The sequence below is a fragment of the Hyla sarda genome, chromosome 4 (genome assembly GCF_029499605.1).
Source record: "Hyla sarda isolate aHylSar1 chromosome 4, aHylSar1.hap1, whole genome shotgun sequence".
Taxonomy (NCBI): Eukaryota; Metazoa; Chordata; class Amphibia; order Anura; family Hylidae; genus Hyla; species Hyla sarda.
Genome location: NC_079192.1, coordinates 309,846,111 through 309,990,289, shown reverse-complemented (window position 1 = coordinate 309,990,289; position 144,179 = coordinate 309,846,111). Strand labels below are relative to the sequence as shown.

The 144,179-nt window shown below is 43.4% G+C and overlaps 1 protein-coding gene across 2 annotated transcripts; it reads right to left on the bottom strand.

Annotated features, from left to right (window-relative positions):
* Nucleotides 1-37,204: 37,204 nt before the first annotated feature.
* ERGIC1 (endoplasmic reticulum-golgi intermediate compartment 1) lies at nt 37,205-141,958 on the bottom strand. 2 transcript variants are annotated; one of them, XR_008892787.1, is made up of 11 exons: nt 141,447-141,958; nt 107,215-107,276; nt 102,818-102,890; nt 85,466-85,560; nt 82,007-82,131; nt 77,686-77,790; nt 72,027-72,087; nt 70,905-71,005; nt 69,387-69,509; nt 40,274-40,510; nt 37,205-38,458 (listed from the first exon to the last, which is right to left on the bottom strand). XR_008892787.1 is itself a non-coding variant. In XM_056574835.1 (10 exons), the coding sequence occupies exons 1-10, from the start codon at nt 141,644-141,646 to the stop codon at nt 40,403-40,405; spliced, it is 1,053 nt and encodes a 350-aa protein (XP_056430810.1). In that variant the 5' UTR covers nt 141,647-141,958; the 3' UTR covers nt 38,702-40,402. The 2 variants fall into 2 exon arrangements, 1 of the variants encoding a protein (XP_056430810.1); XM_056574835.1 differs by lacking the exon at nt 37,205-38,458 and having other exon boundaries at nt 38,702-40,510.
* Between the last annotated feature and the right edge of the window lie 2,221 nt (nt 141,959-144,179).

Genomic DNA, 144,179 nt, shown 5'->3' with positions numbered 1-144,179 from the left:
GTGGATCCGCTGTACCTGTGTGGATGATGATGTGGGCCATACCAGGGAGCAGAGTCTAAGGTACAACTGGTTTTCACCAGAGCCCGCAGCAAATCGGGATTTACTTGCTGCAGCAGGCAGCACCCAGGTCGCTACCCCTGATACAACTCGTCCACACAGGCGGCCGAGGTGTAACGTGGCACGGGAAGGAAGAGGCAACACGAAATCTGGTACGACAGGAGGTCAAGGCTGGCGGCACAGTAGCAATGTCAGGTCACGTAGCAAGAGGTTAGTGGGCAGGCGGCACAGGAGCAAGGTTAGAATACGCAGCAATAAGTTCAGATACACAGCAAGGCAAAGCCTAAAACTGAACGCCTTCTCTAAGGCTGATAATGCACAAAGATCCAGCAAGGGTCAAAAGGAAGTGCTTGTACTTATAAGGTCATGGGGAAGCAAGAACCAAATTACTGTCCCTTTAAATTTCACAGAGCTTGCCACGCGCACCCTAAAAGGCAGGGATGCGCGCGCTGGCAGGCAGGAAGCACACGGGGACGATGAGGGAGGTGAGGAACGGAGGGCTAAATGTGATCGCATCGCTGGATGCGAATCGCAGTACGGGCAGTGCCGGGCAGCGGAGGAGGAGTGCGTCCACGGCCAGCATGTCAGGAGCTTCCTGGGATTTCCCGGCTACTACCGTCGCTTCATTCCCCACTTCGCCCAGATTGCAGAACCCCTCACAGCTCTTTTAAGGGGTACGGCAAAGGAGAACTACAATGGAAGACTACCTGTTGAATGGGCCGAAGAGCAAGAGACAGCGTTCCGAGCTCTTAAATGTCTTCTGACAGAACCACCCATCCAGGCGTATCCAGACTACAGTCAGCCGTTCCGGCTATATACCAATGCCAGTTTTGAAGGTCTGGGAGCCGTCCTGACCCAAGTCCAGGTGCAAACCGTGGGGTATCCAGAGTCTGTCCTGACGGACCGTGGAACGGCCTTCAAGGCCCAACTTTTCCAAGAGCTGTGTCAATTCCATGCCTGTAAGACACTCCGGACTACTGCTTACCACCCCCAGGGGAACAGGCTCTGTGAACGCATCAAGTCTTTATCCACATCTTGCGAGCCACCTCTGTCTCCAGACATGAAGAGTGGCCCCGACTACTGCCTGAATTATTGGAGAACTATAATAATACAGTCCATTGTTCTACAGGATACACCCCTTTCTACTTGATGATGGGGACATGGACAGCTCCCTAAAGACCAGACCTCCCTGGAATGGGTCTCGGACCACCAGAGAAGAATCCACGAAGCAAAAGAAATTGTCAGCAAAAAGATGGGCAAGGCTCAACAAAGACAGCAACAGGATTATAACCGTCATGCCTCGGCCAAACCGCTTCAATTGGGCGCTAAAGTGTGGCTGCAGAAATTTCCAAAAACCCATAAATAAGTCTCTGTCTGGGAGACGGAACCATACACGGTGACGGCCATACCCTATCCAGACTCTGACGTGTACAAAGTACAAAGGCCTGTGTATGAGCCACAAGTTGTTCACCGAAACCGAATCAAACTGTGTCTGAAAGAAGTGTCCAGAGCAAGAGGTTTGCTATGGGGATTTGCTCCTACTCTGGGCAATTCCTAAAATGGCAGAAAGGAAATTGAAAAAGAAAATAGCTTCTTCTGTAGTATATAGCAGCTGATAAGTACTGGAAGGATTGAGATTTTTTTAATAGAAGTAATTTACAAATCTGTCTAACTTTCTGGCACCAGTTGATTTAAAAGAAAATGTTTTCCAGTAGAGTACCCCTTTAAAAACAGGAAAAATTGAATTTTAGTGAGTGAGCAAATTCTAGGATCTTGCAGCTTAGTTGCATGCCTAGTGGTCAGAATAGGATTCAGGATTATTGTAAAATAAAGATAGTAAAATAGAAATAAAATAAAAAAACACCAGAAATTCTTAAATAAATAATGATGACATAAAAACCTGATCTGAACTCCAGAATAGAAAAATTGTCCTCCATACTGCCGGAAGTAAAAAAAAGAAAGAGATACATACCTTCCTTCACTCCCCCGGTGCCTCCGGTAACCCACTCCGGCTGAGTGCAGTATGACTCGCCGACCACCGGCAACCAGGAAGAGGATCATGGCGGAGACAGGAGTGGGTTACCGGAGGCAGCGGGGGGAGTGAAGGAAGGTATGTACCCCTTTATTTTTTTACTTCCGGCAGTATGGAGGACAATTTTTCTATTCTGGAGTTCTCCTTCAACCCCTTAGGGAAACAGCCATATTTATTTTTACGGTTTTGTTTTTACCTCCTCGCCTTCTAAAAATTATAACACTTTTATATTTTCATTCACAGACCTATGTGAGGTCTTGTTTTTTCCGGGACCAATTGTACTTTTTAATGACATCACTCATTTTGCCATAAAATGTACGGCAAACCCCAAAAATTATAATTTGAGAGGGGAAATTGAAAAGAAAGCAGAAATTTTACAAATTTTGGAGGGCTTCGTTTTCACGCTGTACACTTTACAGTAGAAATGACATGGTTTATTTTTTTTGTTGGTCCATGTGATTGAAGTGATACCCATGGTTACATGCTTTTCTATTATTGTATTGCTTTTAAAAAAAAAACTCAAACTTTTTCCCCCAAAATAAGTCAAAGATAAATAAGTTTAAAATTGCCCTATTCTGACCCCTTATAGCTTTCTTATTTTCCCGTATATAAGGCTGTATGAGGGCTCATTTTTTGTGCCACTTTTGTACATATTTGACTATTTAATAGCATTTTATTTATTTCTTTTCGGAATGTAGTGTGACCAAAACACAGCAATTTTGGACTTTTTTTGTGTTTACTCCATTTTTTAAAAGGTTTTATGAGTAAAATGGGGAAAAGGGGTGATTTCAACTTTTATTGGGGGAGGAGCGTTTTCATATTTTTTACTTTTATTTTTCACATTTATATTTTACACTTTTCATGTGATCACAGGGGACTATCTATAGCAATCATCAGGTTGCTAATATTGTTCGGTGCAATGCATAGGCATAGCACTGATCCACATTATCAGCGATCTACTTCTCTGGTCTGCTCGATGTCAGACCAGAGGAGAAGACCCCGGGAGAGCAGGTGGCCTGGGAAGCAGGTGATTGGACCTCCGTCCACTATCTTGGCTGATACGATCCTTATGGCCGTGCCGCGGGCAATTAGTTCAGCCATTACAAGTTAATGGCGGTAATTACTGATGTCCGTCATTACCAAGGCCGGTTCTCCCTATAGGTTAAATAGGCGGCTGCCTATAGTGCACTTTGAATGGGGGCACATGTCCCGCTGTCACACTGTCACACGACTAAAGTTCTATACAGAGCGCTCCCGCTAGCAACCAAACACCCCACACAAGTCAACACACTCCCCGACAACCATCCCCCGTCAAATCTGTAATGAGCGCTCATGCATGGTCAGAGAGCGGAGCGCTCTGGGTCGCACATCTGCTGAACCACTTACTTAACTCTCAACTAGGAGCTAATCAGACAGGAGGACATTGACTACAAGCAGGCCAGGAAACTGAAGAGGGGGCAAGGCCTGGGGCAAAGGGTGAAGTACCAAGGGGTAAAGAGACTGGGGAGGGTGAGGGGGCAGCAGGGGAGGCATCTGTAAAGGCATGTCTATACAGTATGTGTGTATGATAGATGTATGACTGTTGTACATTGTATGTATGATGGATGCATGACTGCTGTACAGTGTATGTATAATGTATGTATGACTAATGTGCTGTATATGTGTGTATAATGGATGCTGTAAAGTATATGTATGTTTGATGGATGGATGGCTAATGTACAGTATTCTGTACATTAGTCATCCATCCATCCATCATACATGCATATATTCTACAGCAATCATACATCCATAAAACATACACATACTGTACATAAGTTATACATCCATCATACCTACACTTTACAGCAGTCATACATTTTTATTGGAAGAAAATCTTGTAGTAGAAAATGCGTAATTATTAACTGCTTTATTTAACCCCTTAACGACCATGGGGGACATTTGTGAAAGCATTTACCCGTTTTTTCTTTCATATAATTGTCGCAAAAAAGTCGCAACTGCGTCTACGTGATTTTTTGTGCGACAATCATCCCTAAGAGCGAGAAAAGCAAGAAAATAGATTTTTGCTTATGTAAGCAAGTTTTAGAAATTAACTTGTAGTAGTAAGAGATTCATCAAATGCGACTGTCGCTAAAAAGTCTCTAAAGTAGAAAACTATGACTTGTCCTGTTTAATTAATGGTATTCTTTTTTTTTTTTTTTTTTTTTGTAAAGTGTGTTATAACTACATGCTTATTTTTTTATTGCTTACTTTTGGGCACTGTCTGTGATTTCTTAATTTTTTTTTTGTCTTTTGTCTTTTCACACTGATTGCCATAATCAACCTCTTCTACTCCAGCTAATTCCAATGTTGGCTTGTCAAAACGTCATTTAAACTTCAAATTAAAGACTAAAAAGTATAATGACAAAAAAAACGCGAGAACATTTTTTATTAACTTAAAACGCAAAAGAGCTTTGCCAAATTTCACAATATGAGGAAAGCAAACAACACATATGTTTTTGGATTTGGACCTCCTCTTAGCAGCTACTTGTGCCATCACAACAAAATAAAGGCACCACACTGGGTTAGGCAACGCTGGATGGACAGCAAAGAACCACCTCTGTAGCTAATGCGGGAACAGCAGAGCTATGTCCGACGCTTACCTCACAGCTTTTGCTTACGTGGGGGGATTTTCCTGCTTTTGCTTACGTGCGGCAAATTTATTAAAGCCGTGCGACAGAATAAAAAATTTGTCGCACGTAAGCAAAACAGTAGTTGAAAATAAATTACTAAAAAATAGACTACAACAGCAAAGTTTCATAAATGTCCCCCCATGAGCGCATATTTACACTCGTGGCCGGCTCCCGTTAGGTGAAGCACGCTCACCAGCTGAGCGCGCTTCATACCCGGCAGGTCCCGGTTGCTATGAGCAGCCAGGACCCACGGCTAATACTGGAAATTGCCGATCCGGCAGTGTGCGCAATGTTATAGTCCCCTATGGAGGCTATAACTTTGTAAAAAGAGTGTAAAAAAAAAGTGTAAAAAAGTTAATAAATATGATTTAACCCCCTTCCCTAATAAAAGTTTGAATCATCCCCCTTTTCCCATAAAAAAACTGTGTAAATAAAAATAAATATAAACATATTGGTATCGCCGCGTGCGTAAATCTCCGAACTATAAAAATATATCTTTAAATAAACTGCATGGTCAATGGCGTACACATACAAAAAATCCAAAATCCAAAATAGTGTATTTTTGGTCACTTTTTATACCATAAAAAAATGAATAAAAAGCGATCAAAAAGTCTAGAAACTTCAGATCAGGGCAGAAAAAATTAGTCCTCATACCGCCCTCTATGCGGAAAAATAAAGTTATAGGGGTCAGAAGATGACATTTTTAAATGTATAAATTTTCCTGCATGTAGTTATGATTTTATTATGAAGTAAAACAAAATCAAACCTATATAAGTAGGGTATCATTTTAACTGTATGGACCTACAGAATAAAGATAAGGTGTAATTTTTACTGAACAATGAACTGTGTAGAAACAGAAGCCCCCAAAAGTTACAATATGTTTTTTTTTTCAATTTTGTCGCACAATGTTTTTTTTTTTTGGTTTCACCAAAGATTTTTGGATAAAATGTTGGTGGCAAACAAAAAAAAAAAAAGCCATGATATGCAAAATTGAAAGGGTTATGATTTTTTAAATGTAAGGAGGAAAAAACGAAAGGGCAGAAACGGAAAAACCCTGCGTCCTTAGGGAGTTAAATAATCTTTAAAAATACACATTGTTCATAGGGGACTACAAAATAGGATAAAGATTGTCAGAGGCCAAGAGTGTATGTCTTGAAAAAGGTTTTTATCCTATTTTGTAGTCCACTATGGACAATATGTATTTTTAAAGATGATTTCAATAAAGCATTCAACTATTTTTACCTACCTACGAGACTTCCAGATTTTCTACTACATGATTTCCTCCTAGGATAACCACCACATACGGCGGTGTGTTCCTGCCCACCCAAAGGAGGAGTGTCATACAGGCCTGTCATGGCGCATGAATAAGGGGGTTCGTCCCTGAAACATTGTGCCATGACTGGGGTAGCTAAAGATAATGTTATAACTTCTTGCTGCTAAGATTGCTGCTATACCCTGTCTGGAGAGACGATTCCTTGTGAAAAATGAAAAAAAGTGAATAAAAATGTGAAGAGCACTTCTACTAAACCGTGAGGTATGTCTTGAAATGTGAACTCACCTGTTGCGGTTAAGCTAAGTTGGTGAGCAATCTGTTTATAATTGCCCTACGTTTGTGTATTACCCATTATGCTAAGTGGAGTTGTGTGGAGCTCCGAGAGTACAGGCAGAATTTTCAATGTGACAATAAGATAGGAACTTAATTGTATTGTATCTATGTGTGCAGGCCTGTCAAGCATTTAGGTGAGCTGAATATTATACATTTTTCTTTCCTTATACATTTATTATGCAAATGTGATGGACCACCAATGTATGGCGGGACCACGGGTATAGCGGTGTAGGTGGTGTGATCAGACGGTATTAACCCCGGGGGCAAGATGGTATTAACCCCGAGTATTCGTGACACCAGTCTGGTTTTAGGGTTCCGGAACACCACACATCCGGATTCTCCGCTATCCCATTTGCTAGTAGTGAAATGAGAGTCCACAACCAGTAATGGTCAAACGGAGGCTTTACTGAGTATAAGACAGATGGAATTATCTTCACAGCTAAGGCCAGATTTCCCAGAGAGGTGGCCAGGACTTGACTGGACTATATGCAGGACTTGACTACTTGTAGTGACAGCAGACATAGACTTGAGACTTACTGGAATGACTGTAGCTTTTGGGGTCTTCCAGATGCTGATCACTTGCACTGAGATCTCTGGTGGTTGCTAAGCTCACTAGCAGATGGAATCTCAGAGAAATTGTAATGGCCGCCCCTTTATGTAGTGGGGGGCTGGACTAAAGCCCATTGGTCAAGCTGCGGGTCATAGGTTAAGCTGGTGCTCTCTGGGAGAACATGTGACAACAAATCATGTGACTGCATAACATAACATGTGACAATCTCACAGGTCCTTGAGACCTCCCACAGCAACTCTGCTCTATACATTATGAGACTGTCTAGGCATTAAAGTGATATACACAAAATTATGGAACAACAGGGGGAGACCTTGCAGGGGAGCCCCCAGATCACTGAGGGTCTCAACCTGACAGGGCCTAAGGGTAGTACAGGACCATGTCCTGTACTGGGACATCACACACACATAGGGGGAGATTTATCAAAACCTGTCCAGAGGAAAAGTTGCTCAGTTGCCCATAGCAACCAATCAGCTCGCTTCTTTCATTTTTAACAAGGCCTCTGCAAAATGAAAGAAGAAATCTGATTGGTTGCTATGGGCAACTGGGAAACTTTTTCTCTGGACAGGTTTTGATAAATCTCCCCCATAGTGTACATTAGTCATGCATCCATCATACATACACTGTCCAGCAGCCATACATCCACCATACATACACTGTACAGCAGTCATCCATCCATCATATATACATATACTGTACATCTGTCATATATCTATCCTACAAACAGTGTACAGCAATCATACATCCATCATATACACATATACTTACAGCAGTCAAGCATCCAGTCATACATTTGCCTTGTAGACACATACATGTACTGTACATTTATATTATTTATATTCATTAAGCATACAGCTGTCATACATACGGTACACATACATAACATCATAGCATGTTTTTATATATATATATATATATATATATATATATATATATATATATATATATACTCTAATTGTGGGGGGGGGGGGCAAGTCTAGAATTTAACATGAAGTTTACAGGACTAATTCTACCCCTGATCTCATATCTGCCAACAGGTTTAAGAGGCGGAGCCATAGGGGAGTCAAAATTAGGTTTTGCCTAGGGTGGCAAAAATCTGTGCACCAGCCCTGGTCATTATCGGAAGATTCTTTGCTGCTATTAGCAGCGGGACCTGTTGTGCAAGATGTGAGCACAGCTCCGGTTCTCGGGCCATGTACGGGACATAAATGTACATCCTGGTGCGCTAAATTCCAGCAGATCAGTACGTATATTTACATCCAATCTCCTGTATGTGTTTGTACTATATTGCAGGTGGGTGACTGGGGACCCACAGACAGTTCTATATATCTTCTAAAATGGATGAAATAATTGTCAAAAACTTCTTACTATCAGAAGAAAAGCACTAGACCAATGCTCAAACTGTGAAGTACCTCCTAGATGTTAGTGACGTATGCTAGGGAGGCAGCTTTCACAAAAGTGACCAAGAACTGCAAAATCCCTGGCTGTGAAACTGGTTTAGCATTATTATTGGCTGATTTTGTACTTATTTTAATGTTATACTTAAATCCACCACAGGTATTTCCAGATTAAGGGGGTCCAACTCGAGACCCACCGGACCCACCGGAGAGCCTGATCTTGTCTCCAATTTAACAAAGCTCCAAGCTTGAGGTCAAAAAGATCCTTAGAAATTGTAAGAAAATAAAAAAGTAGATGAAAGTTTCTCATCCCTTTATCCTCAATGTCTTCAAGCTGGTAGGATGACGTAAATAAATTAAACAGCAGATGGCAGCAATGCTTGGGATGTGCTTGACCTGCCACTGTCAGATGATATACCTCCTATAGAGGTGTATCTTGTAGTGTCTGGGCCCTGATGCTAAATCTGCAACAGGTGTTTAATTTATTTATCAATGATATAGAGGATGGTATTAACAGCTCTGTTTCTATCTTGAGTCACTATCTGGTAGAGAAGGATCTGGGTGTACTTGTAGATCACAGACTACAGAATAGCATGCAATGTCAGGCTGCTGCTTCCAAAGCCAGCAGGATATTGTCATGTATCAAAAGAGGCATGGACTCAAGGGACAGGGACATAATACTCCCCCTTTATAAAGCATTGGTACGGCCTCACCTGGAATATGCTGTTCAGTTTTGGGCACCTGTCCATAAAAGGGACACTGCAGAGTTGGAAAGGGTGCAGAGACGTGCTACTAAACTAATATGGGGCATGGAACATCTTAGCTATGAGGAGCGATTAAAGGAGTTACAATTGTTTAGTCTTGAGAAGAGACGTTTAAGGGGGGATATGATAAACGTATATAAGTATATAAATGGCCCATACAAAAAATATGGAGAAAAACTGTTCCAGGTTAAACCCCCCCCAAAGGACGAGGAGGCACTCCCTCCGTCTGGAGAAGAAAAGGTTTAGTCTAAAGGGGCGACACGCCTTCTTTACCGTGAGGACTGTGAATTTATGGAACGGTCTACCTCAGGAACTGGTCACAGCAGGAACAATTAACAGCTTTAAAACAGGGTTAGATATATTCCTGGAACAAAATAACATTAATGCTTATGCAGAATTTTAAAACTACATCCCTTTCCCTTATCCCCTTACACCCTTCCCTTCAATACCCTGGTTGGACTTGATGGACGTATGTCTTTTTTCAACCATATTAACTATGTAACTATGTAACAGGGCCCCATATGCCAATTAAATTACTGGTCTCTTATGGGGCAGATGTGTTTTGGGGCCCCCTTAGGCACTAGGGCCCCGGTGCGACTGCTACCTCAATAGCTACGCCACTGGGGAGGGGTTAACTCTGCTGCCTAAAACTATGGGGAACCGTGGGGGGGATAAGATGTCTAGTGGTGGAGTACACCTTTAAGGCTAGGTTTCCACACAGGTTTTTTGCTGACACCTTTTGGAAAACTACCTCTGCAGTTTTTTAACCCAAAGCCAGAAATGTATTCTAAAGGAATAGGAATAATAATAGAAAGACTCCTACTGGATCCACATCTGACTTTGGCTCAAAAACCGCAGTGGCAATTTCCCATAAAAAGTGCCAGAAAAACACCTGTGTGGAAACCTATCCTAATAGGGAGGTTAGAAATCCTCCATGCACTGCTATTCATGTGTACACTCAATATATAAACTTTGGCTATGTTCACACAATGGAATTTCGTGAGGTCTAGAAACATGTGTCTACTTTGCATGCTGCATTTTTAAACCAGTAGGGGGTGCTCTTGTTTAAGAAAAAGTATCCATATAAATAGTCCACAATGTGGGGAATATCATTCTATGTAGACTATATTTTTGCTCTAAATTTGTTGCAGGTACTTTTTTTTGCAACTTTTCTTTACGACTTTCTAAGAAGGTGATTTTCTCATGGTTGTGTAGGTTTGTCAAAATCAAGTTGTTTTTCTTCAGTGGTCAATAATTTATCATGTGCAATTTTTGGTTAAAGTCACACATTTTGTCGCAAGAGCCCTCAATTTGTCACAAATCTACACTAGCCCGGACCTGGCTTACAAAACCGGCTGAGTACAGCATTTGTAAAAAGTCGCACATTTTGGCAAACTGGGTAAAAAAGTTTTTAAATATGTCGATGCAGTGGGACCATACAAATCAGTGTACTGAATGTTATTTAAAAATAAATGGGAACTGGCACCATATTTATCACATGCCATGCAACCAATAATTGTGCCAGCATACAAAAAAGGCAGAAAAAAAGAGTTCACCTACACTTACATTAATACATTCTCACCATTGTGTCTGGGGATGTGTGTGTAGAGGAGCAAATTGAAGACATGCACAGTGCAAAAACTATTACGCTTTACGATTCTTCACAGTTAGCAATGCAATATGAAACCCAGACAATAATCCACATATATCTCATTCTGGGTGAATATTTTGTATATGCAATTTTGGCAAATTCAGTATTATTATCTGTATAATTATGTCTTGGTGAGGTATATTAGATTGCCAACAGTGATGAAAAGTAAAGCAGAACTGAACACAATTGTTTATGTACTACCCAAAAAGTATCATCATCGTATATTTGCACAGCATCTGTCTCCTGACATGGCCCTGTATTAGAAGACTGCGTTGGGATTGGGATCCTGCAGGCCCCGTGAGACCCGTTGAAAAACTTGTGTGTGGTATTGAATATGTTGCGGGTGGGATCGGGTGGTCACACACTATACCTGTGGGTCCTGCAAATCCTGCACACTGTTGTGTGGTGTCCCGATACAGGACCTGGTCCTGTCCCTGTGTAAAGACTCCTCAGCTAGAGTCCCTCCATTCCACAGGGCTCTCCTGCAGGGCTTGTCCCTTGGTCGCCTCATAGAAATGTATTTCTCTATAGTGTACAAATGTATAGGACCTACCTAGGTCACGTGATATATTGTAATGGTTGTATAGATATTTAGGACCTTCCGGGGTCATGTGATAATGACATGTGATGTACCCAGAGTTCTCTGGGTTCAGGACTTACAGGCTTTGTAGCCAATGGGATTAGTCCAGCCCCCCTAGTTTATAAGGGGCTGTAGTCTGTAAATTCTCTCTCTTATCTCAATTGAGCATATCTCAATTCATCTCTACTAGGCCAATGCCTAAAGAACCAGCAGCCACTAAAACCGTTAGTTATAAAGCTTGTGACTACTATTCAATTTAACTAAAACCGTTAGTTATAAAGCTTGTGACTACTATTCAATTTAACTCATACAATTAGTAGCACAGTGGCCTGCTTAAATATCAAGACTATTTGTCCCAGCAAAGCCTGTGAGGAACCTGCATCCCGGTTACCTCAAGGGAAACTGTTCAATTGTAGAGACTGTTTGCATACAAAGTTCAATAAAAGTTCCAGTTATCTCATAAAATCTGCTGTGGACATTCCGTTTATTATCCCTGCCGTTTGTGGGCCCGTTGGCGGCAGGATCTCCTATACTAAGCAAACCTCACCCTGGCGTCACGACAAATCAAGGGTTAATACCAGAACCTGCATCACCATTGCAACACCCCAGGTCACCACATAGCTTTTGGCATCCTACGAACAGGATACGGGTGTGTTCCTTTAAAAACTTTGCTATCCTGACCACCCGCAACGGAAAACAGGTGTATACAGTTATTGCAAGAGCCATAGTCCTCCCCCTATGCAGGAATGTGTTTTATGAACTGTCCAGAGGTATCGCAAGTAGCAATTGAAATTGCGCCCAAAAGTGTATGGAACTTTATTGCTGAAATTGTGCTTAGCCGGGGCGCAAGAAAAAGTAAGGGGGGAGGTGATGGAAACTGTATTGTGGCAATGTGTAAAATCAGGATTGAAGCCATGCTACGCGCCCAGCTGCAAACCGTACCTGAAAGGGTTAAGGCAGAACCAGAGAAGCGTGCCAAAATGTCCCGTGCTGGTCTGCGTCTCGCCCCTGGGCTTGGACATCGTGCCGAAGTGGAACTGTTATCTTTTGCTTGTGCTTGCCGGGGGACAGGAAGTCAGAGCTGCACCGATGACGTCCTTCCGGCTGGCGGCCATCTTGTGGGAGCCTCATATAAAAGAAGCCACGCGGCCAGACCTTTACGTTGTGGAGATGGCAGCGAGGTGCACGGAGATGGCGGAACCCACCGAGACATGTGAGAAGAGTTCTAAGATGGCGTGAGTCAGCGGAAAGTTGCCGCGGCCGCAGCGCAACTAATCCAGGAACTCGCTGACCGTTTGCAGCAGTTGTCCCTTGGGGCCGAGGAGGCCTGCAACCTGCCTCCACTACCAGAGGATGACGAGTGGCCAGCAACCCCGAAAGGGGCATCACCAGGGACATCAGTGACAGCATCACCGGTGAGACTGTCCCCTCACCACAGGACATGGTGATCCTGGGCCGAGATTCCTACAGAAGAATCTGATGTGAGTATTCTGGCTGAAGCCACCTTTTCTTCTTCATCAAGCCCAGAGAGAGAGGTCCCCTTGTCCCAAGTAGCTCCAGCCAGTGCAAACCCGTGGTCACCCCCTCTCCCGAAAAGGGTGTTTGGCAATGAGCCTGTGCTTATACAGTATATGCGGGACCACGTCCTTCCCCAGCCAGGGAAGTCCCATCCACCAGTCCCTACAGCTGAGGCCGAAAGGGCCCGCAGGGAGGCCGAGGTCGCCGGCATCATTGAGAAGTTGAAGGCCCAGCATAGGGAGAGATACAGGCCGAAACGCCTCCCTTATGAAGTCCAGGCGGAGCAGCAGAGGGACACTAAAAAGCTGGAAGCTATGTACATAAGGACAATATTGGTCAACAGAAGGGCCGTTCAGCGGGACTACCTGCCCAAAAGATACCACTCCCTGGAGCAAGGGGAGATTGTGCAATACACCCCAGTCAAGAGTCTGCGGGGTGAATGGGCTGCAGCCGTAACTAGGCCCGAAAACCAGACACAGATTCCATTCACTTATTTTCCGTTTGATGATTGGGACGCAGATCCCCATGGGATTCGGTCGATGAGGTTGCCAGAGACAGCCTGTGAAGAGGAAGTGTGCAAGATGCCCATCATGGATTCCAAGTACATGTCAAGGTCCAGTTCAGCATTATCTGTAACAGAGAATGTGCCCAGGCCTACTCCCCCTGAGGAGGTGAGACCTAATCAACGGGCACCAACATATGTGCCTAGGCCTACTCCAGAGCTGGAGGTGTGGCCTTATCAGCAGGCACCAACTGATGTGCTGCGGCCTACTCCAGTCAAGGAGGTGAGGCCGAACCAACCGGCACCAACTGTAGTCCCAGTGGCCTCAGACGCTGCCATTAATGTTGTTGTGAGCATAAACCCATCAGTGGCACAGTCCCAGCTCACAAATGTTTCCTGGGACACTACCGTAAATCCCATGAGGGAATCCCAACCTCGTGCTCCTCGCTATATGTCACAGAGTAGGAAGCACGCTGATAGGTGAGGTTGGGAGGCAAGAGGATCTAACTTCTAAAGTTATCATTTTTGCTTGCCATTAACTGTGTGGTACACCAGTACCGTTATTTTGTTCCAGATTTTCCAGTTTTGTAACCAGTTTCAAGATGAAGTGCCTGGCAGGACTATGCCAAAAAGTTCACCTGTTAAGCAAAGTAACCACCTTCATAAGTTTGTGCCCGGCCCCTGGCCGAGAGACTCCTTGCCCGAGGAGATCCTAGTGAGTTTTTATCCGGCATAGCCGTGTTTCATTCAGGACTCCTAATGTAGGTGGACTTGCATGACCGGTTTTGTAAATAATATAATAATAATATATTTTTGCGCACAAAATGTTGCACCTAAACAGCAGGTAAATATAACCTGGATATTTCGAGTGTTGTGTTGCTAATATGTAACCTTTATGTTTCAAACAAATAAAATGTTGGGTTACATAAAATGTCCACAATGTAAATGGTATTATTGTACAGAAGTATAATATTCCTGTGCACACGCACAAAATTCCTGTACAGAAAAAAATATATGGTATATACCTCTTCCAGGTGTTATAGTGTTTACTTAAAGGTGCCCTACCAGCTCCTCTGGGAGTAACAATAAATGCCACCCTTCACTAGTGCCTAACAGGGAAACATACCAATCAGATACCAAGACTAGAGATGTCGCAAATTGTTCGCCGGCGAACTTAGCATGTTCGCATCGCCAGGCGAACATATGTGAAGTTCGATTCGCCCCCTATACTTTAACATTGCGGTAAACTTTGACCCTGTGAGTCAGAGTCAGCAGACACATTACAGCCAATCAGCAGCAGTCCCTCGCTTCCAGACCCTCCTACCTCCTGCACGGATGCCATTTTACCTTCATTCGGAATGCTGCAGGCTTAGGAAGTGGAGGGACAGAGAAGCTGCTCCTGCTGTATAGGGAAAGCGATAGCTAGGTTGCTGCTAGGTGGTGTATTCAGGGTCCACTTTATTCCTAAAGCACTAGTCTAACATCTGCTTTTAAGGACAGCACCCAAAAAAGCCCTTTTTAGGGCTCAAATATCAGTCCGTGTGTCTTGCAACAGCTGGAGGCACCCTGGTTGGCAGGGAACCGCTGGTTAAAAGGGGTACTCCAGTGTAAAACTTAAGTTCCTTCAAGCAACTAACTACAGTATTAAAAGGGCTATAAGTTCAGTCCGTGTGTCTTGCAACAGCTGGAGGCACCCTGGTTGGGAGGGGACCGCTGGTTAACCCCTTCCCGACCTATGACATACCTGTACGTCATGGGTGGCAAGGTGTTCCCGACCCATGACATACAGGTACGTCATGAACATTACTGCCGCTACTCGCGGCACCCCGCAGCGCCCGGAAAGATGGTGGCTATCACTGATAGCCGGCCATCTTACCGTGCGACCACAGGGGGTTTCATCCCCCACCCCCCCCCCCCCAGCGATCGCTGCTATCAGCTGGTCAAATCTGACTAGCTGATAGCAGCGTTTCGCTATGAAAATACTTAGCAGCGCGGTGTGTGAGTCCGGATCACAGGGATCTGCTAAGTGTCCCTGACCCGTCCCCCGGCGTCACTTACCCGTCCGAGCGGTGTCCCGAGCGGTCCCGGCGGTCCCGGCGTCCTCCATGCGGTCCCGGCTGCGCTGTGTCCCGGAGGTGAGTTTCCGGCAGCAGTGCGGCATCTTCATTGGCAGCAGTGAGATCGCCGTAAAGCGATCTCACTGCTGCCTCTGAGAGTTTCAAAACTGCAACTCCCAGCATGCCCAGACAGCCTTTGGCTTTCTGGGCATGCTGGGAGTTGTAGTTTTGCAACATCTGGAGGTCCACAGTTTGGAGACCACTGTATAATGATCTCCAATCTGTGCTCTTCCAGATGTTGCAAAACTACAAATCTCAGCATGCTCAGTCTGTCCAGGAATGCTGGGAGTTGTAGTTCTCTAACATCTGGAAGAGCACAGATTGGAGACCATTATACAGTGGTCTCCAAACTGTGGACCTCCAGATGTTGCAAAACTACAACTCCCAGCATGCCCAGACTGCCCAAGCATGCTGGAAGTTGTAGTTCGGCAACATCTGATCCTTCAGATATTGCCGAACTACAACTTCCAGCATGCCTGGGCAGTCTGGGCATGCTGGGAGTTGTAGTTTTGCAACAACTGGAGGCACACTAGTTGGGAAACATTGTCCTACCTCAGTACCTCCAGCTGTTGCAATTGTTGCAAAACTATAACTCACAGCATGCACTGACAGACCATGCATGCTGGGAGTTGTAGTTTTGCAACAGCTGGAGGCACACTGGTTTGGAAACACTAAGTTTGGTTGCAAAACACTTGAAAGTTTATTACTTAACTTAGTGTTTCCAAACCAGCGTTCCTCCAGCTGTTGCAAAACTACAACTCCCAGCATGCACGGACAGCCAAAGGGCATGCTCGGAGTTTGCAACAGCTGGATGTTTGCCCCCCCCCCCCCCCAATGTGAATGTAAATTTTGCGCTGCAGCTCAAACTTCCAGCGGCAAACTTGCTGTGAACCTCTGCCCATGTGACTGTACCCTAAAACACTACACTAACACTAACACTAACCTAAAATAAAAAGTAAAAAACACTACATATACACATACCCCTACACAGCCCCCCTCCCCCCAAAAAATGAAAAACGTCTGGTACGCTACTGTTTCCAAAACGGAGCCTCCAGCTGTTGCAAAATAATAACTCCCAGTATTGCCGGACAGCCATTGACTGTCCAGGCATGCTGGGAGTTTTGCAACAGCTGGAGGCACCCTGTTTGGGAATCATTGGCATAGAATACCCCTATGCAAATCCCTAATTCAGGCCTCAAATGGGCATGGCGCTCTCTCACTTTGGAGCCCTGTCGTATTTCAGGGCAACAGTTTTGGGACACATATGGGGTATCGCCGTACTCGAGAGAAATTGCCTTACAAATTTTGGGGGGCTTTTTCTTCTTTAACCCCTTATGAAAAGGTGAATTTGGGGTCTACACCAGCATGTTAGTGTAAAAAAATAAATTTTTTACACTGACATGCTGGTGTTGCCCTATACTTTTCATTTTCACAAGAGGTAAAAGGGAAAAAAGACCCCCAAAATTTGTAATGCAATTTCTCCCGACTACGGAGATACCCCATATGTGGGCGCAAAGTGCTCTGGGGGCGCACAACAAGGCCCAGAAGGGAGAGTGCGCCATGTACATTGAGGCGATTTGCACAGGGGTGGCTGATTGTTACAGCAGTTCTGACAAACGCAAAACAATAAATATCCATATGTGACCCCATTTTGGAAACTACACCCCTCACGGAATTTAATAAGGGGTGCAGTGAGCATTTACACCCCACTGGTGTATGACAGATTTTTGGAACAGTGGTCTGTGAAAATGAAAAATAAAATTTTTGATTTGCACAGTCCACTGTTTCAAATATCTGTCAAACGCCAGTGGGGTGTAAATGCTCACTGCACCCCTTATTAAATTCCATGAGGGGTGTAGTTTCCAAAATGGGGTCACATGTGGGGGGGTCCACTGTTCTGGCACCATAGGGGCTTCCTAAATGGGACATGCCCCCCAAAAACCCTTTCAGAAAAACTCACTCTCCAAAATCCCATTGTCGCTCCTTCCCTTCTGAGTCCTCTACTGCGCCCGCCGAACACTTTACATACGCATATGAGGTATTTCCTTACTCGAGAGAAATTGGGTTACCAATTTTAGGGTGATCTCTCCTTTTACCCCTTGTAAAAATTCAAAAATTGGGTCTACAAGAAAATGCGAGTGTAAAAAATGAAGATTTAGAATTTTCTCCATCACTTTGCTGCTATTCCTGTGAAACACCTAAAGGGTTAAAACACTTACTGAATGTCATTTTGAATACTTTGGGGGGTGCAGTTTTATAATGGGGTAATTTATGGGGTATTTCTAATATGAAGACCCTTAAAATCCACTTCCAACCTGAACTGGGCCCTGAAAAATTACGATTTTGAAAATCTTGAGAAAAATTGGAAAATTGCTGCGGAACTTTGAAGCCCTCTGGTGTCCTCCAAAAGTAAAAACTTGTCAATTTTTTTATGCAAACACAAAGTAGACATATTGTATATGTGAATCAATATGTAATTTATTTGGAATATCCATTTTCCTTTCAAGCAGAGACTTTCAAAGTTAGAAAAATGCTAAATTTTCAAAATTTTCATGAAATTTTTAGATTTTTTACCAAGAAAGGATACAAATATCAGTGAAATTTTACCAATAACATAAAGTAGAATATGTCACGAAAAAACAATCTCGGAATCAGAATGATAAGTAAAAGCATTCCAGAGTTATTAATGTTTAAAGTGACAGTGGTCAGATTTTCAAAAAATGCCCAGGTCATGAAGGTGAAAATGGGCTGGGTCATGAAGGGGTTAAAAGGGGTACTCCAGTGTAAAACTTAAGTTCCTTCAAGCAACTAACTACAGTATTAAAAGGGCTATAAGTTCAGTCCGTGTGTCTTGCAACTGCTGGAGGCACCCTGGTTGGGGACCTCTGCTTAAAAGGGGAACTCTGCTGGCAACCTTTTTTGCTCATTGTCACACTAGTGCAAAACACATTTGGCGTGACAGTTGTTCAAATAAAAATAAAAAAATACCTTTTTTTTGGCTGTGAAATAAAACCAGTGCTGCCTAAAGGGGGGCTCTAACTATGTGCTGCCTAATATGGGGGAATCTATGTGCTGCCTAAAGGGGGATCTAAATATGTGCTGCCTAAAGAGGGCTCTATGTGCTGCCTAATATGGGGGAATCTATGTGCTGTCTAAAGAGGGGCTCTATGTGCTGCCTAAAGGGGGGCTCTAACTATGTGCTGCCTAACATGGGGGAATCTATGTGCTGCCTAAAGGGGATCTAACTATTTGATGCCTAAAGGGGGGATCTAACTATGTGCTGCCTAAAGGGAGGCTCTAACTATGTGCTGCCTAAAGGGGGGATCTAACTATGTGATGCCTAAAGGGTGCTCTATGTGCTGCCTAAAGGGAGGCTCTACCTATGTGCTGCCTAATATGGGGGAATCTATGTGCTGCCCAAAGGGGGGATCTTACTATGTGATGCCTAAAGGGGGGCTCTATGTGCTGCCTAAAGGGGGCTAAAGCACGTTATTCCAAAGAATTTAGGAATAATAGGTGATTTATGCCCTTTATGGATTAAAACCAGACTCTGCATCAACTATGTAATTTTACATGGGAGTTTTGCCATGGATCCCCCTCCAGCACGCCACAGTCCAGGTATTAGTCCCCTTGAAACAACTTTGAAGTCACTATTGTGGCCAGAAAGAGTCCCTGTGGGTTTTAAAATTCGTCTGCCCATTGAAGTCAATGGCGGTTCGCCCGGTTCGCGAACATTTGCGGAAGTTTGCGTTCACCGTTCGCAAACCGAAATTTTTATGTTTGTGACATCACTAACCAAGACTGACTGCACATTAATAAAATTCATTAGTGTACATTCAGAATTTAGTACACATAACTCAGTCACATTACTTGTAACCTATACTCACAAGAAATAATTTTTCATTATCTACCCGTGCATGTGTGATATTGACATGCCGTAATCCATCTAATGCATGTAATTTTAACATATATATCCATGTATGCAGATCTCTGAGTTATCTAGTCAATGAGGTAGATTATCCCATTCAACTATTGACCTATACATGCACGATATCAACATACTGCAACCTATTGTGTGCATACCTGTCGTTTTTTGCACTTAATGTTTGGAATATATTCACACTCATAGGATAAACACACAGCGAATAACGCACTAATGGTAGGATCCAACCCATTCTGTAATACTAACAGATGATATCCATGCCGGGTTTTTACAATTACTACCTATGTCAGGTATTTTATCATGTGACCACGAGTCTCTATTTTAAATTTGCATGTTGTAAATTCCCACAATTCCTGTTCGAGTATCGGTTTTAGAGCATGTATGGACATTGCCTGAATGCACAGAGACTCTCTCTATATATTTTCTTCATTTCTATTATCACCAGCCTGGACTTGGACATTTGTATTAATGCTTCAGGACTGCGGATTTTCCGTTTACAAATTCCGCAGAGTGAATTTGTGAACGGAAAACCATTCACTACACTATACATTTTAGCAAGCGGAATTTCCGCCTTCAATTTCAAAGCGAAATTGCAGGTGGAATAATTGGATCTCGCCTGCAGTTAACTCTTAAGTATCCTGAACGCTTATGACACTCCCTTATTGGTGTTGTTCTTCCAGTTTTTTTTTATATATTTTGAAGGTGGCTTACCGTAGTTATTTCCAAAAGTGTGTTGTTACTATCATTGGGGAATTACAAAAATCTAAAGAGTTCAAATTCAGCATTAAATCCATGAGGATTTAATGTATTCAAATTAAATATCCATTTGGATTCCATTCTAGATAGTTGTGTGATGTAATCGCTCCCCTCCGGTGAGGAATGCCTTTCTCTAAGCCGAAGAATGTGGACTCTTAAGTGGATAAATTGTGCATGTGTTTGTAGTGCACTGACAGGGGGTGCCCATCATATCGTCTTCGGATGTTTGAAATATGTTCTTTAATTCTGATCCTCAGTTGTCTTTTTGCACAACCTACATATGTTTTTTTTGCATGGGCAACAGATAGCATATTACTCCCTTAGTTTTACAATGGATGTGATCTCTGATTTTGTATTGGGTTTGCTCCAATATGTTATCTACTTTCATTATAGGGACCGGATTGTCCATGGCTCTACATGCAGTGCACTGCGTGCACAGATAGAATCCATTTTTCTGTAACAAAAAATTCACTGATGGTTTAGCCTCCATGTTTCTTTTTGTTTGTTTGGTAGGAGGAGTTATCCGATTGCCTATGTTCTGTGCCTTCTTATATACAAACAAGGGGGTGCGTGAAATGAGGCCTCCTACTATTTTATCATTCATTCATACGATTTTTTGAAACAACAAAATTATATTAATATTAATATATCATATATATGATATATTGTCCACAGTGGCATTATTGCCTCTCTTTAGATTAGAAAGCTGAGTATATAAGAAAATGTGGTGTTGCTGTTTTTTTTTTTACCACCAGTTGTAGACACATACCAGGGTTTTTGTTAAACATATAAAATCCTTTCAACTCTTTCTAGACCCCGCTTTGTCAGTGTTGTCTGTTCATATACAAAATAACAGCATATGTACATTATAGAAGGGTTCCACTGCTTAGGGCCCCCATCCACGAATCAGAAAAGAAAGATGATGTGGCAAGTGGCTTCCATTCTGGCTGGCTGTGTTTCTTCCCTGACAAAATTATTGTTCTGTGTATGGGATCCATGTAGATTATCTGATTTGATTTAAAATCCATTTTTTATTCCTCTGTACTTGTACTGTACAGTATAAGTAGCACCATATAACAGTGCTATACTTCTCTTCATGAATATAGAGCCATTTTCTGCAATGAAGATAAATTACTGCTGTTTTATCAAAGTCATCTTGGATTTGCACCCTATTGAAGGGATACTCCACTGGAAAATATTTTCCTTTAAATCAACTGGTGCCAGAAAGTTAAACAGATTTGTAAATTACTTCTATTAATAAATCCTAATCCTTCCAGTACTTATCAGCTGCTGTATGATCCACAGGAAGTTCTTTTCTTTTTGATTTTCTTTTCTGCCTGACCACAAGTGCTCTCTGCTGACAGCTCTGTCCAAGTCAGGAACAGTCCAGAGCAGGAGAGGTTTGCTATGGGGATTTGTGCCTATTCTGGACAGTTCCTAAAATGGACAGAGGTGTCAGCAGAGAGCACTTGTGGTCAGACAGAAAGGAAATTCAATACTACTCTGTAATACACTGCTCAAAAAAAATAGATGACACATCCTAGATCTGAATGAATGAACTAATCGTATGAAATACTTTCGTCTTTACAGAGTTGAATGTGCGGACAACAAAATCACACAGAAATTATCAATGGAAATCAAATTTATTAACCCATGGAGGTCTGGATATGGGGTCACACTCAAAATCAAAGTGGAAAACCACACTAGAGGCTACTCCAACTTTGATGTAATGTCCTTAAAACAAATCAAAATGAGGCTCAGTAGTGTGTGTGGCCTCCACGTGCCCGTATGACCTCCCTACAACACCTGGGCATGCTCCTGATGAGGTGGTGGATGGTCTCCTAAGAGATGTCCTCCCAGACCTGGACTAAAGCATCTGCCCACCCCTGGCAGTCTGTGGTGCAAAGTGGCCTTGGTGGATGGAGTGAGACATGATGTCCCAGATGTGCTCAATCGGCTTCAGGTCTGGGGGACGGGGGCGGGCCAGTCCATAGCATCAATGCCTTCCTCTTGCAGGAACTGCTGACACACTCCAGCCACATGAGGTATAGCATTGTCGTGCATTAGGAGGAACGCAGTGCCAACCGCACCAGCAAATGGGCTCACAAGGGGTCTGAGGATCTCATCTCGGTACCTAATGGCAGTCAGGCCATGTGCTCAGTGTGAACCTGCTTTCATCTGTGAATTGCACAGGGCGCCAGTGGCGAATTTGCCAATCTTGGTGTTCTCTGGCAAATGCCAAACGTTCTGCACAGTGTTGGGCTGTAAGCACAACTTCCACCTGTGGACGTCAGGCCCTTATGCCACCCTCATGGAGTCTGTTTCTTACCGTTTGAATGGACACATGCACATTTGTGACCTGCTGGAGGTCATTTTGCAGGGCTCCTCCGGCTCCTTCTTGCACAAAGGCGGAGGTAGTGGTCCTGCTGCTGGGTTGTTGCCCTCCTACGGCCTCCTCCACGTCTCCTGATGTACTGGCCTGACTCCTGGTAGCGCTTCCATGCTATGGACACTACGCTGACAGACACAGCAAATCTTCTTGCCACAGCTCGCATTGATGTGCCATCCTGGATGAGCTGCACTACCTGAGCCACTTGTGTGGGTTGTAGACTCTGTCTCATGCTACCACTAGAGTGAAAGCACCACCAGCATTCAAAAGTGACCAAAACATCAGCCATTGAAGAAAGGAGAGAAACACAAAGCACTCCTATGTGCAGGTCCGGTTATAAGACAAAGGCAGATAAGGTGCTCAGTACGCTTGTGTAGTTGTGGAAGATAAGGCACAACACTCATGAACGTAGAGCAACGTGGCTGGATAGGACTGCAGCAGACATTCCCACGCTGGCTTGGCATATAGATCACGGAGGAACTTCGCACAGGAAAGGAGGAACTTGGCGTCTGTGGTGCCAGAGAAAATGGTTCCGAAATGAGGATGCAATCATCAGCCAGGAAGCATAGGAACTGAGAAGTGGTCTGTGGTCACTACCTGCAGAACCACTCCTTTATTGGCTATAATTTCCACCTGTTGTGTGTTACATCTGCACAACAGCATATGAAATTGATTGTCAATCAGTGGACAGTGTGATTTCATAGAAGTGTGATTGACTTGGAGTTACAATATGTTGTTTAAGGCTAAGTTTCCACTTAAAAAAACGCCAGGAAAAATGCCAGAAAAAACGCCAGTCTGACGGTTTTTCTGGCGTTTTTGCATTTGAGTGGAAATTGCATTTTTGGCCCCTTTGGCGTTTTTTTTCCAAATTTGTTGGGTACCAAAAAAAATAAAAAATAAAAATAAAGGGTGCAGTAGGGATGGAAAAAATGCATTTAACGAAACTTTTATTTTTTATAACAAACTTTTTATTAATTTTTAAGAAAGTGTGTGTGTTTCCCTTCCCCCCTCTATTTTATGCTACTACTCCCATCATGGAACAGACTGTTCCATGATGGGAGTAGTAGTACCTGTACTGATAAACATATCGCCCCGGGTGTCACTCCTGACCTCCCCTGCACCTATTCATATTTCCCACAGAGAGTTGTGATTGGCTGGAACCATCTGGCCAATCACAGCTCTCTGTGGGAAATATGAATATGTGTATATATACGTGAGTGCAGGGGACCATAGAAGAGCATCTATACATTATACAGGAGGATCGCAACAGACCCGGGGCAATCTTTTAATTAGTACAGGTACTACTACTCCCATCATGGAACAGTGTGTTCCATGCTGGGAGCAGTAGTACTACCTAAAAAAAATAAAAAAAAGTGAAGAACACACACACACACACACACACACTACATTTTTATTATTGCTGGCTAAATTTTTAGTGCCCTATCCGCCCACATAAATTGATCCCTGTTTAAAAATTTATAAAAATGTAATTATAAAAAATATAAATTTCGTTAAATACAATTTTTTCCATTACTACTGTATCTTTTTTTTTATGGTACCCTACGAAATTTTTATAAAAAAAGTATCTCCATTTGGATCGTTAAAGTCCAAAAAATAAATAAAAACGGCCTGCAAAAATGCCAAAGTTAAAACCCATATGGTGTATTTCTTGGCGTTTTTTTACTCCCATAGACTTCAATGGGTGAAAAACGCTACGATTTCAGGGAAAAAAAACGCCATAGGCTCAACATGCTGCGACTTTGCAAAACCGCCAAGAAGCTGAAAAAATGCCAAAAGGGTTAAAAAAAATGCCAAACTGAAAAATGTAAAGTGGAAAAAGAATTTAGCGGTTTTTAATTGATCTAAAGCTAACATTTGGCTGCAGCGTTTTGGCAAAACGCCCAAAAAACTAAAACAAAAAAAAAACTAGTGGAAACTTAGCCTAAGTGTTCCCTTAATTTTTTTGAGCAGTATACATAGCAGCTGATAAGTACTGGAAGGATTGGGATTTTTTAATAGAAGTAATTTACAAATCTGTTTAACCCCTTAAAGGGGTAGTCCAGTGGTGAAAAATGTATCCCCTATCCTAAGGATAGGGGATAAGTTTGAGATCGCGGGGGGTCCGACTGCTGGGGCCCCCTGTGATCCCTCTGTACGGGGGCCAGGCTCTCCGGACAGATAGCGGGTGTCGACCACCACTTGAAGCCGCGGCCGACACGCCCCCTCAATACATCGCTATGGCAGAGCCGGAGATTGCCGAAGGCAGTGCTCCGGTTCTGCCATAGAGTTGTATTGAGGGGGCGTGTCGACCGCCGCTTCGTGCGGAGGTCGACACCCCCCCTTCCCGCAGGCTGTCGGGGTTCCGTACAGGAGATCTCGGGGGGCCCCAGTGGTCGGGCCCCCGCGATCTGCAACTTATCCCCTATCCTTAGGATAGGGGATAAGTTGTTCACCACTGGACTACCCCTTTAAGGACCAAGCATTTTTCAGTTTTTACACTTTTGTTTTTTCCTCCTTACATTTTAAAAATATTAACCCTTTAAATTTTTCACCTAATTATCCATATTATGGATGTCCGAATTATAAAAATATATTGTTAATTAAACCTGCACGGTTAATGGCGTACGTGTAAACAAATTCAAAAGTCCAAAATAGCGTATTTTTGGTCATTTTTTATATCATGAAAAATTGAATAAAAAGCGATCAAAAAGTCTGATAAATACAAAAATGGTACCGCTAAAAACTTCAGATCACGGCGCAAAAAATTAGCCCTCATACCGCACCGTACGGGAAATTTTTTTAAAGTATTAGGGGTCAGAAGATGACAATTTTAAACGTATACATTTTCCTGCATGTAGTTTAGATTTTTTCCAGAAGTACGACAAAATCAAACCTATATAAGTAGGGTATCATTTTAATCGTATGGACCTACAAAATAAAGATAAGGTGTCATTTTTACCGAAAAACGGAAGCCCCCAAAAGTTACAAAATGGAGATTTTTCTTAAATTTTGACGCACAATGATTTTTTTTCCGTTTCGCCGTCGATTTTTGGGTAAAATTACTGATGTCATTACAAAGTAGAATTGGTGGAGCAAAAAATAAGCTACATATGGATTTTTAGGTGCAACATTTAAAGGGTTATGATTTTTAAAAGGTAAGGAGGAAAAAACTAAAGTGCAAAAACGGAAAAACGCTCAGTCCTTAAGGGGTTAAAAGAAAATGTTTTTCCAGTGGAGTACCCCTTTAAGGTTTTATCCTTTTGTTCAATCTACTAAATTTGCCCCAAATATTTATGCAGAATTTCATTTTATTTTATGATCTATATGAGCTTCTGAGAGTGAGGAAAAAAAAAGTGTCCAGGGCAGCTCCGGTAAAAGCACAACAACTTTACTGGGTCTAACAGCACAGATGACGACACTCCAATACTCCAAAGCGTTTTGGGCCCATCCTTAGTCCATGACCAAGGCCCGGGTCACATGCTGAAGTTTTTCCAGAATAATATCTGTCCGGACATTCCGTCTGTCGCATGTGCTGACTCCTTAGTCTCTCTCTATAGACAGCAAAGCATTTCTGAGCGAATTTCCATACCAGATGTTTACAGCGCCAAAATTTTGTCATGTGCATGGAGCAGCAGAATATCCAAGCTGAATTTTTTTGTTGGAATCTGCTCAAAAATTCGATCGTGTTAACGCGGCCTAAGTGCTACATAGGTCTGAAACACGTTAGTGTGTTGTAACCTGTACTTTTAGATCCTATGAAGGTTTATGGCATTTCCTGTGGGTCCCCAACAATACAACTGATTTCAATAGACTGAACATACTGGAATAGTGTCTACATTGTATGGGTATCCTGTAGATGTCCCACTAAAGTGTAAATCTGAAGGCAAAAAAAAAAAAAAGGAAGGACCATTTCAACCAGATCGCATTTATTCGGGTCCAACTAATATGATGCTAAATCTTTTACTCAGGTACTAAGATCATATAGTAGAGGATTAGATTAAATGCATAAAGGTATCAATAGCACCAATTCACTGCATGAAATATAACAAAGCTCCATGGCACAAGCATCCTTTCCCATCGGGCTCCCATAGGCATGGGCCTCTTTGCCTAAATGTCGGTATACTGACACTAAATCTGGTTTTATGTTGCTGTTTGTACAGGTTATTGGGAAAATCATATTATTTTAGTTTAATCATGCAAATCACTGGGAAGTTATCCCGACTGGTGTTATTGCAGGACAGAAGTAGGGTGAGGGGTGGATTGGGCACCTCGCCTCTAGCAGAAGTCTTCCCAGATTGGAGGGGATGGGTGTAATCATGCCAGGAGAGATACCATTTGTATGTCCAGGGTATACACTAATGTAGCTGAGAGCAATGCATCTTCGGAACTTCTCTGCCCAACATAGGCAAGGGATGTGGACCGGTAAAACAGACATAAGCCTCACTCTTTTGTGGGTGTTATGCTGTCAGAATGTACCACGTTCATTGTAGCTAGAAATGTATCACACATAAAGCCCCCTCCAGCTGTTTCGCCAGTCCATGCCAGAATAGGACAAAGGAATCCATGTTGTTTAGTCTTGCACATTTTTTCATGCTGATCCAGGAGTGAGGGGGATTGGTTTGACAGCCATGTATAATCCAGTAGTTAAGCAACACAAAAAAGTAAGGTTGACAGTCCAGGATTAAATGACGTCACTGCATTTACCCAGTCTTCCTTAGAAGGGTGAATCGCATGCCAGAAATATTTTCCACATCATTCCAGGAGACTGGTGGAAGTGGAATCTTGCAAATGAAATGTCAAAAGAAGATGAAACCATATGCTGGAACATTGCACAGTGTCATGTGTTAGATTTCGCTGTACACATTGTATATACTGACATAAACACCCAATATAAACCCGCAGTGATCAGTGCACTGTATTAACAGCTCATTCACCTCTAAGAAAATATGTATTCTCCTTGCATACATCCAAATGGTAAGGAGGCTAATGTAAAGCTCCATATAAAAATTTAAAAAGAGTGTAGCCACCTATAGGTGGCACTAGAGACCTTTTTTTTTCACTTCTAAGGGAAAGCGATTTGAAAGCTTCAACAGCGTAAGGTGCCATATAGGAGATGAACAAAAGCAGAGCTATACAGTTGGCTTCACTTTCTTAATTCTCTGTATTAATGGAAGTACCGGATTTACACCCCATGAGTTTGTATGCACAATGCGCCATTTGACTTAGGCCTTTGCCATCCATAAACCCCCATCATAAATAATGTTTTTTTTATTATTGAACTAGAACCTGTGCCTGTAAAGTGCCTACAAAAATCTACAAATATATATATGTACGGTATATATCTATATATCTACAGTACTAACATCCAATATATCAGTTACAAATGGGTGTGAAAAAAAAAAATACTTGTCCAAGGGATTAAAATGGAACACAATCTACTTGTCCCTCATGATGATCCATTTGTCCTGGTACGTAAAATAATTTCAACCAAAATAGTCTGTAAATAAGGTCTTTATTAATAGACCAGTATGTCACCCCATTAGGTGGATGGGGCCCCTGATAAGTCCACCCCATTAAATAGGTAGTCCCCCCTTCAGGTAGGTATGTCCCCTCATCATGTAGGCAGGCATGAAGGGCTCCCCTAATATGTAAATAGGGCCCCAGATATATATGACCCCCCCCCCCAGGTGGTAAAAGGGTAGGGCTCCCAGACAGAGCCCCCAATAGAAATGACCCCTATTAGGTAGAGCTCCCCCAGTAGGTAGACAGGACCCCCATCAGGTAGGGCTCCCATTTAAACAATTATACTCCCTAAGGCTAAGTTTCTACTTCTGCCGCATGACGTTTTTTGGGCCAAAAAACGCTGTGGCCAGATGTTAGCTGTAAATCAATGAGAAATCGCTAAATTCTTTTTCCACTTGGTGTTTTTCAGTTTGGCGTTTTTTTTTTATCCTTTTGGCGTTTTTTTCCCTCTTTTTGGCGTTTTTCAGCTCCTTGGCGGTTTTGCAAAATTGCAGCATGTTGAGCCACTGGCGGTTTTTTGACTGAAATTCTGGCATTTTTCTCCCATAGAAGTCTATGGGAGTGAAAAAATACCAAGAAAAACGCCATGTGGGTTTTAACTTTGTCATTTTTTCAAGTGGTTTTTATTCTCTTGACTTCTTGGTGATCCCAAAAAGTGATGGAGATACCTTTTTTAATAAAGATTCGTAGGGTACCATTAAAAAAAAAATTATAAAAAAAAAGATACAGAAGTGATGGAAAAAACTGTATTTAATTAAATTGTTATTAATTTTTTAACAGGGACCAATTTATATGGAGGGGTGGGGACCTAAAAATGTAGCCAACAATAATAAAAATGTAGTGTGTGTGTTTTTCACTTTTTATTCTTTATTTTTTAGGTGTTACTACTACTCCCAGCATGGAATACACACTGTTCCATGATGGGAGTAGTACTATCTGTACTAATTGACAGGTTCCGTTGCAATCCTCCTGTAGAATGTATAGATGCAGCTGGATGCTCTTCTATGGTCCCCTGCACTGCCGTATATATACACATATTCATATTTCCCGCAGAGAGCTGTGATTGGCCAGATGGTTCCAGCCACTCACAACTCTGTGGGAACGCTCGCTACACAACACTCGCATCTCTGCACTATATTCCGGCCAGTGATCTGAATAGAACATCACTCATTCATATTTCCCATTTAGAGCTGAGATTGGCTACAACCAACCGGCCAATCCCCACTCTGGGTGGAAAATATGAATGAGTGATGTTCTATTCATATCACTGGCCAGAGTATAGTGCAGAGATGCGAGCGCTGTATAGAGCCGCTCCACATCTCTGCTATATTATGGACGATCGCATCGGGCGATATGTCTATTAGTACAGGTACTACTACTCCCATCATGGAACAGTGTGTTCCATGCTGGGAGTAGTAGTACTACCTAAACATGTCCAAAAAGAGAAAAAAAAGTGAAACGCACACACTTCATTAAAAATTAATAAAAATTTCGTTATAAAAAAATAAAAATGTTGCTAAATTTTTTTTCCCATCACTACTGCATCCTTTTTTTTTTGGATACCCAATTTTGGGTACAAAAAAAAAAAAAAAAAAAGCCAAAAGGGGCCAAAAACGCAATTTCCACACAAATGAAAAAATGCCAGAAAAAACGCCAGATGCAGGAAATTGCACTGGCGTTTTTCAGGCGTTTTTTTCAAACCAAAAAACACAGGACAAAAAAACAAGTAGAAGCTTAGCCTTAGACAGAGCTTTCCAAACTTTTCATGGTGACGCCCTGACATAGTTTGACACACTCCTTGCCATACTGCCAATTGCATGCATCACGGTGTGCATCGACAATGCACAACGTAATACCAGTATCAGCATTACAAAAGCTTCTACCATCCTGTGCCAGTTCATCCCCCCTTTATCACACTCTGTGCCATATCATTCCCATGCCATTATATTCCCCCTTCTCTGATGCTTTCTGTGCCATTATATTTCAGACCCCCCTCCCCCCTGTGCCATCATATTTCAGCCCTCCCCCGGTGCCATTATATTACACCCTGTCCTCCCCTCCTTTGCCCCATCATTCACTGATTCACCAAACCCCCTCCCCCTGCTCTTACCTGTCCTCCGTCCCCATGTGCACTCCGGCAGGCTCAGGGGGTTGGCGGTTATGTTGCTGGACCGCATCCTCGGTCCTGACGGAGGTACGCACAATGAATGACGCCATCACACATGCCTACACCGACGTCCTGCACGGCTCACTATAGGCTGCAGCATACAGCAGCAGTCTATAGGAGTTTAGTGACAAGAATGATTGTCCTGTTATAAGTGAATTCCTCAGGCATTTAGCCCTGCTTGTCCGAAGCAGGGCTAAATGCCTGAAGAATTCCCCTTCCTCGACACCTGGAACTGCATGTCCCGGGTGTTGGGCGATACAATTTCCACATCCCTGTACAAACCATCACCAAAGTGCTGCGGTTAGTCAAGGGATTCTGGTACTACACAAGTTTTCTGTGGTAGACAAGAAACCAGAATTGCACCTAAACATTTTCTATGTATTCCATAAAAGAATTTAGAGACTAAGGGGGAGATTTATCAAGATCTGTGCAAAGGAAAAGTTGCCTGGTTGCCAATAGCAACCAATCAGATCTCATATTTTTTACAAGGCCTCTGCATAATGAAAGAAGCGATCTGACTGGTTGCTATAGGGAACTAAACAACTTTTCCTCTGGACAGGTTTTGATAAATCTCCTCCTAAATATCTACTAAGGTGAACAACATTTCAGCTTAAATTCTACTGTAACAGGCAACATATATGTGGACCCTCTGTGCCAGCCAACCTACTCCCTATGGCATTGATCAAGTAACCCTCCTGGTTTTACCCTTTAACCTCCACAGAGATCTGGCCTTTTCTGCAGGAGACCAACAGGTCACTATCGGCTTGTAGTGACCTGTTGCAAGATCTGAAGCAAGATCCAGCGCCTCAGTGTCAAGATAAACGTTTTCATGCTGTACATCATGAAACACCATACAGTAACACAGACAGTAATGCAATGGTCTGACATGTTTTGGGAGTTAATGCGTTACCCCTAAAATGCGTCAGTCAATTTTTTTTTCTATGTTTAACTGTTTAATGGTATACTAAATAAATAAAGGAGATTTTAGGTAGACTCAGAAGGGCTGGATCTTGCTTTACCTATCTTTACTTCCTAGATGAGCCATGGCACCGATAGCCAACATTGCTTGTGTGGTGAGCCGATCAACTTCTGAGACTGGTAACGGTTTAGGCGGCAGCTAGCCCAGGAGACACTGGTGTGTAGCACAGGGGTCAAGCAGAGGCTAGTAGGGTACAGGCCAAGGGTGGCAATGGAAAAGTGTAGTCAGGAACAGGCAGTCTGGGTCTTACACTGGAGAGACAATATACTACAGAGGATTAAGTAGGAATGTAAAACAGGCTAAAGTACTAAAGAGATTTGATAGACTAGCTCACAATCCCCACAGACTAGTATGTGCCGAGGTTATCTAAAGAGGGCACAAATACCCAATATGCCTAGAGAAATGCAAAAAAATAAAAATAATCGGTAGTACTAAAAGGTGTTATTCCTCCAGGTATCCTACCGTATACATTATGTCAACATATTATATATATATATACATACACAGTAGGTGGATAAAGTACTGAACGTCACCTTTTTTCCACTAAATACTGTTTTCTTTGAGACAACAGTACCTGCTAATTCCAGGCGCTTCTGAAGATCTCCACAAGTGTCTTTGGCTCTTGGACAATTCTTCTGATTATTCTTTTCACTCCTTTGTTTTGTTAGGGATCATCTGGTTGAGGGAAATCTATGGTGAAATGAGTCTTTCCACGTCCGTATTATGGTCCCAACAGTGCTCACTGGAGCATTCAGAAGCTTAGAAATGTGCCTGTAATCAGCACCATTGTTCTGTTTTGCAACAATTAGGATGTAAAGGTCTTGAGACCGCTCTTTGCTTTAAACTATCATGAGATATGTGTTGTGTGACACCTTGGCAATGAGACCTTTTTGTAGGCCATCAGTTGGGACTGAACCGGCTGATACTAAAAGGGGTACTCCGGTGGAAACTTTTATTTTGATCAACTGGTGCCAGAAAGTTAAACAGATTTGTAAATGCCTTCTATTTAAAAATATCAATCCTTCCAGTACTTATAAGATGCTGTATGCTCCAAAGGAAGTTCTTTTCTTTAATTTTTTTTTCTGTCTGACCACAGTGCTCTCTGCTGACATTTCTGTCCATGCCAGGAACATGGAGAAGAGCATGTCCAGAGCATGAGAAAATCCTCATGGCAAACCTATCCTGCTCTGGACAGTTCCTGACACGAACAGAGGTGTCAGCAGAGAGCACTGTGGTCAGACAAAAAAAGAAAAAGAAAATAACTTACTCTGAAGCATACAGCAGCTGATAAGTACTGGAAGGATTAAGATTTTTAAATTGAAGTAATTTACACATCTGTATAATTTCTGGCACCAGTTGATTAAGAAAAACAAAAACAACAACAAAACAAAAAAAACCCACACATTTCCACCGGAGTACCTCTTTAATTTACACTGACAAGTGGCTGGATTGCATTTTAATTACAGATAGATTTCAGCTGTTGTCTTGGCTTTTCATGCTTTTTTGCCTTTATGTGTTCAGTACTTTTTTTATGCAGAATACACTTTTAGGGTAGGATCACATGTACCATATTTTGCGGCTTAGGTTCTGCAGCTGATTTTGCTAAGGATATCAATATTAGATGCTTGTGTCCAACTCCTGGCAACCCCTCTGATCGTCTGTTTATAGGGGGCCGTGGCCATATTGCGAGCACTTCAGCCTCTCAATTAATTTTTTTGTTCACCCTTGACAAATCACATTTTGTAAGGCTGGAAGACCAGTTTCATTTCTTTGATTATAACCTTGAAGAACTTTACTGTTTTTATAATAAACAACCGCTTTATGTTGCCTAAATCTTCCAGATTTCCATGTAAATATATGGTACAAGCTAGAGACCACTGGTATTGGCATTTCTCATACAATACATATGACAGTGTCCTGGTTGTAATTGTGGTGGTGGTGGTGGTGGGACCATTAACATCAATAACATAGGTTAAAATACCCCAACCCAACGTGCCCTGATTCAGAGCAGGTTACATCACATCTTAACAAGCGTTTATCATGACTAAACCGCTTGACCCGCAGTCTCACCATGACTTGTAAACCATACACAGATGTTTTCAGGAGGGGTTATGAGTAACGGCAATAATGAAAGTGACACGATTCTTGTGCCGGCCCGGAATGTTCCATCAGATGAGCTACTATATAATACAATAAAATTAAACAGAGATCAAAGAATTGTTTAAAATATTTTTTATTTCAAGGTTTACAAAAACAGAAACTCAGTAACTCTGAACAAAATCAGGTTAAATTGCACAAAGTTCCACCGTCTTCCCCATAGTCTTCTACTTCATCATTCCCTTCATTTACAATTAAAGAAAAAAAACAACATAACATTCTTCAAAAAAAAAAAGAAAAAAGGACCAGGAAATATAACTTACATTAATCAGCTCTTGCTAATAGTACCATGTGACATGACACCATGAGTAAAGATATTCGCCTTTTATACAAGTGTTGGTGTCTTAGTGGTCCTTTAAATGATGTATAACCTAGGATTACATTAGCAAAAAGTCTTCTACTCCACTTCTATACCAAATAAATCTGAAAATCACCAACAAAATCAACATTTTATACTGGAAAAATATGCTGCTTTGTAGGGTGGGAAGGCAACGCATAAGAGAAAAGCTAAACATTTCACCATCTAAAGAGGTAGATAAAAAACAACAATGACAGCACTTAAAGGGGTACTCCGCTGCTCAGCGTTTGGAACAAACTGTTCCGAACGCTGAAGTCTGTGCTGGGAGCTCGTGATGTCATAGCCCCGCCTCTCATATGTCACACCCCACCCCCTCAATGTGATTCTATGGGAGGGGGCGTGCACAAGCTCCCAGCATCGACTCCAGCTGTTTGTTCCAAACGCTGAGCAGCGAACTAAACCCTTTAAGGAACACACAAGCTCAGACAGACAATCTCCTTCATTTAGGCTAAATAAACACCCAAACCTTCACACATACCCTTATTGTACCTAGAAAAGCATATATCTCACCCAAATTCAGCTAGAGAAACAAACGTGGTACTCCGCTGGTACAAATACCATTTGATGTATGACCACTTCAATCCTTTAGTCATGCTATGTCAAGTTTCATTCAGTGGAAGACTTGTGTCTAATGTATGTCAATAGTGAACGAGATGATTACAGAAGCACTTGAAATAACTAATGTCAACTAATCTACACCACATACCATGTCAAGGAACTGGTCAATACAACGTTCTAAGGAAGTGTTGTCTACAAAGTTCTAGTTTAATGCAAAATACATGTAACAGAATCCACTAGTCTGCAAATGTAGAAAATAGTTCACAGAAGCTTGTTGTTCTGTGTACCAATTGCTAGAACTAGTGTCTTTTAAAGACTCTCTAGGAGCACTTGTTGAACCAAAAAGTTACAAGAACTGACAGCTAATACTTTAGTGTTTTTGTTTCTTCAAACATCTTATGCAGGATGCATCTTTTATGTCATTCTTCCACCTAGAAGTCAACGCTACCATTGATTTCCATACAGTACTACTGTTGTACTCTTAACGGAGTTATGTGATGCAAGACAACTTATCCCCTATCCAAAGGAGAAGTGTCCGATTGCAGGGGGGTCTGACAGCTGGGAACCCCCGCAATCTCCTGCACGGAGCGCTGGCTCTCTGCAGGGAAGGAACCCCTCCATGAATATATGGGAGAGGCGGAGATACAGCGTTCCTGTATACAGCGTACTTGTATAAAGATACATTGAGGGAGTGTGTTGTCCCCTGCTTCGCGCAGGGAAGTCTACTTGCATGGATCGGTAGGAGAGAGGAGCACCGTACATGGGATTGTGGGGGGTCCCAGCGGTCAGACTCCCTGTGATCAGACACATCCCCTATCCTTTGGATAGGGGATAAAGTGTCCTGCACCACATAACTCCTTTAAGAGTCAACCTTTGAGAACAGAGACAACATGCTGAATTTTGCAGGACAGAAGTTGTCATAGTCTAGCTCTAGGCGAAGGATAACTCCAAAAGGGGACCTGAATTAATGCAGATTATACTGACTGGTAAACTGGTTCTATTCCATGGATTTATAAGGATTGCTGAATGAAGATGGCCAAAGCTTAGATGTTAACCTGCACAAGAACGTAGGTAATACAAGCTTGTAGTGATTGGATATATGGTGAAAAAGCCTGGAAATCTCAATGGTGTTTGTTACTACGGCTTATGAGATATGGTCTGTACACCATCAGAAGCATTTCCTATATTTATGTATAGCACTCTTGGCTGTAAGGCTAGAGCTGCTGAATGACAGACTCTCACGTTTGCTTTTAATAAGTCATCCGTGGTTTTGAGAATGTGGAATGTTAGGTGACAAACCAGGGTCCATTCAAGTGCAATGGTCAGTCGCCCCGAGCTGTTGGCAGTTGTCTGTAGCATGGCTGTGTTTAGTAAATAGGACCCCTGTTGTCGCCTGACACTTTTAGATATGAAACCAAATACACAGAACTATAGATAGAACATCTGACATGCACTAAGTTGGTCCCTAATATAGGATACAGCTACTATGAAAATGATACTGCTCTAATCCTCCTATCTATTCCAACAGGATGTAGTTGGGATGCCTTCTATGGAGAGCCCGGAATTTATCTGCACACACGTATTGAGGATGGCCTTTCATAAACCAAGATCAATCCTGCAAGGGTTCTTACACTGAGCAATGATGTGAAGACAAATGGTCTGATTAACAAATCAGCTCTTAAAAAGAGCATTCCCATACAAAACTTGGCTCCAACCTCTGGGACCAGATGAAAAACTAATATTGAGGGTTATCTTACATACCTACAGAATCAACCTTTTGAGCAACTCAAAATTACCCTTAAAGGGGTACTCCAGCAAAAAACATCTTATCCCCAGATCCAGCGTCGGGACCCCCACAAACTCGGGTGCAGCACCCCGGTCATCTGTGTATGGAGCAAACTCCGCTCCGTGACAGATGACTGGCGATTACAGACGCCAAGCCCCCTCCATTCATGTCTATGGGAGGAGGCGTGATGACTACGTAGTAGCCGTCATGCCCCCTCCCATAGACATGAATGGAGGGGGCGTGGTGCGACGTCACGAAGCTTGGAGCTTCCATGTTCCGGACGCCGCCGCTGAAGGTCCGGAGATCGCTGGGGTCCCCAGCGGCGGGACCCCTGCGATCAGACATCTTATGCCCTATTCTTTGGATAGGTGATAAGATGTCAGAGTACTCCTTTAATTTCCCATATACAAAACACATACACTTTGTCAACTACAACTATAGCACATAGTTTTTAAATAGGTTTGTGTAGTTAAAGCTTATGGGTGTTTTGTATATGAGAAATTAAGGGTATTTTTTTGGTTGGCCAAAAGGGTGATCTATAGTTCTATACAACCTCTGGGACCTGCACTTAGCTGACATTTAGGCTAGGTTCAGACTACGGAATCTCCGGGCAGAAAATTTCCGCCTGAATTAGTCGGCGCTAGGACCGCGCAGAGACTGCAGTCGCCTATAGACTGCTATGTGTTCCGCTAGGATTTCCGCCTGAAGAAAGAGCAACCCCTTTCTTCAGGTGGAAATTTTCTAGCAATTTTTTCATCCGAATTTTGCGCTTCACAAATTCCGAAGTGTTAATTTGTGAACGGAAAACCATTCACTACACTATGCATTTATAGTAAGTGGAATTTCTGCCGGAAATTTCAAAGCAAAAATTCCGGCAGAAATTCCGTAGTCTGAACCTAGCCTTATGGTACATTCTATGGATATGCCATAAATGTGGAGAAGGAAACACCTCTTTAAAGGGGTACTCAGATGGAAATTTTTTTTTTTTTAAATCAACTGGTGCAAGAAAGTTAAACAGATTTGTAGATTACTTCTATTTAACAATCTTAACCCTTCTAGTACTTATCAGCTGCTGTATACTACAGAGAAATTTGCGAATTTCTTCCCAGCCTGACAACAGTTCTCTCTGCTGACACCTCTGTCTGTGTAAGGAACTGTCCAGAGAAGGAGATGTTTTCTATGGAGAAATGCTTCTAATCTGGACAGTTCCTGACACAGACAGAGGTGTCAGCAAAGAGCACTGTGGTCAGACAGAAAAGAAATTCACAAATGTCTCTTTTATACAGCAGCTGATAAGTACTGGAAAGATTAAGATTGTTTAATAGAAATCATTTACAGATCTGTTTAACTTTCTGGCACCAATTGATTTGAAAACATTTGTTTCCTACTTGTTTCCACCAGAGTTCCCCTTTAAAAGTGTCTACATTTGCTATGGGAAACCATCAGATCACAGCTTCATTATTCAGTATATTAAAAGGGGAATGCCAGTGGAAAAAAAAAAAAAAAAAAAGGTTTTCAAATCAACTGGTGCCATAAAGTTAAACAGATTTGTAAACTACTTCTATAAAAAAAATTCCTAACCCTTCTAGTACTTAGCTGCTGTACACTACAGATATACTACAGAGAAATTTGTGAAGTTATTTCCAGTCTGACAACAGTGCTCTCTGCTGACACCTCTGTCTGAATCAGGAACGGTCTAGAGCAGGAAAGGTTTTCTATGGAGATATGCTTCTAATCTGGACAGTTCCTGACATAGGCAGAGGTGTCAGCAGAGAGCACTGTTGTCAGACTGGAAAAAACTTCACTATTTTCTCTGTAGTATACAGCAGCTGATAAGTACTGGAAGGATTAAGATTTTAAAATAGAAGTCATTTACACAAATCTGTTAAACTTTCAGGCACCAGTTGATTTGAAAACATTTGTTTTCCACTTGTTTCCACTGGAGTTCCCCCTTAAAATTCTGGGAAGCTTGGTTGCTATGTGCTACGTTGTCAGACTTTATTAGAGCACTTTTAGGCATCATGCCCCACATCTCTTATTCTCTAAATTGTAAAAAGAAGAAAACATTACTTTAAATGGATATGTAAGTTTGTTTTCTAAGAAATGGTTATGTTACCAAATTTGGCACTGCAAGGTAGTGATGAGAGTTGCTCTTTTTTTGTCACTTTTTTTTTACTTAAAAATATTTTTATGAAAAATGAATTACAACTAGGTTGTGGACAAAAGTAAAACTATTTTTTTTTTCTCTATTAGTTATGTTATATGGAAAGTTATTTTTAAACCTAAATCCTGGACTTACTAGATACCGCTATTGATGGGCAGAGTTTTTAACTTAGTATTAGATTTGATCAAGCATGTTTCTCCAATCATTTCCAAAGAACCTACACAAGAAAAAAACATTTTACAATAAAAAATCATGACCAACGTACCATAATAAAGTGTTGGATAGCAGAAGTCCCTTTTTCCTATACTATATCTTTAAAAGGGGTACTCCGCTGCTCAGCGTTTGGAACAAACTGTTACGAATGCTGGAGCCGGGAGCTCGTGACATCATAGCAACACCCCCTCAATGCAAGTCTATGGGAGGGGGCGTGACGGCCGTCACGCCCCCTCCCATAGACTTGCATTGAGGGGGCGGGATGCGACGTCGTGAGGGGGCGGGAATATGAAGTCACGAGCTCCCGGCGCCAGCGTTCGGAACTGTTTGCTCCAAACGCTGAGCTGCGGAGTACCCCTTTATATCTCATCACAAAGACACAGAAAGCTTTAATATTTACTCATTTTCAACAGACTTCATGAATATCCTTTCCTATTTAACCCTTACAAATGGTCATTCACATAAGACAGGCCAAGCTAAGCTAGCATGTTTATGGGGCAGTCGGAGAAGATAGTGGTCTGCCAAATGACAGTTCGGCCAATAGCTATCCATCTTGACCTCCGCATACACATACTAAGCTGAGTAGGCCGGTTTATTTTATGGGAAAATGGGAACAAGCTGCTGCCAGAAACCTTTGGCAGCAACAGTTGGCCAACCCATTGGCATTTGTTTTCCCTAGCAGCAGCTATTGGGTTTACAGTCATTGCAATACATGCATGAGTAAAGGTGAATAACAAATGACACAGACATAACCTGTAAGCTTGACCTTGAAAATAAATACAAAAATCTGCATTCAAGGATACATTTTGAAGAATAAAATTTTCAATTTAAAAATGTAACATGGTCAAAATCTCTGCCTGGCAAGGATATGGGAGCTATCTTGGCACAAAATACTTTCTGTACAGAACTGCATGGTGACTTCATTGTAAAGTGCTTCGGGGTCCAGACAGCAAATGATCAACTATGTAATCTGGAATGTGTCACAATAAAAACAGGATACGTAATATTTCGCCAAATAGTCTATTGTCTTTATGGGAGGCAACCATTTTATAGAATCAAATCCTACTAAGAAGTAACTACTAAAGGATTAGAAGAGACAAGTTTTATACCTCCTGCTGTTACTACCAATACAGTGGTCACTCAAGATACAATATTATTGGTTCCAGGATGATCATTGTATGTTGAAACCATTTTATGTGGAGACCAGAACCGATTACCAGATTTCCGTAGAGTTATGAAGTCTCCAAAAATGTAAACAATAGGAAAAAAGTTAAGTAGGTAACGAATACAGATGAAGCAAGTCCTTACATATAAAAGTAAGAAAAAGCTGCTGGAAGCTGTAAATCACTGTCTATGTAGAGGACAGGGGATTCTTCAGGGTCCTGTACAGTACACACAGTGTCCCAAAAAAGTATAATGGTGCTGCCCTTACCTGGTGTCCAAAGGAGCAGCTAACTCTGGTACAGGTAAAGAATAGTACAGAACATGTAATACCTCCCTGTACTGTAGAGAAGTGCCACCAGACAGCCAGTCAGTGCATGCACTTCAGTAATACAGGGGTTTAAGCAGCAAAATGCTCACTCATGTTTGGACTGTTTGTAGCATTGAATACAATTTACAATGGTCCAGAAAAGACCATTCTAAGTTTAAGATATTGTAATCTGAGGCCATTGTAAATTAAGGGACCACTGTATGTTATTACTTGTCAGCCCACAATATGGCTGCCTCCATAGATAGTTACATTTTAAATATAGGGGCTCCATAAGCCATGTTTGGGTATTGCTAGAAATTTCTAAAATGTCCCTGTAGAAAGATTTACCCAGAAATAAGATAAAGAGTCATGGCTTGTACTTCAATCATACTACAAAATGGGAATTTCCTTAAGAAATAATGTTCCTTCAAAGTCTTCCATGTGCCCTGGCTGGTGGCAGGAGATGGCAAAGTGTTTCTAGTGCAGTTTTCCCAGTTGAATTTTCTTCCATGCCTCGGATGCAGTAAAAATACAGGAATCCAGAATCCCAGCTACTGTAAATGTTCCCCCAATGATGGCACATACCTGCATTGGAAATACAATAAATAGAGCCCATTAAAAAAAACATATACAATATACAAACATGAGTTATGTAAAAACAAAAGAATTACAGCAGCACACTGCTAGCACTAAGATTCTATGTGTAATACAAACAGGATACGTGAAGAAAAAAGGAACCCTTTTTCGCCAGCGCTGCTCGGACTGACGATTGAAGAGTAGGACCAAATGTATGATATAACAATCTTTTATTGAGACACATACAGCTGAGCGTTTCTAGGACAAAACGCGTTTCGGGAGCGAGCCCTCCGTTTCTCAATTGTGGACGTATGCAGTCTCAATATATATATATATTAGACCAGGAAAAAATGCAGCACTACTTATCCACTGAAGGTGCAAATGGTGCCAGCGATTCAAAAGGACGCGACCAAAAATCCATCAATGTACAAGAACCAGAACAAGGCGCAGCACTTCAACAACAACTGTGATTTTATTTTCTCATGTGGGCATTACAATGTTTCAACTCCTCCTGGAGCCATTTTCAAGCATAGTGACACACACAGCAAAGAGGGCTTTTATGCCCATACATCTCATTAAGTGCAAATATCAATTCACATTGTGCCAATTAATAACATTTCAAGTTAATCAGTGTAAGTACTTTAGTGTATTCAAATACATAATATTGTTTAACTATCTGAAAAGTGCATAAATATACAGAATTGATATGAAAGTTAAAATCCCGCTTGAAAACTTACTGTTTACATTAATTTCTCATATTGCAAACACATGTAATTAAACAAAAAACATAAGCAATGAATAGGAGACCTCACATACCTTCCCTGAATAGGAGAAATCAAATACCTGTGATGTCTCCTATTCATTGCTTATGTTTTTTGTTTAATCAGTTCAATTACATGTGTTTGCAATATGAGAGATTAATGTAACTCACTGTAAACCCGACCGTGTGAATATACCCTAAAAACACTACACTACACAAAATAAAAAGTAAAGCACTACATATACCCCTACACCGTCCCCCCCCCCCCCATAAAAAAATAAATAAACGTCTTGTACGGCACTGTTTCCAAAACGGTCTCCAACTGTTGAAAAACAACAACTCCCAGTATTGATGGACAGCCATTGACTGTCAAGGTATACTGAGAGTTTTGAGCAGCTGGAGACACCCCGTTTGGGAAACACTGCCGTAGGGTATTTGGGTGGCGGATGCAAATCCCCAAAATAGCCCTCAAATGTGCATGGCGCTCTCTCGCTTTGGAGCCCTGTTGTATTTCAAGGAAATTATTTAGGGCCACATATGGGGTATTTCCATACTCGGGAGAAATTGTGTTACAAACTTTCTCCTTTTACCCCTTATGAAAAGGTAAAGTTGGGGTCTACACAAGCATTTTAGTATAACATTTTTTTTTTTTTTTTTTTTACACTAACATGCTGATGTTGCCCCATACTTTTAATTTTGACAAGCAGTAAAAGGAAAAAAATGCCCTCAAAATTTGTAACGCAATTTCTCCTGAGTACGGAAATATCCCATATGTGGGTGTAAAGTGATCTGTGGGCGCACAACAAGGCTCAGGAGTGAGAGCGCACTATGTACATTTGAGGTCTAAATTGGTGATATGCACAGGGGTGGCTTATTTGACAGCGGTTCTGAAAAACACAAAACAATAAATACCCACATGTGACCCCATTTTGGAAACGACACCCCTCACGGAATGTAACAAGGGGTATAGTGAGCCTTAACACCCCACAGGTTTTTGACGAATTTTCATTAAAGTTGGATGTGAAAAAAAAAGAAATTCTCTCACTAAAATGCTGGTGTTACCCAAAATTTTTCATTTTCACAAGGGAGAATAGGCCCGTTTCTTCCGAGTAAGAACATACTCCATATGTGGATGTAAAGTGCTCTGCAGGCAAACTACAATGACAAGAAGAGAAGGCGCGCCATTGGGATTTTGGAGATAGAATGTGTCTGAAATTTAAGGCCACGTGTGTTTATAAAGCCCCCATAGTGCCAGAACAGTGCCCCCCCACATGTGACCCCATTTTGGAAACTAAACCCTTTACAAAATTTAATAAGGGGTACAGTAAGAGCCTTTACACCCCACAGGTGTCTGACATTTTTTGACCAGTGGTCCGTAAAAATGAAAAATTTTATTTTTCATTTGCACAGCCCACTGTTCCAAAGATCTGTCAAACCCCAGTGGGGTGTAAATGCTCACTGCACCCCTTATTCAATTCTGTGAGGGGTGTAGTTTCCAAAATGGGGGTCACATGTGGGGGGGCTTTGTAAACACACATGGCCCCCGACTTCTATTCCAATCAAATGCTCTCTCAATAGCGCTCCTTCCCGTCACAGCATTGAAGTTCGCCCGCAGAGCACTTTACATCCACATATGGGGTATTTCCATACTCAGAAGAAAGGTGGTTACAAATTTTGGGAGGCTTTTTCTCCTATTACCCCTTGTAAAAATGAAAAATTTGGGCTAACACCAGCACTTTAGTGAAAAAAAAAAAAGGAAAAAATTTTCATTTTCACGTCCAACTTTAGCGGAAATTTGTCAAACACCTGTGGGGTGTTAGACTCACTGTACCCCTTGTTACATTCCTTGAGGTGTATAGTTTTTAAAATAGTATGCCATATTTTTTTTTTTTTTTTTGCTGTTCTGGCACCAAAAGGAGCATTTCTTAAATGTGACATGCCCCCCAAAAAAACATTTCAGAAAAACTCCCTCTCCAAAATCTCATTGTCACTCCTTCTCTTCTGAGCCCTCTAGTGCACCCACAGAGCACTCGACATACACATATGAGGTATTTCCTTATTCAAGAGAAATTGGGTTACAAATTTTAGGAAGATATCTCCTTTTAGCCCTTGTAAAAATTCAAAAACTGGATCTACAAGAACATGCCAGTGTAAAAAATGAAGATTTTGAATTTTCTCCTTCAATTTGCTGCTATTCCTGTGAAACACCTAAAGGGTTAACACACTTTTTGAATACTTTGAGGGGGTGCAGTTTTTATAATGGGGTAATTTATGGGTATTTCTAATAAGAAGGCCCTTCAAATCCACTTCAAAACTGAACTGGTCCCTGTAAAATTTTGATTTTGAAAATTTTGTGAAAAATTGGAAAATTGCTGCTGAACTTTGAAGCCCTCTGGTGTCTTCCAAAAGTAAAAACATGTCAACTTTATGATGCAAACATAAAGTAGACATATTGTATATGTGCAATCAATCTATAATTTGGGATGTCCATTTTCCTTATAAGCGAGAGCTTCAAAAGTAAAAAATAAAAATAAAAAATAAAAAGCAAAATTTTAAAATGTTCTCATCAAATTTTGGAATTTTTCGCCAAGAAATGATGCAAGTATCGATGAAATTTTACCACTAACAAAGTAGAATGTGTCATGAAAAAAAAATCTCGGAATCAGAATGAAAGGTGAAAGCATCCCAGAGTTATTAATGCTTAAAGTGGCAGTGGTCAAATGTGCAAAAAATGGCCAGTTCCTTAACCCCTTAAGGACGCAGCCCTTTTTCACCTTAAGGACTGAGCCCTTTTTCGCAATTATGACCACAGTCACTTTACGAATTAATAAAGCAAAAACGCTTTTACCGAATATTCTGAGATTGTTTTTTCGTGACATTCTACTTTATTTTGGTGGTAAATTTTTGGCGATAATTGCATCCTTTTTTGGTGAAAAATCCCCAAATTTCATGAAAATTTAGCAAATTTAGCATTTTTCTAACTTTGAAGCTCTCTAATTGTAAGGAAAATGGATATTGCAAATAAATTTTATTTTTCTTCACAAATACAATATGTTCACTTTATGTTGGCATAATAAAATGGACATATTTTTGCTTTTTGAAAAAAATTAGAGGGCTTCAAAGTAGAGCAGCAATTTTCAAAAATGTCATGAAAATTGCTAAATCTGAAGGGACAGATGTTACAGAACTACAACTCCCAGCATGCCTGGGCAGTCGAGGCATGCTGAGAGTTGTAGTTTGACAACATCTGGAGGGCTAATGTTTGGGCCCCACTGTAACAGTGGTCTCCAAACTGTGACCCTCCAGATGTTGCAAAACTACAACTCCCAGCATGCCCAGACAGCCTTTGGCTGTCTGGGCATGCTGGGAGTTGCAGTTTGGCCTTCCTAGTGGTTGCCACAGTAAAGATCGTTTTACTTTCACTTTCAATCCCCCCCCCCCCACTGTCGATTCCCTACCTGATCCAGCAGACTCCAGCGAAGATCCCAGGTCCCCAGGCATCTTCTCCTGCAGGTACGGCCTCCATCTTCTTCCCAGATCCCCTCGACATCCTGGGGTGGGCAGAACGGGGGGTTGCCATGGCAACCCCCTGTCCTGCGCTGCCATTGGTCAGAACTCCGTTCTGATTAATGGCAGGGCATAGGAGGAGATCGCAGCTTTGCGACCTCACTCCTATCCCTTAGGCTGATCGGGGCTGTTGCTGACAGCTCCGATCAGCCCTATTTTCCGGGCGATCGGGTCACCAGAGACCCGATCAGCCTGGAATTGGAGAAAATCGCATGTCTGAATTGACATGCGATTTTCTCCGATCGCCGACATGGGGGGGGTCTCAGGACCCCCCTGGGCAATGTGGCGGGGTGCCTGCTGAATGATTTCAGCAGGCATCCGGCTCCGGTCCCCAACCGGCTAGCGGTGGGGACCGGATTTCCCACGGGCGTATGGATAAGCCTTCGGTCCTTAAGGACTCGGAATGCAGGGCGTATCCATACGCCCTGTGTCCTGAAGAGGTTAAAGGGGTACTCTGGTGAAAACCTTTTCTCTTTTAAATCAACTGGTGGCAGAAGTAATTTACAAATATGTTTAACTTTCTATTAAAAAATCTTAATTCTTCCTGTACTTATTAGCTGCTGAATAGTACAGAGGAAATTCTTTTCTTTTTGGAATGCTCTCTGATGACATCACGACCACAGTTCTCTCTGCTGATATTATAATAATGCTTTATTTATTGTTGTCCTTAGTGGGATTTGAACCCAAGTCCCCAGCACTGCAAGGCACCAGTGCTAACCACTGAGCCACCTTGTTGCCCTTAGCATACATCAGCTATGTATGGTTGCTAAAATGGACAGAGATGTCAGCAGAGAGCACTGTGCTCGTGATGTCATCAGTGTTCCAAAAAGAAAGGAATTTCCTCTGTAGCATTCAGCAGCTAATAAGTACTGGAAGGATTAAGATTTAATAGAAGTAATTAACAAATAGGTTTAACTTTCTGCCACCAGTTGATTTAAAAGAAAAAAAAGGTTTTCACCGGAGTACCCCTTTAAAGTGAAAATGGGCTGAGTCCTTAAGGGGTTAAACTTAGTCTACTTAGGGTATTTTAACAGACTTATTCTCTTATAAAACATCTGTTTTTGCAGTCCGGGTGACTTCCTAGCATTCTTTGCCAGTTGGAATGGGGCAAGTTGACCCATCCTTGCTGTAGCCATCAGAACATATATTTGGTCTGTTTACAGAAAACATCTCTGTTCCCTGGGGCAACAGCGGTTTAAAAACAAAAAAAGAAACACGTTACGACATGCAAAATATGTGACCTGAATAATTTTGGTAGACAAATTCTAATTTAGTAACTGAAATGATCCCTTCCTCACATACACGCCTGTGGAGAAAAGCAGCCAGAAATAGATAACGCTTCTACATAGAAACCATGTGGCCTCAGTATAGTGTAGAGAATAAGGATAATTTTTTTTTAAATTATTCTCATCATGGAAAACCCAATGAGTAAAAACTGGAGAACATGTCTTGCACTTTGTAAGATGGATTTTTTTTTATATACTAACTAAAATGGCCAGATGGTGATAACGTTGCATTGTATTGTACTGTTGGGTGATCAGACCCATAGTAGGGCAATGGTCTGTAATACAGAAGCTAAAATGGGTATAATGCCAAAAATAAATCCCACTTCTCAAGACAGACAGTCCTAGGTAGAGCCCCCCTGATAAAAACATGTCGTGCCATTGGAAGTTACCAGCATTTAATGGTGGTCATTGAAGTGAATGCTCAACCATGTAATACATAAGTAGCCCAAGTTCAGAGCAAGAACACGAAGGAGGTTTTATACAGGAAGTCCTCAAAAAGGACAAGGTCTTCAATAAATTTTAATAAAAAAATAAATAAAAATCACTATTGTGCAAGGGTCTCTTAATACTAGGAAAACCTACATTTCTTATAAAACTAAGTTAGCAATAAAAAAAGAAAAAATAATACATTTAATCACATGCTAGTTTATTAAGGAATCATCTTGACAACAAGCTTGGTAAAACAAACATTAAAGGGGTATTCCGGCCTTAGACATTTTATCCCCTAGGCTGCATTCACATGTCATTTTTGCAATACAGTTCCCGTATCAGTTTTTTTTGTAAAAAATCGTATATGTCTTAAAACCAGACCGAACCGTATACAACCGTATATACATCTGTACGGTTTTAAACCATATACGGTTTGAAAACAGATGTCCGGTTGAATACGGTTTAATATGTTTTTTTGAAAAAAAAAAAAAAAAAACGGATACGGTTTTATGTTTGTCCTTACATAAAGTTCTGCTTGTTCTATATGTGGGAAGAACTTTTGGCGTGCACTGCGCATGTGCAAACTGCAAAACCCTATTGTGCAAACCGGATTGAACCGTACGCACATACGGTTCAGTAAGGTTCCCATAGACCACCATTTAAAAAAATAAAAAACATACAGATTGTATCCGGTTTTCTACCCGGAAATAAAAACGTAGTAGACTACGGCTTTGTGTACGGGAAAAAAAAAAAAAATAGATAAAACCGTAAATGATGCAAAACGTACACAACCGGATGCTACGGTTGGCATACGGTTTTCTTTGAAATGTCTATACATACGGTTTGCAATACGGTTCCATACGATTTTTTCACTGAAACCTTATACGGGAACCGTATTGCAAAAGAGAGATGTGAATGCAGCGTAAGGCCGAAATACCCCTTAAAATATTTCCCTTTTTAGGCCTTATTTTTAGTCATCATCATCAGGCTCATATTTAGAAAAGTCCCTGCGAAGAAAACAAAATAAATGTGAAATGTTATCTGTGGCCAGGTCACTGTTGGCTTGTGGGCGCCACAACATGTTAACCATTAGCCTGTGCCCAAGTGACACACAGGTTCCTATACACTGGCTGAGTATTTGTAGTGGTGACGTGGTGACCAGAGCTGCCAGTGCAGAGCTGGGGAAACACTGACTGTATGCTAGAGAAAACAGAGCAGTGACTCACTACCGAAAATAACTAACCATTTGGAGGAGTTTAAAGAAGGGGAATGTGCTAATGCTTAATATGGAGTGACAGAGGGTGGGAAAGGTCTCATCAGCAACCCAAAAATTGTAAGGTTATGATGAAGAGGAAGACATGTCCGTACATGCACTGCAGACAATCTAATATAGGGTTGAAAGCTGATAGATTTACATAGAAATGCCTACAAAATAATAATAATAATAATTAGTTTGAGTTGAAAAAAAAAGGAGGGAAATCCCTTTTTCACAGCACTATATACGGCAGTTTGGACCATTTTTATGCACATTTGTAGTATACCACAAACTGATGTGTGTGTGGTATAGATTTGAACCTACCCAAACAAGACTGAAGTCTAGGGGAGTATATTTTTACACCATTTTATGCAAGAAAAGTAGGTGGTTGTGTAGCTATGGCTCAAAAAGACTACACTGCTAATGGGCCAATACTGGCATCCAAGGAAAGAGAGAGAGAGAAAAAAAAGTTTATAAGCAAGAAAACTTCTCCAAATTGGCAATGTTTCAACCTAAGGTGATGTCCCAACCATGCGATGGCCATAACTTTAGATGCGAACAGCTGTCACTGAAATCCAAAAGCCCACACAAAATACCATGAGGCGCCCCAAACTGCTAAGATGTCATACGCTTGGAATACAGTCATTACATAGATATTTCATTTAAGGATATCTGAAACTATTATTAGAGAACATGCCCTCTAAGGGCTGCATGGATGCATTTGGTTTCCACTTCTGTCATTTGTTTGTACAGCTATTATATCTCATACGTGAATTCCATGCGTAATGTTAACATATTTAATCTCGCCATCTTATATATTTTACAGGGTATAAATGAACTGTCCTGAAGACAGATGCCTTACTATGGAAATATTTGTTTTATAGACTTTCTGCATTGATTCAGGTTTCCAAAACCTCTGCTTTAAAACCAACTGTAGCAAGGAGCTCGCTCTTGTGACTGCTGTCAGCTCATCCGCAGAGTGAAATATGTTGCATATACCCGGTGTGTGACCCTATCCTAAAACTGGTTTCCAGCCGAAGACCTCAAATTTTAAAATCGGTCTCCAATTAGAGACCAATACTAAAATGTTCCTTTTTTCTAATCTGTTTCTCTTTTCTGATTGTATTTTTTTTTTCACACATTATTATGAGGTTGCTACCACTTCTGCAAGAAGGCTATTGCATGAATCAACTACTCTCTCTACATGCATCAACTACTCTTGGTACTTACCTTGTCCGGTTCTGTTCAGTCGTTCTTCAGTAATCTTCATCGGTATCTTCAGCTCCGGGCCTGGCTTGGAGCATGGGCGGATCTTAGTGAAATCACCGCTGCTGTTCTCTGCCGGGTCCCGCTGCTAGAGAACAGCAGCGGTGATGTCACTAAGCTCCACCCATGCTCCAAGCCGTGCCTGGAGCTGAAGATACCGGAGAAGATCACCGAAGAATGATTGAACGGAACGGGACAAGGTAAGTACCATTGTCATCAGTATCACCTGCACTTACCTGTCTGTACCGACAGGTTACTGCAGGTGACACTGATGACAGATTTCCTTTAATTATACTCTTCTCCTTTACCGTGTTGATTCCCTTTATGTATTTAAAAGTCTCTATCATATCCCCTCTGTCTCTTTCTTCCAAGCTATACATGTTAAGGTCCTTTAACCTTTCCTGGTAAGTTTTTTCCTGCAATCCATGTACTAGTTTAGTAGCTCTTCTCTGAACTCTCTCTAGAGTATCTATATCCTTCTGGAGATATGGCCTCCAGTACTGCACACTCCACGTGAGGTCTCACCAGTGCTCTGTACAGATCTTTCTACTGCTAATACCTCTCACTATACACCCAATCGGTTACATTCTGCTGGACCCCCACCGACAGTATAGAAAGTCCATCAATCCTAGAAAACAAACTCTTCATACACATTAAAAGTCAGCAGTCAACGTAACCGGTGGCATTGGTCAACAACCGTATGTGTATGGGGGCCACATGACTTTCATCTGAAGGCAGATGTCAGGGGAGAGAAGGGTCGGACATATAAAATTTTAACATGCCCAATCCTTGTTCTCTGGGGGATCTGAAGAGATAGCTGTTGGCTGAATGACATTTTACGAATAAATGATTGAAGAAAGATATATACTTTATGTGCATTATACAGATAATAGAAAGCGCAGCAAGCCTGTGTGCAAGCAGCAACAAGTGAGGTTATTTTTTCAGTCTCTTATTGCACCATTTACAAGGAATGTCACTGGGCAGAATAGTACATTTAGGATGGCAGTATAAACAGAAGGATGATGGTATTTGTATTTGTGGAATACACATTTCTTTCTTTGTATGTAAAACACCAGTGTAGGGGATGGATTTGTCTAAACCTTAAACCCTGAGCAGAAGGGTCGAAATTTCCCTTGTTTGGTATCAAGCACAGTTCACGGTTAGTTTTTTTGTCAAGTAAATGTGAAGTACAGTGTTTCCTTGCTGGTGTGTGGCATAAATACAGCCTCATATTATAGAGCTAGTGGTCTCAACTTACACTTCAATTCACACTCAGCATTGTTAGTGGTCGGCATTAATATATGAAGCCTTGACCGCACAATGAGGCATATACTGTATATCACTGTGATGCCGTGTACATTGGCAAGCTGTTGTAGCTTAGTAGCTGTGCTATATTCCTCCAACAGCCTGCGATGTACTGATGAATAATGCACGCTGTACACCAGTGTTTCCTAACCAGTGTGCCTTCAGCTGTTGCAAAACTACAACTCCCTTCGGCTGTCCGGGCACGCTGGGAGTTTTAGTTTTATACTGGTTTGGAAACCCTGGTGTACACGAATGTTACTTACTAAAGCAACTGCTTGCCAGCACACCAGTATAAAGAAATATGTCCCAATGCTTTAGGTTTGTGCATGGTACATAATCTAGCCATAGGGTTTATTAAAGTTGGGTCACATGGAGCGCACCCACAGTGCTCTGGATGTGATGACAGCAGTCACAAGAACGAGCTCCCTGCTGCGACTGGGTAGCTCGGTGTGTCTGCATGATTTGTAGATGCGGTGCCTGCTCGGAGCAGATGCACAGTGGGAAATCTGCCATTATGAGCAGACACACACAGAGCTCCCCAGCCGCAGCAGGCAGCTCACTCTTGTGACTGCCGTCTGTGCATCCGCAGAGCAACTAATAGCAACCAGATTGCCACTTTCACTTTTGAAAAGGCCTCTGAAAAATTAAAGCAGCGATCTGATTGGTTGCTATGGGCAACTGAGCAACTTTTTCTCTGGACAGGTTTTGATAAATTTCCCCCTATGTGCCTGGAGTCTAGAGCAGCAATGGTCACAATATGACAACCTGTCATTTAATCTGAGTGACATACGTCACATTCAATTTCATATTCCTAATTTTTTTTTTTTTTTTTTTTTTTTTTTTAACACTTTTCAGAATTATTTCCACTTTCAATAAGTTAAATTCTAAAAACTTAAGAACTTGTCATCACTTTCATGCTACATGAAGCATGAGCCATTGGGGTGGTACCTGTCTACTTCTCCCTACCCCAGCAGTCTAGATCGATATGGAAAGATCTATGAAACAAGGCCAGCGGAGACCACCCTGATGACTTGTGGTTCAGGCAGCATTAAAGTGATAATGAAACGTATCACCTAGATCAGTGTTTCCCAACCCTGTCCTCAAGGCACACCAACATTCTGGGTTTTTTCAGTTACTCCATTGGAATAGAACAGGGAAAAATTAAAATCCTGGACTGTTGGTGTGCCTTGAGGACTGGGTTGGGAAACACTGACCTAGATTTTTGTTTACTAATTAGATACCTTGTATTTTTTGTAATCTGTTTCTATTTTCTGATTGTAATGAACTTTTTTCTTTATTTTTTTGCACATGGAGCCGCCATCTTGCCAGAGCGTTTTTTATGAACAGCATCTAGTGGTATACTTTAAATCAAGCCTCATGGGCATAGACATCAATAGACTGAAACTTGTCCCATTCTACAGGAAGGAGGGAGGGGTTGTGAATATTTATAAATTGAGGGAATAAGGGAGCGGAGCATGCGCTCTGCCAGAATAGCAGGACACTCACATGGACAAAGGTTCTCACTAGGACGTGACAGTGAAGATTTAGGAATATATGCACAAAATGGACCGGCATAGCTAAGCAGAGAGGATGGAGGCAGGGAAGCTCGGCAAGCAGTCCCCCGCTTCCATTGAGCAGAAGGTAATTTGCATACTAAAAACGGGGACCATATTTCAGAAATGGCTAGACCAATTTTAGTAAGAAACATCTTTTTATCCAATGTATTTGGTTTAGTGCTGGTGAATAGGCTGTCAGTTTGCCTTTAATAGTGGAGATCTTTATAATGACAGACAATCTAGAGTAGAGGGGAAGGAATGGTTTACAGCTCAGAGCATGAGACACATCAATACATTCAGGCACTCTCCAATCATAACTGCTAATGGCACGTTCAACAACATTGGGATATTTAAAAGGGGGTTCTCAACATGACAACTTAGCACCTATTTACAGTATGGGTGGGGGTCTGATTACTGAGACTGTTGAAGGTGCCCTAAGTATAGAGTTTGGTAATTTCTGCAGTCCCATAGAAAAGGAAATGGGACAGCCATGTGCAAAATTGACTACTGCTCCATCCTGACGGGGGGGGGGGGGGTGTTGTGTGTGTGTGTGTGTGTGTTTGGGTCCAAAAAGTCTGACCCAAATTGTCATCTTGGGAAAAATCCCTTTAAGCTTGTTTCCCCACCACCTAGGTAGTGAGGATAGCTGTTTTAGGAGGACAGACTTCCTTTATTCTATCAGAGCAGGCTGTACATGTGGTATACACCAGCAGTTCTGGAAGTATATTTGGCCTTTTTTCACCACATCTGTCCATTATTCTGTTTAGTATGGGTGAAAATCCCTTCAAACTATACAGACAAGCAGTGCAGTGAAGCATAATTCTGCTTAGTGACCACAGTCACATTTCCCTCAGATAAAGAGATAACATACATATAGTTGTATTACAAGATATTTCTACCCTGCCCCAGCAGTCTGCTTCATCATATGATACAGGGCATCAGCAGCTACAGATCACTGAGCAGGACGGAAAGAGTGGCTCATGCATTGTGTGTGTGACATATGAATCAGGAGAACGCTATGTTTAATTCCTCTTAAGATACAAGATTTCCTTCTATGTAATATCTAATAAGATTGTCTAGTTACTATAATATTGTTGTAGCCTCAAAGACCGTAACAGTGATCAAAGACCGTAGGTCAATAGAGAAGAGAAAATAAATAAATAAAATCGGCAAACAACATTTAAGGAGAATCTGCCCTAGGGTTACCATAGGCATTATCACCCATCTTTCCTACTCTTCTGAATGGCATCATCGCTTCATTATACAACTAGACATCCCCTCTCTTATCCAGACAGCCCCAATCTGGTAAACCTGGGTGGCCACTAACACAGTCACATATTGGTTGTCCATTACATCAGTTTCTGGGAAAGCGCAGAAATGGAGGCAACAGAGATGTAACAACGTGAGGACAAGGGCCTTGTATTTACTGGTGATTTATTATAGGGGAGATGAATAGCTCAATGAAATGAGGCAGGAAAGGATTCCGTCCCATAAAAGTCAGTGCTACAATGAATGCGTTAATAAATAGTATTGCCGGTAAAGCCATCAAACTCCGCTCTACATTAACAAGTCATATGAAATGCACCATTTAACCCAAGCTTACCTTAAGCTTTTCTTGCATAAAACTGGAAAATCCCACTTATTTATATAAATACATTTCAATTTTAATTTTTAAGCTTAATCTACTGACAACGGGAACCTTAAAGGGGTACTCCGGTGCTTAGACATCTTATCCCCTATCCAAAGGATAGGGGATAAGATGCCTGATCGCGGGAGTCCCGCAGCTGGGGACCCCCATGATCATGCACGCTGCACCCCGTTTATAATCAGTCCCCAGAGCGTGTTCGCTCCAGGTCTGACTACCGGCAACCACAGGGCCAACGGCGTGTGACGTCACGCCTTCACCCCCGTGTGACGTCACGCTCCGCCCCTCAATGCAAGCCTATGGGAGGGGGCATGACAGCCATCTCGCCCCCTCCTATAGGCTTGCATTGAGGGGCGGAGCGTGATGTCACACGGGGGCGGAGTGTTGACATCACACGCCGTCGGCTGTGGTCGCTGGTAATCAGACCCGGAGCGAACACGCTACGGGGACTGGTTGGAAACGGGGTGCCGCCTGCAAGATCACGGGTATCCCCAGCGGCGGGACTCCCGCGATCAGGCATCTTATCCCCTATCCTTTGGATAGGGGATAAGATGTCTAAGCACCGGAGTACCCCTTTAATGTTTATATGCAGAGGCTGAACATTAGTAAACTATCTATACAGTGATCCCTTAACTTACAATGGACTCAACATACAATAGTTTTAACCTACAATGGTCTTTTCTGGACCATTGTAAGTTAAAACCAGACTCAACATACAATGTACAGACAGTCCAGATCTGCGAAACATGTCAATGGCCGGAAGAACTGACCAACAGAATGGGCATTCACTGGTAAAATCCCTGTATTACTGAAGTGTATGCACTGACTGATGTCTGGTAGCGCCCCCTACAGTACAGGGAGGTATTACATGTTCTGTACACTTTACCTGTACCAGAGTTACCTGCTCCTTTGGGCACCAGGGGAGACTCCATGTTACTTTAGGACATTGCGTGTACTGTACAGGACCCCGAAAAAGCTCCTGTCCCCAACATAGATCAGCATTTCCCAAGCAGGGTTCCCCCCGCTGTTGCAAAACTACAACTCCCAGCATGCCCGAACAGCCTTTGGTTGTCCGAGCATGCTGGGAGTTGTAGTTTTGCAACAGCTGGAAAACACTGAAATAGACAGTGAATTACAGCTCCAAGCAGATCTTCATTACTTTTATATGGAAGGATTTGCTTTATCTATATTATTTATCTACTTATTTTTCTTTAATTCTCACTTTTTCCTATTTTTGGATGACATTTTGGGGCTTTAGAACCAATTACCAGGTTTCCATAGAGTTCTGGTCTCAACATAAAAAGGTTGTCCCAGAACCAATTACTATTGTAACTTGAGGGACCACTGTCCACAGTTTCCAAGCACAGCTTAAAATCTTTAGGGCAATTCATGTCCCATCTATGCCAAAAGCTGCCTATCTGCCCAGTTACAGTTGGTATACAATAAGCCAAAATACGGCAGGTAACATTTAAAAAAATACCTCATAGGAGGTACTTTAGTCGGTGATTGTAGCCCCAAAATAAAGTGGCGAATCAAGGGAGAATTGTTAAAACCTGTGTAGAGGAAAAGTTGACCAGTTGCTCGTAGCAACCAATCAGATCGCTTCTTTCATTTTTCAGAGGCCTTCTTTTAAAAACAATAGATACAATCTGATTGGTTGCTATGGGCAACTGCACCATTCTTCCTCTACATGTTTTAATAAATCTCTCCCACTATGTTCGGACAATGGGGGAGAGTTATCATTGCTTTTAGAGCTTTTTTTTGTCTATGTTTTGGAGCAGTTCAGACGCAAGCAGGATATTTAGCGACTTTTATGCATCTTTTGATATAGACAGTTTCACTCTTTTTTCCTACCCATAGAACTTTCTTTTTGACCATGTAGTGGTCACGTATTTATCATTTGCGACTTTTATCAAAAGTTGCTATTTTGTGCGCAAAGGTACTTTTCTAGGCGCAAAGCTACACCACCTACCAGTAGGCGTGAAAATAATTTCTACTTTCCACAATTCAACCTTTAACCTCTTGTGGACGACAGCGTCCCACTCCCCTTCTATGAGATAAGCGCGGGTCATAGCTGGGTGGTGTAAGGGGCTATCTGCCACCAGGACCCATCTCTAATGCCAGACATCACCAATGACTGATGCCCGGCTTTAATCCCTTAGACACTGCAATCAAATTTGATTGTAGCGTCTAAAATGCAATTAAAAATGTCCAGAAAGTAAGTAAAAAAACACCTAACCTGCCAAATTGAGGACCCAGGAAAGTGTCTACTTCCCTCCCTCACAAGCGTCTAGAAAAAGTGTATGTGGTAGAGCTTTTCCCACCACAGCAGAGCTGCGCAAAATTCATCATCCTGCTGCACCTTCTTGATAAATAAGATACACGCTAGTCATACCCACCACCCAAATAAACATGGGAAAATAGCTCTACTGTAGACATTCTTTGATAAATCTGGGCCAATGTTCAGAATAGCATATAACAACAACAAAAAGGTCAGACAGTTTCATTTATACCCATTTGGAGCCTTAAAAAAGTCAGCTTTTACAGGCAAAATGGGGGATATTTATCAAAACTTGTGCAAAGGAAAAAATGCCCAGTTGCCCATAGCAACCATTCAGATCGCTTCTTTCATTTTGCAGAGGCCTTGTTAAAAATGAAAGAAGAAATCTGATTGGTTTGCTATGGGCAACTGGGCAATTTTTCCCTTTGCACAGGTTTTGATAAATCTCCCCCATTGAATGAGTCAAATTTTTTTTTCTGGCATTTGGAACTTAAAATGCCTGTTTTTGAGAAATAAAATTAAGTTTTTAAGACTTTTTTTTGGAGTCCCCAAAACAGTGTAAACGTAGCTTCAAAGGGTACCTCCTTCTTATAAACCATTAGGATATACCATGACTTCATGATCATGAAGGGTCTGACCTTTGGGATCCCCAGAGACCTTAAAAGTGTTATCCTCCAGGATGATTTCTTCAGAAACAGAGTCCCCCTTGTCATCAGTTTATGTGAGGTATTACAGACCAGTTCTATTGAAGTAAATGGAACAAAGTTGTAATACCACACACAACCGGAGGACAGGGGTGGTGTTTTTAGATTAGCTGTTTTTTCTATTCCTGAATAACCCCTTTAGCCCCCTCCCATAGACTTACATTGAGGGGGTGTGGCGTGACGTAACGAGGGGTGTGGGCGTGACATCACGACCCCAACTCCCGCACCCAGCATTCTAAACGAACGCTGGGTGCTGCAGAGAGAGGCTATAAACTGGTGTATATGCAGTGTTCTAGACAATCTGCGTCTTACTAGCCAGTTTTGAAATGTTTCTACAGACTGGGGGTGTGTGGTTAAGTGGAGTCATTAAATACACCAAATTTATTATAGGCATGCAGAATTATCTTGGCGCAAAGTATAACAACCAAGGAAGCATAAGAAACGCCCAATATATCTAACAACTAGTTTATCAAAGTGACACATCTTTGTCGTCTAGGTTTATCCTGTCTAAATTTCAGACAAAACTAATAAAATGTCCCCTAAAGTGTGTTTTTTATCCTCCTCCCTCTCCTTCTGCTTTGGGGATGTTTTTTTTTTGGAAGGGGTAGAGGGAGAGGGTTGATAGGTTTATTCTCATTTTGTAAGGAGTGGTGCCCTGTCTGACCCAAGGTAAAAGGTAAAATTAAGGAGTGTACAGGGGGGGGGGGAGGATTTAATTATATGTTAGATATTGTTGTGAGATGGGTTGTATTTATATGATGATGTAATATTTATTGCAGTTGATGTAAAAAGGAATAAAAAAATTTGTTGAAAAAAAAAAAAAAAAAAGGGTTACAATTATTGTAGACACTATTTCACTTGGAAAGCCTTTAAGGCAACTTCTCAGAGCCACATCTGATGTTGTGGTTATTGAATAATGTATGTGTCCTGTCATCATACAGCTGCGGTCCTGGTGAATACATGCACATGTGTACCGTGCGGTTGCATCGTAGCTCACAATAGAAGCAGAGGCACAGATGCTCCTATTAGAAGGGGAGGCTTGAAATCAGGACACAATGGATGTGTGAGAATTAGTGGTCACGTCAGTTCTCAGACCAATCCCGCAGATACAGAGTGTCCAGTAGAGAAACCCTGGAGCCAAACCAGACATGCTGATACTAGGGTGGGGAGATTACACTGTCGGCTTATGTGTCATCACTAGAACTGTATTATCATCAATGTACAATAGTAATGTCCACCCCTTCCTGATTGACCGGCAGAGAACAAACTGGTGTAGATACGGTATCATACCTAGAACATCCACAAAAACCTCTTTTGAAGAAATGCAGTCTAGTATCGAAAGGAAAAGGGAGATTACTTGACCTTCCCAGGATTAAATGACAGACTGTTCATAAATCAATGACGTGGACTTTATGAAAATTATTGACAATAAAATAAAAGGTTTGAAAAGTAAACTAGAAGGATAATATGGTCGTAATTTCTTGTTTGAGACTGTATTTCATTAAATTGTGTCTCTATCTTTAGATCTGTATTGCCAAAAACCCTCATTCAAAACCTAATCATTATACACAATACAGATCTGTTTATTGCATTATTACTTAGAGGAATATTCCAGCCCTAATTTATTGGAAAATGGGGTGCCAGGACTGCTGTGAAAAAGAAAAGTGTATTTAATAAAAAAATAAAAATAAAATAATAAATATATATATATATATATATATATATATATATATATATATATATATATATATATATATAATGTGCGCATATACACCCACATACAGATCAAAAAATGTTGCAGTGTCTTGTACTACTTTTTTTTTTATTGGACTAATAATTTGTAGAGACAAGCTTTCATGATTCCTCCCTTTATCAAGTCCAAAGTAAATTCTCTTCTAGAGATGAGCGTACAGTAAATTTGATTCGTCACGAACTTCTCGGCTCGGCAGTTGATGACTTATCCTGCATAAATTAGTTCAGCTTTCCGGTGCTCCCGTGGGCTGGAAAAGGTGGATACAGTCCTAGTAGACTCTTTCCTAGGAATGTATCCACCTTTTCCAGCCCACCGGAGCACCTGAAAGCTGAACTAATTTACGCAGGAAAACTCATCAACTGCCGAGCCGAGAAGTTCGTGACGAATCAAATTTACTGTAAGTTCGCTCATCTCTATTCTCTTCCAATAAAGGTATTACAAGACACTGCAACATTTTTTGATCTGCACCACTGTACTATAAATAAATATATATATATATATATATATATATATATATATCTCTATATATTATTTCATATCTATCTATACATATTATTATATATACACACATACATATATATATATACACACATACATATATATATATATATCTCTATATACATATATCTCTATACATATATCCATCTATATAGCTCTCTCTATATCTCTCGCTATATATCTATATATCTATCTATCTACATATATACACACACACACATTATATAGTATGTAAAATTTTACATTAATAAAATCCAATAACGTGACCTGTGTCCTAATATATATACACACAAACAGGTCACGTTATTGGATTTTCCTAATGTAAAATTTTACATATTTAGTAGATATAGATTTCTAAAATATATATATTATACATATATATTTATTCTTTTATATTATCGCTTTCTCGATAGATAGAGATATCTATATATCTACATCTATATCTATCTATATATCTCTCTCTCTCTCTTTTTTCTATCTAAACAGGTTAAGTTTTACATGGATAAAAGCCAATAAATGTGTTCAATATTTTAGAAGTTTTTTTTCCCTCATCCCTACTATATAAACCGTTTTCCTAAACTGTCCCCATTTCCTCCTCCAATCCCCATGGTACTGGTGGGAGCGCCGCACTCTTTACTACGCTGCATTATTTAAATTTAAAATGTCTAAAAACCAATTCCTCCCTCCTACCAGGGAGCAACATGTCAAACTGACCCTGGGAATCCCTCCTGTTTTGTGTATGGTTTCTTTATTCTAGCCTTCCTTTTCGTAGGGGGTTACAAAAGGTTCCCCCCTTCCAAAATAAAAGAGCCATTTCTTGGATGGTCTGTTTCTTAGCCCCCCTCCCTTCCTTTGCTGTTGCCCCACAGCGCTTCTCATTGACTGGGAAACACGAGTGAATAATGGATATGCTGCAGGTCTCGTGGACTTAACAAGAGATTGTGAATGAGGCAGCAGCCCGAACAGCAGGTGTTTCTCCGCCGCCCCCTCCCGGATCGGCAGCTTTACTAATCCACACACCATCTGTTGGGTTGAAGAGCAGTGTCCTCTCTCTGACAGCCAGTTCACATACTAAAGACAAAGTGGATCATTGGCAGATGGAGATTATACGATCAGAAGAGGGGAGGACACACTAATACGTGACAGTGCCTATTAACTTCACACTGACTGTGACTTTGTTTATTTAGTGTCTTTTAGTAACCACATCCCACTTAATAGATACATGGGAAGCAAATGTCTGGAAGGATTCCCAAGTCTCCACATAAAAGAAGAGCAGATGATCGATTCTGTACTGACCTCTTCTCCAGACCAGCGTTTCCCAAGAAGGGTGCCTCCAGATTTTGGGAGTTGTAGTTTTGCAACACTGGAGGCACCCTGGTTGGGAAACCCTGCTCCAGATATTGAATCTTGGCATTTCTTTGTGAAGGAAAAAAAATACATATATTTTATAGAGTTTTCTACTGTATACCTATTGAGAATCATTTTACAGAAGAGAAGTGTTCTCAAGGTTACAGATCAGCATTGAGCTTGGTGACCGCTTATTGATCCATGCATGACAAATATTACTATGTTTCTACATGTGTGCTAAGTATTGTGACTCAAGGCTAATATTTGTGCTGAAAACGTAATTCCCAAATTCTGGATTTGGCTTTCGGCTCAGAGACTGTGCTTCTTATTTCCACAGACTTAAAAAGAGGTACTCCAGTGGAAATTATTATTATTATAATTTTTCTTCAAATCAACTGTTTCTAGAAAGTTAAACAGATTTGTAAATTACTTCGACATAAAATTTTTTTTTTTAATTCTTCCAGTACTTATCAGCTGCTGTATACTACATAGAACGTCGAGTACTTTTCTGTCTGATTAAAGAGATGAGCGAACTTACAGTAAATTCGATTCATCACGAACTTCTCGGCTCAGCAGTTGATGACTTATCCTGCATAAATTAGTTCAGCTTTCAGGTGTTCCCGTGGGCTGGAAAAGGTGGATACAGTCCTAGGAGACTCTTTCCTAGGAATGTATCCACCTTTTCCAGCCCACCGGAGCACCTGAAGGCTGAACTAATTTACGCAGGATAAATCAGCAACTGCCGAGCCGAGAAGTTCGCGACGAATCAAATTTACTGTAAGTTCGCTCATCTCTACTGTCCATGTCAGGAACTGTCCAGATTAGGAGCAAATCCCCATAGCAAACCTCTCCTGCCCTGGACAGTTCTTTACACAGACAGAGGAGTCAGCAGGGAACGCTGTGGTCAGACAGAAAAGAACAACTCAACTTCCTGTGAAGCATACAGTAGCTGATAAGTACTGGAAGGATTAAGATTTTTTTAAATGGAAGTAATTAAAAAATCTGTTGATTTAAAAGAAAAAAAAAATATGGGCCTGCTGCATACACTGTAGTCTATGCATCCATAGAGTATACAGTAGGGCTAGTTTGGCACAGAGAAGTTTCCTAATAAAACAACAAGTTTTTTATGGTACTTTTCAAGCAAGTTTTTTGGAATTTTTAGGCAGGTAAGACTACTGCAGCCAAAAGATACTTAAAGGGGTACTCCGCCCCTAGACATCTTATCCCCTATCCAAAAGGGAAGGTGATAAGAGGTCTGATCACGGGGGTCCCGCCACTGGGGACCCCCGCGACCTCTGCTGCGGCACCCCGGACATCTGGTGCACGGAGTGAACTTCGCTCTGTGCCAGATGACTGGTGATGCAGGGCGGAGGCTCGTGATATCGCGGCCACGCCCCCAATGCAAGTCTATTGGAGGGGGCGTGATGGCCGCCACGCCCCCTCCCATAGGCTAGCACTGAGGGGGCGTGGCCGTAATGTCACGAGCCTCTGGTGCTTCATCCGACACTAAACGCTGGGATTTCAAAGAATCCCAGAAGATACTTAAAGGGGTACTCCGCCCCTAGACATCTTATACCCTAGGCAAAGGATAGGGGATAAGATATCTGATCACGGTGGGCCCACCACTAGGGGCAGAGTACCCCTTTCAGTATTTTTTGGGATTCTTTAAAAAAAACACCTGAACTTTGGAAACCACCCGAACTTTGACCACAATTACACTTTTTTTTGTCTTTTGCTGAATGTCTATGGATACATTTAGCATATGAAAAATTTCCAGATGCATACTGCAAAACACCACCACAAATAAGACCAAAATCTTTACCATGGGTGTCCTCAAAAACCATTATTATAAAACCACTGTAAAGAGTCATTGCCCTTCAGATTAAATATGTAAGCAGACAGAAGAGCCGTACACTACATTAGCTTTCTATGGCCTACTGTTTGATGGTACAGGCAGATTCTCCCTGCTGCAGTATACTTTACAATAGTTTCCATACTCAGTGCAGGGAATCTTAATATGACCCCTACTGACTCTACTATTGTGCCCCTTACAATAATGTCTGACTGCATCTACACAACTGAGCAAAAACACATTCATGAACTTTACTACCAAAGTTCTACTGGGAGTTTTGCTTAGTTTTAAAACTTCTGTTTTGTTCAATTGCTCTTCCTCATAGGAAACTAAAAGCAGGACTGAACAGAGATTTCCCTCATTTGAAGCCTAAACTAGACCATTTTTTTATCTAGAGATAGGAAGGCTACTCAAAAAAAATAAAAACTAATATTTTTTTTATAATATATATTTATATAATATATTATGATATATATTTATAATATATTATACCGTATTTATCGGGGTATACCACGCACCGGCCTATAACACGCACCCTCATTTAACCAAGGATATTTGGGTAAAAAGTTTTTTACCCAAATAGCCATGGTAAAAGGAGGGTGCGTGTGTGCGCATGTATACCCCGATACACCCCCAGGAAAAGCAGGGGGGTAGAGGCCGTCGCTGCCCGCTTCTCTCCCGCTGCCTTTCCTGGGGTCTAGAGCGCTGCTGTCGGCCCTTCTCACCCCCTGGCTATCGGCGCCGCTGCCCGTTCTGTCCCCCTGACTATTCTTGCCGGCGCCGATAGCCAGGGGGAGAGAAGCGGCGCCGACAGCCAGGGGGAGAGAAGGGGCAGCGGCACCCATTGCCGGCGCCGCTGCCCCGTTGCCTCCCCCCATCCCCGGTGGCATAATTACCTGAGTCGGGTCCGCGCTGCTGCAGGCCTCCGGCGTGCGTCCCCTGCGTCGTTGCTATGCACGGCGCTGCGCACTGACGTCATGCGCAGCGCCGTTCAGCGCATAGCAACGATGCCGGGGATGCACGCCGGAGGCCTGCAGCAGCGCGGACCCAACTCAGGTAATTATGCCACCGGGGATGGGGGGAGGCAACGGCGCCGGCAATGGGTGCCGCTGCCCCTTCTCTCCCCCTGGCTATCGGCGCCGGCAATGGGGCGCCGGCACAGATAGTCAGGGGGACAGAACGGGCAGCGGCACCGATAGCCAGGGGGTGAGAAGGGCCGACAGCAGCGCTCTAGACCCCAGGAAAGGCAGAGGGAGAGAAGCGGGCAGCGACGGCCTCTCCCCCCCTGCCTTTCCTGGGGGTGTATCGGCGTATAACACGCACACAGACTTTAGGCTAAAAAATTTTGCCTAAAAAGTGCGTGTTATACGCCGATAAATACGCCGTATTTATCGGCGTATAACACGCACTTGCGTATAACACGCACCCCCATTTTAACAGGGAAAGTTAAGTTAAAAAAATAAAATTTAAAATAAATGACTTGGACTAAATGCCACATCATCCCCCCAACTTAGTTTTCTTCTGCACCTCAGTTTGGTCCGTCCCCTCCAGTGCCCCATCATTCCTTCCCTTTTATCAGTCCCTGTGCCACATTTTCCCCTCTCATCGCCACCCCCCATGTCTCATCATTTCCCCGTCATAGACCACCACTAGCCATACAGACATTAAGCATTTAGTGCTTCCCCCCACCATCATTTCCCCGTCTTATCATCCCCCACCCTGCCCCATCATTCCCCCCCCTTATCATTTCCCCCTGTCTCATCATGTCCCCCCGTCTCATCATCCCCCACCCTGCCTCATCATTTCCCCCCCCCATCATTCCCCCCCCTTATCATTCCCCCCCCTTATCATTCCCCCCCGTCTCATCATGTCCCCCCATCATTATCCCCCACACCCAGTCTCATCATGTCCCCATCATTTCCCCCTCATCATCCCCCCTCATTCCCTCTCCCCCCATCATTCCCCCCCCCCCCATCATCATTTACCGTCGCATCATCCCCCCAGTGGTCTTCAACCTGCGGACCTCCAGATGCTGCAAAACTACAACTCCCAGCATGCCCGGACAGCCAAATGCTGTCCATGCATGCTGGGAGTTGTAGTTTTGCAACATCTGGAGGTCCGCAGGTTGAAGCCCACTCTTCCCCTTTCCATACCTGTCTACACTTCAGGAAGGTCAGGCGGAGGGGTCTTGCGGGCTGCGGTCAGTGAAGCTAATGAGTGACTTGCCGGCTTCTCTGCACGCCATCACGGATCTCACTTTTCGGCGGCGACTACAGGATCCGTGATGCCGCGCAGAGAAGCCGGCAGAGGACGTCACTCAGCTTCACTGATCGCAGCCCACAAGGTTTGCCCTATACTTTTCATTTTCACAAGATGTAAAAGGCCACCAAAATTTGTAACACAATTTCTCCTGAGTACGGAAATACCCTATATGTGGACGTAAAGTGCTCTGAGGGCGCACAACAGGGCTCAGGAGTGAGAGCACACTATGTACATTTGAGGCCTAAATTGGTGATTTGTGCAAAAAAATTAAATAAAATACCCACGTCACCCCATTTTGGAAACTACACCCCTCATGGAACGTAACAAGGGGTATAGTGAGCTTTCACACCCCACAGGTGTTTGACAAATTTTCGTTAAAGTTGGACGTGAAAATGAATTTTTTAAAAAATTTTTCCCCACTACAAACCTGGTGTTACCCCAAATTTTTCATTTTCACAAGAGAAAATAGGAAAAAAGCCCCCCAAAAGAGTAAGGGAATACCCCATATGTAAAGTGCTCTGCGGGCCCACTACAGGGCTCAGAAGAAAAGGAGCAAGAGAGAGAATTGGATAGAGAATTTGGAATTGCAGGCGGTGTGTGTTTACAAAGTCTCAGTGCTGCCAGAACAGTGGACCCCCCCCCCAACCCAACATGTGACCCCATTTTGGAAACTACACCCCTCACGGAATGTAACAAGGGGTGCAGGGAGCAATTACACCCTACAGGTGTCTGACAGATTTTTGTAACAGTGGTCCATGAAAATGAAAAATTAAATTTTTCATTTGCACAGCCCACTGGTCCAAAGATCTGCACCCCTTATTACATTCCATTACATTCCGCTAGGGGTGTAATTTCCAAAATGGGGTCACGTGTGTGTGTGTGTGTGTGTGTGTGTGTGTGTGTGTGTGTGTGGGGGGGGTTGGTCCACTGTTCTGGCACAATGGGGCCTTAGTGAACGCACATGGCCCCTGACTTAAATTCCAGCCAAATTCTCTCTTCAAAAGCCCAATGGCACTCTTTTGCGCCCTGTAGTGCATCAACAGAGCACTTTACATTCCACATATGGGGTATTTCCATAGTCAGAAGAAATGGAGTTACAATTTTTTATTTATTTTTTGTCAAAATGAAAATTTGGGGGTAACACCAGAATTTTTGTGAAAAGAATACAATTTTTCATTTTTACATCCCACTTTAACCAAAGTTTGTCAAACACCTGTTAAGGCTCACTCTACCCCTTGTTACATTCCTTGAGGGGTGTAGTTTCCCCAATGGTGAGCTATGTTTTTTTTTTGCTGTTGTGGCACCATGGGGGCTTCCTAAATGAGACATGCCCCCCAAAAAACATTTCGGCAAAATTCTCTCTCCAAAATCCCATTGCTGCTCCTTCACTTCTGAGCCCTGTAGTGTGCCAGCAAAATACTTTACATCCACATATGAGGTATTTCTTTACTGGAGAGAGATTAGGTTACAAATACAAACTTTGGTGGGCTTTTTCTCATTTTACCCCTTGTAAAACTTCAAAAAATGGGTCTACAAGAACATGTTATTGGGGTCCTTTATGAGGCATTTCTAACAAAGACCCTCAAATTCACTTCAAAACTTCATACAAGAAGTAGCACGGCACTGCGCTTATGAAGGAAACTAACGTGTTGGATATGCGTCGGTGTAGCTGGGTGCTGCTGGTGGTGCTCTGACACAATGAGATTTTCATATGGTATTCAAAGAGAAGAGAAGAAATCGGCAACTCACCATCTCAGCTGGTATGTTCTTCTTTATTGAAGCATACTCACGTTACAATATAACAGAGGGAGAGAGTAGTGGGGGGATAGTGATGTGCGACCGAGCTCCTGTTTCGCACACTAAGTGTGCTTCCTCCGGCACTAGTGTGTGAAACAGGAGCTCGGTCGCACATCACTATCCCCCCCACTACCCTCTCCCTCTGTTCTATTGTAACGCGAGTATGCTTCAATAAAGAAGAACATACCAGCTGAGATGGTGAGTTGCCGATTTCTTCTCTTCTCTTTGAATATCACTTCAAAACTTAACTGGTCCCCAAAATATTCAGATTTTAGAAATTTTGGTGAAAATTTTTTAGCTAAAAACAAAAGTAAAAAGTAAAAACATGTCAACTTTATGATGCAAACATAAACTAGACATATTGTATATGTGAATCAATATATAATTTATTTAGCATGTCCATTTTCCTTACAAGCAGAGAGCTTCAAAGTAAGAAAAATGCTACATTTTCACATTTTTCATGAAATTTTTGAATTTTTCACCAAGAAATGTTGCAAGTGTCGATGAAAATTTACCACTAACTAAGTAGAATGTTACGAAAAAAAAAAAAAAATAAAAAAAAAAATAATCAAATTCATAAGTTAAAGCATCCCAGAGTTCTTAATGCTTAAAAAGTGACAGTGGTCAGATGTGCAAAAAAAAAAAATAAATAAATAAAAAAAAAAAAATAAAAAAAAAATGCTTGGGTCCTTATGGGGTTAAAAAACAAAAAACAAACCAAACAAAGCACCAGTCCTCTAAAAAGGGATGTTTACTTCGCCCATTGACAAAAGAAATGACATTACATGGCACCCGCTGCACATTTTCAGGTAGTTTGCGTAAATATATCGGCTGAGTCATGGCAGCAACAATGAGGTTTATTAAAAAATAAAAAACACTTTTTCCAACAGTGACCTGCTGTGTGTACACAAAAAGTGCTTTCTTATAGAGACAGCTGTGTGGGTGGAGTGAGTGTTGCTTTTGTAACAAAATGAAGTAAGCGCAAACCTTCTATAGCTCCCCTCTTATTAACGCTTGTTTTTTTCATTACCTGGCATGGTTCAGAAGCTGAAATCATAAAAATCCTATTTCAGGAACAGTTCTCTATGACGCGATTACAGGAATCTTTAATTCCTGAAATAACATGACTGGGATCCGTCCCAACCAAAAAGGTTCTTATGGTTCCAACTGCTATGTTCATAATCTTAAAATAAAATGTGGCGTTCTGAGAAAACTCCCGGTCCATCAGCGTGCAGACTTCTACCAAAACAACATTTTATATCCCCAGGACCTTGTTAAAACCCATTTCATAGGTGGATGTAAGGACCATCTTACCTACCAACAGGTCACAACACATAGCTGTTGTGGGAAGAGTAACTGGGCATGGTGTAGGCATTCACTCCAAAATCTATCTGGTTTTTAGCAACTGGTTGCATGAAACAGTCGGCAAATTGGTAGATCTGGTAAATTATGTTGAGAATAGTAAGTAAAGGCGGTTTATATTAGTGGGATGCCTAATGCCTGGTTTGTTACGGTCTTAACCTCATACAGTAATTTCCATAGTGGCCACAAAATAAAGATCCTATATCCACATCATTAAATAGTGCCAAAGTACCTAAACATTAAAAGGGGTACTCCACTGGAAAAAAAAAAAATTCTAAATCAACTGGTGCCAGAAAGTTAAACAGATTTGTAAATTAGTTCTATTTAAAAATCTTAATCCTTCCAGTACTTATCAGCTGCTGTATGATCCACAGGAAGTTCTTTTCTTTTTTAATTTCCTTTCTGCCTGACTACAGTGCTCTCTGCTGACACCTCTGTCCATATCAGGAACTGTCCAGAGTAGGAGATGTTTGCTATGGGATTTGCTTTTACTCTGGTTTACAGTTCCTAAAATGGACAGAGGTGTCAGCAGAGAGCACTGTGGTCAGACAGAAAGGAAATTCAAAAAGAAGAGAACTTCCTGTGAAGCATATAACAGCTTATTGAATTTCCTTTCAGTCTGACGACAGTGCTCTCTGCTGACACTCATTTTAGGAACTGTAAACCAGAGTCAAAGCAAATCCCATAGCAAACATCTCCTGCTCTGGACAGTTCTTGATATGGACAGTGGTGTCAGCAGAGAGCACTGTGGTTAGGCAGAAAGGAAATTCAATAAGCTGTTATATACTTCCTGTGGATCATACAGCAGCTGATAAGTACTGGAAGGATTAAGATTTTTAAATTAAACTAATTTACAAATCTGTTTAATTTTCTGGCACCAGTTGATTTAGAATTTTTTTTTCCAGGAGTACCCGCTTTAAAGGAGAAATATCATGGAAGAAAACTTATCCCCTATCTGTCAGCAACCATCAGCTCTCCCATAGAGCTATATGGAGGGGCGTGGCTGCTTGGGGCAGGGGTCGTGACGCACCACTGTGTAGGAGAGCCAGGCTCCAAACAGGAGATCGCAGTGGGGCCCCAGCGGTCAGACCCCCCCCCCCCCCAAAACGTATCCCCTATCCTGTGGATATCCATACGGGATACGTTTTTCCATGGTACTTCTTTAGTCTTCGGAAACAAAAAGTAAAATAAAGGAACTTTATTGCATGCAAGGGCTAAGTCACGTCACCATCAAGGTGACATTTAAAAATAAATTATTGACAACTACATAAAAGTAATAAGTTACTGAGAAAAAGGTGAACAGGCCATCTATTTTACTGCCTCAGGACACAGATGATATTGGGAGCTGTGCTCTACATATGCTTTAGGTAACAGGCCAGGGCAGCCCCTCCTGAGCTCTACCTCCAGCCCAACAAAGTTGTTCACCTTTCCTTTCACCTGCCCCTGTGAACAGCGTACTACGTGCCCAGAAACTAGTGATCCCCATTACTCATCTCCCTACTTTGCTGCTACCATCCACCATCTTCCCTCCACTTTTTGTTCCTGTTCTTTCACGGTCGGTCCCATTCTGCACAGGCTGGGTTTCAAGAGGGACTAGGACTTGATGGTAGATCAAAGATAATGGGGGAGATTTATCAAAACCTGTGCAGAGGAAAAGTTGACCAGTTGTCCATAGCAACCAATCAGATCGCTGCTTTCATTTTTAAAGAGGCCTGTGAAAATGAAAGAAACGATCTGATTGGTTGATCTGGGCAACTGGTCAACTTTTCCTCTTCACAGGTTTTGATAAATCTCCCCCTGTGTCCTCTATTCTGTCAGTACAGCAGAACCAACTCTATTCTGTGGTACTGACAGAACTTGCTCTCATGATCTGCTTGGCACCAGCCTGTCAAGAAAGACTGACCGATTGCCAACTTTTGCTCTATTATCTAAGGGCTGTGTTACTGCGCTCACTACTTACCGTGGTTATGAATCGATACATAGGCTGCCGCCTTTCTGTATATTTTACTGTGATGGGACTCAGGTCATACCGGAACCAGATGGCAGGAATGATTCTTCCAGTATGGCTGTATGCTACATATTCCTAAAGGAAGCAAAGAAAAAACATACAAACACAGTGAAGCAGGTCTGTCTAACATATAGAAGCGTTTATATACATTTACAACGAATTTTAAATTTATAAGCCAAGACAAGAAAAATAGTTGTACACTGTCACATCACTATTATTTAATGCAGTATCTCGCCTAAGTGAGTCCACCCCTCACTTTTTTAAACCTTTCATTATATCTTTACATTGTAGCAGAGTGTCATTTCTTCAGTGTTGTCACATGAAAAGTAGTGAGTGCACAGCATGTATAACAGTGTTTAGTGTTGTGTCCCCTTAAAATAACAACACACAGCTATTAATGTCTAAACCTCGGGAACAAAGGTGAGTACACCCCGAAATGTCCAAATTGGGCCCAAAGTGTCAATACAGCGCCCCCCCCCCCCCCCCCGACCTACAATGGCCCCGACATATTATAATTTCAACATGTGATGGCCTCTCAGAGGCCATCGCATGTTGAAGGCAGCATCAATTTACGATGCTTTTGTATGTCGGGGCCGTCGCATAAACGGCTATCTGGCAGCACAGACTGATTGAGCTGCCGCCGCATAGCCATTTACGGTGCCCCGTGTGCTGCAGTGATGGTCTTCTACCTGTCCTCAGGGCTCCGAAGCGTCATCTTCGGGATTCCCTGCATCGCCGGCGCTCTGTCGTCATCACGTCGAGTGAGGATCCCGGGGAAGCAGAGATGTATGATCTTGCCCACCGTGTTGCAGCTCAGTTTCAGGGTCTTAGCAATCTTCTTATAGCCTAGGCCATCTTTATGTAGGGCAACAATTCCTTTTTTTCAGTTCCTCAGATAGTTTTTTGCCATTAAGTGCTATGTTGAACTTCCAGAATAAGAGAGTGTGATAGCTATAACACCAAATTTAAGACAACTGCTCTCCATTCACACCTGGGATCTTGTAACAGTAATGAGTCACAAGTCACCAGGAAGGGAAAATGGCTAATTGGGCACAATTTTGACATTTTCCCTTAGGGGGGTACCTGCTTTTGTTGCCAAGGTTTAGACATTGTGTGTCAAGTTATTTTGAGAGGACACAACATTAAACACTGTTCTACAGGCTGTGTACTCACTACTTTACATTGTAGCACAGTGTCATTTCTTCAGCAGTGTTGTCACATGAAAAGATATCATAAAATATTTAAAAAAAATGTGAGGGGTGGATTTATGTGAAATACTGTATGTGAATAGAAGAAGCCTTCTTTGGTTATCTAAGGATTACATTACTGTTCAGCCATGTAACTTTGTTGGAATTCTTTATTTTCTTTAAAAAGTCTGCCTTTCAGTCTCTTGAGTCTGGCAAACCCCTTCTGTGCAGTTTAAGAATAAAACTTACATCATGTGCTTCCTGTTGCCAGCTTTATTCTTACCTTATTAGCCACAGTGTACTGGTATGAAAACTTCTGTTTCCCGCTCAACTCTTCATATACGGTTGGTACGATTTTTAATATGTAGTCATGAGAAGCCAAGGCTGTATAAGAGAAAAAGTTTATACAAGCTTTATTGCTTAAAATATGCACAGAGATGGCTTAAATGTGTCACAAACAATGCAATATATTAAAAAATAATGTAGGGCCTTTTGCATACATATTTTAGCTGATGAGGAATGCATAAGTTGTCTGCCCTTTTAATTCCTATTTCCGCACTGACATGCAGCCTACATTTCCCATGATGCATCTGCTTTGCAGAGACAGAGGGAGTAAAGTCTCATCACTGCACCTGCTCTCTTTTGAGTTGTAACTAAGCGCACCAAGTGAAAGACATAGAACTGCTGTCATTCACATTCACACTATAGAGTCTCATAAGATACGGATGCAGTGGGGGAGATTTATCAAAACCTGATTGGTTGCTATGGGAAACTGCATCTGCACAGGTTTTGATAAAATCTCCTCTAGTGTGTCTTGTGAGCTTTTACACACAGGGAAGCAGAGATAGGCTGCAATACACTAAGGAACACACACAGACAGGCAGTGTGATCAAGGGGGGGGGAGGTTTCTAACTCTGCAGCTAATCAATGTATAGATTCCCACACTATATTACTGCACTCCTGGTATCTTAGGGCAGATATAAAATCTTCAGCAGTCTGCACATTAAAAGGAACAGAGACAAACAAGGAGAGTGGATCTGGGTGAGCGGGGTCAGAGCTGCCAGGAGGGATCGGATAGGCGATAATGGAATCCTGTAGTTCACAAGAAGGCAGTAACACAGGACAGACCACTTTCTGTCTATGTATTGGAGCATAGAATTTTCTGGTAGACTGAGTGCTGGTCACATCAACCAGCTGCAGTAAAGAAATGTGTGAGCTGGGATTCAACAAATGACACTAGTGGGCTCAGCCAACATGTGTAGTGAAAGGGTTCACATTCTACGTTCCCCTGAGAGGATCATTTCCGGTTGTCAGCTTTATTCTTACTTTACTGACTGGAGTCAAAAAAGTCCTTCAAAAATGTTTCCAACTATTATAAGACCTTGACAAAGATAACTGTACATACCATTGGAAGCAAGTCTATCTGCTCCTCCCAAGGCATTGAATGCACCATGAATGTTTGTAACCTGAAAGACAAGCAAGCAGTAATAATATCATAACAATGAATGGATGTGTCAGCCACATTGGACCAAGGCATGTTGACTAGAAGGTCTTTTTAGAATTTGCCATAAGAATGCAGGCATTATCCTAGGGCAACCCTGGAATTTTACTCAGGTCTCAGGACTCCAGTCTACAAACTTCCAAGGTATTAATTAATTTATTAAATATTCTATATCCAGACATTTGAATGCCCAAGAGAAGATGCGATGCTTCAGATTTCTTCCATCTTTTAGGAAGATGCCTGATGTACATGTATATTATATAAACACATCAAGTATAATACCCTTGAAGCTTGGGAGTGTCTTTGGAGGGTATTAAAGTTATGCAACACATGTGGCTTTACAAACATTCACTGACTGAGGTCATGTACTGAGCTCATCCAAACCCCTTCAGCACAAGGTGCACATTCAGACTGTACTCACTCCTACTTAAGTAGATAAACTAACTGCGGATCACTGCGATTGCATCAAAACAGAGACATGACCACATTGTGCCACCTCCTGGTGCCAGCTTTGTTCGCTTGACGCAGTTGCTTCAGGTGATTTAGTCACACAATAGTCTTTCAGTAAACACCAATGTTCCAGCAGCATACTACAGTATACGGTCTAAAATAAACCATTAGGATGTTTCATGGAATATGCTAATGGTTTATTTTAGACAGTATACTGTATATATACTGTGTGTGTGTCCCTCTCTCTCCCCCCCTGTCTCCCTGTCTCTCTCTCTCCCCCCCCGTCTCCCTGTCTCTCTCTCCCCCCCGTCTCCCTGTCTCTCTCTCCCCCCCGTCTCCCTGTCTCTCTCTCCCCCCCGTCTCCCTGTCTCTCTCTCCCCCCCCGTCTCCCTGTCTCTCTCTCCCCCCCCGTCTCCCTGTCTCTCTCTCCCCCCCGTCTCCCTGTCTCTCTCTCCCCCCCGTCTCCCTGTCTCTCTCTCCCCCCCGTCTCCCTGTCTCTCTCTCCCCCCCGTCTCCCTGTCTCTCTCTCCCCCCCGTCTCCCTGTCTCTCTCTCCCCCCCGTCTCCCTGTCTCTCTCTCCCCCCCGTCTCCCTGTCTCTCTCTCCCCCCCGTCTCCCTGTCTCTCTCTCCCCCCCGTCTCCCTGTCTCTCTCTCCCCCCCGTCTCCCTGTCTCTCTCTCCCCCCCGTCTCCCTGTCTCTCTCTCCCCCCCGTCTCCCTGTCTCTCTCTCCCCCCCGTCTCCCTGTCTCTCTCTCCCCCCCGTCTCCCTGTCTCTCTCTCCCCCCCGTCTCCCTGTCTCTCTCTCCCCCCCGTCTCCCTGTCTCTCTCTCCCCCCCGTCTCCCTGTCTCTCTCTCCCCCCCGTCTCCCTGTCTCTCTCTCCCCCCCGTCTCCCTGTCTCTCTCTCCCCCCCGTCTCCCTGTCTCTCTCTCCCCCCCGTCTCCCTGTCTCTCTCTCCCCCCCGTCTCCCTGTCTCTCTCTCCCCCCCGTCTCCCTGTCTCTCTCTCCCCCCCGTCTCCCTGTCTCTCTCTCCCCCCCGTCTCCCTGTCTCTCTCTCCCCCCCGTCTCCCTGTCTCTCTCTCCCCCCCGTCTCCCTGTCTCTCTCTCCCCCCCGTCTCCCTGTCTCTCTCTCCCCCCCGTCTCCCTGTCTCTCTCTCCCCCCCGTCTCCCTGTCTCTCTCTCCCCCCCGTCTCCCTGTCTCTCTCTCCCCCCCGTCTCCCTGTCTCTCTCTCCCCCCCGTCTCCCTGTCTCTCTCTCCCCCCCGTCTCCCTGTCTCTCTCTCCCCCCCGTCTCCCTGTCTCTCTCTCCCCCCCGTCTCCCTGTCTCTCTCTCCCCCCCGTCTCCCTGTCTCTCTCTCCCCCCCGTCTCCCTGTCTCTCTCTCCCCCCCGTCTCCCTGTCTCTCTCTCCCCCCCGTCTCCCTGTCTCTCTCTCCCCCCCGTCTCCCTGTCTCTCTCTCCCCCCCGTCTCCCTGTCTCTCTCTCCCCCCCGTCTCCCTGTCTCTCTCTCCCCCCCGTCTCCCTGTCTCTCTCTCCCCCCCGTCTCCCTGTCTCTCTCTCCCCCCCGTCTCCCTGTCTCTCTCTCCCCCCCGTCTCCCTGTCTCTCTCTCCCCCCCGTCTCCCTGTCTCTCTCTCCCCCCCGTCTCCCTGTCTCTCTCTCCCCCCCGTCTCCCTGTCTCTCTCTCCCCCCCGTCTCCCTGTCTCTCTCTCCCCCCCGTCTCCCTGTCTCTCTCTCCCCCCCGTCTCCCTGTCTCTCTCTCCCCCCCGTCTCCCTGTCTCTCTCTCCCCCCCGTCTCCCTGTCTCTCTCTCCCCCCCGTCTCCCTGTCTCTCTCTCCCCCCCGTCTCCCTGTCTCTCTCTCCCCCCCGTCTCCCTGTCTCTCTCTCCCCCCCGTCTCCCTGTCTCTCTCTCCCCCCCGTCTCCCTGTCTCTCTCTCCCCCCCGTCTCCCTGTCTCTCTCTCCCCCCCGTCTCCCTGTCTCTCTCTCCCCCCCGTCTCCCTGTCTCTCTCTCCCCCCCGTCTCCCTGTCTCTCTCTCCCCCCCGTCTCCCTGTCTCTCTCTCCCCCCCGTCTCCCTGTCTCTCTCTCCCCCCCGTCTCCCTGTCTCTCTCTCCCCCCCGTCTCCCTGTCTCTCTCTCCCCCCCGTCTCCCTGTCTCTCTCTCCCCCCCGTCTCCCTGTCTCTCTCTCCCCCCCGTCTCCCTGTCTCTCTCTCCCCCCCGTCTCCCTGTCTCTCTCTCCCCCCCGTCTCCCTGTCTCTCTCTCCCCCCCGTCTCCCTGTCTCTCTCTCCCCCCCGTCTCCCTGTCTCTCTCTCCCCCCGTCTCCCTGTCTCTCTCTCCCCCCGTCTCCCTGTCTCTCTCTCCCCCCGTCTCCCTGTCTCTCTCTCCCCCCGTCTCCCTGTCTCTCTCTCCCCCCGTCTCCCTGTCTCTCTCTCCCCCCGTCTCCCTGTCTCTCTCTCCCCCCGTCTCCCTGTCTCTCTCTCCCTCTCCCTCCCTCCCTGTCTCTCCCTCCCTCTCCCTCCCTCCCCCTCCGTCCCTCTCCCTCCCTCTCCCTCCCTCCCCCTCCCTCCCTCTCCCTCCCTCCCCCTCCGTCTCCCTCCCTCCCCCTCCGTCTCCCTCCCTCCCCCTCCGTCCCTCTCCCTCCCTCCCCCTCCCTCCTCCGTCCCTCTCCCTCCTCCGTCCCTCTCCCTCCTCCGTCCCTCTCCCTCCTCCGTCCCTCTCCCTCCTCCGTCCCTCTCCCTCCCTCTCCCTCCTCCGTCCCTCTCCCTCCTCCGTCCCTCTCCCTCCTCCGTCCCTCTCCCTCCTCCGTCCCTCTCCCTCCTCCGTCCCTCTCCCTCCTCCGTCCCTCTCCCTCCTCCGTCCCTCTCCCTCCTCCGTCCCTCTCCCTCCTCCGTCCCTCTCCCTCCTCCGTCCCTCTCCCTCCTCCGTCCCTCTCCCTCCTCCGTCCCTCTCCCTCCTCCGTCCCTCTCCCTCCTCCGTCCCTCTCCCTCCTCCGTCCCTCTCCCTCCTCCGTCCCTCTCCCTCCTCCGTCCCTCTCCCTCCTCCGTCCCTCTCCCTCCTCCGTCCCTCTCCCTCCGTCCCTCTCCCTCCGTCCCTCTCCCTCCGTCCCTCTCCCTCCGTCCCTCTCCCTCCGTCCCTCTCCCTCCGTCCCTCTGTCCCTGTCCCTGTCCCTCTGTCCCTCTCCCTACACTGTTCAAGTTTAGAACAATTCTCCAAAGTTACCAAGGTCTAATGCTGTCTAGATAGTTGTCTTTGATGGAAGCACAAGAATACCTAAAATGTTTACACAAATGGATTATGTGTATGGAAAATCTGCACTGGATTTAAATATCCACATGGTGCTCAATACTCCTGCATGAAAATTGACTTGCAGTGAAGCTTCTTAAATCAATGGGAAAGAACAAACCTGCAAGCAAATCCCATTATAGATGGGTTTTTTTTTCCAATTATTTCCATAGGGAGAGTTTGCCTGTTTTGTATTACAGTACATCTATCCGGAGATATGATTACTTGAATTTACAGTCCCATTCAGGATTCTACCAGGTATACTGCGGTCATGGAAAACATTTGTGGAACCCCTTCCTTGTCTTTCAATGTTTTGCCAGAATTTGAGCAGAGATTTAAATGAATAAATGATAAAAGTTATACTGAATAATTTCACACAAAGGCCTTAAAGGAGTAGTCCAGTGGTGACTCCTTGGTGAACAACTTATCCCCTATCCTAAGGATAGGGGATACGTTGCAGATCGCGGGGGGTCCGACCGCTGGGGCCCCCCGCGATCTCGTGTACGGAGCCCCGACAGCCCGCGGGAAGGGGGAGTGTCGACCTCCGCACGAAGCGGCGGTCGACACGCCCCCTCAATACAACTCTATGGCAGAGCCGAAGCGCTGCCTTCGGCAATCTCCGGCTCTGCCATAGAGATGTACTGAGGGGGCGTGTTGGCCGCTGCTTCGTGCGGGGGTCGACACCCGCTATCTGGCCGGAGAGCCTGGCCCCCGTACAGAGAGATCACAGGGGGCCCCAGCGGTCGGACCCCCCGCGATCTCAAACTTATCCCCTATCCTTAGGATAGGGGATAAGTTTTTCACCACTGGACTACCCCTTTAATATCCTCCATACTCTATAACCTGCTGGCAGTAGACTGAGCTGTATTTTCAATTAGACGGTTCTCTTTAAAGTAGAAAATTGGCAAACATGAACAACCCCAATCCACTGGATATGGGATAAGTTGCTTATCGCGGGGGGGGGGGTCCCAGCAGTTGGACTCCCTGCAATCTCCTGAATGGGCCCCAGCGCTCAGTGAGGAGCGCGTGCTGCAGGCGGCATGTGCTCTATTCACTTCCATGGGCGTGTCACAAAGACCCGAGTACAGCACTGAGGCATCATTGGTGCACCCATAGAAATAAAAGTAGCGTGTGCAGTCTACAGGTAGGCGACACGCGCTCCTTACTAAGAGAGCCAGGGTCCCGGAGAGTTAATTTTCGCTGGAGTTCTCCTTTAAAAGTAGTGCTCTGGTGGAAAACATTTTTTTTTTTCCATATCCACTGGCTCCAGAAAGTTTAACAGATTTGTAAATTACTTCTATTAAAAAATCTTAATCCTTCCAGTTCTTATCAGCTGCTGTATGCTACAGAGGAAGTTGAGTTGTACTTTTCTGTCTGACCACAGTGCCCCTTGCTGACATCTCTGCCTGTGTCAGGAGCTGTCCAGAGTAGAAGAAAATCCCCATAGCAAACCTCTTCTGCCCTGGAAGTTCCTGACATGGACAGGAGGTGTCAGCAGAGAGAACTGCGATTAGACAAAAAAGAACAACTCAACTTCCTCTGGAGCATACAGCAGCTGATAAGTACTTAAAGTTAAGATTTTTTAAATATAAGTTATTTACAAATCTGTTTAACTTTCTGGCACCAGTTGATTTGATTAAAAATTATTATTATTATTTTTTTTTTATTGTTTTCCACCGGAGTACCCCTTTAAGGTCAACTTTAAGTAAAACCTTGAATCAGGAACAACAAAATATAAATGGCACTAAATAACCACGGTAGCAGATCTAAAATGGTATTAAAATGTTTGTGTGACCATTAATAACAGTGGAGGAGAAGTAAGCTGTCACCAATGCTTACCTGTAAAGTATCACCAAAGGTTAGCTTGTGGATGAAGTGGCTCATGTCTGGGTTCTGGGGCTGAGCTGTGGCACTGTGTGTGGACACATGGAAATTTCCAGGTACCTAATTAACCAAACAGTCAACATTGTATTTATAGGCTTTAATTGAACATGTAATTGACAAATTTTACTATACAGTAAGTGCCTGGAGTCTATAGCAGCGATGGTCAACCTATGACAACCAGTCATTCACTCTGAGTGACATACTTTACATTCAATGTCCTATTCCTAAATTTTTTTTTTACATTTCAGAAGCATTCTATCATCTATCAGCATTATATCCTTAACAAATAGCATTTCTATGTTTCTCACTTGCTTTTTGTTCTTTTCTTGTGGAGGGGGCGTGTCCATCTCTCTCCCTCACTGTGGATGACTTGTCTACTCTGAATCTGGGAGCAGCTGGCAGTCTGCAAATCACTGCACAGTAGTTTTTATTCACACATTTTCTTTATGTTCCTAGTAAAGCTGGATGCCAATCAACATAGCTGTCACTATGGGTGTCATTCAGCTTTCCAAGACTCCTGAATGTCTGATCAGCTTCTTTGTCATTCAGGAGTCAGAGAAAGCTTTGGCTGTTCAAGCATGCTGGGAGTTGCAATTTTGCATTGCAACAGCTGGAGCTGCTGAATTTGAAAAGCACTGTGTTAGAACAGTGTTGCCTTTAGCTGTTGCAAAACTACAACTCCCAGCATGTCTGTAGTTTTGCAAGAGCTGGAGGCACACAGCTGGAGAATACACAGCTCTAAAACAGAGTTTTACAAAGATTGTACACCAGCTGTTGAAAAACTACAACTCCTATCATGGGAGTTGTAGTTTAGGAACAGCTGAAGGCTGTAGTGGTGCAATGATGATCTCCTATACTGGATACCAACACACTTTACGGCCGGTATCCAGTATGCTGCAAAATACGGAGTAGTCTGTCTGCATAAAGGCAGATGACCCCTAGTGGTGGCTATTTTCATTTATTTTTTAGTAAAATTGGAAATTTAAAAAAATAAAAAAATAAATAAAATCATCTTATCAGTAGTACTACAAAATATACAAAGTTTTTCATAATGACAGTGCCTCTTTAAGAACCTGTCATCACTTTCATGCTGCCTAAATCAAGAGTCATCTGGGCAGTTCCCAGTGGCTTCTGCCTGCCCTGCCGGGCTTGATTTAAAGAACTCTCCCACTTTGTATATAAGAAGTGATCAATTAAGGTGAGAGGGTCAGGAAGAAGCAGGCAGGGACCGTCCAGGTGACTTGTGGTTCAGACAGCATGAAAGTAATGAGAGGATTCTTTTAAAAGGGGTTATTTAGTTTGGATATCAAGATATTAGCCAGGGGTCAGACATCTGCACTCATGAGCTATCTGAAGAGTACTTGCACTCGTGTAAGTGAGACAGCCCTAACGGCTCATACTTGCACATGCTGACCTATTTTTGGTGGGGGTGCTAGGTACTGCAGCATTGTTCTGTAACTTGAATGGGACCACATTGAAATATCTTGCACGGCTTATGCTAATAGTACAAGTTTGCAACTACAAATCAGACCGCAGCTGGTGTAAACATTAAAGGGGTACTCCGAAGGAAAACTAACTTTCTGGCATCAGATGATTTAAAAAATAAACAAACAGATTTGTTAATTACTTCTATTTAAAAATCTTAAAGGGGTTGTGCGCTGCCCTGCCTTTTGGAGCTCCGCTCGCAGCGTCCGGAAGTTCATTACTCCGAACGCTGTGTGCGGGCTTCCGTGTCGTGACGAAAGTCTATGGGGCTGTCACGCCCCCTTCCCATAGACTTTGGTTGAGGGGGCCGGGCGTGACGTCACGAGGGGCCGGGCGTGACGTCACGAGGGGGCGGCCGCGAACACGGAAGCCCACGCACAGCATTCGAAGTAATGAACTTCCGGACGCTGCGAGCGGAGCTTCGAAAGGCAGGGCAGCGCACAACCCCTTTAATCCTTCCAGTACTTATTAGCGGCTGTATACTACAGAGGAAGTTCTTTTCTTTTTGGATTTCTTTCCTGTCACGACCACAGTGCTCTCTGCTGACACATCTGTCCATGTCAGGAACTATCCCGAGCAGGAGAAAATCCCCATAGCAAATATATACTGCTCTTGACAGTTCCTGACATGGACAGATGTGTCCGCAGAGAGCACTGTGGTCGTGACAGAAAAGAAATCCCAAAAGAAAATTTCCTACAGCCGCTAATAAGTACTGAAAGGATTAAGGATTTTTAATAGAAGTAAATTTACAAATCTGTTTAACTTTCTGGCACCAGTTGATTTAAAAAAAAAACATTTTTTTCCACCAGAGTACCCCTTTAAAAAGGCTGCAGTACCCGCATGAGCACCATGGCCTCTTCACACAGTTTATTGGTGAGGATTCCAGGAGTTGGACCGAAGTTGATCTAATAGCGATGTCCTATGTTACCTAGGCAATCCATTCCTAAAGCTTGGACAATCCCTTAAGAGCTAACATGATTCATAATGATCTCCAAGGATTAGTAAATACTTAAAAGCAAATAAAGAAGCACATTGTTGCAAAGAAATACAAAACGATTATTACACAGACAATGCTCCTTAGCCTACCTGAGAATAGACTATACTAATGTATAGAAATGCAGTTACTGCCGATGGATGGTTCTACACTTATTATTTATTACATCAAGTCAAGGCTCGGGTTGCCACCTTTCTTGCAAAAACCAAAAAAAACAATTTAAATTCTATATATATTTGCATATTATATATGCGTGACATCACAGGATACACATGTGGGGGAAATTTTGTCCTATTCTGACCCCTATAACTTTTTTTATTTACCCCGTATTGTATGAGGGCTAATTTTTTTGCGCCCCGGTCTGTAGTTTTTATTAGTACCATTTTGTTTTGATGTGACTTTTTGATCACTTTTTTTAAATTTTTTTTTTTTAAATTAAAATTTAGGAGTTGCAGTTCGTTACGAACTACAACTCCGAGCATGCCCTGATACAGCCTGTGGCTCAGCAGCTGCCCCAAAAGGAAAACTACAACTCCCAGCATGTTGGACTATATAGTACGGGTCAGTGTAGCCCAACCAGGGTGCCTCCAGCTGTTGCAAAATCACAACTCCCAGCAAGCCCAGACAGCCAAAGGCTGTCTGGGCATGCTGGGAGTTGTAGTTTTGCAACAGCTGGAGGTGCTCTGGTAGGCAAACACTGGTATAGGTTATGGTGCAACATTATGGGAGTTGGAAGATTGGTTGGATAAATACTGGCCATTGAATTGCCGGTATTTTTAAATATTAAAATACAGGCAGGTTGGCCAAAATACCGGCCAGGTGACAACCCTAGCCAAGGCCCTTGACCAAAAGAAAAAAATGAATCTCACCTCCCAGCCATTAAAGGGGTACTCCACTGGAAAAAAAAAATTTTTTTAATCAACTGGTGCCAGAAAGTTAAAACAGATTTGTATATTACTGCTATTAAAAAAAAATATTAATCCTTCCAGTACTTAGCGGCCGTATGATCCACAGGAAGTTCTTTCCTTTTGAATTTCCTTTCTGCCTGACCACAGTGCTCTCTGCTGACACCTTTGTCCATTTTAGGAACTGTCAGGAGTAGGCGCAAATCCCCATAGCAAACCTGTCCTGCTCTGGACAGTTCCTGACATGGACATAGGTGCCAGCAGAGAGCACTGTGGTCAGGCAGAAAGGAAATTCAAAAAGGAAAGAACTTCCTGTGGATCATAACAGCAGCTGATAAGTACTGGAAGGATTTAAAAAAAAATTTTTATAGAAATAATTTGCAAATCTGTTTAACTTTCTGGCACCAGTTGATTATTTTTTTTTCCCCTAGTGGAGTACCCCTTTAAGACCAACCTGAAACCACCACAGTTTTGATTCATAAGGTTATGAAGAGACTTGTAGACTTGGCTCCACTATAATTCTCCAGACTGTTATATCATACTTTAAATAGTTTCTATGGGGCGTTGTACAATTGTTCTAGTACTCTTCTGGTTCCACCCATATTATGGCATGAGCTTTCACATAACCCACATCCATATATTAGGATTTGATAACTCAGACGTAATTTGTATCCCCACATATAATTAGGTTCCATCACAAAAGTAACAGTGAACGCACGGCTTGGTTATGTAAGGAATTCCGCCTCATCGCTGCTGCAGAACTGATTCCATGATCAAAAACACAGTTTAGATTAATGTGCTGCACAAGTCTCTATACTAAACACTAAAACCTACTCACAAATGACATACAAGACAAGGAACATTACTATAAACACATACGTATAGGAGTTACCTTATTTATAGTGAAGCGTCCTTCAAATCGGCATCCATTTCCATTGTTTAGTGGAATTTTCATTGAGTTATCAATGTGCCCAACTTCATGTCTGCCCATTTCATCCTGAATATCCAGCCCCACCACTATAAATAAGATCAAAAAAAAATATATATAAATTTTCTCTTCACCTACAAGTGGAACTTACAAAGCCCTTTTGTATCCTGGGATTGCCAGTAACTATGCTGAATCCCGCTCTCGATAAATTTCTAACCATTATTGCCCACTTCCGCAACGTGTGTCCAATCCAGCCCGCTCCTGCAAACATTCTGTGCCACCTTCCTGGAAGGCGTCTACTGCCTACTTCTAAAGTGATTGGAGGTGCAGGCAGATTAACACTGGTCTCCAGCTTTTGCAAGCTCCTTAATGGCACATCTGCATAGTACTGCAACCAATATGGCCGCCAGAGTTCTGAAGTGTGCCTCTGCATAAAGTGACAGTGTTATAAGCAGATATGCCATTCAGGAGCATAGAAAGCTAGTTGAAAATGGCTTATCTGCTTATAGCTGTATCACTTTATGCACAGGCATATTTCAGCACTCAGTAGTTTTTGTAATGGTGCCAGGCCTAGTAATGGTGGCCAACCTAGCATGTGGTCACTATACTAAGCAGCTGTGTGTTCACAGGGCAATGTTGGGCACTATGAACTGAGTGGAGTCACAATATATGGCGGTGTTCTCAAGTAATATACAGTACAGTAGAGGACTATGTTTGCACAGGGCACTGGTGGGTACTAAGGTAGCTGTGTAGCTAGTGGTTCTTGAGTTCACTATTGATGGAAGTCCTCTTAACCCTTAGGGTGAACCTGAGAAGTGCAGCACCGGTCCACCGTACCGACAAAATGTCAAACACATACAGGGGAGGGAGGAGTGGATGACAAAGCAGCCAAGCGTTGGACACTAAAGGCTGCACAGTAGGAATTTAGTTTCCGACTCTTCTCAATGAGTTTCACTTCACATTGGACGCCAGGTGAGCCGAATTAAGTGAAACTGACTTCAGGCTACTGTCCTGTTTTAGCTGGGACATACAGAGATGTGGAAATCTTAGCGCCCCAAGCCCGGGACATGCAGTTCCAGGCACCGGGCAGGTGAATTCTTCAGGCATTTAGCTTTGCTTCAGGGAAACAGCGCTAAATGCCTTCAGAATTCACATATGATGGGGCAATCTGTTTTACCCTGTCACTAAACTATAGACCACAGCTTTATGCTGCAGATGCAGAAGTCCCTGCTGCAAGCCAAAAGATAGTTAGAGCCCTGCATTGGGATCTGGCGCAACACAATCCAAACCGTTAGAGCACAGGCGGTAATGAGGCTGCTGCGGGTGGGAGCAGGCAGGTTCCGCAAATCCTGCACACTCCCATGAATAGGAATGTACAGACGCAGACATAAGGGTTGAAAATATTTTGTGTACCAGGACAAGTGGATTGTCAGGAGGGACAAGAAGATTGTGCTCCTGTTTTAGTCCCTTGGACAAGTAGTTTTTTTTTTTTTAATTTTTCCACACCCCTGACATAAAGAGCAGAGTGGTCTGCACTGCAGTATAGGATCCGCAGGTATAGTGTTTGCCCGCCCGAACATTCTAAATATCGCTCACGCCCGCAAGTATTTCAACGGGTTTTGCGGGATCCCAATGCAATCCTCTAGGTTTATGAGACCCAAAGCATTGCATGAATGACTCTAGCTGGAGTGTCCATGACTAAGAGCTATGTTTTAGCTTGAAACATGTCGGTCGGTGTTTCATTTTGTTTTACACATTATTTGTTTTGTCCTATTTTAATGCAAACCTATTAAAATTATGAAGTTTTAAAATTGTTACCACCCTGGGAGAGCTGGAAACCATCTACCTTTGCCTCCTATATCAGTGGATTGTCGATATTCCTGTGAAACGCTAAGGCATAGCATTATACAGTAAATGTAGTCTTCTAATGAATGCATATAAAAGTCCCCTATGGGGACTTAAAGTGTAAAATAAAATAAAAATTCTAAAATTATATTAAAATTCCTTTCCCTAATAAGAAAATGAAATCCCCCTTATTTTCCAATATAAAAAAAAAAATGTAAACATATTTGGTATCGCCGCGTGCATAAATGTCCAAAGTTTTAAAATATAATGTTTATGATCCTGCTCGGTAAATGGCGTAAACGTAGAACAATAAACACCAAACACACTGATTTATAAATCACATCATATATTGGGAAAAAATATAAAAAGCAATCAAAATGTCCCAAAAATGGTACATATAAAGACTACAGATCACAGCCCTGTATACGGAAATATAAAGTTATAGGTGGTCAGAAAATGCCAATTTTATGCATACCAATTTTGTTTAAAAAAGTTAGCTTTTTTTTAATCGTACAATAATAGAAAAACTATATAAATTAACCTACAGAATAAAGATTTTACCTTTATGGTAAAAATTATGCATAGAGTAAAAACCAAACCCAAAAGTTGCAAAAAATATTTTTTGCTTGCGTTGTACAAGCAATACGGATTTTAAAAAGGAGAGGAGGAAAAAATTAAAATGCAAAAATTAAAAAATTGGCTTGGTCCTTATGGCCAAAATGGCCTTGGTCCTTAAGGGGTTAAATGAACACCTAAAACTTTAACTGTTCTTGGTAGGGGGAAGAGGTTTCCCTAATTCCATTACAGTTTCATGGCTGTGTGATTGTGTGTATTTCCTAGGTACATCAGTTTCTTAACGCATTCCAGAAAGCATAGGGTAACAAACAAACAAAAAAAATTCTATGCTGATGTTAATACCCCCTCTATCAAACATGAAACCAAAACACAGGGCTACATCTCCAAAAATGTACAGAAATCATGCCTAAATCTATAGTTTTGAAAATATTTTCTATAAGAGATCTTGCACTCAGAATCCTTTTGTATACATATGGAAGAAATTGGCTGCAAGATGTAAATCTTGCCCTCTCCCCCCCCCCCCCCTCTAATTCTGCATATTCCTGTTTTTAGCTAGAAGATGTATAGAAATGGACACTCACGGATATAATGCCTTAATATCCTTTCCTTCATATAAAGAAAAAAATTTAAAAAAATACATTCGTTACTGAGTAACTAAATAGTTGGGCTTTTGTCATTTAGGACATTTTGGATCTGTCACAGCCATGTAATGACTTCTCCATTTCAACCATTTCTGCTAATGATAAGATACCTAGGATTCCTTCAACTATTGCCAGAAATCGGTACCCATGTTAGGAATATAGTAGGAATGGGGACATCCCAGGGAAACCCTAATCATTTTTCTTTGGCCATTTTAGCAGACGCATGTGAAGATAGCAGGACATTTTAGCGTGGAGCTTTGTCTTGTGGAGTCCTCAATACATAATACACACAATACAGTTACACAAAATACAGAATACACACAATATAGATACACAGAATTCTTTGAGGAATTATACTTACATTCACAGTTAAGGTTGGGTAAGCTGACGTTCAGGTTCACGTCTATTTTACCCCCACTCTCTTTATCAGGGTCATCTACGTATAGCTCATTGACACTGAAAAAAAAAAAAAAAAAAAAAAAAATAAAGAGTCACTGGCTAGTACATTTTTACTATGACTTTAAGGAACGGATTAGGTATAACATATAACACAGTTTTACTATACTATAAAAGTCCCACCAGAAAGCAATTCCAAATATCAAGACATCGCGGATGTGCCAGCACAGTTGCTGGGTAATCCATTTTTTTTGGCACATGAGAAAGGGCTATAAACAAAACTCATCTAAATGTAGAAGACTGTGATGCCACTGACAGCCAGGGGGCCAGCAAGCAGCTCTTATGTATCTGGTGTGGGGCCCTATGGTTTTCCCCATTTGGAGAATTATAACTGACAGATTAAATGGAAGCCAACGTGCCTGCCATGGTGTCATTGTTGAAACTGTGTTGCAGCGTTACTGATCACCTCGACAGACACAGTTCTGTTGTATATGTCTGTTCACACTTTGCCTGGGTTTGGATAAACACATCTAGGGAACTCCATTACATGACTGTATTTTTAGTCTGGGTGCTGTTCACATTTCAGTGAGAAATAATTCTCCTTCCTTCTGGATCAACAGGATACAACTGCTCCTTAAACTGTATTCAATATTTTGGGAGTGGGAAGTGGTAACAATTTACAAGAACCTCAAAATTTTATAGATCACACAATGGCCCAACTGTCCTTTCCTCCCTAAATTACACTGGAATTTATAGATAACTAGCTGAGTACCCGGCATTGCCCGGTTTTTCCTTCCTAATCCTTGTTGTGGAGGAAAATCAACAGAGGAAGCTTTTGACTTCATATCCCGACCCCATATCCCGAGCCGTAATATCTGTACCAGGTATTGAATTATCTCCAGCCGCTTGGAAGTTATGCATAGACTTGTATGGGACTTTAAGCAAAAACCCTGACCCTGGAAAATGGGGGTGAGTAAGGGTTAAATTACCTATCCTATGTTTGTTGTTGACATATAAGTAACATGTGTGCCAAGTTTCACGTTAACCTCTTTAGCCGTTTGGACGTGATGCTGGAACATACACACACACACACACACGTTGAGTATATACCGTATTTATATATAATTTACCTTCATGTATGTCATAAAAACTAACATTTCTGAAATAGACAGCTCGTGTATATTGTTTAATGGAAATCTACACTGCCAATCTCCTTTGGCAAACCTGTATGTAAAACCAATAAATGTAGTTAATAAAGAATTATGTAACATGGCAGTAGGCTGGATGGATGTGGCTGCTGTTATGGGTGGGTAAAATGGGTGCGTTCCAATCATTACTCACAAGGTGATTAAAAACAAAGAATCTAGGTCACGGAGAAAATGGCAGTGAAACTTTTAGCAAGAATGAAAGCAGAATACAATAGAGAACCTATGGAAAGAAATACAACATTGGGCTTCTGTGAGGGGCACAAAGCAGCTCTACATTATAATGGTGTTTTGAGAAGAAATGGACATGGTTATAGATGGTGATGGTTTGTGGTCACCAGATAACTGTCAATAAAAAGAGGAAACCAGAGCTGTGCTCAGTCAAAGAACCCCCCCCCCCCCCTCAAAAAAAATAAAAATCATAAACCAACCTCTTCACCACAGAGAGAACGCGGAAAGGGGGGGGGGGGGATATAAAAATTCCTCCTCCTTGCCTAGTGAAATTCCTATCTGCTAAAAAATAAAGAAAAATATATGTCTACAGGAAAGAAGAGGTGGATAAAAATGTAAAAATATTTTTTTTTTTTAAGTGTCAAGGAGTAGTCATGGATGGAGCACAACATTTTCACACAACACACATTTTTTTTATAAAATAATAGAGATAGATAGAGATATATATATCTATCCTTCTCTATATACTGTATATCTATCATCATATATCTATCTACACATACACCTTTTTTTCCCTTCTTATTAGCCGACTGCTACAAGCTCCTTCTAGCCAAGTCGATAATATATATTAAAAGGAAAGAAGAGAGAAGAAAAAATAAAAATAAAAACTGGCGCCTAAAGCATATTCCTATTAAATGAGATGAATAAAAATACAGCTCACCTGAAGCGTATTTACAATTATACTCATCTCCCTTCACAATAAAGGTACAAGTAGTCCGTCCATTCGGGTGCTGCTGGCTGTAGGGTAGCAGGGTTCGGGAGCTGCCGATCCACAGGTAGATCGTAGAGTATAACAAAAATCCCTCTATAGGCGCTGCCCCTCGTGAGGAAAGATGGAGTGCTGTTCGTATAAGTAGGTTTTATTTTATCAAAAGATATGTTTTGGGTATATAACCCTTCATCAGATTGGCATCCCAATCTGATGAAGGGTTATATATGCCGAAACGAGTCATTGGACAAAATACATTTACTTTTAAACTTATCCGAACAGCACATGAGGCGCAGTGCCTATAGGAGGGTTTTTCCGTTATACTTTTAAAGGGGTTATCCAGGAAATACCATATCTCTCTCTCTCTCTCTCTCTCTACTGGCTCCAGAAAGTTTAACAGATTTGTAAATTACTTCTATTAAAAAAAATCTTAATCCTTTCAGTACTTATGGAGCTGCTGAAGTCGAGTTGTTCTTTTCTAAGTGCTCTCTGACGACACCTGTCTCGGGAACTGTCCAGAAGCAAGAAGCAAATCCCCATAAAAAACCTCTTCTTCTGCAGTTCCCGAGACAAACAGAGATGTCAGCAGAGAGCACTGTTGCAAGAGAGAAAAAAAAACAACTCAACTTCAGCAGATGATAATTATTGGAATGATTCAGATTTTTTAATAGAAGTAATTTACAAAATTTGTTACAAAAACTTTCTGGAGCCAGTTGATTTTTTTCCTGGAATACCCATTTAAGTCTATAAAATATAGCTGGAATAAAGAGAAGGGCTCTACCAAGAAAAACTTGGGACAGCAGGCATCACAACTTTTAATGTGGAAATGTGAAACACTTAAAGGGGTACTCCGCCCCTAGACATCTTATCCCCTATCCAAAGGATAGGAAATAAAATGTCAGATCGCCGGGGTCCCGCTGCTGGGGACCCCGGGGATCGCTGCTGCAGCACCCCTCTATCATTACTGCGCAGAGCGAGATTGCTCTGCACGTAATGACTGGCAATACAGGGGCCGGAGCAGCGTGACGGATGGCTCCGCCCCTCGTGACATCACGGCCCTCCCCCGTCAATACAAGTCTATGGGAGGGAGCGTGGCGGTCGTCACGCCCCCTGCCATAGACTTGCATTAAGGGGACGAGCTGTGATGTAATGAGGGGCGGAGCCATGACATCACGCTGTTCCGGCCCCTGTATCGCCCGTCATTACGCACAGAGCGTACTCGCTCTGCGCAGTAATGATAGCGGGGTGCTGCAGCGGCGATCCCCGGGGTCCCCCGCAGCAGGACCACAGCGATCTAACATCTTATCTAGGGGATAAGATGCCAGGGGCAGAGTACCCCTTTAACTGGAACAAAAAGTAGGTGTGCAGTCAAACCAGCAAAAAAAAAAAAAAAAAAATTATATATATATATATATATATATATATATATATATATATATATATATATATATTTATTAACATTTATATTTATATATCTATATATTTATTAATAATAATAAATAATAATTATCCGTGTCTATTAGTGACAAGAATAATGACAAGGTACAGAATTAAGATGTTCTCCCCACCCAACATTATTAGTGTAGCTGCATTTGTTCATTAAATGTCAGTGGTAATAGCCTTTACTAGGACACCTACAGCTGTAAAGTTGTCCACCTATGAAACATCTGGTCAGCTGGCATGTCTGACATGCTTGATAGACCAAATAAAACATTTTTACAATACCAGGTTAATCTAGTAAAATTGGCTTGATCATTTCATGGCTGGAAAAATTCCAATCTGCATAGTGGTTACGAAATGTCCTCTGGTCACCATGTCATTACTAGATTTTCATTTACAAGATATAATAAAGTCTGAATAACGTTAGAGATATTATGATCTTAAAGAGACATCATGGAAAAATAAAAAAAGGTTTTTGGAACACTGGCCGCAGTGATGTCCTGCCTGGACCAACAATTTGCTGGGCTGCAGTATGACACAATGGAAGAAAAACTGGTAGTCCATCCAGTGTCTTTAGGTGCAAAAAACGGGAACTCTATTTGGATCAGTAAAAATCACATCACAAGCAAAGGACAAACGCCAACGGCGTTTGTCCTTTGCTTGTGATGTGATTTTACTGATCCGAATAAAGAGTTCCCATTTTTGAACCTAAAGACACTGGATGGACCACCAGTTTTTCTTCCATTGTACCATGTGGCCAGGAACGCTGCTGGCCGGTCCGTGCGCAGGTGTTTGGAGGGTGAGAGCTGTCAGTGTATTCTCTACTCAACATGACACATTTGGCCAAGGTGCTACGGGTACGACAGTCGCACTTCAGCTCAGTAAGATTCATATCGGGGGATCAGAGCAGGACACAGATGAATCACAGGAGGTAAGGAGAGGTTTATTTAAAAAGGGGTATTCCAGGAAAAACACACACACATATAATATTATATATATATATATATATATATATATATATATATATATATATATATTTTATATGTGTGTGTGTGTGTTTTTCCTGGAATACCCCTTTTTAAATAAACCTCTCCTTACCTCCTGTGATTCATATATCAACTGGCTCCAGAAAGTTAAACAGATTGGGTTTGCTATGGGGATTTGCTTCTACTCCGGACAGTTCCGAGACAGGTGTCATCAGAGAGAATTTAGACAGAAAAGAACAACTCAGCTTCAGCAGCTCATAAATATTGAAAGGATTAAGATTTTTCCATTGAAGTAATTTACAAATCTGTTTAACTTTCTGGAGCCAGTTGATATATTAAAAAAAATTTTTTTCCTGGATAACCCCTTTAATTTAAATTTTTTTTTATATCCCAAACCATAGCCAAAAAAAAAAAAAAAAAAAAAAAAAAAAAAAAACAACCACCACACCTCAAGCCGGATAACCTGTTCAACAAAAAAAAGAGACAGACCAAGTACTAGCAAACACTCCAACAATTTCAGGTAGTATAAGTAAATCCAAGTAGTATTATGACACACCGTGAAATAGGTATGGTTTTTGCACTTTATTGATAATACCTCGATACACACAACACATTTGTGGCCTATTTGCATTCGATTTATCTTATAATCCAAAACCTACCAGTGTCAAAAAGTGAAAATTTCACACTTTCACTACATACAACAACATAAACAAGAACGTTATATGAATACCCGCTCAGTCTTAAATGAGAAGTGCAAAATAAAGATCTAGAATACTTCGTGATTAAGCAGCCAGATCTTGGTCTGAACTTTCTATCCCTTCCAGAATAAGCCATTTTATATCAAACACTTTGTGGCTACATTGGTTTGTTGTATCACAGAATACGAATAACAGGTCTATTGACCAAAAGTACCAATCACAGAATTATAGACCATTAAAATATAACTTTTAATGATACGAGCCCATAAAAAAAGGGCACCACAAAAATCATATAGAATTGGTTTACATTGGTTTGTTAACTGCTCTAGAACTGTATGAAGCGGAAGTAGTAAAGCAATGCATCCAAGTTCCATGTGTTTTAATTCGAAATGACCTTTAGCCAAAAGGTGTCCTCTATTTAGGTCCCATACTTATGTAACTACATGAACGCGGAAATGAAAGGCTGGTATGAGGCAATGCCACACCTTCACAAAATAGATCGTACTAAATCAACAAAATGTTTTATGTAACTATTTACATATAGTATTTCTATTGTTGTATGTAAGCAAAGGTTGTAATTATCATGGAAACTAGGTTATGGTTAATAAAGTACACATAATTACAGAGACGCTACAGGTAGCCGAACAGCAGCGTGATGTCAGCAAGACGTCAGTGGGAGCGGGGATCAGGATCTGGCAGGAACAGAGTAAGGATTCCCAAATACAGGCATCTGGGGAGACCATACACTAACATCACCACTGGCCATAGTCCTAATGTACCGGGACGGCTTATACCATACCAAAGCATGACTTACATGTTCTAGACTAACCTGATTCTATGTCGACAGAATCATTGATGCTGATGTGAAGAATCTATAGGGTAAAGGATAACTCCACTCTGAAGCTTTGGATTTTCAGTTGTCCTAAATATTTATTGCTAAAATTTAGTGAGGATTTATGTGCATGAAAGACGAATTCATGCATAAAAGCAGCACCAGTGTCCCAATAGTTCATGAAATATGGACCATGTACAGTAATCGCCCCAGTGTCCTAATAGTATGTGATATATGGATTATTGCACCAGTGTCCTAATATTGCATAAAATATAAACCCGGGTGCATAACACCAGCTCTCCAATAACTTGGTTACTGAAAAATTTCTCCAATAACTGTACTGACAACATTAACAAAAAAAAAATTAAATTAAATATATATTATATTTCACACACTTTTTTATAATTCTATATATTGTAGATAGAAAAAGTACCTTGCACTCACCATCCTTGTAGCCAATTACAACAGGAGCATTCTGTGCAGCAGGGAGGCATTCTGATGTGGGCGCTCAGAGGCTAACAGCCGTTTTCGCACCGTGCAAAAACACCCGTTGCCTCTGAGCACCCGCATCAGAATGCCTCCCTGCTGCACAGAATGCTCCTGTCGTAATTGGCTGCAAGGACGGCGAGTGCAAGGTACTTTTTCTATCTACAATATTGGATTTCTGTACTTTATACCTCACCAGCTTGGCACCCCATCAGTAGCGTAACATACTCCAGCTACAGCCACTGATTTTTACTGAGAACTGTTGTACTTGGTGGTGACACCCGGACTTCTGTACGTGATTGTGTGCTCTGTATCCTGCTTCTCTTCTCATATTAAAGAAAAATAATAATTAACTCATGAAGTGAAGCCCTTTCTACAACTAAGGCTGGATTGGATATCAGCTAAGATCAGACACCCCTTGAGATCATCATTTATCACTGCAGAAACCCACAAATTCATCCATGTTAATTGGCATTACATGAACTACAAGGATATACCTGCTCCAACACAGCCACGTTTTGACCCAAATTTTTATGCAAGCTGAAACACTTGCTAGAATGTGTATCCCCTAAGAGGAGTGCAGAACTAAGAAAATCCATGTGCATTCACCTTATAAGTGCACATAAATTGTTATAAACTTTAAATATATTTTGTTTATTCTGACTAGATTATACAGTACACCCCGTTCTCTTCTCACTTTCAAAGCTGCTTTTTAAAAGTTCCACTCTTGGGCAGCACTTCACAGTAAGAACTGTGACCTATAAAACTCAATGCTTTCTGGGTAATAGTCATCTCCGCTCTCATGTTGAGCTGCAATCTGGTAGAATACCTGCAGAAGTCTTAGGCCATGTTCACATGTCCGGAATTTCCGTGCGAAATTCAGCTGGAGATTCCGGAGCAGTAGTGTCCCGCTGAATTCAATGGGATTGTGCTGTGCACAAGGCAGAATTTTATTGCCAGATGTTTCCAACAAGAAAATTCAGATTTCCATGTCCGCAGAAAGAACTAACCTATTCATTCTTTCTGCGGACTCCGCGCGGAATGCATAGCCTTCTAGGAGACTGCACATTCCTGTGCGGTCCTAGCGCTGGCATATTATGCTTGTGCCTGCAGTCTGCAGAATGTCCACACGGACATTACAACACGTATAACATAGCCTTACTCCAGATCCTACCTGCTCCATTAGAAGTAGTAAGCTCTTGTATGGTCCACCAAATAAGTATTGTATACTGTATGTGCACTGTTTTTAAACAGGCCCAAGCTTATTTTTTATGTACTAAACCCACCATTAGAGATGAGCGAACTTACAGTAAATTCGATTTGTCACGAACTTCTCGGCTCGGCAGTTGACGACTTATCCTGCATAAATTAGTTCAGCTTTCAGGTGCTCCCGTGGGCTGGAAAAGGTGGATACAGTCCTAGGAAAGAGTCTCCTAGGAATGTATCCACCTTTTCCAGCCCACGGGAGCACCTGAAAGCTGAACTAATTTATGCAGGATAAGTCATCAACTGCCAAGCTGAGAAGTTTGTGACGAATCGAATTTACTGTAAGTTCGCTCATCTCTACCCACCATACATAGCAAAACATTACACTATAATGATAAATTATCTCTACACGAATTCTGCAAACAAATTCAGAAAAAAAAAAAATCTGTAAGAAACATCTGACCAATTCAAATGTGTCATAACTTTCACAGCTCTTATGGTAAACTAGACAGTGGACAGATGCAAACATTGCTGCATGTCTCCTTATAGGACATGTTATTTTTGGAATTTCTTAAAGCCTTTAATGGCTCATGCTCGTCTCCTCCATATGTCCTCTCCCCAACCTTCACTACTTTGATCATATGTATTTGTCGCAAAAAAAACATTCTTTAATCATACACTCCTCAACATTAACAGAGAATGTCAGAGAGTTCTAGGAATCCCAGGCTCAACAGACATTTTTATAAAAATAAAAAAAAAATTAATGGAAAAAAATGGAACAAAAAACAAAACACAAAAACTTTAGTATAGAGTTGATAGCAGGGCTCCCGCCACTAGGGACCCCCGCGATCTCCCTGCTGCACCCGACGTTCATTTAGAGCATTGGGTGCCGCTCCAGAGGCTTGTGACATCACGGAACATTGGAACATTCAACAGCCGTCACGTCCCCTCCCATAGATTTGCATTGAAGGGGCGTGGCCGTGACATCACAAGCGGGGCATGAGCATGACGTTTCGAGCCTCTGCCCGGCATTGCCAGTCATCTTCGCTCCGTGCACAGAATGTCTGGGGTGCCACTGCCGAAATCTCGGGGGTCCCCAGCGGCGGGACCCCTGCAATAAGACATCGTATCCCCTATCCTTTGGATATGGGATAACCATTAAAGGGGTACTCTGCCCCTAGACATCTCAAGTTCTGCCATATTGAAGGCACTTGAGCAAGCAAATCACCAAGATCTGCTGCTGGCAGTTACCTTTGCAACTGCTGACCAATGAGGTCCTAGATGTGTCGCCTGACTTCTCTTCGGTCAAGCACTACAGGCCATGGCAGCATATTTAGGCCATGCAAGAAAAAATTTATAAAAAAAGTTTTAGTTTCTAGGGCCCAATATAAAACCTTCAATCATCTTGAGGGATATCGACAGGACTACTGGATAAAGACTTAGAATACTATGATAGCAGTCCCACTCAGGACAGTTTGTAGTCTCACTGGCACACACACAAAAAAAAATTAATAATAATAAAAAAAAAAAAATCCACATTCTATATTATACCCAGGCTGATCACATACTGACTTTTTAGATTAGCAGAAAAGGCTTCCATTTATACGGTATGACGTCAATAAAAATGAAATTGCTTTGATAGAATGAGGAAATTCGGTATTAGTAATGCCCAATGCACAGAGATTAATGAGTAGATAAAATACAGGTCCGCTAAGAAAAGGGAAGACTTACGTAAACAGATCTGTATTAGCTTTACCGTTTTATACTTTGGAATGTTCTGCTCAGGTAGAAAATGGGTCAAGCATCTGAAGCATGTATCCTCATCAAAAGCTGCATACCAGTGTAATAACATAAGAATGTAAAAAAGTGCTTCATACCTATCCTGATAAGATACACCGAGCCCTTGTTTGTCTTTCAGGAACCAAGGAGCACGTAAAACATTCCTAAGAGATAGAAGTCACCATTATTGTGGCTTCACATCTCGGCTACGCTGTATGCCAGAGCTTTCTCCAGTAGATAGCTAAGATGATTTTTTCAACAATTTTTTACCAACAGTCTCTAATTTTGCTGCCGCTGTAGCCTTTGTGCCCCATTTTGCAGATGAAGCATAGTCCTGGTTCCTGTAGTATGCCCTGAGTAAGGGACTGCTGTCGTTTCTCAGCCTGGCTCATCATGTCATAAAGTCAGAAGTCTCTTTATGCAGTTCTCTTAAAGCTTTTACCAAAACAGATTTGCAAATCTGTGCAAAAGTGTGTGTGTCTCTCTCTCTAAGACAGCATCCAATGCCCCATATGTAGGGGATTAGCTTAGGAGAGCCAAATAGCAGCAAGCCACAGTCACACACAGTGACATGGAAATAAAGTTTTAACAGGCTTATCTTTATTTTTGTGCCTGTATTTATTTATTTATTTATTTTTTTTATGCTGGAAAATAGAGTAAAAACAAGGAGTAAATCCAACTCGCCCGAGCACTAACTCCCAAAAGTCTGCCCCCATCTACAGGTGGGTTACTCCCAGCCACCCAAAAAAATAGTCACAAAACGGGGTAACTCACACAAGTTAAATGTTCCAGAACAGCCAAGCCACACTTAAATTATACTTTGTTTTAAAGCCTGGTAACTAGCTGTCTTCAGCACCTGTGCTGATTGTGGGGCACACTGAAAATCTGGACTGGCCAGGAAGGGAATGCTAGGCCCCACTATTAACGTGCCTTTCATTTCATAAAAATGCTTTCTCGAAAACAGTCTTTACCAAAATGTCCCTTGCTATGGTCTGCTAGGGATTTAAACTTTCCTGATTTTTCCATATCTCTTCTATCTTTTACTGGATGAGAAAGGCTCTTCCTATAACCTGGTCGCTACATAAGACAGGAATCTTGGGGAAATATTGCAACCCCAACCACCTTTCCCATCACTGTCTCAGAATAGATCCACACACACACTGTTTCTACTTCCATAGAAACTAGGACACTTAAAGATTCAATGTATCTATAACAAGAACTTTACACTCAGAACTTCAAATGAACATAAAACAAAATGAAAGTGGATTTGTCCAAGAGTGAGAATATTAATGCAACAAAAACCAGTCTGGAATCCCCACGCAACACCCAGGAAGTGACAGGGCAGGGATCCCATGGTGTTAGTAGGGCATACAGATTAGCATATCTTTCGTGTTACTACAGCCTCTTAGAGGACTGACAGCTCACACATTAGAAACGTTTGGTTTAATAGTATCTATGCATTAGTATGGTTGCCAGGAAACATTGGCGACTTTGATGCCCTGGGGATTATAACTAACTGGATACTCAAACTATCTAAAGATGACTTCAGCGTATGACTGGTGTGAATCAGTGACTACAGAAAGGGAGAAACAGTGAATAGGAATCCAGTGAGTAGAGGATTATAATCTCAGCCAATGTAGCAAGACCAGATTCACAGGTGAAAATACATACACAAAGAAACAAACAAAAACCCTTACAGTATCACTGTAAGTATGGATATTAGTAAATGAGCTCTTTGTCAAACATAAACCTATGACTGATCAATAGGAAGAAGTTACCTCATCGTGGCCGACCCTTTGTTTCCCAGAGAGAGGAGGGGTATGGCCGTGGCTTATTACATTCCCCCTATTATTTAACAGGGAGGTCGGGTCCTGAGGCATCTTATGTGTGTCCAGCATTTGGTTGGGCTTATACACACATACTAAGGCCAAAAAATCTGAACTTTTGATTTGTACTGGTGATAAAATACTATAAGAAATGTGGGATCGTATAAACATCACTGAATTGGTGGGTGTTATTGGTCCATTAAACACATATCAAAGTTCTGGTAGGACCTTTACCATTATAAGGCTTGGCTTAATGCAATACTGCAGCAGGACCCATTAACTTCAATGGCTCAAAATGTACTCTTTCGGCCACTTCATCAAATTAAACCTATACAAAGATGAAAGTAGCCTCAACCATGTCACTAGATTACTACGTTTGGGCCATTGAATTGAAGGGGTTTGCGTTGGCATTCCTGTTTTAAGGTTATCTGATGTATAGCTGGGGCACACAACATTCCTTACCACCACGATTGTAGGGTAACTAATGGCCTGAAAGACAACTCTACTACAGGGAATGTTGGTATCATTTTGCCAAGATAAAATAGTTTTTCCGTAGATAAAATTCTATCCCAAGAAATCTAAATGTCTATACATGTAACAGACCAACTTTTTAAATACTAAAAAGGATCCCAATTTTATTTCCCCCACCAAGTCCAGCGTATATTAGGCTATATTCACACCATGTTAAGTGTAAGTGGCAGGAAGTTAAGATGTCGCATACACTGAACATCTTGACTTCCATGGCCCAATCGATGCTTAACTTTCCCACAATGTATTCTTTTCTTACCAGGCAGTATATGAATGAGATATGCCACTGTACAGGATGCTGCTGAATACAGGTGGGAAGCCTATCCCAAGCCAAGGTACACCTGCCTTCATGTCACTTCTACTCTGTGGCAAAGTCCCTGTACCAGTCTACACCCAGCTATCCCCCCAAAAAGATGCTCATCACCCAACTAACCTTCATAGTTACCTAGGCACTTGAGAAGGGGAGTTGCCGCAAGGACTGTTCTTACAGACCAAATATCAAAACTACTAAACAATCGAAAGAAGGGGGGGGGGGGGGGGTGACAGTCCTGGAGTAAGGGCCATATTATATAGGCTGATTATCGGGCCAAGTGGGCCTATATTGTCCTGTGTAATAGGCCCAGAGATCAGCTGACAAAAATAAATAAATAAATAAATAAAAAAGTCCTTTCAGTTGATCAGTTTTACATACATTAAAAATCCCCGTGTGCTAATCTACGAGATCAGAATTCACATAGGGGGAGATTTATCAAAACCTGTCCAGAGGAAAAGTTGCCCAATTGCCCTTAGCAACCAATCATATCGCTTCTTTCATTTTGCAGAGGCCTTGTTAATAATGAAAGAAGCGATCTGATTGTTTGCTATGGGCAACTTTTCCTCTGCACTGGCTTTGATAAATCTCCCCCATAGGGAATTGTGTTCTCCCATCAAAAAGGGTGCAAAGGCTGACCAATGCCTATGCTCCTTTATCTGCCACCAAGGCTGCATTTACACCACGTTTTGTACATACGGGTGCCGGATCCGGCGGGAGGAGGGGCAAAGCGGGCGCTCCCGTACCCCAGCCAGATCAGCCTGTGACTCCATTCACTTTAAAGGGGTACTCCGCCCCTAGACATCTTATCCCCTAGGCAAAGGATAGGGGATAAGATGTCAGATCGCCGTGGTCCCGCTGCTGGGGACCCCCGGGATTGCCGCTGCGGCACCCCGCTGTCATTACTGCACAGAGAGAGAGTTCGCTCTGCACGTAATGACGGGCGATACAGGGGCCAGAGCATCGTTACATCACTGCCCGACCCCTCAATACGAGTCTATGGGAGTGGGCGTGGTGGTTGTCACGCCCCTGCCATAGACTTGTATTAAGGGGGCGGACCGTGATCTCAAGAGGGGCGGAGCCATGACGTCACGCTGCTCCGTCCCCTGTATTGCCTGTCATTAAGCACAGAGCCAACTCGCTCTGTGCAGTAATGACAGCGGGGTGCCGCAGTGGCAATCCCGGGGGTCCCCAGCAGCGAGACCGTGGCGATCTGACATCTTATCCCCTAGGTTATCTTAACCCCTTTAATGATGATTTGACCCGAGTCAAATGGTGACTCCGGTCGGCTCAGTTTTGACCCATATGCGGTTTTGGAATGGACCTAAAACCTTAGTATACTACGGTTTTAGGTCCGGTCAGGAAACCGCATACGGGTCAAAACTGAGCCAACCAGAGTCACCGTTTGACTCCGGTCGGATCTTTAATGTGAATGGAGTCACGGGCTGATCCGGCTGGGGTACGGGAGCGCCCGGTTTGCCCCTCCCCCCGCCGGATCCGGCACCCGTATGTACAAAACGTGGTGTGAATGCAGCCTAAACCTCCTCTAAACCTGTCCATCAGATTTTTTCTCAATCCTTGACCTTCCTTTTTCACTCTATCCCCTCTATTCTTTTGTTCTACTCCACACCAGGTTTACCAAAGCCACCAACTATGGGGGAGATTTATCAAAACCTGTGCAGAGGGAAAACTTGCCCAGTTGCCCATAGCAACCAATCAGATCGCTTCTTTCATTTTTCACAGGCCTTCATAAAAATGAAAGAAGAAAGCTGATTGGTTGCTATGGGCAACTGGGCAAGTTTTCCTCTGCACAGGTTTTGGAAAATCTCCCCCATGTGATCAGGGACATTTTCTTAAACCTACTGCTAAGGTTGAGTTTTCCCAATATAGGTTAGGTTTTCCCACAGTAACAATACTAGTAACATGTCTACCTTCATAGAAATAACATGCCTGTTCAGCCAAGCCACTATACTGTGTGTACGGCCATCTTAATACATATAAAAAGTGGAAGAGCAAAGAAAGTTCACATTGTTCGAGCTTCTGGGCCCTGATGCAAAATCTGCAGCAGGGCCCCCTGTGCCATTTATAATACTGGTCACTTATGGGTCAGATGTGCTTTGCTGCCCCTTTAGGCCCTGTTGCAACTGCCACCTCTGCACCCCTATAGCTATGCCCGTTTGTGCTACAAAACAGCATTCACTGCCAAGAGAGGAAGACCTAGATACATAGATAGAGAGAAAAACGTGCAGATTAGGAACAAGTGACAAAAGGGCCTTCACCTAGTGAACACTTCTGTATGAGGATACAGGATAGGAAACCAAGCATTGTCCAGGAAACATTACAAGGGCTCTGAGAATGTCTGCGGGAAGCAGAGGAGTAGCTAGTAAAGGAATTACCTTATATTAGGAAATACCATCAAGTATATGTAAGCCGTTCAGAAATGAGCACATTCAGCGAAAAAATGTAGGTTTAATTTAAAAGGTAAAAGGACAGTACATTGGATAATGCCATATAGCTATAGAAGAAAAAAAATTAAGTGTCTCCAGTTCTTCCCCATACAACTATAGATTCACAAATACTCATCGGTTCTCCAGTTTTCGAAGGGTTTCATTTAGGACATTCTGAAGATGTCCATGCGATAAAGTTAAGTATTGACTCCAGTGAAACATTTCCTGGTCTTGATCAGTATAGATGTGAGATATCTTTATCAAATTCAGACTGTGTTAGCGATATTTCCTTATATATAGGGACAGATTAAGTGTGTATAGGAGTTAACTTATCGGAGCCCCCAACCAAGTCCACATACAAATATAGGTATCACAGAAGAGGAGGAGGGGCACAATTATAACTGGGCACACAGCAGGCATAAGGGAGCTTATATTATGTATTAACACACACCGCAGCTAGCCCCTAGAGGATGCCTTACAACATTTAAAGAATGGAACCATATGGATCACATTACAACCGCTCTCTTATCTCATTGTTATATGTGGCTGGAAGTGCAGGAAGCGGTAGCTCCATTCAAGTATTTAGAGATGGGATTAAAAAAAATAAAATAAAATGGAAACCTAAAAAATGTAAAAAAAAAATTAACTATTGTGCATGTGGCCATGTACTTTCAAAAGCTACCAGCTCTCTTTCGATACACATGAGCATTTGGCACGGTCAAACGTTAAATGTGTGCACTCTATGTGGGGGGGGGTAAGCCGCAGTCAGACAGCAGTAGATCAAAATCAGCTCAGCCTCTCTATGACTTCCTGTGTTGTAGATTTCACTTGTTGCTGTACAGGGTCCCGGGTTCTGCAAAGGTTGCACAGATTCTGTATACACTCTTCTGCATCAAGTAATAATGCAGCCCTGCATAGGTCTATATACACCCTGTGATCGGAAAGGAATTCGGTTCTGGGGCTCCAATGTCTTATATTTACATGTAAGTGGATGGGGACGTTGGTAATAGTAGAACAGCTTTTATGGAAAAGACCCTAACGGAATGTAACAACCCAGCCTTTGAGGTCAATAACTGAAGATTGGGTTTTGATGTACATAATGTCCACTATATATGTTTGTGGTGATAATGATGGTTTAACCATTGGTTGTTGGACATATAGAAAGACAAAGCTTGCTTATGATTCACTAAACATATTTGGGATGTTTGTTTACATGACAATTATAGGGAAATTAATGTGACGTGTAATAACTGCGTATGTAGTCTTCCTGAATGGCTTTGTCATTAGTGTGGACATATTTAAACATCTAATTTACACTGTTTAAAAAGAGCTTCAAAGTGCCCCATACACATTAGTAAGAAGCTGGCCAAACTCACTGACCGCTTAGCCAAATTACTAATATGCAAGGGGACTGCCCGACTCTTCCCTGATATTTGATAAACGGGAAGAGAAGGGTTGGGAATTTCATCTTTCTAACCCTATTATTCTTAGAGAGATTATCCATTGTCTGGCAGCAGATTACCCCTTCTCTCTCTACTGAGAATACACACGTGTCTAAACCTTCAAGTGTGTGGAGGAATTTAGTGACAGCTATTGAAGGTGTAGGTCACATAAACACAATAGCTGCCCGCCAAACAAATGACAGCTTCTTCTCTCTTTTGAATAAAGAGGGGGAATAAAGATGCAGTTGATACCTTTAGTGGCTGCTGAAATCTAAAACAAACCTGAATATTTTTTCCCCCAACAATTAAAATTGGGGGCAAGCCCTGAGGCCCACCATACACATTACATGGTCGACCAAAACATGTCTAATATGCATGGTCAGCTTTAAGGGCTGACATTTTATCACATCTTGTAGATGTTGCACTTTTTTATTTCGGTGTACTTGATGGATATATATTATGTGGGGAGAGAGAGAGAGACAGAGACACAGAGAGACAGAGAGACAGAGAGAGAGAGAGGAAAAAAATAAAAAATAAGAAAAAGAATGGGTATTAATGGATGATTAGGGGATTAAGAATGATGCAGTGAATGGTGTGGAGCTTGGCTAGGTTAGTGTATGTACTACAGATAACATATAGAACTGTCTGCTTTCAGCTCAGTTTCTTGTGTAGGGTGGTGCCATGGCAAACAGTTGACTGGCAGGTGTCCTGGGTGTAGGCACCCCACTAATCAGATATTAATGACGTATTGAGGTTAGGCCATCAAAAAAAGTAGATAAAACTCAGCTTTTATTCAGTTAGGACCAATTTATTTAGCCATTTCTTTTTATTGGAGGGTGGGGTGGGTATTCAACTAGCTTGAGCACGAGTGTCCATATGATACTAAGACAAGTAAAGTTTTGTGGGCCATACCCTTTTGACGTGTGGTATGGATACATCTACTGCTTAGTTGTATACTACTACATTCGATGGGGACAACCTACACTGTGGGGATTTAGCTTCCCCGTATAGGACAGGTGCCCCTCTGCACGGGATCTCCCTTCTATGATGTCTATAAGGCCTTCATGCATACATTAGGCTCAGTTTCTGTCATTAAGTCACTGTATAACTAAACTAGATAAATGCTTTGCTAGCAGAGCCCTTTCATGAGGTGTGTTATACATGGTTTATCTACTTTTAAATAAATACTTACATTTCATTGGCAATAAATCCAGTCAATTCTGACAAGAACAGAAAGGTGATGAAGAAACAGCAGCAAATGGAAACTAAGAAAGAAAACAGAAAGACTGTTACTGAAAGAACTAAAACATATTACTGACTGTACAGTCATGATCATGTGAACGGGCACCGGAGAGACGGTCAACATGGATTTCAAATACCAACCAAATATTGCTCAAATAGCGGCTGTGAATGACTCACAACCCACCAGCGTGTGAAATAAAACATTTGTGGGATATGTAAAGAGAGTTATAAGTCAGAAATGGAATGGGCCCTCTAGGGATGGAGGATCCCCGCTCCCTGTGGTACTGCAAATACATGTTATTTATATAATGTTATATCAGTCATTCATAAACCTATAATGTTTTGTCCTAGTCAGTGGGATGGAGACCCTGATATATGGCTGGAGATTTCGATCCATGTAGTGTACCCATGACGATGCTTGTTGCCTCAACACAAAGGAACTGTCACCAGCCTATGGAGCAGATGTGCTGTAGGCACCCAAAATGTATTCATGTACCATTAACAAGGTATTAAAAGAAAAATACATTTTAGTAAAGGGGTAATCGACTGGCCAGCATTTGGAAGTGAATGTTCCCAATGCTTTTTTCACGCTACGGGGGTTGGCCACTCCCCTCGTGACATCAAGGCCACGCCCCTCAATGCCGACCCCGCAGCGGGAAAACAGCGTTTGGAACATTTACTTCCTAACGCTGGCCAGTGGAGTACCCCTTTAAATATATAGAGGGTATAAGTAGTAAGGACTATTACAACTTACCTAACCATAATTAACCTGCAAAAAGTTACGGTACTATAATGAAATTAAATTTACACATATGCAGTTACCTGCCCCGGCAAACCTGTCACTGAATTTTTCCCCATAGACAACACTATCTGATTCAAGGATTCCTTTATTTTCTTCATTAATAGTGTCATCATAGTGCTGGTGGCTCACACCACGATTTGCTGTGGCCTCCCACGGCTTTGAGAAATTAAAGTATCCTCCCATCATTTCCATGTTGCACAATGGCAATGTGTACACCTTGGTGACAGGGGTTAAGAGAATAAGTTCATTGACCTGGTGATGCAGCAAGACTTCCGGCCCGCACAAAATCCCTTCAAAGCCGATAAGCTGTTTCTATGGCTCACGTACTAGGTAATAGTGCTCACAGCTGAATAAGTCCTTGGTCTCTCTAAATGATACAGCATTCATGTAGATGGAAATAAATCTGAATGTATTTTATTTCTATGTTGGGACTGTTAAAAGCATGGAAGAAAGCACATGAAAGGACATTATGACAGTACATGCTCTAAGAAGAGCTGCAGTGACATAATTATTACTGCGGAAAAAAAAAGTTCACATTAGGGTACTGTTATTGTTATGGTAAATCTTATCATTGTTTTACCATAATGTATCATTGTTTTATTGTTATGGTAAAACGAATCATTAACAAAAATTAAAAAAAGTTGATCAGAAGAGTTTATATGATTTAGACCCAAAGTCCAAGTCCTGATCCTGGTAAAATCCTTTAATCGGGTTGTTCTTGTTCACAATAAGTCTGATCCACAGATCAGTGCTGTAAGTAGATGGCAACTCTGCAGTTTGCCACAGCCATGGCACTGCCATACACAATGAAACCGAGCAGGAAGCAGATGGCTCTGTACATTGTGTAGTGGCAGTTCAACTCACATTCACTTCAATGGGAGAGGAGCTGCAGTAACCCAGCAGGACCTATACACCATGTATGGCGCTATCTGCTTCACTGTGTATGGTAGTGCCTTGGTAGTGGCAAACAGATGACTGGCAGAGGTTTCGGCACCTCACAATCATATTGATACGTTTTACCTTAGCTTCTAAACAATAGGGCCCAGATTTAATCAAACTGTGTGAGTTACACACACACACAGTTTCATAAATCTGGGCCTAGGTGTTTTGGGAATTAGGGAACATCAGCTTGTCATATAACAGAATTATGTCACATGAAGGGAAAGGTGAGACGATGGGCAAGTCTACTCCTTAATGTGAGTCCATGACACCATGGCAGACTATGAGAAGTCCCTCAAGTATAATGGGCACCCAGTCACACGTCATTATGGCAGGAAGAATGTAATCATATGGTTGCACAGAAACACAGTTACTCTTTTCTCTTGCTAATCATCAAATGGTTAACGTAGCAGACTTGGCAGTCACTATGCCCGGTGACCACGGATAACTGGGACCTGAAAGATTATTATGTGTGAGGCACAAAAGAGCATTGTTATAGTGCAAATCTGCATTGATGTCAGAGGAAATAAATACCAGGAAGAAATGTCTTAGCCCGCATGTGACTATCATTTTTGGAAGAAATTGAATTGACATTCTAAAGCTCCTTTTTCAGATCCATTTATTAGAAGCCCTAAAACCAATCCGCTTGTTGCTTTTTAGACAACCATCATTCTGGTTTTGAGAACTATTCATGTGCTGTGTGGATGAGGTGAGTGCACTATGTCCACCACAGCCTAGCAATACACAGCTGACCAGGTCACTTACTGGTTTCTGTAGCCTGATTTTATATGAATCACTCCTCTTTGTTTTTTCTCTCCTGGGCTCTTTTTAGTTCTTTTTCCTGTTACGCCCAGCTTGTGATGTCATGGCCATGCCCCCTCAATGCAAGTCTATGGGAGGGGGGCGTGACTACCACCACACCCCCTCCCATAGACTTGCATTGAGGGTGCGTGGCCGTGAAGTCACAAGCCTCTACCCCGCATCGCCCGTCATCCGGCATGGAGCACCAGATGTCTGGGGTGCCGCAGCCTAGATCGGAGGTCCCCGGCGATCAGATATCTTATCCCCTATCCTTTGGATAGGGGATAAGATGTCTAGGGGCAGAGTACACCTTTAATATTCCAGATACTGCTGATTCTGTTCCAGCCTGGATCCAGCTCCTGGTGACAGCTCTATTTCTGTGCTATGACCATGCTCCTGGCTGCACTCATGGGCTTCATGCTCTTGGATCAGTCCTAGTGTGTTCCCAATATCTGTCTTTCTGTTTCCAGCTTATGGACTCACACCTGCTGTTAATGTTTCTAGACTGTACCTGATATCCATATTCCTGGATTTATCTTCTAGTGTGCTGCCCCTGGCTGATCTTACTTTTCCTGTTCCACATTCTGCCTGGTATTGCAGGTCCTGCTCCACATTACATCAGCTGCCAACTAATGACTATTCTGGGTAACAAAAGCCCAGGTATTACCTTGCAGCATGTCCATGCTTCCTCATGGAAGTTAAAGAGAACTTGTCATTACTTTCATCCTGCCCAATCCACATCAGAGCGGTCCCTGATGGTATCCCCTCCTATCTCTAGCCTTGAGTGATAGATTTCTCATTGTTTAGCTATAGGAGAGATTTATAAAGCTAGGCTGGTGGTGTCTGGAGAAGGCGCTGGGGTCCTCCCAATGACTGGTGGTTCAGGCAGCATGAAAGTGATGACAAGTTCCCTTTAAGTATAAGTCAGGAACCCCTTCGATTTCACACCCCAGAGTAGCATAGGATCAAAAATCCACTGTCTTTTCAAGGCTGTAAGATGTCCCTTGCCCTTATTAAAAACGGCAATATTTTGGAGCAAGCAGATCATCCTCAATACACCTGTTGCATTTCTGCAACAGGATAAAAACATACATACATACTTTCTGTAGAGGTAAACTTTAATACCAGCCTTGCCTTAAAAGGAAAACTGAAAGGACGCTGATTAATTTGCTGCCTACCATGCCCGGATCCGTCCCGCCGTTCGCCTGTTATCTTCTTTGTGGATATGCAAAGGCGCTGTTCTCTGGCACAGGTGGGGTTACAAGGCACCTTCTGGCACTCTGACATCAGTGCCGCTCATCCACAGCACCGCCCGGCTAATGAATATTCATCCCATCCCTCCTCAGTGGAGTCCAGTACAGAGCGGGGAGGAACAGTCGGACAGATGGGGATGAATATTCATAAGCCGGGCGTCGCTGACGTCAGAGTGCCAGAATGAGCTTTGTAACCCCGCCTGTGCCAGTTAGCAGCTAATTTGCATATCCACAAAAAAAAGATAACGGGCAAATGGCAGGACGGATCTGGGCATGGTAGGCAGCAAATTGATCAGTCTCTGCTGCACTACCAGCCAGTACCTCTGGTTAGTGTGGGGGAGTTTACTGACAGTTTTCCTTTAACATAACTACCATCGATAAAGTAATGAAATAATGCCACATCAAACCAACAAGGCCAAAAAGGATAGAAGTCACCTAATATGACTGTAAAAACATGACTTATGATGCCACCCCAAATCACTAGTGTTTCTGCTATAGGTGTAGGCACTTTATGTAAAGTAGCATGTAGGATAGAATCAGTATATTACTTACTTATAGCGCCAGTGTAGGTGGGCTGTGTTAGATCTTTGGGCACCTTCCGGTAGATGTCAAACCTAGCATGAAAAAAAAATAAAAAAATAAAAAAAAAAGTTAAACAAATGCAAAGTAGAGCTTATAGACAGAGGTTACATACCTAGACATGCCTTTTCATCACTGTAGCACACTGTGTTAAACAACTAAGTGATATACCTACAAATGACCCTAAGCAAGGGTAAGGGGTATTCCGGGCAAAAACATTTTATCCCCTATCCAAAGTATAGGGGATAAGATGTCTATGGGAGGGGGCGTGATGGCCGTCACGCCCCCTCCCATAGACCCGAATGGAGGGGGCGTGGCATGAAGTCACATCCCCAGTCCCAGAAGCTCGGAGGTTTCTAAAACTGGAGACACAGCTCCCGCACAGAATGCGGATGCTGCAGGGAGATTGCGGGGTGTCCCAGCGGCAGGCCCCCCGCAATCTCCCTGCAGCACCCACATTCTATGCGGGAGCTGTGTCTCCAGTTTCGGAAACCTCTGTGTTTCTGGGGACGTGACTTCACGCCATGCCCCCTCCATTCAGGTCTATGGGAGGAGGCGTGACGGCCATCACACCCCCTCCCATAGACATGAATGGAGAGGGCGTGTCGTGACATCACGTCCCCAGCCCCCGGAAAATCCGGAGGTTTCCCAAACTGGAGACTGAGACAAATAAATTTGTTTCAAAATCCCAGGTGTTTTTTACAGCAGACTTTGCCCCATGGAAAATCCTCAAGAAATCTGCAGTGTATTCCCACCATAAATTAAATAAAAAACTGTAGTTCAATCTCTACATGGATTTTATTAGGACATTTTTTTAATACATTTTTTTTAATTTTTATTTTTTATTTTTTTACAGCGTGTGGATGACCATTTTAAGATCTCATCTTCTATGCCGCTACGGTAAATGCTACAGATTTTCTGCATGGAAATTCCACGGGAAAGGTCCGCAGCAAATATGCCACATGTGTATGTACCGTTTAGGCAGTGGTCTCCAAACTACATCCCTCCAGCTGTTGCAAACCTACAACTCCCAGCATGCCCGGACAGCCAACGGCTGTCCGGGCATGCTGGGAGTTGTAGGTTTGCATAAGGTGGAGGGTCGCAATTTGGAGACCACTGTTTTAGGGTTTTGCTGGTTAGTGAAACTAAATTGGATGCAGTATGTAGCCATTCAGAGCTTTATTATATTAAGCTCAAAACCACTCACCAACTGCAGTTACAGTAGATGATCTGATGAACTACAATGCCCATGTATGAACGTGCACGGTTATAAAGAAACTTCAGTATATACGCACATGTCCATGCATGGCCCAAGCTCAAGCACTATCACATAAGTGCCATTCAGGTTAGGGGCACGGACAAGCGTCATCCAGAATTTGTCTCCACCGCTATTGTTAACTTGCACGACACATACGACATCTCCTCTGGCACTAAAGCATCCTAGAATGAGAGCAGTAAGAATACAAGATACAGCCTTCTTTTTCCACTTCCCTTTCCAAAACCAACACGCCACTCGACTCCCTCCACGTCAAATGTATTAAATTGCCCAGATAACCGGCTGCATGGGCGCGGAGCCAAAAGAGCCGCTTTGGCACAGACCTGCGGGGACTTTAATAAAAAGGTTTTGACATGCCATTGCTAAGGCAGTTTATCCCAAGGTTAAGCGCGCGTGTTTCACAAATGAAGAGCAGCATACAACTGGAGCTTGTTAAAAGAGCCTTAATCTAGGCTATGCAGAGAGTGGGCCATGAGGTTAAACCTCTTGAGATAATCCATTATTGAATAAACACTCTTAGATAGGAGGTTTCAGGGCTTTACACACACAAAGCCATTACCTGCAGGCTACATATTAGCCTGCATTAAATACTCAGCCTAGGAAGCCTCACCGACAAAGAACCAGGTAGCTGTAACTGTTACGAAAAGGTCTACACAGTAACTTTCCATGCAAAATGCATTTTAAAATGTAATCACTAAAAAAGCGTGGCCGAAAAATAGTGTCATACACTTTTGGATTTGACTTTGTACATATGAATAAAGTTGAGATGTTCTAATGTCTGATCGGGAGAGGGAAGGGGTGGAACTGCCCACAATCTCCTGTATGGGGCCCAGTCTACTTAAAGGGGTACTCTACTTTAAGAAAAAAAAAAAAAAAAAAAAAAAAAACTTTGGTTTTTAAATCAACTGGTGCCAGAAAGTTAAACAGATTTGTAAATTCCTTCTAATAAAAAAATCTTAATCCTTCCAGGACTTATTAGCTGCTGAATACTACAGAGGAAATTATTTCCTTTTTGGAACACAGAGCTCTCTGCTGACATCTCTGTCCATTTTAGGAACTGTCCAGAGTAGGAGAAAATCCCCATAGCAAACATGTGCTGCTCTGGACAGTTCCTAAAATGGACAGAGATGTCAGCAGAGAGCACTGTGCTCGTGATGTCAGCAGAGAGCTCTGTGTTCCAAAAAGGAAATAATTTCCTCTGTAGTATTCAGCAGCTAATAAGTCCTGGAAGGATTACGATTTCTAAATAGAAGTAATTTCCAAATATGTTTAACTTTCTGGCACCAGTTGATTTAAAGTAGTACCCCTTTAACCAGCGCTACAGCCCTGACCTCCCTGGACAAGCACTAGCGACAGCCTGCTCAACCTATCACCAGCGGTCGGACTTCCCTACGATCAGACACTAATCCCCTATCCTGTGGATTGGGGACAAGTGTATGATATAATCAGTTCCACAGACTACCCTTTTAGGCCATGTTCACACAACGGAATTTCCAAGTGGGATGTAGAGGAAAACAACAAGAGGTCCCCAACCACCCATAGGTGACATGCCATAGAGACATACAAAAGTTTTGATTAGCTGGGGTCTGGGTGTCCAGACCCCCCCCCCAATTGCTAGGATGAGGGGGGAGAAGCATGCTTATGAGTAACGCTTCCCCCACGACAGGAGGCAGTCCCCTAACCTTTCTACAGAAGTCCATCTTATAGTTTGGAATGGAGCTGAGAGAGAATGCACTGGGTGAATACCTCTCCTGGCTGTATCTAATGGTCACTGACCCAGGCCAATCAAAAACATGTAGCTATCACGCCCCCTCCCATAGGCTTGCATTCAGGGGCAGAGCGTGACGTCACACGGGGGCGGAGACGTGACGTCACATGCCGCCGGCCCTGCGGTCGACCGTAATCAGACCCGGAGCAAACACGCTCCGGGGACTGATTACAAACGGGTGCCGCGTGCATGATCACAGGCGTCCCCAGCTGCGGGACTCCCGCGATCAGGCATCTTATCCCCTATCCTTTGGATAGGGGATAAGATGTGTAAGCACCGGAGTACCCCTTTAAAATCATACCCATGATTACATACTTTTCTATTATTGTTGTGGGGGGGGGGGAATAAACAAAAACACTTTTTACCAAATTAGTACGTTTTGACGACCTATAACTTTCATTATTCCGTATAAGTGGCGGTATGAGGGCTCAATTTTTGTACCGTGATCTGTACTTTTTATTGATACCACATTTGTGTATATAAAACTATTTTAAATAAAATGTCACAAAAAAAAAAAAAAAGCAGCAATTTTGGACTTTACTTTCACGCCATTTACAGTACGGGATCATTAACATTATATTTTAATAGTCTGGACATTTACGCATGAGGCAATATCAAATATGTTTAGTTTTAAACACACTTTAACCTGATTGACAGTGTTCACCTGCGAAGAAGGTGTAACCACCTAGTGACTTAAAGGGGGTACTCCACTGCCCCAGCGTTCGGAACATTTAGTTCCAAAAGCTGGGTGCAGGGTTGTGACGTCACGGCCATGCCACCTCAATGCAAGTCTATGGGAGGGGGATGTACGCCCCCCTCCCATAGATTTGCATTGAGGGCGCGTGAGTGACATCAGAAGGGGCGTGGCCGTGATGTCACGACCCCGCAGCCAGCTTTCGGAATGACATGTTCTGAACGCTGGGGCAATGGAGTACCCCTTTAAAAAAAACAAAGTAACTACTAAAAGAATTTTCTAATAAAAATGATGGCCTATCCTTAAAATGAGGGAAATAGAGTCAGACACCTCCCCGATTAGCCAGACAAATGTGCAATGGCATTTGCGTGAGCTGAAGCCCATGGTCACTCTTGCAAGCAGCGCACCTAGAGTACTGCGAATGGCAAGTCTAGACTGTCAAGTGTAGCGGGTAAAAGGACATTAGATTAAAAGAAATGGGTTTACAAAGTTAACACATAGCTAGCGCAAAGGAACATGTATTGGCTTTAATACCTGCAGTTGTCTCCAGAGCCCAATAGTAACTCGGGGTTTTAGTCATAATATTATATACACACACATATAAAGAGGAAAATGGAAGCTATACAGACCCAGCACTGCCGCCAGGAAAGACCTGCTTCCTGGCACTATTTTAAAGTTACAAAAGAGTGCTGACATGTACAATCCACATCCTTATAACTGTCCCTCCCTAAAGAAATCCTAAAATTGATTCAACATAACAAGTAGGTAAAATGAGTTCCATTATGTTACAAGATACAATAACTAAAAATGCTTATTGAAATCTAAATTAATTACCGGAATAAATAATAATCCACTGGTGTTATCTTCACCATGCTCTCTAGGATTCCATAAATTCTGGTTTCATATTGCTATGATGACTATACTGTACTTACAAGTTTTGCAGATTTTGCTACCATTTGATGGGTTAGCAGAAATTTTGCAATAGTGGAAGATTTGGGGATTTTCTGGGGACACATTTAAGTCAATTGTAGCAAAATCTGCCCGTGTAAACAGACCCTTATATTAAAAGAAAACTGTGCCGTTCAGTCACCAGCCATGTGTAGTAACTGTAAGAGCTTGTTCACACTATGGAAATTCTGAACGGCATTCCGCTTGGAGCACCCTCCCATTGATCTCAATGGGATTCTGCTGCTCAGTTTACATTTTGGTAGTTCCGCGACAGAACCTTCAACGTGGAACTGGATTCTGGTGGAAAACTGAATAGGTTTAATCTTCTGGCAGAAGATGCCAGAGAAGTCCCGCCTGTCTATGGGACAGCAAGTATGTCTGCTGCAGATTGCCATAAATATAAGCGCCAAATCCAAATCTTTTCTGCTGCATGCATGAAAGGCGCAGAACCACTGTGGAAAATTAGCAAAGAAATTCCTAACTGAATTTCTGTAGTGTGAACAGACCCTAAGGCTTGCAACAAACATTAAATGCCCCAAAGAACATTTTATCAACAGCATTTGGTCTGGTGGTGGTCATTGAAAGCAGGCAGTTGGCTGTTTTAGGGTTCCTCATGTAAGTGCTGTGGACCACTTTTGGTAGCTGCATGGTCCCACTCAAGTGAATTGGATAACACTGCAATGCCATTCACCCCCACTACTAAGTGTACAGCGGTACAAGCATAAAATTCTATATACATTTTCCCATCCTTGAATGGAATTTTATTTTTCCTCTTGTCCTAGCTATGTGATGATCGCACATGCTCAGTTCCTCTCAAGACACAACTATAAAGTAACATGTGGGTCCAAGACCAGAAGGAACTGATACAAGTAGCGGTACTGAAAAAATATAACATGGATAAGGTGTGTTCTTATAAGCTCCTCTTGGTGGACACGTCTCACATCTAAATCATGAAAATGCCAGAAGTTTCTTAGTCTCCATCACACACTATTTACATTACTGCCAAGCCATGACATCATGGCACTGCTCAGAGGAAAGACATGGACTTCCTGCCTGCAAAAAAGCTGACGCCCAGTGGCGGCTCCGAACCATTCCTCCAGACAAGCAAAGCGGCAGAGAAGGTGAGAACAGGATGGGTTGAAGGAATGCATTTTCACTACTGCTTCCTGAGCCAATTCTGAGAGGAACATGTGAGCCGATCACTAGGAAATTCTTTCACTATGACAGCAGATGACGTGTATGACATATCATGACAAATACAAGCATAAGTAACTAATTCATTGGTCATGATAAGTCCTCACTTACTTCCCCATATCTTTAGCTTTACTACATGGAGATGTTTTCAAAATGCATTATAACAATACATGACAGCCGATATGGCCTCACCAGCAAACTATCGCTGCAAGCTGCTTCAGAAAGAGCAACCAGAACGAGAAATATGAAGATATAGGTAGGCCATCATTCATATCTTCAAAAGAAACAACATTCAAACTCAAATTGATGCTACATTTACACTTTTTTTTGCGTAGGGCCTTACACAGGGCTTGAGTCAGGTAGTCCTGTGTTTCTGCTGTAGCAGCATTCAGAGTGTATTCCCCGCAGCATGAAATATGTTGCAGATGCTCTAGGTGTGACCCTATTCTTAGAAGGTAATGCTCCTAGTAAAACATGCCCATACACCTTATACTAAACTCAACCAAACCAGCCTGGTTCAGAGGACTCTAAAGGTGTAATGGCAGTCTCCCGCCGTGAGGGGTCGTGTGTGATGGATTTTCTCCACTGGGCCCGTTTGTTCTTGGAGGAATAAGCCAGTGTCAGCTGTCTAGGCCATCAATAGTTACAGTAACTGGTGGGGTGCGCTGGGTAACTTCACAGCAGCTCCCACTGAAGTGAATGGGAGCTGCCTGTCAGTTAGCCAACGCTACCACCACAAACAATGTCCAAAGCCAAAGATTCCTGCTCCTGTACATTTTCTTTCCAGAGCCATGCCAGTGAAAGCTAATCTGCAAGGGTGCACAGTGCTGGCATTTGCCGACTGACTATTTGTGGCCCATCCTGTGGATAGGCCATGAATACCTTTTGGGTAGAAAAACAAACCTTTGAACCCTTAATGCAATAAAGATCGAGCCTTACCTCAGGATATTTGAAACGTCTTTGTTACAACAAATTCTGGAAAGGGTGAAGGAGAGGTGTTCCCCCAACTTTCCTAAAAATGTCCACTTAAGGGAACCAATCATCAGACTTTACCCTATATAATGCTTGGCAAAGCGTTATATAGGGCAAAATTGTTGTCCTCACCATCCCCTGGGGACGCTCCTGCCCCCAGGGATGGTGAAGATTTGAAGTTATAAACTGGTCACCGCCGCAAGTAGTCACCTGGGCGGGGAGCTCTTCTCACCTACTCCCGTTCTTCGGCCGGGAGCGACATCCCCTCTGCTTGATTGATGGGCAGCGTCATCGCTCTGCTCAGTCAGCGGAACAATGACGCGGCCCATCAATCAAGCGGAGGGGGCGTCGCTCCCGGCCGAAGAACGGGAGTTGGCGAGAAGAGCTCCCCGCCCAGGTGACTACTTACGGCGGTGGCGGCGACTAGTTTATAACTTCATATCTTCACCATCCCTGGGGGCAGGAGCGTCCCCCGGGGATGGTGAGGACAACAATTTTACCCTATATAACGCTTTACCAAGCATTATATAGGTAAAATCTGATGATTGGTTCCCTTTAATACAATACAGGAATATGGGTGCACTACTGTGGTAGATGTAAACAATGACCTTGGCTATCCCTCAACACTGATGTTAAAATTGAGACATTCGCCAGTGTATCCTTATATGAAGGACACACCAGAGCCCGTACACCAACGCCAAGGTTTCTTAAATGGCGCGGGACCTAACGCTAACCTACCTGTGCGTAATAAGCAAAAACCAGGGGCCAGTGGGCAATTACAGTAGCACTAGGCCGACATGCAGCCTGCTCCCAGTTCCCTCCAGTGTGACTGAACACACATACAATGGAAGGAGGGAGAGAGGCTACAAGCCCCACCCAAGTTGGCTGATATAGGTGCATGGCCTCACAGGTGCAACCTTAATGCTGCCTGGAAAGTGTTCAAGGCGCATTAACATAGGGATTTTACACACCTCCAAGTATAAATTTTTAAACAACAACAACAAACGTGGTCTCAAATGGCTGGAGGTGCTCAACCCCAACTGCAGTTGCGCATTTATACTGGGGGAGCAGATCCTGCCCTTGTAGTCCGTTGCTAGGGGCGATCCCCAGCAAAAAATGCATACAATGGAGGATGCCTGCAGCGGACTACAATGTCCACTTAAGACAGTTAAAGGGTTGTCTGATAAGTAAGCAGCAGACAGTTTGGGGCTATAAATATCTAACTAGATCATGTCCACCTTACCCAATCTACCGTCTGCTCTCTGTTCCATCCCAATATTTTCCCCATGACGCCTTGCGCATGATGTTCTGAACCCACTGCAGCCTCAGTGGGATTAGATCATCAAGAGAGGCAGGAAAATGCGCAATACAGTGCCAACGCTGGACAGAAGAGGCAAGGGTGGCATAGTAAATTTTCCAGCCCTAGATGCCTGCTGCCTAACAAGATTGGACACTCCCTTTAAATGAAACTAAGTAGCAACTTCGCTTCATGGCATCCATTACAGCTCCAAATGAAGTTGCCCCCCCCCCCCACACACACACACTTAAGTTAGAGGAACAAGGGAATTATTCAGATTTTACAATTTGACAGATCTGACACGACCATTAGGTAAAGTTATTAAAGTTGTAAAATAGTTAACATAGTAGACCTGAGTTGTATTACAAAATACAGACCCACAAAGTTAACTTTTCTGCCGTTTTCGCCTACCAGGGTGAACATATTTTACGACAGCAGATGTACAATAGAGACATTTGCGTTACACTGTTTAAACACTAAGACGGCAATGTTTGTGCAAAGAAAACACAGAGGCTCCTCAGGGTCTGTTAGAATTATTAAGTCATTTTTAATTCCGAAAGCCAAATAAGACAAGGAACATGAGACTGTCCTATGACTGTGATCGTCATTACACCGGAAAATTAGAGGGAGACCAAGGAAGAAGGAAATTAGATCAAGAATATATTGTAAGATAGGAAGTAAAAAGCGCACATTGTTGCTTTGATGCCTGGAAAAAAAATGACATCACAGGCAAATTACAATGCAAGCACTGTCTGTATTAGGGATATATGGCCACATAAGGAATGAAAACATCACTTAACCATTGACCAGAGTTAGATATATGAACGTAGAATTAGTGGCAGCATGAAACAGCAAATAACCTACATGCACTGTAATAGATCACACTTGTTCTAGACATTTCTTTTCATTGCATAATCCCTTCAAAAGGTAGTCTGTCATTGCCGCAACTACTGGCAGCATCAAATCTTAACAGGCTTTACTTTGGCTGTGTCAGTATTTCTCCAAAAGTGACATTAAAGGGTCAAAGAGGCAAGTCCAGTTGGTCTTCTGTGCTTCCCTGCCCTCATTCTATTTGGACAAGCGACACACGCAAAGGCTTTGCCAAGTTCGGCATCAGTCTCACATTGTGTGTTTACCATCGCTGAGCCCCGTCAATTAAACAAGGAGAGTGCTGGGAAGCACAGTGGTGAGGTGTTGCAGCCAAGGGCATAGACTCTTGGGCACTCCTCTTTGACACTTGAATGCCACATAAAACAGTGAATTTCCTGGTGACAGGCACTTTATGCAAAGATCAATAGTGATGGCAACATCTAGAACATTATATTGTGGGCCATTGGTGGTAAACTTCCTTGTGACACAATTGTAGGGATCCAATCAGTTGTCATGGCAGCCCATGACTTTTTTTTTATGTAAAGGCCATTGTACTTTAGGCATGCGAGTGGTTGTTTAGTAGGAGGGAGCAGTTGTTCATCAGTATTTTGTACCTGTACGACCTACCCCATATAGTAGTGTGGCTGATCTGCATCATGATGGGAATAGATGTCTACCCTGCCCTTGTAACAGTGACCAGTAAGTATGGCCTTTCACGCAGCACCCCGTTACCATCAGCCCCCGGAGCATGTTCGCTCCGGGTCTGATGACTGTCACGCCTCCTCCAATAGGCTAGCATTGAGGGGGCGGAGCGTGACGTCACACGGGGCGGAGCCGCGATGTCACAATACTCTGGTCCCATGATCGGCAGTCATCAGACCCGGAGCGAACATGCTCTGGGGGCCGATGGTAACAGGGTGCTGTGTGAAAGATCACGGGGATCCCCAGCGGCGGGACCTCTGCAATCAGGAATATTATCCCCTATCCTTTGGATAGGGGATAAGATGTCTTCGCGTCGGAGTACCCCTTTAAAATAAAATAACCCAATCAAGTCTACACCCCTCCCCCAATCATTCTACATTCAATACCCCTTAAGAATGTAAAAACAGAATTTTAGAATTTTTACAAAAATCTGTATGAGGAATCAAAGAGGACAAGGAAAAAAAAATAAAAAAAATAAAAAAAACACATTAACCCCTTCTTTATTATAAGTTTAAATCACCCCCTTTTCCCAAATTCCATATAAAAAATATTTAAACATTAAAATAAACATACGTGGTATCGCTGAGTGCGTAAATGTCCAAACTATAAAAAAAATATATATCGTAAATTAAACCGCACGGTCAATGGCGTATGCACAAAAAAATAAAATGTCAAAGTCCAAAATAGAGTAATTTTGGTCACTTTATATCATTTAAAAAAAAAATTTAAAAAAAACAACAAAAAAAAAGGAATAAAAAGCAATCAAAAACTAAATGGTACCAATTAAAACTTCAGATCACGGCACAAAAAATGAGTCCACATACCACCCCGTACACAGAAAAATAAAAAAGTTATAGGGGTCAGAAGAGGACAATTTTAAATGTATTAATTTTCGTGCATGTAGTTATGATTTTTTCCAAAAGTACGACAAAATCAAACCTATTTATCTTTATTCTGTCCATATGATTAAGTGTAATTTTAACTAAAAAATGTACGGCGTAGAAACTGAAGCCCCCAAAATTTACAAAATGGTGTTTTTGCTTCGATTTTGTCGCACAATGATTTTTTTTCCCCCATTTCGCCGTAGATTTTTGGGTAAAATGACTGATGTCATTATAAAGTAGAATTGGTGGTGCAAAAAAAATAAGCCATTATATGGATTTTTAGGTGCAATATTGAAAGGGTTATGATTTTTAATAGGTAAGGAGGAAAAAATGAAAGTGCAAAAACAGAAAAACGCTTGGTCCTTAAGGGGTTAAACGGGTACTCCAGTGTAATTTTTTTTACTTTTTTTAAATCAACTGGTGCCAGAAAGTTAAACAGATTTGTAAATTACTGCTAATAAAAAATCTTAATCCTTCCAGTACTTAGCTGCTGAATACTACAGAGGAAATTCTTTTCTTTTTGGAACACAATGCTCCCTGCTGACATCACGAGCACAGTGCCCGCTGCTGACATCTCTGTCCATTTTAAGAACTGTCCAGAGTAGGAGAAAATCCCCATAGCAAACATATGCTGCTCTGGACAGTTCCTAAAATGGACAGATGTCAGCAGAGAGCACTGTGCTCGTGATGTCAGCAGGGAGCTCTGTGTTCCAAAAAGAAAATCATTTCCTCTGTAGTATTCAGCAGCTAATAAGCACTGGAAGGATTAAGATTTTTTAATAGAAGTAATTTACAGATCTATTTAACTTTCTGGCACCTATTGATTTAAAATAAATAAATAAATTTAAAAAAAAAAAAAGTTTCCCACCGGAGTAGCCCTTTAAGGGGCAGAGTATTTGGCATATACAAGATGAGGATATTCTGACAAAGTGAGGAGCCAACCATGTCCGGCCATCAGACTCTGCAGAAGAGAAGATGGAGCTGTCCTGGCATCTGGACAAGAAGAAGAAAAGTCAGAGAAGACGTCACTCAGGTCAATGATATCATTGCGTATTCTCCTGACTGTCTCATCAGAGCTGGAGTCAATTGTAAATTCTATAGTTATAATGGGAGAAACTGTACTTTAATCTGTGGCTCTCCAGCCGATACAAAACGGCAACTCTCGTAATGCATGAGGCTCTCTAAACATGATGGGAGTTGTAGCTTTGCAGCAGCTGGAGAGCCTCTTGAACCAATGTAATTAATAGAGGTCCCAGGGGTCGGACCCCCCACCAAAAAAAAAAAAAAAAAAAAAAGTCTGCCTGTCTAAAATGCCCAGACCTGTTTTTTTGGTCCAGTTCAGCTCTGGCGCAGTATCTAATCCATATGGGGGGTGAGCACTGTATGTAATCCATATATGTATTAGACACTGTGCTCCTTCTGTTTAGATTCTATACTCTGTCACCCCCTCATATTAGATTAGATAGTGTACACATATTTATAAATTAGATACTCTGCCACCCATATGGACATAATACTTAATCCTGGGGGGGTTGTAATAGCATACCATTAAAGTATCTAATCCATTTAGGGGGGCAAAGTATGAAACCCATACAGGGCGGCATGATATCTAATCCATCTGGAGGAGGGCACAGTGTCATACCGTGACAGTATCTAATCCATACAGGGCACAGGGGGCAAACTATGTAATCCATATGGGGGTGGGGCCCAGTGTCTAATACATAAAATAGGGATTAGAGTGTCCAGTTCCATAGATGGGATCACAGTATCTAATCCATATAGGAGATTACAATGTCTAATCCAAACAAGGGGGGGGGGGGTAAAGTATCTAATCTATATAGGTGTGTGAGGTGGGAGGGGCCGATAAAGCACCTCGCCAGGTGTGCAGGGGGCACTAGGTACGCCTCTCTTCACAGAGGAGGAGTATCCCAGCGGTCGGAACCCCCCTAACGAACAGATACTTATCCCCTATCCTGTCGCTAGGGGGAATGAGATCATTTTCACCAGACAGGGTACTTCACCCCTAAACACCTTATCGCCTATTTATAAAATGTCTGATCGTGGTGGTCCGGCAGCTGGGTCCCCCTGCAATCTCCAATGCAGCACCCCAGTCATACGAACTCTGCTTTGTGGCGGATGATGGGCAACCACAGCCGTCGTGCCCCCTCTATTCATGTCTATGGGTGGAGGCGCGACTGCTATGTACTAGGGATCGACCGATATCGGTTTTTTAGGGCCGATACCGATAATCGGTGCAGGTTAGGGCCGATAACTTATACCGATATTCCGGTATAAGTTATCGGCTATTTAACCCCCTGAGACACCGCTGCAGATCATTGATTTAAAGCGGGCGCTTTAAATCAATGATCTGCAGTGGCTTTTGCGGGGCCATAGACCTCCGCCACCACCAGCTTCTCTCCCCTACCTGACAGGGTGCTCCGGGCCATCCATCCATCCATCATGTAGTGTCCGGGGGCGTTCCGGGTGGAGGGTGGTCCGGTCCGGGCTGTACTTCTCCGGCGGTCATCTTCTCCACTCCGGGCAGGCTCCGGCCTAGTACGCTGCATAGACGTCGCTGCGCAGTGACGCCCGTGCGCAGTGACGCCCGTGCGCAGCGACGCACCTGACGTCACGGCGTAGCGGCGTCTATGCAATGTACTAGGCCGGAGCCTGCCCAGAGTGGAGAAGAAGACCATGGGAGAAGAAGGACAGCCCGGACCAGTTCACTCTTCACCCGGAACGCCCCCGGACACTACATGAAGGAAGGATGGCCTGGACCACCCCCATTACGGGTAAGTTAAATTTTTTTCTTGACTCGGGGGGTGGGGGAGGGGCCCGACCGGTATAGGAAAAAATCCATACCGGTATACCGCCCAGCATCACGGTGGGGGGTGCGACGCGGTGCGGTGGGTCAGGGGTGCGGTGCGGCGGGTCGAGGGGGTGGCGGTCGCGGTGCGGTGGGTGCATTATCGGCAAGATAATTGCCGATACCGATAACGCCCAAAATCGTGATTATCGGCCGATAATATCGGCCATATCGATAATCGGTCGATCCCTACTATGTACTAGCTGCCATACCCCCTCCCATAGACATGAATAGAGGCTCCAAGCTGCAGTGCCAGACCAGAGATCACGGTCCATGGCCCCAGCGATCACATATCTTATTCCCTATCCTTTGGTTAGGAATAGAGTAACCCTTTAAGATCTTTCTACATCTTGACTGGAGTCACCTGTGGTAAATGCAGCTGATTGGAAGTGTCACGATTCGGCTTCCAGGTAGTGGATCCTCTGTGTCAGCGAGGGATTGGCGTGGACCGTGCTAGTGGACCGGTTCTAAGAGGCTACTGGTTTTCACCAGAGCCCGCCGCAAAGCGGGATGGTCTTGCTGCGGCAGTAGCAACCAGGTCGTATCCACTAGCAACGGCTCTACCTCGCTGACTGCTGAGAAGGCGTGGGACAGAAGGACTAGGCAGAGGCAAGGTCAGACGTAGCAGAAGGTCGGGGGCAGGCGGCAAGGTTCGTAGTCAGGATGGGTAGCAGAAGTTCAGGTACACAGGCTTTGGACACACTAAACGCTTTCACTGGCACAAGGCAACAAGATCCGGCAAGGGAGTGCATGGGAGGAGGTCAGATAAAGGCAGGGAGCAGGTGGAAGCCAATTAAGCTAATTGGGCCAGGCACCAATCATTGGTGCACTGGCCCTTTAAGTCTCAGAGAGCTGGCGCGCGCGCGCCCTAGAGAGCGGAGCCGCGCGCGCCAGCACATGACAGCAGGGGACCGGGACGGGTAAGTGACCTGGGATGCGATTCGCGAGCGGGCGCGTCCCGCTGTGCGAATCGCATCCCCAACGGCCAAGACAGTGCAGCGCTCCCGGTCAGCGAGACTGACCGGGGCGCTGCAGGGAGAAAGACGCCGTGAGCGCTCCGGGGAGGAGCGGGGACCCGGAGCGCTAGGCGTAACAGTACCCCCCCCCTTAGGTCTCCCCTTCTCTTTGTCCGGTAACTGCCTCCCCTGGGATGAGGACACCGGGAAAGAATGGAGGGTTTCCTCAACGGCAGGCAGTACAGCAGGAGTGGGAATGGGGAGGGAGGGCAGAGGGCGAGGCCTGGCACGGGGCAGTGTGACACCAGGACGGGGGCCATGGGGAGGCACAGAGGCTTGCCTGACGGGACTGGGAGGGGGGGAGAGGCACTTCCTGTGGCAGGCAGAGTCCCAGTTCCTGATCTCCCCGGTGGTCCAATCAATGGTGGGGGAATGAAGCCGGAGCCAAGGCAGACCGAGGAGGACCTCAGAGGTACAGTTGGGGAGAATGAAGAACTCAATCCTTTCGTGGTGGGGTCCAATAGACATCAGGAGGGGTTCTGTGCGGTAACGCACGGTGCAGTCCAATCTGGCTCCGTTGACCGCGGAAATGTAGAGCGGTTTGACGAGACGGGTCACCGGGATGCTGAATTTATTAACAAAGGACTCCAAAATAAAATTTCCAGAGGCACCGGAGTCCAAGCAGGCCACGGCTGAGAGGGAGGAGTTGGCTGAAGAAGAAAACCGCACGGGTACCGTGAGACGTGGAGGAGCAGACTTGGAACCAAGAGACGCCACACCCACGTGAGCTGGGTGCGTGCGTGCGTTTCCCAGGCGTGGAGGACGGATAGGGCAATCCACCAAGAAATGCTCGGTACTGGCACAGTAAAGACAGAGATTTTCTTCCCTACGGCGATTCCTCTCTTCCTGGGTCAGGCGAGACTTATCCACTTGCATGGCCTCCTCGGCGGGAGGCCCAGGCGTAGATTGCAACGGATACTGTGGGAGAGGTGCCCAGAGATCTAAGTCTTTTTCCTGGCGGAGCTCTTGGTGTCGCTCAGAAAAACGCATGTCAATGCGGGTAGCTAGATGGATGAGTTCTTGCAGATTGGCAGGAATCTCTCGTGCGGCCAGCACATCCTTGATGCGACTGGATAGGCCTTTTTTAAAGGTCGCGCAGAGAGCCTCATTATTCCAGGATAGTTCAGAAGCAAAAGTACGGAATTGTATGGCGTACTCGCCAACGGAAGAATTACCCTGGACCAGGTTCAACAGGGCAGTCTCGGCAGAAGAAGCTCGGGCTGGCTCCTCGAAGACACTCCGGAGTTCAGCGAAGAAGGCCTGGACTGTGGCTGTGGCAGGATCATTGCGGTCCCAGAGCGGTGTGGCCCAAGACAAGGCCTTTCCTGAAAGAAGGCTTACTACGAACGCCACCTTAGACCGTTCTGAAGGAAACAAGTCCGACAACATCTCCATATGCAGGGAACACTGAGACAAAAATCCACGGCAGAGTTTAGAGTCCCCATCAAATTTGTCCGGCAGGGACAAGCGGAGGTTAGGAGCGGCCACTCGCTGCGGAGGAGGTGCAGGAGCTGGCGGAGGAGATGGTTGCTGCTGTAGCAGAGGCAGAAGTTGCTGTAACATGGCGGTCAACTGCGACAGCTGCTGTCCTTGTTGGGCAATCTGCTGCGATTGCTGAGCGACCACCGTGGGAAGATCAGCGAGACTTGGCAGCGGCACCTCAGCGGGATCCATGGCCGGATCTACTGTCACGATTCGGCTTCCAGGTAGTGGATCCTCTGTGTCAGCGAGGGATTGGCGTGGACCGTGCTAGTGGACCGGTTCTAAGAGGCTACTGGTTTTCACCAGAGCCCGCCGCAAAGCGGGATGGTCTTGCTGCGGCAGTAGCAACCAGGTCGTATCCACTAGCAACGGCTCTACCTCGCTGACTGCTGAGAAGGCGTGGGACAGAAGGACTAGGCAGAGGCAAGGTCAGACGTAGCAGAAGGTCGGGGGCAGGCGGCAAGGTTCGTAGTCAGGATGGGTAGCAGAAGTTCAGGTACACAGGCTTTGGACACACTAAACGCTTTCACTGGCACAAGGCAACAAGATCCGGCAAGGGAGTGCATGGGAGGAGGTCAGATAAAGGCAGGGAGCAGGTGGAAGCCAATTAAGCTAATTGGGCCAGGCACCAATCATTGGTGCACTGGCCCTTTAAGTCTCAGAGAGCTGGCGCGCGCGCGCCCTAGAGAGCGGAGCCGCGCGCGCCAGCACATGACAGCAGGGGACCGGGACGGGTAAGTGACCTGGGATGCGATTCGCGAGCGGGCGCGTCCCGCTGTGCGAATCGCATCCCCAACGGCCAAGACAGTGCAGCGCTCCCGGTCAGCGAGACTGACCGGGGCGCTGCAGGGAGAAAGACGCCGTGAGCGCTCCGGGGAGGAGCGGGGACCCGGAGCGCTAGGCGTAACAGGAAGTTTTATATATATCTATATCTATATATAGTCTCATAGCTAACAATGTATATCGGAGCAAAAACCAGGCCTCATCTCATAGACCAATGAAATGCTTATGAATTACATTGATCTACATAAGCAATCTAATATAGATTGGTGTAGATTTGCAAGTGTAAATAAAAAAATAAAAATAAATATATTAAAGCAATATACTTTTATTTGAAAGGAGTGGCTTTTTTTACCCACCAAGTCCATGGTGGCTAGGATGCAGTGCTGTGGAGTCTGAGTCGAGGAGTCGGAGGAAATATTGGGTACCTGGAGTCGGCAAACAATGCACCGACTCAGACTCTTACTAAATAGTTACTGCAATGCCAACCACCCAAGTCAGTGTCGAAAGATTATTTTCAGCCCTAAAAATAATGACGCCTGACTTAAGAGCCTCTATGAAAGAGGATCTGGCAGAGGCAATTCTCTTAGAACTCTACATTGAATTGATTTGCATTTGCTAAGCCTATTAATATAAACCATTTCTAGGTTTTACAAATTTAGTTTTTGGTTCATATAGAGAAGCTTTGTTTTTGTTCTAAAACAACCAAAAGTCTCTATGAGAACGCACCATTGCTCTCAGACACGGCCGCCACTACCTTAGAGACAACTACTTCCGCCCACTGAGGTCCCTGGCTACCAATAATCTGTCCAATACTTTTGTACTACACTGGCATGTCATTCCTGCATGTCACCACCTGGATTGTATTCTTACCTTGATTCTACTTTTCTTTATTCATGCTAATGTCAATTATTTGTTTTTTCTGCAAATTATACTTTATTCACTGCATTGTAGTTTGGCCCTCTCCCTTTTATTTTGGCGCCAAATGTAACTGTATTTAAACCCTGTATGTATTGTATAGCACTATCACTGATCTGAAGAAGGGGGCGTTGTCTCCCGAAATGCGTTTTCCTGTTTGCTTTGCTTTATTCTCAATAAAGTGGTCCAGCTTTGTTCCACATCACTTCTCTGGTCCGATCCTTCTTTTCCACACTGAAAACCACAGGATTTTTTTGCATCATTCCATGGTACTTCCTCCAGGTTTGGCAAGCCCTTTCCTGAACCCTTGGCTCGGCAGCTGTCTCCAGCATTGTTACCCCAGTTGGTGGGTTGATACACGAGTTTTCCACTCGCTCCAGATGAGCACCCATTACCTACGGGCAACCTGTGCCTACCTGCCTCTACTTCATCATTCCTTCTTTATTTGCGGTAACACACTAGGCGCCCCCCGCTGGTCTTTACTTTTCTCTTCAAATACATATTCTACAGACATGATGGGAGTTTTAGCTTTACAATAGCTGGAGAACCAAGGTTATTGGTGGGGGTCCCAGCATTTGGACCTCCGCCCCAAAAATGGGCTGCTTATTCTAGAATGCCCGGGCCTATTTTTGATTCCAGTCCAGCCCTGCCTGTAAGTCAATTATATCATTGTGTATTCTCTTGACTGTGTCCCATCAGTGCTGTAGTCACTGATATCTTTGTGACATGTATGTTGCCTTTCTTTCCTTCAAGGAATGTATAAAATACATTTGCATATTAATACAGAGGAGTCGGAGGTACCAAAAACTGAGGAGTCGGAACATTTATCTACTGACTCCACAGCCCTGCTAGGATGACAATTGATTTTGCTTCTAAATCACTCTCTGTACTTTACATACTAAATATGTTCTGTATCCCTTCTAAAGAAAAAAAAAATTATTAGGTTCCTTTACATCAGGCCTTCCGCGAGGGCATGCAGGGGTTAAACGTAATTTGCTTTGCTGCTTTACCTAATCTTTTTTGTGGTCTCAAATTCAAAACAAATTTGTCAAGCCCTGTACTAAACTATCTTTTATGGTGCTTTTTGTCATTTAAAAGATAAAAAGTATAATAACCTACTGGCAGCCACTTTAGAATGGTAACAGGACATTTGTCGTCTATTGCAAATAACGCTCATTCACGGATCTAGGATGTTTGTTCACCCTAATCAGGAAGATAGGACATGGCATACAGAAATAGTGCCAGGCGCAGACCGCGCTGATTGTTACCAACTAGTTACTGTATACGGGAAGTAGTCTTCCACAGCAGGATATGGACTTACCGTAGTCTTCCTTTATCTACCACTTTGTATGCATTCATTCCAAACTATTCTTTTATTCCCACAACCCCTGGCAAATATTGCTGGCTTTCAATTGGCTTTTCTGTATTCAAATATCATTTAATTCTGCTGAATTATTGTTGTTATTTATTTTATATAGCACTTGGTTCCAGATCACTGCACATATTATAGGGGGTAAATAATAAATAACGTACAGTGATCCCTCAACTTACAATGGCCTCAACATACAATAGTCCAGAAAAGACCATTGTTCCTTGAAACCAGACTCAACATACAATACTATGGACAGTCCAGATCTGTGAAACATCAGTGGCTGGAAGAACTGACCAATCAGAATGGACATTTCACTGGTAAAACACCTGTATTACTGAAGTGCATGCACTAACTGGTGTCTGGTAGCGCCCCCTACAGAACAGGGAGGTATTACATGTTCTGTACACTTTACCTGTATCAGGGCTGCTCCTTTGAGGGTGACTCCAACTTTTTTTTTTTTTTTTTTTTTTTTTTTTTTTTAAAGGACATTGCGTGTCCGGAAGAAGCGCCTGTCCTCTACATAGGCCAGTGTTTCCCAAGCAGGGTGCCCCCAGCTGTTGCAAAACTACAACTCCCAGCATGCCCGGACAGCCTTTGGCTGTCCGGGCATGCTGGGAGTTGTAGTTTTGCAACAGCTAGAGGCTCCCTGCTTGGGAAACACTGACATAGTTATTTACAGCTCCCAGCAGCTCTTTCTTACTTTTATATGTAAGGATTTGCATTATCTATATTAGTTCTGCTTATTTTTCTTTAATCCTAACTTTTTCCTATTTTTGATGACATTTTGGGGCTTCAGAACCAATTACCAGGTTTCCATAGAGTTCTGGTCTCAACATACAATGGTCATCCTGGAACCAATTAATATTGTAACTTGAGGGACCACTGTACAATGAACGTGGAACAGTAAGTAACAGACTTACATAAAAAGGGAGAGAGAGGGCCCTGCCCCGGGACTTACATTCTACAGGGGTAGGGAAACAATAGTAGGGTGAGACGGCTGGTCATCAGGGAACAGTTGGGGAAGCAGTGGGTTATTGTAGGTGGTAGGCTGTCCTGAAAAAAAAAAAATGGGTTTTCAGGTTCTTTTTGAAAGTCTTAGGGTGTGTTCACATGCTAGTAGCTAGCAGTGAGTTTCCCGTTGCGAGTTACGCTACCATTGATTTAAATGGGTCCGAGGACAGTCCGCAAATCTGACACTATTGCGGACTGTCTGTGGACCCATCCAAATCAATGGTAGCTTAACTTGCAGCAGGTTTCCCGCAGCATGAAACCCGCGGCTAGTAATAGTGTGTGAACGCACCCTTTATGGGTAAAAGCTGGGAGGGGTTGGGGTAGCTGGTTACAGTGTATGGGGGGAAAGCACGGGAGAAGTTTTGGAAATGGTTGTGCAGGGTGTGGAGAAGGGAAGAGCACAGACTAAGATTATACAAGGGGTTATTAGGCCTTAATGTTGAAGATATTCCCCAACAGGGGCGGTATTGGGAAATCAGTTCAGAGAGATATGGGGTAGACAGATTGTGTATGGCACTGTATGTTGTGGTAAACCGTTTAAAGTGAATTTGTTGGGCAACAGGTAGCCAGTGAAGTGATTGGCAAAGGGGAAGAGGCAGTGGAGAAACAAGGGAAAAAGGTGGATAAGTCGGGAAGCCTAGTTGAGGATAAAAACAGTGTTTTTTGGAAGGCCAGAGAGGAGGATGCTGATGAGGGCATGTACCAGTAGTTTATTGGAGTCACAATTAAAGAAGGAGCAAGTTCAACAAAATGTTTTTTGTTGGGGTGGCAGCAGGAGGTTGTAAGGGCTTGTCTGTGTGGTATAAAGGAGAGAGCAGGGTCAAACATGACCCCAAAGGCAGCAGACTTCAGGTACTGGGGAGAGAGTCAAGCTATTGACTGCGATTGATAGATCAAGTGGGAGAGTGGAGCAGGATGGGGGAAAGAAAGTTCTGTTGAGCTTTAGAAAGTGGGAGGAGAAGAAGGAAGATATAGCTGACAGATACTCTGGTATCCTGGATTGAAGGTGACATCTGCACCACAAAAAGGTAGATTTGAGGGTCGTCAGCATGGAGGTGATATTTTAAGCTGTGGGATTCTATGATCTGTACTAGGCCGAAAGTGTAGATGAAAAAGAGTGAAGGCCCCAGGACAGAGCCTTGGAAGTGGTAGTTAGTGAATGTAGGATTGGTAAGGTATGAGAAGACCCAGGAGAAGGCCAGATATGTCAAGCAGAAGGAGGAGAAAGTTTGTAGCAGAGAAGAGTGATCAAGAAGAAAGGAAAAAAGGAAAAAAAAAAAAAAAAAAGAAGCACAGAGAGCCGGCATGAGGCTTTGGTGATCAGCAGATCACTGGCCACCTTGGTTAGGGCAGTTTCATTAGAGTGTTGTGGATGAAGACCAGATTGTAGGTGGTTATAGAGCGTGTTAATGGAGAGGTAGGAAGAAAGTTCACGGTAGACATGTTGTTTCAGAGGTTGAGGCAAAGATGAAAAATAAATAAATAAATAAAAAAAACAGCTGGGGCGATAGCTGGGCATAGAGGATGGGTCAAGAGATTGATTTTTGAAGATGGATGTGATGGTTGCTCATTTCAATGAAGAAATGTGCCAGTGTTTAGTAATAAGTCGAAAAGATAGGTTAAAGATAGGAAAAAAGACAGTGGTAAGGTTGGGAAGATGGGATGGGATCGGGTCAAGTGCACAGGTGGTGAGGTGCGATGTGGTAGTGTAGTTTGGAAAGCTTCTCTACAGTAATGGAGAAGAACTGAGTTATGGGGGAAGAGCACTGGTCGTGTGAGAAGATGAGTGGTGAAAACTAAGTAAAAGCTTTCTCTGATGTGGTTTATCTTGCTTTTGAAGTATGTGGAAGTCTTCAGCCAACAATAGAAATGTGTGTGTGTGTGTGTGTGTGTTTTTTTTGTGTGTGTGTGTGGGGGGGGGGGAGGAAATAGCAGCAGGGGATGGAAAAGGGAATTGAAGGTGTTAAAGAGTTGCCTGTGGTTGCGAGGCATAAGATATTAGAGTGGTTAAGAAGTCCTGTTTAGCAATGGTGGTGCGGACTTAAAGGGGTATTCCACTGCTAGACAACATATGCCCTATCCAAAGGGTAGGGGGATACGATGTCAGATTGTGTGTGGGGGGGGGGGGGGGGGTCTTGCCTCTGGGGCCCTCCACGTTCTCCTGCAGCACCCAGCGTTCCAAACAAATGTAGTGACATCACGCCATTCATGTCTATGGGAGGAGGTGTAGTAAGACACGCCCCCTCCCATAGACATGAATAGAGCTGGAGTGGCATGACATGAGGGGCGTGGCCGTGAAGTCAGGAGTGCTTGCTTGTACACCTTGAAGTTTACTGTGGAAAGTGTTTTCTTCCAGCGCCAATCTGCAACCCTAAAAGCTTGCCTGACTGTCTATTAATGCGCCAAGATCTAGTGAGTGCGAGGGCTGAGTTGACTGTGGTGTTATAGAATGTGGCGGCTGAGATGGAGAGAAGATCTGGTGGAATATGGCCAAAGGGAGTCAGAGTGTGAGACTGCCGAGATGTTCAATGTTTCTGCAATGCTGAGCAAGGTTTTAGATGAAGGGGTGGGTAAAGATAAAGGAGAAGAGAGTGTAAGAAGATTATGGTCAGATGCATGGAGAGGTTGTGTTTGCTTGGTTGCATATGGAACACGTGAAAATTAAGGCAAGGGTGTTACCACGGAGGACTATTGTGTAAGGCCAAATTGGGAAGTTAGGGATAGAAGTTTAGAAGCACCGACTGGGAATTGTTAGTAGGAATGATGAAGTCACACAATGAAAGTGGGTATGTCCAGTAGAGAGCCAGGTGGTTAAACGGATTGTGTCACCAAATTATAAAAAAAAAATTCTTAACCCCCTTAGGGACTCAGCCTGTTTTCACCTTAAGGACTCAGCCTTTTCTTCAATTCTGACCACTCTCACTTTATGTATTAATAACTCTGGAATGCTTTCACCTTTTATTCTGATTCAGAGAGTTTTTTGGTGACATATTCTACTTTAACATACTGGCAAATTTACGTTGTTACTTGCATCCATTCTTGAAAATGTAGCATTTTTTCTAACTTTGAAACTTTATGCTTGTAAGGAAAATGGACATTCCAAATAAATTATATATTTATTCACAAATACAATATGTCTAGTTTATGTTGGCATCATAAAGTTGACATGTTTTTACTTTTTGAAGACAGAGGGCTTCAAAGTATAGCAGCAATTTTCACGAAAAATTTTAAATCCGAATTTTTCAGGGACCAGTTAAGTTTGAAGTGGATTTGAGGGGCTTCTCTAAGAAATACCCCATAAATGACCCCATTATAGAAACTACACCCCTTAAAGTATTCAAAATGAGATTCAGAAAGTTTGTTAACCCTTTAGGTGTTTCACAGGAATAACAGTAAAGTGAAGGAGAAAAAAAAAAAAATTAAAAAAAAACTTGCATGTTCTTGTAGAGCCATTTTTTTTAATTTTTTTTTTACAAGGGGTAAAAAGGAAAGAATCCCCCCTAAATGTGTAACACAATTTCTCTCAAGTAAGGAAATACCTCATATGTGGATGTAAAGTGCTCCGTGGGTGCACTAGTGGGCTCAGAAGTGAAGGAGCGACAATGGGATTTTGGAGAGTGAATTTTGCTGAAATGGTTTTTGGGGGGCATGTTGCATTTAGGAAGCCCCTATGGTGCCAGAACGGTGCAAAAAAAAAAAAAAAAAAAACACACACGGCATACTATTTTGGAATATAAACTGTGTAGGAATAGCGATCGTCACTACCTGGCTCCGGCCTATGTAGGGATATAAGGAGATAAATGCGAGTGCTGTACAGTCCTTCACAGTTGCTCACCACTAGCGGTGCACCAATCACCGATCTTCGGTGCTCAAAACCCTCATGGACAGCAAGTCAAATAAACAAATGTAGATCGATGAGAAAGAGAAAGGTAGGGGGAGCGCTCACGAAAACCCGATCCCGGTTGCGGTGCAGAAAGTTCCTTTATTCAGGTGCTGTGGAATACAAGCTGGACGCCAGGGACTCCGGTGTTACAGGTAAGCTTTGGCGCCGATACAAGTCGCTTCTTCAGACCTCAGACCACTTTTCCCGTCACCTGACTCAGGTAAACACACCTCTATAGTCACGTGACGGAAGAGGGCGTTAACATTGGTGAATTAAAAACAGAAATAAAAGCCGGCGAACGGACAAACTAAGATACATAACACCGCTGCTGAACTTAAAAACCTTATAGAAAAATGCTCATATCCAACCAGTCATTGAGCCCAAGGCTGCCCTGGGCATTCGTCTTCAGGATCCAACGTCCTTTTTGAAGAATAGTCTTAGTGTCCGCTCCAGCCGCAGGGTATATACGTTCAATACCACAGAACTTCATTGCCGCGATGTCACTGTTGTGACACTCGCGTATATAAGCAATCAGTCGGGGCGACCCTTTGCCCATTCTGATTGAATTGGCATGTTCTCTGAACCTTACATTGATTGCTCAGGTCGTGCAGCCAATGTAAAAAACGATTGCAGCTGCATCGGACACAATAGATGACATTCTTCGTTCTACAACAAATAAAATCTCTACAAATTATGTCCACCCCTCCTACATTGATGTATTTGTCTGAGCAAAAGAAACTACACCAATTGCAACTGCCGCACATAAAATTACCTTTCGGTCTATCTGCGCTTAACCAGTTAGTGCTGGGGGAGTTGCTTTTTAGGGTGCTGCTTACTAGCACATTACTCAGATTCTTACATTTTTTTGAACGTAATAGGGGGGGGGGGGATTTTTGGTGAAATCATGCAGATCAGAGTCATTCTGTAGTAGGACCCAGTTATCCTTTATTGCCTTTCTGAGCTACCGGACTATAGGTGAAGGCAAAAGAAAACAGATTTTTTTAGTGCAGATGTTGGATTTCTTTCTTTTTAGGAGAGTCTCCCGTGGAAAATCAGATGCCCTCGCCAGGGCTGTGTCTAACACCTCTTTTTGGATAGCCTCTAGTAAGGAGCCTGGCATGCAACTCACTGGCCTGCAACTCGAAATCCTCCACATCTATTGTGTCCGATGCAGCTGCATTTGTTTTTACATTGGCTGCACAACCCGATCAATGTAAGGTTCAGAGAACATGCCAATTCAATCAGAAGGGGCAAAGGGTCGCTCTGACTGATTGCTCATATACGCGAGTGTCACAACAGTGACATTGCGGCAATGAAGTTCTGTGGTATTGAACGTATATACCCTGTGGCTGGAGCGGACACTAAGAAGACTATTCTTCAAAAAGAAGGACGTTGGATCCTGAAGACGAATGCCAGGGCAGCCTTGGGCTCAATGAAAGGTTGGATATGTATGTTTTTCTATAAGGTTTTTAAGTTCAGAAGCGGTTTTATGTATCTTAGTTTGTCTGTTCGCCGGCTTTTGTTTCTGTTTTCAATTCATCAATGTTAACGCCCTCTTCCATCACGTGACTATAGAGGTGTATTTACCTGAGTCAGGTGACGGAAAAGGTGTGGTCTGAAGAAGCGCCTTGTATCATCGCGAAAGCTTACCTGTAACACCGGCGTCCCTGGCATCCAGCTTGTATTCCACAGCACCTGAATAAAGGAACTTTCTGCACGGCAACTGAGACCGGGTTTTCATGAGTGCTCCCCCTACCTCTCTCATCAATCTACATTTGTATACTATTTTGGAAACTACACACCTCAAGGAACGTAACGAGGGGTACAGTGAGCCTTGACACCCCACAGGTGTTTGACAACTTTTCGTTAAAGTCGGATGTGTACTTGGAAATTAATTTTTTCACACTAAAATGCTGTCCCCCCCCCCCCCCCAAATTTTACAAGGGGTAATAGGAGAAAATGCTCCCCAAAATTTGTAACGCCATTTCTTCTGAGTATGGAAATACCCCAAATGTGGATGTAAAGTGCTCTGCGGGCAACCTACAGTGCTCAGAAGAGAAGGAGCGCCATTGAGCTTTTGGAGAGAGAAGTTGATTGGAATGGAAGTTGGGGGGCCATGTGCGTTTACAAAGCCCCCCATGGTGCCAATACAGTGGACCCCCCCCCCCCACCATGTGACCCCATTTTGGAAACTACACCCCTCACAGAATTTCATAAGGGGTGCAGTGACCACTTACACCCCACTAGCACTTTACAGATATTTGGAACAGTAGGCTGTGCAAATGAAAAATAAAATTCTCATTTACACGGCCCACTGTTTCAAAAATCTGTCAGACACCTGTGGGGCATAAATGCTCACTGTACCCCTTATTACATGAGGGGGTGTAGATTCCAAAATAGGGTCACATGTGGGGGGGGGGGTCAATTGTTCTGGCACTATGGGGGCTTTGTAAACACATGTGGCCTTCAATTTCGGACAAATTTTCTCTCAAAAAGCCTAATGGCGCTCCTTCTGAGCATTGTAGTTCACCCGCAGAGCACTTTACATCCACATATGGGGTATGTTCTTACTCAGAAGAAATGGGGTTGCACATTTTGGGGGTCTTTTTCCTATTTTCCCCCTTGTGAAAATGAAAAATTTGGGGTAACACCAGCATTTTAGTGAAATTGTGTAACTGGGGTAACTGTGTAGGGGTTTATGTATATGTAGTGTTTTACTTTTTATTTTGTGCAGTGTAGTGTTTTTAGGGTACATTCACACGGGCAGGGATTCACAGAGTTTTCCGCTGGGAGTTTGCTGCATCTCAAACTTGCAGAGAGAAACTCGCTGTAAACCCAAACGTGTGAATGAGAGACCTCATGAGCGGTGAGGAGAAGCGGAGACCGGGATTGTATGTGTGAGTAGGATAGTTTATGAGATTGGTGTAAGCGTTTGAAAAAACAGCAGTGAGAGACAGGGGAGTGGGGAGATCGGATAAAGAGATGAAAAGCTTGTTACTTGGTTTAGTTATTTGGGCGAGGTCAGAGGTTGAGGACCACGGAGATTAGAATGTTTATTTTGCCCATTATTCTTGAGTAGGGAAGATTGGATATGGGGCAGTTACTTTCAGTTTCCTTCTGAATTCTAAGTTCTTAAGTAATGCTTAAAAACTCAGGCACTGCTTTGTGTGGCGGATGACACAGCTCCGTGCATGAAGCGGGGGGGGGGGGGGGGGGGGGTGGGGTCCCAGCGATCAGACCCTCCACGATGGGACACTTATCCTTTATCCATTGAATAGGTGATAAGTTGTTCAGTACCCTAGTTCCCCTTTAGTGGCCACAATACATCTTTGTCAACCAAGGAAGAGTAGCCAAGCACTAGTCTTGTGCTTACCAGGATGCAGAAGGGCCTTCTAAAGGTTATTCTAAAAATAAAACAAATCTCACCAAAATGCTATTTTTTTTTATTGCGGGGGGAGGAAACAAAAACCACACACATATCTGGTATCATCACTTCCATAGCGACCTAAACAATACCTTTTTTTGCATTATTTATCCCACAAGGTGAATGTAGTAAAGATAAAAATATAAAGGCGGGAAATCGAGGTGGCCTGGGATTAGCTGTGCATAGTGTGACATCAGAGGCATAGCTTGTAGCATCTGGGCCACGAACAAAATCAGTTATATTACTGGTCTCTAATGGGGCAAATGTGCTTTGGGGCCCCCTTAGGCATCAGGGCCTGGTGCGACTGATATCTCTATAGCTACGCACGTGTGACATATCAGGCACCAAAAGCAGGATGAAGACTGGGGCAGGAGGATGGGAGAGGCCCCAGGGAAGCGGCCAAACTACACTCATGGCCAGCGCTGCACTCCGCTGTAGTCCAAGGTGCCCCGATGAAGTCCCAAAGACTCTGCAAGGGAACACTGCAGTCAGCGACTGGCCTCAGGAGTCACGGGTACCTTCTACTACATGTGAACAATGAGCACATTGATAGGTCCCCATATACTAATGCAGAACGTATGGACTCTAACCTGCATTTGCCCCTGTACAAGTTTGCCAAAAAAAAAAAAAAAAAAAAACACACACACATCACCTTTAGATGGTTGATAATATCCTATATTAAAGACCAGCTATTGTGGCAAAGAATATTATGGATATTACAATAAGACTGTCTTACGACCACCTGAAACTGGCTTTACACTGTGCCCATGCAAATAATTTCGGAAACATAGCATACAATTTATAGTATTCTACTGCCCAAGGCAAAGTGAACACTCCAATTACATACCAGCAGATGTGTGCTCCTTCAGGTCATAGGGCAGTGGTCTCCAAACAGTGGACTTAGGAGATTCAAGTGAAGCAACGTCTACTAACAAGATACAGTCTGGCCCCCTGACTGTTTATGACAGCTATGAGGCATTCCTAACATTCCATGGATGCATATACTGTTAAGGGTCCACAAACACTGGGGTCTCAGGAGGGTCTTCTTGCTGATAAACTACCTGATACCCGATGCTGCATTTTTGTGCCCATTTCCAGCAGGCAGTCTACATGTAGTTTAACTACTGCCTGGAACACTTATGTTTAACCCCCTTAAAATAAGAAGTGAATTATTCCAGAAAGAACAGGCTATAGTATCCCGGGCTGGGTCGGGTCTTTCATCTATAAATATTTAAGGGTATTACAAAATTTGCACTTTTTGCATCAGCTTTTGCTGCTTAAATGAAAGCACTAAACGTAGGCACAAAATAAAATCCCCCAAAAAATTACCGGAAAAAAAAAAAAAATATGCAAAGACATCTGGATAATCTGTGTAGGGATTGGACTACCAGAAACTAGGTCCCATGTCTCAGTGTGAATAAAGTGGAAGTCAAGCACGCACACCATGCTCCACTTACTTTCTAAGGGACTGATGGACAGGCTGCATAAAGTGCAGCGTGCATTACTGGAGTAATACTGCTCGACTCTACTCTTCGCTGTCATCACAGAATAGTAACTTCTCTCAGTAGCAATCTCTGTCTATGCCAAGTTAACCACTCCACCTTCTCCCTACCAGGATGCCAGAGGTAGCTATCCGCTGGGCATCTGGAGCCGTTTCTTTTGGCACAAGCGAGAAGTCAACCGGTGCACATCTGCGTTCATCCCAGACTGGAGAAGCCTCAGGCTAGTGACAGTGTTGTTGACTTGCTGGTGATACAGCAGGGCATACTAAGGGTCTATAATAAAGAAGAAAGGGGGAGGCACACCAATATATGGAAACCAGAAAAACTTATTCACAAATGTGTCCTTGAGCCTCCTGGATTGAATACAGACTATGCGGTGAGTGCACCTTATCGCTTCTTTGTTACATTATGCTCAGTTTCTTTACACTGGATACGTTGTACCTCGCAGGTACATACTCACATTTGTGAATACGTTTTTCTGGTTTCCATATATTGGTTGACACTTTGGAATATCCGCTTGCGTAATTCCATCAACGGGAGTGTGGAAACCCATAGAAGTGTATGGGGGTTTTCATTTGGCGGATTTCGCCATCGGAAATTCTGCCGTGTGAATAGACCCTAAGGCTGGCCATGCACATGGGACTTTGGCATAAAAGCTGAATATCCAGCACAGAAGATGAGACCTTCAGTAGCCTTAAAAGGGGTACTCCACTTCAAACGTAGCCCCAATTTTAAAAACGTATCCTACGGATATTCGATAAGTGTCTGGTCGCAACGTGTCCGACCGGGGTCCGAACCCCCACTCTCAGACACACGTTCTTGCTGAACAGAAGTGAGGGCCCACTCAGTCAAACACTGTGATTGGCTGAGCAGGCCGCCCTTCCTGTTCAGCACTAATGAGTCTTTGAGGGTGGGGGCCGGAGTGCACAGGCGATAAGCAATGGACCCTGCATGAACAGGTTACAGCAGGGCCTCATTCAGGAGATTGCTTAACTAGTGGATTAGTGGGGGTTTGCTTCCTGGAGCCCCGCCAATACCCAGAAAGCAGGAAAATTATGCCCTGAATGAATTGCCATTAATGCATGGACATTTATTTTCTATGGGGCTTGCAAAAATTGTTGACGGCTATAACTTAAAAAAAATTAGATTACCCCCTTAAAGGGAGCTGCAAAACAGAAAAAAAGTCATACTTACCAACTGCAGTCCAGGTCCCCCATAGCTCCTGCTACGGGTCCTTTCAGGCCTCATTGCTTGTCTCTTCACCCAAAATAACACCTGCCTGCTCAGCTGCTCACTGGCCACAGCAATGTTGTGTCTTGGCCGGTGATTGGCTGAGCAGGCAGGTCCTGCTCCGATGCGTTATCGCCAAAGAAGCCACAAGCAAGGAGCTAGGGGGTACCGGGAGCCATAGCATGACCTGCAGTAGGTGCTGCTTTTTCTCTTTTTCCATTTTACATATGGCTCAGCATTATATAATTAAAAATAAATACATAAAAAAAATGAAAATCCCAGAACACTTCTTTAATAAGAAATGGACTATTGCACAAAACTTGCCAGATGGCATACGCTTGTCTTGGCACATGTACTGCCCATTGTTCACCCGTGTCTCTATACCCAATGTGAAGAACGGGCGAAAAGATAATTTTATAGGTGCAATTTAACTGCTGTGGTTCCTGCTTTAAAGGTGATCTCCACTATCACTACTGGCATGCCCCATTAAAGGGGTATTCCGCCACTAGACATCTTATCCCCTATCCAAAGGATAGGGGATAAGCTGTCAGATCGCTGCTGCAGCACCCGCTATCATTACTGCGCAGAGCGAGATCGCTCTGCACGTAATGACGGGCAATACAGGGGCCGGAGCATCGTTACGTCACGGCTCCGCCCCTCGTGACGTCAAGGCCCGCCCTCGTCAATACAAGTCTATGGGAAGGGGGCATGGCGGTCGTCACGCCCCTGCCATAGACTTGCATTAAGGGGACGGGCCGTGATGTCATGAGGGGCGGAGCCATGACGTCACGCTGCTCCGGCCCCTGTATCGCCCGTCATTACGCACAGAGTGAACTCGCTCTGTGCAGTAATGATAGCGCAGTGCCGCAGTGGCGATCCCCGGGGTCCCGAGCAGCGGGACCGCGGCGATCTAACATCTTATCCCCTAGCCTTTGGATAGGGGATAAGATGCCAGGGGCGGAATACCCCTTTAAAGGAGAACTAAGAATATGGAATAAGTGGCAGATCGCAGGGGATTCCCAACTCTCGTTCTGAATAGGGAGTTTTGACCACCACACAAAGCGATGGCCGACACACCCCCTCAATGCAGCACTATGGGAGAGCTAGAGATTGCCAAAGCAGCATTTCGGCTCTCCCATAGAGATACACTGAGGAAGCGTGTTGGCCACTGTGGTTGAAATGACCCATTCAGGAGGAGAGCCAGGGCCCCATACAGGAGATTGCTGGGGGTCCCAGTGGTTGGACCACCTGTGATCTGACACTTATCCCCTACCCTAGGATATGGTACAAGTTTTGCTATTCCCAAGTTTTCCTTTGAAGGGGTTAGCTAAAATTTGAAAAACATAGGGGGAGATTTATCAAAGCATTTAGTAGATTTTTTTTTTTGCTTAAAATTGTCGCAAAAAAGTTGCGCGTGCGACTACTCTCTTTTTTCTGCAACTTTTTGATTGTGCAGTCTCCTAAGCAAAAAATTAAAAATCTTGCTTACTAAAGCAAAAAGTGATTCTTGACTTGCAGTGGTCAGAGATTTATCAAGTGCGAAAGTCGCAAAAAAGTCGCATTACATGGAAAAACCTACTAAATTTACTCCAGCTCAGACATGGAGCAGAAAAAGCCACTACCAAAGCAAAAAATAAATAAAAAATAAATAAAAAAAATTGCTTATGTGAAAGAAATGTATCTGCAGGCTGAAAGCAGTTGATAAATAAGTCGCACATAAGCAAAAACATGGTAAGAAAAAAAACAACTAAAAAACGGAATACATAAGCAACCATTGATAAATGTCCCCCATAGTTGCTTTCTTCCCATAGCAGGACCACACTATTTTAGGCTGTGTGCAGTATTAGAACTTGGCTTCACTTACTTCAATGGGACTGAGCTATACTACCATACACAAATGGAGGACAATATGACACTATGGTTTCCTCCTGCCACTTGTAGAGCATAAGGCTATGTTCACACACCAAAATGTCTGCACAAATGTATAGCCAATACACTAATGGGATTCTGCCGTCCCATTCACACAATAGGATTTCTGCTGCAGGAATTCCACTGAGGTGAATTGGCTATAAATTCATGCAGAATCCTGTGCAGAAATTCTAGCGTGAGAACATAGCTTAAGGCTATTGGAATTCCGCATGGAGATTCCGCAGCAGCAGAGTCCCATTGATTTCAAGGGGATTCTGCTGTTCTGTTCACATAGCAGAATTTCCATACCGGATAAATCTGGCGTGGAAATTCAAATGCCAGTGTCTGCATAGACATGTCCATTCTTTCTGCGGAATGCATTGCGGTCTACGAGACGGTGCATTCCCAGCATCCACAGTCTGCACTGATATTTTCCGTGCGGACATTCTGACATGTGAACATAGCCTAAACAGCTGAGATCCCCTTTAATCTAAATGTCTACAGAACAATTTATGTGGTAATTTCTCAAAACCTGTGTAGGGGAAAGCGTGGTGCAGTCACCTATAGCAACCAGGCAGGTAGGGGAAAGCGTAGTGCAGTCGCCTATAGCAACCAGGCAGGTAGGGGAAAGCGTGGCGCAGTCGCCTATGGCAACCAGGCAGGTAGGGGAAAGCGTGGCGCAGTCACCTATGGCAACCAGGCAGGTAGGGGAAAGCGTGGCGCAGTCGCCTATAGCAACCAGGCAGGCAGGGGAAAGCGTGGCGCAGTCGCCTATAGCAACCAGGCAGGCAGGGGAAAGCGTGGCGCAGTCGCCTATAGCAACCAGGCAGGCAGGGGAAAGCGTGGCACAGTCCCCTATAGCAACCAGGCAGGCAGGGGAAAGCGTGGCACAGTCCCCTATAGCAACCAGGCAGGCAGGGGAAAGCGTGGCACAGTCCCCTATAGCAACCAGGCAGGCAGGGGAAAGCGTGGCACAGTCCCCCATAGCAACCAGGCAGGCAGGGGAAAGCGTGGCACAGTCCCCTATAGCAACCAGGCAGGCAGGGGAAAGCGTGGCACAGTCCCCTATGGCAACCAGGCAGGCAGGGGAAAGCGTGGCGCAGTCCCCTATGGCAACCAGGCAGGCAGGGGAAAGCGTGGCGCAGTCCCCTATGGCAACCAGGCAGGTAGGGGAAAGCGTGGCGCAGTCGCCTATGGCAACCAGGCAGGTAGGGGAAAGCGTGGCGCAGTCGCCTATGGCAACCAGGCAGGTAGGGGAAAGCGTGGCGCAGTCGCCTATGGCAACCAGGCAGGTAGGGGAAAGCGTGGCGCAGTTGCCTATGGCAACCAGGCAGGTAGGGGAAAGCGTGGCGCAGTTGCCTATGGCAACCAGGCAGGTAGGGGAAAGCGTGGCGCAGTTGCCTATGGCAACCAGGCAGGTAGGGGAAAGCGTGGCGCAGTTGCCTATGGCAACCAGGCAGGTAGGGGAAAGCGTGGCGCAGTTGCCTATGGCAACCAGGCAGGTAGGGGAAAGCGTGGCGCAGTTGCCTATGGCAACCAGGCAGGTAGGGGAAAGCGTGGCGCAGTTGCCTATGGCAACCAGGCAGGTAGGGGAAAGCGTGGCGCAGTTGCCTATGGCAACCAGGCAGGTAGGGGAAAGCGTGACACAGTTGCCTATGGCAACCAGACAAGTAGAGGAAAGCGTAGCACAGTTGCCTATGGCAACCAGACAAGTAGAGGAAAGCATGGCACAGTTGCCTATGGCAACCAGACAGGTAATGGAAAGCGTGGCACAGTTGCCTATAGCAACCAGACAGGTAGGGGGAAGCATGGCACAGTTGCCTATAGCAACCAGACAGGTAGGGGGAAGCGTGGCACAGTTGCCTATAGCAACCAGTTTATTTTTCAGAGGCCTTTAGAAATAAAAATGAAAGCAGCAATCTGATTGGTTGCCATGGCCAACTACATTATTCTCTCTATATATACACAGGCTTTGATAAATCCCCCATAGTCCCCAGTGTATTTAGCAGTAAATGAAGCAGGGCATGGATACAAGGAATGAATTAAATAACAGCAGTATATAATAGAAGGGCAGGAGGATGCCCGGGTGCTGTGGGCATCCTAAGTGGTACATATTAGTGCCTGTAGTCCCCATTGAAGAATACAGAGTGAGCGCTGCAGCATGATGCCCACCCCTCCCTCACAGAGCAGGGTGCCCACACCACTCACCTCCTGAAGTCAAAGGGCATGGTGTACCGCCTCCCACTCCACACTGGGCGCTGATTTAAAGGGGCCGCTCCTGGCGTCCGGGCAGCCGGTGTCACAATCCCCTTCAAGCCTGCACACCGGCTAGACACAAAGGATCTGGCGTCAGTCGTGCTCGCCGAGCGGCCTGTGATTGGAGGCGGCCCGGGGAGGAGAGGGCACATCCGGCCCCGGCTCCAGCCACGTGGGGTGTTCTTATAAGCCGGGCATCCTGGCTCCTGGAGCCGCTCTACATCCTGCTCCGTGTACCTTGTGATGCCAGGGATGACTGACTGCTTGGCACAGGCACAGGGAACGCATTATGGACTCCACTACCTGCCAGGAATACTCTACAGCTTACTGCGGCTAAAATCTGCCCTCATAGCCACCGTATGGCATTGTTCTCTGTTATCAGCCACTGCAGACTGTCATAGAGATGTCACTTATCAGGGCTGTTTATTATAGGGCATCTTCAAGATGCCCACTGAGTGCCCCCATCCTTATCACAAGATAAGGCTGCATTCACATCTCGTTTTTGCAATACGGTATCAGGTTTTTTGTAAAAAAACGTATGTCTCAAAACGGACGAACCGTATACAACCGTGTACAACTATATAGACTTCTCTACGGCTTTTAACAGTATACGGTTTGAAAGCGGCTGTCCGGTTCCATACGGTTTAATACGTTTTTTGAAGAAAAAAAGCGGATACGGTTTTATGTTTGTCCTACATTAAATAAAGTTCTATTTGTGGGAAGAACTTTTGGCGTGCACTGCGCATGTACAAACTCAAAACCGTATTGTGCAAACTGGATGGAACCGTACGCACATACGGTTCAGTACGGTTCCCATAGACCACCATTTAATAAAAAAAAAAACATATACAGGTTGTATTAATTTTTTTACCCAGACATATAACCTTAGTAGACTACGGTTTTGGAGACGGGGAAAAAATGGATAAAACCGTAAGTGGTGCAAAACGTACACAACCTGATGCTACGGTTGGTATACGGTTTTCTATGAAATGTCTATACATATGGTTTGCAATACGGTTCCATAAGTTTTTTTCACTGAAACCGGATACAGGAACCGTATTGCAAAAATGAGATGTGAATGCAGCCTTAGGCTGCATTCACATCTCGTTTTTGTAATACGGTTCCCGTATCAGTTTTTTTGTAAAAAAAAACAAAAAAAAACGTATGTCTCAAAACAGGACTGAACTGTATACAACCGTATATACATCTGTACTGTTTTAAACCGTATACGGTTTGAAAACGGATGTCCGGTTGTATACAGTTTAATAATATATATATTTTTTTTAAACGGATACGGTTTTATGTTTGTCCTTAATTAAAGTTCTTCTTGTTCTATATGTGGGAAGAACTTTCGGCGTGCACTGCGCATGTGCAAACTGCAAAACCGTATTGTGCAAACCGGATGGAACTGTACGCACATACGGTTCAGTACGGTTCCCATAGACCACCATTTAAAAAAAAAAAAAAAAAAACAGATACGGGTTGTATTTTTTTTTTTACCCGGACATAAAACCGTAGTAGACTACGGTTTTGTGTACGGGAAAAAAAAACAGATAAAACCGTAAATGTTGCAAAACGTACACAACCTGATGCTACGGTTGGTATACGGTTTTCTATGAAATGTCTACATACGGTTTGCAATACGGTTCCATAAGTTTTTTTTACTGAAACCGGATACGGGAACCGTATTGCAAAAAAGAGATGTTAATGAAGCCTAAGGGTGCATTCACACCACGTTTTTGCAATACAATTCCCGTATCAGGTTTTTGATAAAAAACAGATTCCTCAAAACCGGACTGGACTGTATCAAAACTTGCGTACAAATTTTAACCCATATACGGTTTGAAAAATGTCCGGTTGCATCTGTTTTTTAAGACGAAAACGTATACGTTTTTAACTTCTTTTTGAATAAAGTTTCACTTGTTTGATTGAAATCCCCCCCCCAAAAAAAAAAATGTGCAAAGTCAAAAAACGTATGGAACCGTACACACATACAGTTCTGTACAATTCCCATTGACTCCGATGTTAAAAAAAAAAAAAAAACGTATACGCTTTAATACGGTTTTCCACCCAGACCAAAAAACATGCTAGACTCCGGTTTTGGGTACGGGTAAAAAAAAATGGACAAAACCGTATAAGACACAAAACTGACTAAACCGGATGATGTGTTTGACATACGGTTTACAATGTTAAGTCAATGCATACGGTTTTCTATATGGTTCTGTACGGTTTTTAACTTGAAACTGTATACGGGAAATGTATAGCAAAAACGTGGTGTGCATGCACTACAGATGAGCGAATTTACAGTAAATTCGATTCGTCATGAACTTCTCAGCTCGGTGGTTGCTGACTTTTCCTGCATAAATTAGTTCAGCTTTCCGGTGCTCCGGTGGGCTGGAAAAGGTGGATACAGTCCTAGGAAAGAGTCTCCTAGGACTGTATCCACCTTTTCCAGCCCACGGGAGCACCGGAAAGCTGAACTCTTTCATGCAGGAAAAGTCATCAACTGCCGAGCCGAGAAGTTCGTGACGAATCGAATTTACAGTAAGTTCGCTCCTCTCTAGCATGCACCCTAACATGGTGTATAAATGGCCGCTGAATGTCTTCAGATGTTGCAAAACTACAGGGCATGCTGGGAGTTGTAGTTTTACAATACCTGGAGGTTCGCAGTATGGAGACCACTGC

Coding starts and splice junctions, on each gene's coding strand:
- ERGIC1 (XM_056574835.1), bottom strand. CDS start 141,646: ATGTGCCCTCTCCTCCCCGGGCCGCCTCCAATCACAGGCCGCTCGGCG. Junction 69,510..70,904: donor AGTACACTGTGGCTAATAAG/GTAAGAATAAAG, acceptor TGCTTCCTTTAG/GAATATGTAGCATACAGCCA. Junction 40,511..69,386: donor TGTATCGATTCATAACCACG/GTAAGTAGTGAG, acceptor TTTCCAATGCAG/GTATGTGCCATCATTGGGGG.